General features: G+C 52.5%; 9 protein-coding genes and 1 non-coding gene across 37 annotated transcripts in view; 4 read left to right on the forward strand and 6 right to left on the reverse strand.

Moving 5' to 3' along the window:
- The window catches only part of NCAPH2 (non-SMC condensin II complex subunit H2), a 12,060-nt gene extending 7,549 nt beyond the window's left edge, over nt 1-4,511 (forward strand). For 3 of the 13 annotated variants that reach the window (XM_067010533.1, XM_067010534.1, XM_067010536.1), the window contains 12 exons: nt 93-223; nt 955-1,008; nt 1,206-1,272; nt 1,417-1,524; nt 1,616-1,669; nt 1,822-1,892; nt 1,973-2,066; nt 2,156-2,224; nt 2,306-2,361; nt 2,442-2,543; nt 2,638-2,787; nt 2,855-4,511. In XM_067010533.1, coding sequence (XP_066866634.1) covers nt 93-223; nt 955-1,008; nt 1,206-1,272; nt 1,417-1,524; nt 1,616-1,669; nt 1,822-1,892; nt 1,973-2,066; nt 2,156-2,224; nt 2,306-2,361; nt 2,442-2,543; nt 2,638-2,787; nt 2,855-2,995 — 1,097 coding nt within the window. In that variant the 3' untranslated portion in view covers nt 2,996-4,511. Of the gene's footprint in view, nt 1-92; nt 224-954; nt 1,525-1,615; nt 1,670-1,821; nt 1,893-1,972; nt 2,067-2,152; nt 2,225-2,305; nt 2,362-2,441; nt 2,544-2,637; nt 2,788-2,854 lie in introns of those variants that run through there. The other 10 variants (XM_067010527.1, XM_067010532.1, XM_067010537.1 and 7 more) reach the window with 7 other exon arrangements.
- SCO2 (synthesis of cytochrome C oxidase 2) lies at nt 3,270-8,410 on the reverse strand. Its single transcript, XM_067010539.1, has 3 exons — nt 7,268-8,410; nt 4,901-5,766; nt 3,270-4,109 (listed from the first exon to the last, which is right to left on the reverse strand). The coding sequence occupies exon 3, from the start codon at nt 4,095-4,097 to the stop codon at nt 3,297-3,299; it is 801 nt and encodes a 266-aa protein (XP_066866640.1). The 5' UTR covers nt 4,098-4,109; nt 4,901-5,766; nt 7,268-8,410; the 3' UTR covers nt 3,270-3,296.
- A 236-nt stretch (nt 8,411-8,646) lies between these two features.
- Nucleotides 8,647-10,153, reverse strand: CIMAP1B (ciliary microtubule associated protein 1B). Of its 2 annotated transcripts, none has more exons than XM_059080093.2 (6): nt 10,034-10,153; nt 9,749-9,952; nt 9,380-9,484; nt 9,173-9,294; nt 8,941-9,081; nt 8,647-8,798 (listed from the first exon to the last, which is right to left on the reverse strand). In XM_059080093.2, the coding sequence occupies exons 1-6, from the start codon at nt 10,140-10,142 to the stop codon at nt 8,718-8,720; spliced, it is 762 nt and encodes a 253-aa protein (XP_058936076.1). In that variant the 5' UTR covers nt 10,143-10,153; the 3' UTR covers nt 8,647-8,717. The 2 variants fall into 2 exon arrangements, with proteins under 2 accessions (XP_058936076.1, XP_066866641.1); XM_067010540.1 differs by having other exon boundaries at nt 8,917-9,081.
- Nucleotides 10,154-19,566: 9,413 nt separating this feature from the next.
- Nucleotides 19,567-27,562, forward strand: KLHDC7B (kelch domain containing 7B). The gene has a single exon (XM_067010541.1). It carries the CDS (start codon nt 22,118-22,120, stop codon nt 26,453-26,455), a length of 4,338 nt encoding a protein of 1,445 aa, XP_066866642.1. The 5' UTR covers nt 19,567-22,117; the 3' UTR covers nt 26,456-27,562.
- A 184-nt stretch (nt 27,563-27,746) lies between these two features.
- Nucleotides 27,747-53,708, reverse strand: SYCE3 (synaptonemal complex central element protein 3). 2 transcript variants are annotated; one of them, XM_067008342.1, is made up of 4 exons: nt 53,601-53,707; nt 52,310-52,421; nt 48,085-48,193; nt 27,747-27,995 (listed from the first exon to the last, which is right to left on the reverse strand). In XM_067008342.1, the coding sequence occupies exons 3-4, from the start codon at nt 48,191-48,193 to the stop codon at nt 27,838-27,840; spliced, it is 267 nt and encodes an 88-aa protein (XP_066864443.1). In that variant the 5' UTR covers nt 52,310-52,421; nt 53,601-53,707; the 3' UTR covers nt 27,747-27,837. The 2 variants fall into 2 exon arrangements, with proteins under 2 accessions (XP_066864443.1, XP_058937130.1); XM_059081147.2 differs by lacking the exon at nt 52,310-52,421 and having other exon boundaries at nt 53,601-53,708.
- Nucleotides 43,596-43,702, forward strand: LOC131767573 (U6 spliceosomal RNA). Its single transcript, XR_009338776.1, has one exon. It is a non-coding gene; the product is annotated as a U6 spliceosomal RNA (small nuclear RNA).
- A 4,162-nt stretch (nt 53,709-57,870) lies between the features above and the next one.
- Nucleotides 57,871-66,244, reverse strand: CPT1B (carnitine palmitoyltransferase 1B). 4 transcript variants are annotated; one of them, XM_059080970.2, is made up of 19 exons: nt 65,964-66,244; nt 65,345-65,522; nt 64,851-64,990; nt 64,373-64,550; nt 64,058-64,159; nt 63,729-63,866; nt 63,551-63,628; nt 62,533-62,640; nt 62,373-62,457; nt 61,524-61,719; nt 61,049-61,234; nt 60,851-60,956; nt 60,636-60,752; nt 60,049-60,213; nt 59,833-59,967; nt 59,583-59,735; nt 58,952-59,065; nt 58,347-58,439; nt 57,871-58,209 (listed from the first exon to the last, which is right to left on the reverse strand). In XM_059080970.2, the coding sequence occupies exons 2-19, from the start codon at nt 65,483-65,485 to the stop codon at nt 58,126-58,128; spliced, it is 2,319 nt and encodes a 772-aa protein (XP_058936953.1). In that variant the 5' UTR covers nt 65,486-65,522; nt 65,964-66,244; the 3' UTR covers nt 57,871-58,125. The 4 variants fall into 4 exon arrangements, with proteins under 4 accessions (XP_058936953.1, XP_058936952.1, XP_066866646.1 ...); XM_059080969.2 differs by having other exon boundaries at nt 63,551-63,652; nt 65,964-66,222; XM_067010545.1 differs by lacking the exon at nt 58,952-59,065 and having other exon boundaries at nt 65,964-66,222.
- A 342-nt stretch (nt 66,245-66,586) lies between these two features.
- Nucleotides 66,587-70,486, reverse strand: CHKB (choline kinase beta). Of its 6 annotated transcripts, none has more exons than XM_059080971.2 (11): nt 69,709-70,486; nt 69,399-69,507; nt 69,012-69,125; nt 68,684-68,817; nt 68,316-68,411; nt 68,077-68,135; nt 67,908-67,989; nt 67,670-67,778; nt 67,423-67,526; nt 67,038-67,119; nt 66,587-66,894 (listed from the first exon to the last, which is right to left on the reverse strand). In XM_059080971.2, exons 1-11 carry the CDS (start codon nt 69,930-69,932, stop codon nt 66,820-66,822), a joined length of 1,188 nt encoding a protein of 395 aa, XP_058936954.1. In that variant the 5' UTR covers nt 69,933-70,486; the 3' UTR covers nt 66,587-66,819. The 6 variants fall into 6 exon arrangements, with proteins under 6 accessions (XP_058936954.1, XP_066866650.1, XP_058936956.1 ...); XM_067010549.1 differs by having other exon boundaries at nt 70,048-70,196; XM_059080973.2 differs by having other exon boundaries at nt 69,974-70,196.
- A 1,492-nt stretch (nt 70,487-71,978) lies between these two features.
- On the forward strand, nt 71,979-91,544 carry MAPK8IP2 (mitogen-activated protein kinase 8 interacting protein 2). 2 transcript variants are annotated; one of them, XM_067010543.1, is made up of 13 exons: nt 71,979-71,998; nt 80,669-80,722; nt 82,766-82,871; nt 84,185-84,475; nt 84,584-84,677; nt 84,770-85,969; nt 86,337-86,412; nt 86,541-86,713; nt 86,795-86,904; nt 87,482-87,586; nt 87,728-87,798; nt 90,406-90,504; nt 90,814-91,544. In XM_067010543.1, coding segments are annotated over exons 2-13 (2,400 nt in total). In that variant the 5' UTR covers nt 71,979-71,998; nt 80,669-80,720; the 3' UTR covers nt 90,887-91,544. The 2 variants fall into 2 exon arrangements, with proteins under 2 accessions (XP_066866644.1, XP_058936526.1); XM_059080543.2 differs by lacking the exons at nt 71,979-71,998; nt 80,669-80,722 and adding an exon at nt 81,613-81,769.
- Nucleotides 91,545-99,195: 7,651 nt separating this feature from the next.
- ARSA (arylsulfatase A) lies at nt 99,196-103,837 on the reverse strand. 5 transcript variants are annotated; one of them, XM_067010551.1, is made up of 9 exons: nt 103,721-103,837; nt 103,092-103,329; nt 102,635-102,875; nt 102,336-102,554; nt 102,087-102,256; nt 101,640-101,764; nt 101,420-101,547; nt 101,073-101,175; nt 99,196-100,979 (listed from the first exon to the last, which is right to left on the reverse strand). In XM_067010551.1, exons 2-9 carry the CDS (start codon nt 103,307-103,309, stop codon nt 100,660-100,662), a joined length of 1,524 nt encoding a protein of 507 aa, XP_066866652.1. In that variant the 5' UTR covers nt 103,310-103,329; nt 103,721-103,837; the 3' UTR covers nt 99,196-100,659. The 5 variants fall into 5 exon arrangements, with proteins under 5 accessions (XP_066866652.1, XP_058936540.1, XP_066866654.1 ...); XM_059080557.2 differs by having other exon boundaries at nt 103,092-103,344; nt 103,721-103,834; XM_067010553.1 differs by having other exon boundaries at nt 103,092-103,344; nt 103,658-103,827.
- Between the last annotated feature and the right edge of the window lie 6,810 nt (nt 103,838-110,647).

The raw sequence follows: 110,647 nt of genomic DNA on the forward strand, positions 1-110,647 counted from the left end.
GGTCGGCCCCTCATCCCCGAGGGGCAGCCCCCCTTCTGCTATCTGGTCTTCAGGCTCCTTGAGGCTGACTGGTCTCTTCCTTCCCTGCCCAGGCACCACTCCAGAAGGCCCAGTGCCCGGAGGTGGGGGTGAGGAAGAGGATACAGAGGGGGCAGCAGAGCCCCCCGAGGCCTCAGCCCCTGAGGTCCCGATGGAGCCGCAGGAGCCCAGAAGCCCCGAGCAGGTGGGACCCACAGTCCGGCCTGCAAAGCTCTAGCCCTCAGCCCTGGCGTGGACAGTCTCGCTTACACAGAGAAGGCAGTCCCCTGGTCTTTGCCCCCTCTCTGGTCCTTGCACACCAGGGCGGTGGGTGCGACCTCCGGCCAGCCCTAGACCCGGCCCCGCACTCTGCCCTTTTGGGCAGCAGCTTTCATGTCTCCCCTCTCCGAGCAGAGCGGCTGCTGCTCTCGGGGGGGCGGCTGGCGCCCAAGGGTCCGAGGCGCACGGTGCTCAGGGTTGGCGCCCAGCATGGCAGCTGGTCTCCAGAGCCGACTCTCCCAATGCCAGGCTGGCAGCAGTGGACAGGCCGGCCTCCCTCACCCCCAAGGGTCAGCTCTGCGCTCCAGCCTAGAGCTAAGAAATCTTTTTTTATAAGAAAAAATTTTGACACATATAGGAAAAAATATTAACATTTGTCAGTTTTGGCTGGTAGATACATGGATATCATATCGTTCTATTCTTTTTGCTCTGTTTTTTAAAGAAGAAAAAGTACCCCGTGACCACTAGCTTACTGATTTGTATGTTCTTCTAAAGTTTTTCCTAGAACTTTTGTTTTAATCATTAAACTATTTGACCTTCCTGCCCCCAGTGAAGGTCCCTGCAGGGTTCTTGGTGTCTGGTCCCAGAGCAGGGCTGCTGGGGTGCCTGGAGCCGTGGGTGGAGGAGGAGAGGGGAACCCTCGGCGTTGTTTTGCAGAGTGAGGCCCAGCCCAGGAGGTGTGCACCACGGGAGCCTGCGTCCCGGCTGAAGGTGAGGGGCGGTGGGGCCTGGACCCCGGCAGGGAGTGTGTGCTTGAGGCCCCGCTGTGGGCTGTCTTCCGAGCAGTCTTCTTCCCCAGAACTGGACCTCTCCCCTGCAGCCCCGGGGGCGCCTCCCTCCCTATGCCTCTGGACTGGGGGTGGGGTGCACGTCCCCCACTCTCCTGTCTGCTTGTGCTCTGTGCTCAGGAGACCCCAGACCCCTGGCAGGGCCTGGACCCCTTCGACTCCCTGGACTCTAAGCCCTTCAGGAAAGGTAACTGGGGGAGGGGCACTGCCCCACGGCATCCGGGGCTGGGCTCACCTGGCTTGAGTGGAGGCTGGGGCTCCAGGGCCCGCGGGCACGGTGATCTGCCCTGGGCCATGTGGTTGCGCTCCGAGACCGTCTGTTTGCCCCCAGGTCGGCCCTACTCTGTGCCCCCCTGTGTGGAGGAGGCTGCAGGACAGAAGCGTAAGAGGAAGGCTGCTGTCAAGCTGCAGGACTTCCACCAGTGGTACCTGGCTGCCTGTGCGTGGGCCTGGGGGCTGGGTCAGGGCCAGAGGGCCCAGGTGTGGCTGTAGGACTTGGCTTGGTGCCTGCTGACCCAGTCCTCTTGCAGATGCTGACCACGCTGACAGCAGGAGGCCCCGGCGAAAGGGCCCTTCCTTTGCAGGTGAGGCCGGGGCCTTGTGGGCTCTTCTGAGGGATGATGGCACCAAGCTTCGCCACCTCCCCTCAGCCTGGTGACACCTAAGGCCCTGGGTGGACTCGGGTGGACCTGGGCAGGAGATGAGGGAACCCTTCTCACAAGGCTTTTGTGTGCAGACATGGAGGTCCTGTACTGGAAGCACGTGAGGGAGCAGCTGGAGACCCTCCGGAAGCTGCAGAGGAGGGAGGCAAGTGCCAGCCACCGCCTGCCCCCCGCTTGGCCCCTGGTGGGAGACGGCAGTGCCCCTCAGATGCTCTCTCTGCGCAGGCGGCTGAGCGGTGGCTGCCGAGGGCTCAGGAGGAACCGTGGCCTGCGGAGGAGGACCGGCTGGAGGACTCCCTGGAGGACCTGGGAGCGGCAGGCGGGTGTCTGGGGGGGGGCGGGCTGGCTCGGGGCTCAGCGCCGGCCGTGGGCTAACCTGGCGCTGCTCGGGTCCTCCCCTCCCAGCAGGTGACTTTTTGGAGCCGGAGGAGTACGCAGAGCCTGAGGGGGCCGAGCCTGGGGAAGACGCAGACCTGGGTAGGTCTGGGAGCGGGCTGCTGGCCAGGGGACCCTGAGGGGAGGAAGAAGGTGGTGAGGCTCACGGCCGCCCTCTTCCAGAAGCGGAAGCCGTGCCGGCGTCCCCAAGCTACGAGGAGCTGGTCCGAAGGAACGTGGTAGGCCCAGGTCAGAGTGGGTAGGGGCCGGCCGGGTGGTGGGCCCTGCACAGAGGAGACAGCCCGTGCTCCTCCCCCAGGAGCTCTTCATCGCCACCTCGCAGAAATTCGTCCAGGAGACAGAGCTGAGCCAGCGCATCAGGGACTGGGAGGACGTCATCCAGCCCCTGCTCCGGGAGCAGGTGAGGCGGGCTGGGCCAGGGCCTCTGGTGGAGAGCTCGAGCCTCCTGCTGCCTGCCTTGGGCCAGCCCCAAGACCTGCCCCTCCCCTTTGCAGGAACAGCACGTGCCCTTTGACATCCATGCTTACGGGGACCAGGTAGTCTCAAGGTTCAGCCAGCTCAACCAGTGGTGTCCCTTCGCGGAGTTGGTGGCGGGCCAGCCTGCCTTTGAGGTGTGTCGTTCCATGCTGGCCTCCCTGCAGCTGGTGAGTGTGGCCTGGGAGCCTGGGAGGGAAGCGGCCCCTGCTCTCTGCTGACGACCTGTCTCTACAGGCTAACGACTACACAGTGGAGATCGCCCAGCAGCCCGGGCTAGAGGCGGCAGTGGGTACCGTGTCCCTGAGACTGCTCACGTACCAGCGGGCCCACAAGCGCTTCCAGACCTATGCTGCCCCCTCCATGGCCCAGCCCTGAGCGGGGAGCACTGAGACCGGGGTTGGGCCCTGGAGGCCTGTGTCCCCCGTGGGTGCTGGGCACACACCTGCTCAGTCCACTTTGCTTCCCGGCTCGCCCAGCCCAATAAAGTGTTGCCGGCCCGCCAATGCCTTTATAGAAAACCTTTACAAAACTGTTCCGTGTGGAGGAAAGGGCTGTCCATCCTCTGCGCCCCAGGAAGCAACCATGTCTCCGGCCGCTTTCCTGCCGTGGCCTCCAGGGGCTGCTGGTATAGATCTCAGGCACACACAGCTCCACCACATCCTTTTAATGACCCAGCTCAGTGCAGGACGCTGCGGAAGGCAGCCATGTGGCGCCGCACGCTGTCTGCGACCTGCTCGGCCGACCTGGCCCTGCCGTAGTAGTCTGTGAAGAGGCCATCAGGATTGAGCAGGTAGATGGCGATGGAATGGTCCACGATGTAATCCTGGTCCTCGTCCTTGGGGCCGGCGCTGTAGTACACGCGGTAGCTGCGGCTCACCTGGGCAACCTGCTCAGCAGAGCCGGTCAGGCCCAGCAGCCTAGGGTGGAAGTCCTGCACGTAGTGGGCCATGGCCGCCACGTCATCCCGCTCAGGGTCCACGGTAATGAAGAGGGGCTGCACGGGGGGCAGGCCAGGCTCTGCCTCCAGCTGCCGCACTACCTGCACCAGCTTCTCCAGTTCCTCGGGGCAGATATCAGGGCAGTGAGTGAAGCCGAAGTACATCAGCACCCACTGGCCCCGGAAGTCAGCTTTGCAGCGAGCCTGGCCCCGGTGATCCCGCAGGCTGAAGTCACCCTGGCCCACGGCAGCTTGGCGCAGGGCCTCTGTCCGTCGTCGCTGCTGCCACCGCTCCTTCTCGGCCCTCATGGCCAGCCACAGCCCACCCAGCCCAGCCCCAATCAAGGCTGTGATCAGCAACCTAGTTCGTAGACCAGGGCCCTGGGGCTGGTCCTGCCTTCCTGTCTCTGCAGGGCCCTGCCTTGATAGGAACCGGTACCTCGCATGCTGGGCCTCTCCTCCTGGGGTCCTAGGAAGGGCTGGAGGCTTGAGCTGAAAGAGCCTGTGCCAAGCCTTGGGTGCCTGAGCCAGCAACAGCATGGCCTAACGCTCCTGGAAAAGAGCAAGGGTGTCAGGAGCCAGAAGGTGCCTCGGCCTGCCGGATCACACCCCATCATTCTGGACATGCTTGCTGCCATCTGAAGGACCGGCCCTACACAGGCTCTGCTATCAGCAGCTGCTCACCTGGGGTCAGAACTGCCTCACCTCTGAAACCTCAAACTCCAGCTTAGGTGTCATCGAGCGTCCACCCCTGTCTCCTGTCCTTTAGCCTGAGAGCCTCAGTCTATCGCATCCCACCGGGGCCTTGCCCCCGGTCCTGTGCCTGCAGCTCTAACCAGCCCAGCCCTCGCCTGCACCTGAGCGTCTGAGCTGAATAAGAGCATTCCAAGCGCATGCCTCGCCCGGATTCCGGAGCATATTTATCTGTTTGCAATAAACTCCCATTTCTTGAAAGGAGGTAGGTGAGTCTCTGGCTTCAACCCCGCCCCCCCCACCCCCGACTGACTTCTCTGGCCCTTTTGCAGCCTCTCCCCTCTGAGGCCGCTTCAACCGTGGTACTTTGGCCCCCAGCCCCGCGGAAATCCTGTGCCACCCGCACCGCAGCCTGCAGCGCCTTCCCCCCCACCCCCGAGCCCCTCGCACGTAGAACCTTCCGGCCGGCAGTCGCCCTGGAAGAGAAACAAGGTTTCCACTTGCCTCAAGCCCACTCTCTTCACAGCCGGGTACCCAACAGCAGCTCTGAGCTCGTGGCCCACGCCCTGCTGTTGCTTCGGTTACCTCTGTGCCTTTCTCAGGGCCCTCTGGAGGTTTGCTAGGCGGAGATCCCCCCCACACCTGTTCACCTGCTGCTGGGAGGATCCTCTGGAAGACTCCTAAACGTCCGGCCTCCGCCCCGTCCGACGGTTCCTGGGCTGGACGACCTCGGATACGTCCCTTAGCCTGTTCACATCAGCTTCCTCCTTTACAGAATGTGTTCTAAGCAGTGCACGAGATAGACCTGCAAACGGAGGCAGCCTGCGAACGTTTCCAGGGGCCCTCTCCGGGAGGCCCCTTTCCTCCGGGAGCCCCGTTCAGAGCGCTCTCCCGGAACGCGCTTCGCGGGCCGCTCTTCCAGGCCCCCGGCACGCCGGGGTCGGTGCCAGGACTCAGGGTACACGACCTGGGAAGCTGCGAACGCTATCCGCCTCGCACCACGCCAGCGCGCATGCGTCAACGGCGCTGCGCTCGCGCAGACTGGCGTGGAGCTGGCCGGCGCTGGGGCGTGCGCGTGCGCCGAAGGTGGCGGGTCCGCCAGAGATCACGTGTTGGAGGCGGGGCTGCCCTTCGCTCCCGCCCTTCGTGGCGGCGGATCCTCGTTCGGCACTGTTCCTAGTCGCCGGCCCTACCCGCCTTCTCGCTTACGGCCCCGGCGCACAAGGCACCCGTACGGCTGCGCCGCTCTCGGGCTTCGTTGCTGCGTGTTGGCCTGCGCGCGCGGTGGGGCGGGGGGTGAGGAGCCGGGCTCAGGAGGGGAGGGGGTCTCTGGGCGTAGGGCTGAGCCAGAACGGGTGCCCCTTTCCCTGTCCCCTCACCGAGCCTGGTGATGGGTTACCGGTTCCGCAGGCCCGGTGGCCCCAGGCCGTCCAAGCACAGCAGCACTTCCTCCACTCCAAGGCGTGGCCTACGGCGGGGTTGTCCCTGGCGGCCAGAGCGGCTGCCGCATGCCAACCTAAGGAGACATGGTTCAGCGTGGGCCCACCCCGCGTCTCGCGTGCAGTCAAATTGCAGCCCCTGATGCACCCTTGGTTGCCAGTTCGAACCCCTTTTGTGAGGGGGCGGGGGAGACGTGAAGCGGCAGTGTGCCCGACTTCAGCGGTGGGGGTCAGGAAGGCGGGAGGGCCTTGAGGGTTTCCCCTGACCCGAGGCCAGGTCAGCCTTGCTCGGATAAGGTCACTGGCTGGGAGTTGAAGAAGTCGGGGGGGGGGGGACTGCCAGAGGTGAGGCCGGTCCCGGCAGAGGCAGGGTGAGACAGGTCTGCTGAGGTACTTGAGGACCAAGGCTGCCGGAGTTATGAACGGGAGCTTGGGGCCACATAAGGAGATCCACGCCAACAGATATGCCGCAGCCACATGGGGACCCCTATGGAGAGGCCACACAGGCTCCAGGCGCTCTGGGGCCTGTGCCTGGCTGGGGAGGACTGCGGCCTCTCTGAACTTCCTGCCTACCATCAGAGCAGACAGGCTGTTCGCTGCCTTCTTACTGAGGATGAAGGCTGTGTGGGGGAGGCTAAGGTGATGGAGATCCTGCAGCTTCCTGTGAGATGCGGGGGATGCTGACTCTCGGGTCAGTCATGAGGGGTCAGGGACCCTGAGCAATGGAAGGTCAAGTCCCCTATGTGATAGGATGACAGGTGCATCAGTCAGGTCACCTTCCTGAGTGGGCGGTCAGGCATCCTGTGATGTGGGACACTGACCCTGGGTTTGGGTCAGATCACCTGTGGTTGTGTGTGTTCATAGGTCAGGGGTCTTTAACATGCAGGAGGTTGACCTTGGAGTCTGGGGTCAGGTCACACGTGATGAGTTGGCAGGCTGTCGACAGTGGCTCTGCAGGAACAAGCTTCCTGCTCTGACCCACAGTACAGCGGCCCACTTGCCCTGGCAGCCCTTGCATCTGGCCACCCTCCCCTGCATCAGGCCTCCCAGTGACCCTCAGTGGCCTCTGATCAGTGATTGCATCACTGACCCTTACCAAGGACTCATCAGCAACCTTGACACATGTCCAGAATAATGACCAGTGATGTGAACAATTCTGATAAGTCCTCACTAATGACCCATCAAAGATATGGATCAATGTCCTATGGCCCATTAATGATTGATCAGAGGCCCATCAGTTATTTTGACCAAGTCCCTATTAATGACCCCAATCAAATTTCCATTGATGATCTTGACCAAAGTCCAATGACCCATGAATAACTGATCAGCATCCTCCCTAGTGATCCTTCAGAGATTCTGGCCAATGTTTCTATCAATAACCCAGATCAATGACCAATCAGTGGCCCGCCTATACGTGCTCTGGGTTCTGGGTGATAGTGAATCCATGAATAGACTCCAGTTTACCCAAGGTGCCCCCGCCCGCGTGCCCCAGACCACGTCTGCTGACTATTGGTACATGCTAGGCAAGGATGCCGTTCACCTGCACTGTCACCTCCCCACCCCCACATTTTTCCTCACCTTCCTTGGTTAGGACTCAGCTGGAGTTAAGTATTTACTGAGCAGTGTAGTGGTGTCCAGCTGGAGAGGGAACAGAGAATAAATTGTCCTGGTTTGGGATGGGGGTGTCAGTGGGGGGAGGAGGCTGGTACCTATTGCTGGGGGTACACGTCTGGGGGATGGAGGGAGAGCAGTACACAGCTCTTCCCTTGGGAACCGAAGGGGAAGGGGCAGCTGGATGATTTGGTCCTGTTATTGGGGGCTGACGGGAAGGGAGATCCAAGTTCTGTCTTGGGGCTGAGAAGCCTGGGTCCTGCCTTTGGGGGCTCTGTCTGGGTCAGGTGTGAGGTTAGGAGCTGCCTGTGGCTGCTGGCCTTTTTGAGGTCAGAGGTTCTGGTCTGGAGAGGAGGTGTCTTCTACCCTTGCAGCCACAGGCAGCCAGGGCAGGTGCCAGGACTCTGCCTCAGGGCATGTTTGTCCCCAAGCTATTGGCACCAGGCTTCCGGCCGCTCCAGCTGCTGTCCAGACTTGGCCAGGGCCGCGGTCTCCTCCAGATTCATGCTTCGCCAGATGGCCAAGAGCATGGCCCCTCGGCATGGGTAAGGTGGTATAGACAGCACAAAGGGGGCGTTCCCACAGCAATGGGTTATCCTCAGTGTCAGCGACAGTGGTGGGGCGCTCTGGCGTCCCTGGGGGTAGGCAGTCTCTGGGCCTGACCTCTGGGTCGAGGTCAGGGGCAGCCAGCCGTCCCCACGCACGGATGTGTGCGCCCTGCGCGTCCAGTCCAGCACAGCGCGCATGAAGCATCTGATGTACCCTTGCTTCAGGAGGATCAGTCCCGGCAGCTGCTTGGGCTCCGGCTCCCGCCCCGGGAGAGATCAGCAGGTGCGACAGGGGTAGGTGGGGCCGCCACCACTCCGGGCTGCGACACACATCTGGAACCTGTCGCCGCCCTGTGTCCTTGTCACTGAGGCCAAGTGTCCTTGTCCCGACCCCGTTCTCGTTTCTCTCCCGTGTCCGCCCCTCAGTCCCGTGTCTGTGTCGCCCGTGTGCATGTCTCCGTGTCTGGCTCTCACGTCTCGATTTCACAACTTGATCCGGGGCCGTACCCGTCCTGCACAGCGGCGTTCGCCTGTCCTCTTCGGACCCCAACCGGCTTCCGTCCTGTCTTGCGGGAGGCCACAGGGTGGGAACAGTGGGACTTCGCGCCTGCCCGTTGCCGCGGAGGGGCGGGGCCTCCCGACAGGCGGGGTTTTAGGCCAATCACCGCCTCGGACGGGCAGGACGACCCGGCTCACTTCTGTCCTGACCAATCACGAGGGCCTGCGGGAGATTGAGAAGTCCGGGACTTCGCGGGCCCTCCCACTTGCCCGTTTTGCCCGCCCGCCTCGCCGCAAGCACAGAGAGGTCAACAGGCTGCTGGCTCCAGAGGTTTTAAGAAACATTCGTGGGGCCGCGCCCGCCCGGCTGGTCACTCATCCACGTCGATCACCATCGGGGCCAGGTAGTCCGAGTGCCGCATCCCGAAGCTCCAGCCGCGAGGCTTCCGGTGCTGCGGACCCAGGAGACGTCGCTGGCCTGGCGCTGCCGGCCGGCCCAGGGCTCCCGGGTCCCAACCTCGCACCTCAGACCCTCGATCCCGACCCGGACCCCTTTACCCCGCCTCTGGCCCTTGACCCTGAACTGCAGAGCACCTGGTCCAAGTTGTAGGCTGCAGGCCCGGGATTCAGGCTGTTGCCTTGGGGGAGCGAAGTCCGCGCCAGCATCGAGAACTGGGGGGCCCGGGGCTTGTAGATCCCAGGGCTCACCGCATGGTAGGCGCAGGGCCCGGGGGTCTGCGGGAGGGCGGGAGGGGCGCTGTGTCCGGCTTCCAGGCCCGTCGACCGCTGACCCCTCGCCGCGCGGTGCGGGCAGCCCCTTCCCCACCTTACTGAGGTCCTCGCAGAAGCTGCCCACCGCGCTGCGGCCGTAGATGGAGTAAATCGGGGCCGAGACTTTACCGACGACGCGCGGGCCCAAGAGCGAGGGCACAGTGTAGGTCCCGGGGCCTGGGGGAGCCAGCGAGAGTGGGTCTTTGAGGACCTGCATGTCTCCCCGCCGCAGCCAGTGCAGGGTGGGCCTTCCTGGGTTCACCTGGGGTCTGCGACTCCACGCGGAGGCCCCAGCTTCGGGGAGCGATGGTGTGCCGAGGCGCGCTGGGGTACGCCGCGTTTCCCGCTCGCTCCGGGAAGTACCTGCCTGCGGGGCGGACCTGGGTGTGGGCCGGAACTGCATAGGGGGCCTGGTGGGTGCCCGAGCTGGAGTCCAGGGATTAGGGGGAATTCGAGCCACGATTTGTCAAAGCCCGGTGAGGCTTGGAGCTCTTTTGAGATCCGGAGATGGGGGGACCGAATTTGGAGTGTTAGGGTGCCCGAGGGGGACTCGGGCTCAGTGGGGGGTTCCCGAGTGGGCGTCCCTGGAGGCGGCTTGGCGTTGGGGAGGTTGGGGTCCCAGGGTCCTGACCCGGTCCGGGAGTGAGGAAAGGCGCTGCGTGGCGCGGGCGGCCGAAGATGGAGTAGGCGGGGGCGCCGTCGCGGCCGCGCACGGTCATGCGAGCGGGCACCAGGTGACTTGGCCCGGGGCCGCGCGAAGTCTGCTGCGTGGGGAGGCGTGCGCCGAAGGTGAAGGCGGGGGCGCGGGGCCGCGACGGGTCGTGCAGGATGTAACCTGCGGGGCGCCCCAGCATCACCAGGGTTAGGGTTAGGGTTAGCCCCGGCCTGCCCCGCTCCCCCGGCCCGCCGCTGGTACCGGTGCTGGCTGGCAGCTTGTACTTGGGCCCCGGGCCGCTGTAGATCGCTGCGATGGGGCCGCGGGGCCGGTGCGGCCGCCACGGGCCGACCCAGACTTCCAAGCCCATGGTAACGGTGGGAGCGCTTGCTGCCGGCAACACCTGCGGACACAAGGTGGCGGCCCCGGCCCCTCCACCCTGACTCGCAGGGCCGCACTCCCTATTTCCTCCAGATGGTCCGGACTCCGTGGCGGGGCCCGCGCCTATCCCAAGTACCAGGGAAACAAAGGGTAGTTTTCCCGGTTCCAGAGGGGCGCGGGGCAGGGACAGAGCTTCGAGACCGTCTCTCGCCCCCCACCCCCAAAATGAGTTGAGTGGAGGTGTATGTACGCGCTCCAAGTTTGGACTTAACACTGCGGGAGAGGAATTCCCCGGGATTCTGGAGAACTCTGGGATATTGGGGGAGGATACCGGGGCCAGGGAGCGGCGTGGGGGACCTGGTGCCGGAGGGGGGGGCCCGAAGTTGATGCACTGACCTGCTCCTGTGTCTCCTGGCCGGGAAGGCAGGGTGGGGTGTCTGGATTCCTGCCCCTGCCCGGCCCAGCTCCTAGGCCCCATTGTGTCCAGGTCGCGCCTCCAGGCAACCAGACGGACCGTCCCACCTGGCTCCGCCCCGCCCCTCCCCCCCGCCTCTCCTCCTTGGAGTCCATGGCAATGGCAGGCGTCCTGCAGGCTGTGCCACCGACCAGAACTCCGTCCTCACCCTTCCCCAGGCTTCAATACACCCATTCCAGAAACGGACAGATATGCAGACAAAAAACAAGTGCGAGAATGAAGAAATCAAGCTTAATTTAATTGTTATGTGTAGGGAGAGAACTTTGCATCTATTTAAACCCATGGAATATTTGCAGAAAATAATCATGTACTGGGCCACAAAAAAGCCCATACAATTAGCAGATGTAAACTATTATATATAGGACGGATAAACAACAAGGTCCTACTGTATAGCACAGGGAACTACATTCAATATCCTGTGATAAACCATAATGGAAAAGAATATGAAAAAAAAGTGTCTATGTGTGTATAACTGAGTCACTGCTGCACAGCAGAGATTGACACAACATCGTAACTCAACTCTACTTCAATTTTTTAAAAAAGCCCATACGAGTTGAATAAAGAGATATAATAGGACACATGATTTGATCATAATTCTTAGCAAACAGTAAAATGTGTTTTTTTGAATTTTATTTATTTTTTTATACAGCAGGTTCTTATTAGTCACCCATTTTATACACATCAGTGTATACATGTCAATCCCAATCTCCCGATTAATCCCACCACCACCCCACCCCACCACCGCTTTCCCCGCTTGGTGTCCATACGTTTGTTCTCTACATCTGTGTCTCTGTTTCTGCCCTGCAAACCAGTTCATCTGTACCATTTTTCTAGGTTCCACATATTTGCGTTAATATACGATATTTGATTTTCTCTTTCTGATTTACATCACTCTGTATGACAGTCTCTAGATTCATCCACATCTCTACAAATGACCCAGCTTCGTTTCTTTTTATGGCTGAGTAATATTCCATTGTATGTATGTACCACATCTTTATCCATTCGTCTGTCGTTAGGTTGCTTCCGTGACCTGGCTATTGTAAATAGTGCTGCATTGGACATTGGAGTGCATGTGTCTTTTTGAATTATGGTTTTCTCAGGGTATATGCCCAGTAATGGGATTGCTGGGTCATATGGTAATTCTACTTTTAGTTTTTGAAGGAACCTCCATACTGTTCTCCATAGTGGCTGTACCAATTTACCTTCCCACCAACAGTGCAAGAGGGTTCCCTTTTCTCCACACCCTCTCCAGCATTTGTCATTTGTAGATTTTCTCATGACGCCCATTCTAACTGGTGTGAGGTGATACCTCATTGTAGTTTTGATTTGCATTTCTCTGATAATTAGTGATGTTGAGCAGCTTTTCATGTGCTTCTTGGCCATCTGTATGTCTTCTTTGGAGAAATGTCTATTTAGGTCTTCTGCCCATTTTTAGATTTTTTTTTTTTTTTTAATATTGAGCCGCTTGAGCTGTTTGTATATTTCGCAGATTAATCCTTTGTCCGTTGATTCGTTTGCAAATATTTTCTCCCATTCTGAGGGTTGTCTTTTCGTCTTGTTTATGGTTTCCTTTGCTCTGCAAAAGCTTTCAAGTTTCATTAGGTACCATTTGTTTATTTTTGTTTTTATTTCCATTACTCTAGGAGGTGGGTCAAAAAAGATCTTGCTGTGATTTATGTCAAAGAGTGTTCTTCCTATATTTTCCTCTTAGAGTTTTATAGTGTCCAGTCTTACATTTAGGTCTCTAATCCATTTTGAGTTTATTTTTGTGTATGGTGTTAGGGAGTGTTCCAATTTCATTCTTTTTTTTTTTTTTTTTTTTTTTTTTTTTTTGCGGTATGCGGGCCTCTCACCGAGGCGCAGGCGGCATGTGGGATCTTCCCGGAAGGGGGCACGAACCCGCGTCCGCTGCATCGGCAGACGGACTCTCAACCACTGCGCCACCAGGGAAGCCCTCAATTTCATTCTTTTACATGTAGCTGTCCAGTTTTCCCAGCACCACTTATTGAAGAGACTGTCTTTTCTCCATTATATATCTTTGCCTCCTTTGTCATAGATTAGTTGACCATAAGTGCATGGGTTTATTGCTGGGCTTTCTATCTTGTTTCATTGATCTATATTTCTGTTTTTGTTCCAGTACCATATTGTTTTGATTACTGTAGCTTTGTAGTATCGTCTGAAGTCAGGGAGTCTCATTCTTTCAGCTCCGCTTTTTTTCCCTCAAGACTGCTTTGGCTGTTCGGGGTCTTTTGTGTCTCCATACAAATTTTAAGATTTTTTGTTCTAGTTCTGTAAAAAATGCCATTGGTAATTTGATAGGGATTGCATTGAATCTGTAGATTGCTTTGGGCAGTATAGTCATTTTCACAATATTGATTCTTCCAATCCAAGAACATGATATATCTCTCCATCTGTTGCTATCATCTTTGATTTCTTTCATCAGTGTCTTATAGTTTTCTGCATACACGTCTTTTGTCTCCCTAGGTAGGTTTATTCCTAGGTATTTTATTTTTGTTGCAATGGTAAATGGGAGTGTTTCCTTAATTTCTCTTTCAGATTTTTCATCATTAGTATATAGGAATGCAAGAGATTTCTGTGCATTAATTTTGTATCCTGCAACTTTACCAAATTCATTGATTAGCTCTAGTAGTTTTCTGGCGGCATCTGTAGGATTCTCTATGTATAGTATCATGTCATCTGCAAACAGTGACAGTTTTATTTCTTCTTTTTCAATTTGTATTCCTTTTATTTCTTTTTCTTCTCTGGTTGCCATGGCTAGGACTTCCAAGACTTTGTTGAATAATAGTGGTGAGAGTGGATATCCTTGTCTTGTTCCTGATCTTAGAGGAAATGCTTTCAGTTTTTCACCATTGAGAATGATGTCTGCTGTGGGTTTGTCGTATATGGCCTTTATTATGTTGAGGTACGTCCCCTCTATGCCTACTTTCTGGAGAGTTTTTATCATAAATGGGTGTCGAATTTTGTCAAAAGCTTTTTCTGCATCTATTGAGATGATCATATGGTTTTTATTCTTCAATTTGTTAATATGGTGTATCACATTGATTGATTTGCATATATTGAAGAATCGTTGCATCCCTGGGATAAATCCCACTTGATCATGGTGGATGATCCTTTTAATGTGTTGTTCGATTCTGTTTGCTAGTATTTTGTTGAGGAGTTTTGCATCTATATTCATTAGTGATATTGGTCTGTAATTTTCTTTTTTTGTAGTGTCTTTATCTGGTTTTGGTATCAGGATGATGGTGGCCTCATAGAATGAGTTTTGGAGTGTTCCTTCCTCTGCAGTTTTTCGGAAGAGTTTGAGAAGGATGGGTGTTAGCTCTTCTATAAAAGTTTGATAGAATTTACCTGTGAAGCCATCTGGTCCTGGACTTTTGTTTGTTGGAAGATTTTAAATCACAGTTTCAATTTCATTACTTGTGATTGGTCTGTTCCTATTTTCTATTTCTTCCTGGTTCAGTCTTGGGAGGTTATACCTTTCTAAGAATTTGTCCATTTCTTGCAGGTTGTCCATTTTATTGGCATACAGCTGTTTGTGGTAATCTCTTATGATCCTTTGTATTTCTGCAGTGTCAGTTGTGATTTCTCCTTTTTCATTTCTAATTTTATTGATTGGAGTCCTCTCCCTCTTTTTCTTGATGAGTCTGGCTAATGGTTTATCAATTTTGTTTATCTTCTCAAAGAGCCAGCTTTTAGTTTTATTGATCTTTGCTATTGTTTTCTTTGTTTCTATTTCATTTATTTCTGCTCTGATCTTTATGATATCTTTCCTTCTGCTAACTTTGGGTTTTGTTTGTTCTTCTTTCTCTAGTTCCTTTAGGTGTAACGTTAGATTGTTTATTTGAGATATTTCTTGTTTCTTGAGGTAGGCTTGTATAGCTATAAACTTCCCTCTTAGAATTGCTTTTGCTGCATCCCGTAGGTTTTGGATCGTCGTGTTTTCATTGTCATTTGTCTCTAGGTATTTTTTGATTTCCTCTTTGATTTCCCCAGTGATCTCTTGGTAATTTAGTAACGTATTGTTTAGCCTCAATGCGTTTGTGTTTTTTACGTTTTTTTCCCTGTAATTCATTTCTAATCTCATAGCGTTGTGGTCAGAAAAGATGCTTGATATGATTTCAGTTTTCTTAAATTTACTGAGGCTTGGGGCTTCCCTGGTGGCGCAGTGGTTGAGAATCCGCCTGCCGATGCAGGGGACACGGGTTCGTGCCCCGGTCCGGGAAGATCCCACATGCCGCAGAGCGGCTGGGCCTGTGAGCCATGGCGCTGAGCCTGTGCTTCACAACGGGAGAGGCCACAACAGTGAGGCCCGCGTACCACAAAAAAAAAAAAAAAAAAAAAAAAAAAATTTACTGAGGCTTGATTTGTGACCCAAGATGTGGTCTATCCTGGAGAATATTCCGTGCACACTTGAGAAGAAACTGTAATCTGCTGTTTTTGGATGGAATGTCCTATAAATATCAATTAAATCTATCTGGTCTAGTGTGTCATTTAAAGCTTGTGTTTCCTTATTAATTTTCTCTTTGGATGATCTGTCCATTGGTGTAAGTGAGGTGTTAAAGTCCCCCACTATTATTGTGTTACTGTCAATTTCCTCTTTTATAGCTGTTAGTTGCCTTATGTATTGAGGTGCTTCTATGTTGGGTGCATATATATTTATAATTGTTATATCTTCTTGGTTTGATCCCTTGATCATTATGTAGTGCCTTCCTTGTCTCTTGTAACATTCTTTATTTTAAAGTCTATTTTATCTTATATGAGTATTGCTACTCCCGCTCTTTTGATTTCCATTTGCATGGAATATCTTTTTCCCTCCCCTCACTTTCAGTCTGTGTGTGTCCCTAGGTCTGAAGTGGGTCTCTTGTAGACAGCATATATATGGGTCTTGTTTTTGTATCCATTCACGTTTAAGGTACTTATCGATATGTATGTTCCTAATCCCATTTTCTTAGTTGTTTTGGGTTTGTTTTTGTAGGTCCTTTTATTCTCTTGTGTTTCCCACTTAGAGCAGTTCCTTTAGCATTTGTTGTGGAGCTGGTTTGGTGATGCTGAATTCTCTTAGTTTTTGTTTGTCTGTAAAGCTTTTGATTTCTCCATCGAATTTGAATGAGATCCTTGCCGGGTAGAGTGATCTTGGTTGTAGGTTCTTCCCTTTCATCACTTTAAGTATATCATGCCACTCCCTTCTGGCTTGTAGAGTTTCTGCTGAGAAATCAGCCGTTAACCTTATGAGAGTTCCCTTCTATGTTATTTGTCATTTTTCCCTTGCTGCTTTCAATAATTATTCTTTGTTTTTAATTTTTGCCAATTTGATTACTATGTGTCTTGGCATGTTTCTCCTTGGGTTTATCCTATATGGGACTCTCTGCGCTTCCTGGACTTGGGTAGCTATTTCCTTTCCCATGTTAGGCAAGTTTTCAACTAAAATCTCTTCAAATATTTTCTCCGGTCCTTTCTCTCTCTCTTCTCCTTCTGGGACCCTTATAATGCAAATGTTGTTGCATTTAATGTTGTCCCAGAGGTCTCTTAGGCTCTCTTCATTTCTTTTCATTCTTTTTTCTTTATTCTGTTCCACAGCAGTGAATTCCACCATTCTGTCTTCCATGTCACTTATCCGTTTTTCTGCCTCAGTTATTCTGCTATTAATTCCTTCTAGTGTATTTTTCATTTCAGTTATTGTATTGTTCATCTCTGTTTGTTCTTTAATTCTTCTAAGTCTTTGTTAAACATTTCTTGCATCTTCTTGATTTTGCCTCCATTCTTTTTCCAAGGTCCTGGATCATCTTCACTATCATTATTCTGGATTCTTTTTCTGGAAGGTTGCCTATCTCCACTTCATTTAGTTGTTTTTCTGGGGTTTTATCTTGTTCCTTCATCTGACATAGCCCTCTGCCTTTTCATCGTGTCTATCTTTCTGTGAATGTGGTTTTTGTTCCACAGGCTGCAGGATTGTAGTTCTTCTTGCTTCTGCTGTCTGCCCTCTGGTGGATGAGGCTATCTCTAAAATGTTTTTTTTTAAGGGTTAAATACTTAGAAATTAACAAATTCTCTTTTAAAACCAGCAACCAGTGAGATAGAAGGAAAACAAAGGGTAGGGGCACTGTGAGGGCTGACAGTGCATTTCACGAAGCTATTTGGTCTCTGTTCAATATTCTTGAGAAGCTGAGGAAGGCCAGTTTCTTGAGGCTAATGAAATGGGACTGCTGATGAGGAAAACAGCTAAACTCCCAAATTAAAAATGATGAGAAGACACAAGTGCAGCCTGCACACAGACATGCTAAAGTATACAACTATACTTCAATTTAAATTTTTTAACTAAATAAAATTATTTTGTTTCCCTCTGAAAGATACCCCCAAGTGTAATTCCTGCATCATATGTTCTATTTTTAATTTCTCTAGGAACCTCCATACCGTTTTCCATACTGGCTGTGCCAGTTTACATTTCCACCAACAGTGCACGAGGGTTCCATTTTCTCCACATCCTCACCAACACTTGTTATTTCTTGTCTTTTTTTAAAAACATCTTTATTGGAGTATAATTGCTTTACAATGGTGTGCTAGTTTCTGCTTTATAGCTGTTGTCTTTTCATAGTCATTCTGACAGGTGTGAGGTGATAGTGTGGTTTTGATTTGCATTTCCCTGATGAGTAATCATGTTGAGTGTCTTTTCAGGTGCCTGTTGGCCATCGTATGTCTTTTTTTGGGAAAAATGTTTATTCAGTACTTTTGCACATTTTTTTCTTTTCTTTTTTAATTTATATTTTTTTACTTAAAAAATAGTTATGTATTGGCTGCGTCAGGTATTAGTTGAGGCACGTAGGATCTTTTGTTGCAGTGCATGGGCTCTTCGTTGCTGTCGTGGGCTTCTCTCTAGTTGTGGCACTCAGGCTTAGTTACCCTGTGGCATGTGGGATCTTAGTTCCCCGCTGCATTGCACCTCACTGTGATCTTTTTTTTTAAATTGAGGTACAGTTGATTTACAATGCTGGGTTAGTTTCAGGTGTACAGCAAGATGATTCAGTTATACATATATTTTTCTCAGATTCTTTTCCCTTATAGGTTATTACAAAATATTAAGTACACTTCCCTCTGCTCTACAGTAGGTCCTTGTTGTTTATCTATTTTGTATATAGTAGTGTGTTTATGTTAATCCCAAACTCCTATTACTCCCCCCCCTTTTTGGTAAGGCATAAATTTGTTTTCTATGTCTGTGAATCTATTTCTGTTTTGTATGTAAGTTTATTTGTACCTTTTTTTTTTTAAAGCAATATCATATGCTTATATGCTCCACATATAAGCAATATCATATGATATTTGTCTTTCTCTGTCTGGCTTACTTCACTTAGTATTATAATCTCTAGGTCCATCCATGTTTGTTTTTTTGTTTTTTTGGCCAAGTTGTGCAGCTTGCAGGATCCCAGTTCTCCCACCAGGGATTGATCCTGGGGCCATGCAGTGAAAGCGCTGGGTCCTAATCACTGGACCACCAGGGAATTCCCCAGGTCCATCCATGTTGCTGCAAGTGGCATTATTTCATTCATTTTTATGGCTGGGTAATATTCCATTGTATAAATATACCACATCTTCTTTACCCAATCCTCTGTCGATGGACATTTAGGTTGCTTCCTAATGTCTTGGCTATTGTAAATAGTGCTGCTATGAACACTGGGGTGCATGTGTCTTTTTGAATTAGAGTTTTCTCCAGATATATGCCCAGGAGTGGGATTGCAGGATCATATGGTAGTTCTATTTTTAGTTTTTTAAGGAACTTCCATACTGCTCTCCACAGTGGCTGCACCAATTTACATTCCCACCAACAGTGCAAGATGGTTCCCTTTTCTCCACACCCTCTCCAGCATTTATTACATGTAGACTTTTTGATGATGGCCATCCTGACAGGTGTCTGTTGAACTTCTACACACTAACAACGAACTATCAGAAAGAGAAATTAAGGAAACAGTCCCATTTACCATTGCATCAAAGAGAATAAAATACCTAGGAATAAACCTCCCTAAGGAGGCAAAAGACTGTACTCTGAAAACTATAAGACACTGATGAAAGAAACTGAAGTTGACAGAAACAGACGGAGAGATATACTGTGTTCTTGGATTGGAAGAACTAATATTGTTAAAATGACCACACTACCCAAGGCAATCTACAGATTCAATGCAATCCCTATCAAATTACCAATGGCATTTTTTTTTTTGCAGAACTAGAACAAAAAAATTTTAAATTTGTGTGGAAACACGTTCTCTTCATCATTCCCACATTGTTGAATGCTTATGTGTTTTAACTTTTTCCATTATAAATCACATTGTATTGTGTCTTTTTTTAAAAAAATTATTTATTTATTTTTGGCTGCATTGGGTCTTCGTTGCTAAGCCCGGGCTTTCTCTAGTTGTGGCGATCCGGGGCTACTCTTCGTTGCAGTGCGTGGGCTTCTCATTGCAGTGGCTTCTCGTTGCAGAGCACAGGCTTCTAGGTGCACAGGCTTCAGTAGTTGCAGCATGCAGGCTCAGCAGTTGTGGCTCGCGGGCTCTAGAGCGCAGGCTCAGTAGTTGTGGCACACGGGCTTAGTTGCTCCACGGCATGTGGGATCTTCCCGGACCAGGGATCAAAGACGTGTCCCCTCCATTGGCAGGCGGATTCTCAACCACTGCACCACCAGGGAAGCCCTTGTTTGTCTTTTTTAAATAATTTTTTTTGCATAAACCTTTCCCCACCTCAGATGGATTGCTTAAAAGGTATCCCCTGTTGGGTATAACTATATAACGATTAAATCTGAGATTTATATTTTCTAAGCGTTAAACATTATTCTAGATTTATTTATACATATATAAAAGTACATATATACTTTTAACATAAACATGATTACATAATATTATATTCTTTGTTTTATATCATTTGATTATGCAATCTTTCTTGCCTTTAAAAAATTCCAGTAATAGAAAAACCCTACATTTAGTGCAGTCTGCAGCTCTCTACCATCTTATTTATATTAGCTGTCCATTTGTATTTAGCTCTCCATGTGGAATCATGTCTTCATCACTAGGCTTTTCCTCCACGAAATGTTTCAGAAAGGCACTGTGGGAGCTAGCGTAGTTGGGGCTTGGTGACCAGTTAGTGGGGGTCTTCCTGTGGGTGCTGCAGTGGATCATCTCATGTGGATGGATTTCCCCACCTCCTGGGCCCCCAGCTCCATTGGTCATGGTTGCTGGCAAGCAGGTGACGGCCTCCATTCCTGTTTTGCTTGCGTTGTCTCAGAGGAAACAGGATCTCTGGGTCCATAGGCCCAAATCCCTCTATTCCTTGGAGGGACTGGGACAGGGGTCCTGCCTCAGCAGGCAGCTGGAAATGGGGCTCTGAGGAGGCTGCTACAGGTCAGACTTTCCCGGGACCCATATTTTTGATCTTTATTTTTACCTCAATGGGAATCTGTGATATTTATGCCATCATAGCACGACCAGAACCATTACTCATGTGTCACAATTTCTGTGGGTGATCCTGTGTGCTTCTGAAGTTCTGTCACCTTTGCATCAGTGCCACATTTTTACTCTCTACGGAAAGAGGGCAAAACTCCCACTATTTTAGGCAGCAACATGTCTCCAGTCACCTTCCCAGTAGGGAGCGGCTCCACGAAGGGCAGCGTTTGCCCTTTAAAACCCAAAGTCAAGGGTTTTGACAAAGTCAGGTGTTTCCTTTCCACAGAGGAGGGGACTAGACCCTTCCTTGGTCACCTGTGTGTCTCTAGGACCTGTCACCATCCTCAGCACCTAGTGAAGTTGGTGTCCTAAGGTATCCCTAGTGGACACGTGTCCTCTGGCCGCAGCCTCTGGTGCTCAGACCGACGACAGGGTCCTGCAGGTACTGGGTGGAGATGCGTGGTGGACACGACGTGGCCAATACAGAGGTGCAGACGATGGTGTCATCTCCATCCTCTCAAGGTTGTTGGACCCCAAACTTAACCAAGAGGCAGAGCCTGGGACCAGGACAGAGAATAAGGGCGGCATCCAGAAAGGCCGCCACCAGCTCGAGGTCCACCTTAAGGCAGGGCCCCCTTCCATCCTTCCTCTTACTGTCACTTAATACGCTCGGGGAGGGGAAGGCTGGGAGGGGACAGGGGGTGAGATACCTGAGGCTCAGTAGAACCCAGGCTGGGTGCCAGGGACATGCCTTGGCCACCTCGCTGCCTGAGTCAGGGAGAGTCCTCGGTCCCTGAAGAAGGAACAAGTACATGTCGTGGGGGCCTGCCTTTGTCCCAGGAGCTCCAGGCTCTTTTTCCATGTCTGGGTCCCACATGGCACCTGTCCTGACACCTACTCCTCGGCTTAAGTGAGAGGCAGATGAAGGAGACAAGGCTCGTCCCCTGAGAAGCCAAGTGCTGCAGGGCACCTACACGCCGGCCTCTGAGGGGCCCGAGTCCTGGCGGGGCGGGCTGGGGTGGGGGGACGAGGGAAGGCTGAGGCCTGAGATGAGGCACCGGAAGTCAGACTGATAGAGCCCTGGGGCCAGAGGAGGGTGTGTGAAGCCCCCCAGGGCTGAGTGGTGATGGGACAGGGAGCGGGCAGGGGCCGAGGGTTCTCCACGGCGCGAGAGTGGCGGCTGGCAGTCAAGACGGCCCCGACGGAGGCCCAGGGGCTCTAGAAGGTTGTGATAAACCAGGCCAACAAAGGGGAAGGGGAAAACACAACTTTTGGGTTTTCTTTACTTTGTTCACTCTTCATTAGTGATGGCTTAAAGATTCCTTTTGACAACCATCCCATCTCTGCTGCACTCAGGGTACGGAGCGTCCAGAGGCCGCTGGAGGAGGGGAAGGGAGAGTCTGCCTCGGCCCCCCCAAGCACGTGTGTGTCTGGGAGGGAGAAGCGCCAGCCTCTGCTTCACACCTGTGCACCTTCCCGGCAGGCCATCTGTGTGCTCGGCAGTGCTTAGGGTCAGGACCCCTGCCCCCATGGTCCCCCTCCTCAGGGAGACCCCCCCCCCCACCCTGGCCAAGAGTGGAATCATCTTCTCCGGTTTCTGGTAATTTCATCAGGGCCTCATCGTGTTGCTGCAGCTACAGATAACATCTTCCTGTGGGTAACTCTTCCCCGCCAGAGCCCCCTGAGGCTGGCCCCGAGCTCAGAGGGGGGCCGCGGGGGTGTGGGATGAGTTTGGGGGGCGTGAGGGTCTCTCAGGCAGAAGGGGGTCGGCTGGGATGCCAGAAGAGTGCTGAGGAGCACTGCCATTTGCCATGGGAACCTATGGCAAAGGGAGGAGGCAGAAGCTGGGCAGGGGACTTGGGGAGGCCCCTGAGATCCTGGAGCTGCCGCGGGTTATGCTGTCTGCTGATACCTCCAGCCAGGCCCTCCTAACAACACCCAAGCCCAGGTGCAGACACAGACCCACCCCTCCCCGGCTGGGCGGCGCACTGGCCCCGGCACAGGGCCACCTTAACTGGGCAGCGCTCTGGGCGGGGCACGTCACGGATGCCATCTGCGCGACACCAGGCGGCACCCAGGCCTGAAGCAGGACCGGCGTGCGCAGCACATAGCTCCCAGCCTGCTGCCCGGCTCCTCACGCTCGTCTCCGCCCAGACCATGACCCAGGGCGTCTCGGGGGCTGACGGCCCCGGCTGGGGCTGGGATGGGGAGGGGGACGAAGACTGGGACGGCGCCGTGCTGACCCTGCTGGCGCTGGCTGTGGTGGCCGCCACGGCGCTAGCTTTGCACTGGTTTGGCTCTGGGCAGGACCAGGAGGCGGCAGGTCCAGCATCCACAGCCCCTCGACCTTCGCAGGTGGGAGGACCTGGGCCAGCCCTGCCCCCGAAATCCAAGGTCAGTGGTGGTGTCGAGGGGCACAGCTCAGGGCAGGGGAAGCCATGCCCTCCAGGACGTGGCCAGGGGAGCCCAGCCGCAGCAGGGGCCCAGGATCAGGAGCCCCCGCCAGGTGAAGGTCTGACTGCTACAGCTACACCTCCACTCAAGACACCTGGTGAGGTGGCCGGCGGAGGGACCTTGGGACAGCAGCGTGGTAATGCCACTCCAGAAGCCCCCCGAGGAAAAGGAAGGGAGCCTCGCAAGCCAGGTGCTGCCCTCCTGGGTCAGAGCAAAGCAGAGGGGATGTCTGCGCCCCTCCTGATACAGTTCACCCCCCGGAGTCCTGGCGGAGAAGTGGAGGTGCAGGTAGAAGCAGGAGGCGTCCAAGCCAAGGCACCAGCTCACCAGGCCCTCGTCCACATGGTGGAACGGGACACCAGTCCCTGGCAGCAAGGTGTGGCGTCACCTGGCTCACTGGGGAGGGGCCCAGGCAGCCGCCGGTGGCAGGTGGACCGCAGCTCAGGAGAGAGAACCTGCCGCTCCCCAAGGCTGGACCCCCTGTCCCTGGGCACCGTGGTGAGTGTGTGGGATTCTGTGGGTGCAGCTAGCAGCCTCCCCGCGGGCTCCCAGGGGCTCCCTTTCCCCCAGGAGCTGCCTCCGTCGTATGCCCTGAAGACTAGGCCCCCGGTGGATGTCTCAGAGAGGGGGCGTGGGAAGAGCAGTCCCCAACCAGCCCCAGTCCTAGCTCCGGACTCAGGAGCCAAAGCTACTGAGAGCAGGGAGGCTGGGACCCTGGCCCCCAGGGAGTCTCAGAGGTCCCCAGCCTCCATGGAAGGTTGGCCCTGGGTGAGGAGGGAGGTCCTTGTCACCGGGAGCTTCAGCCAGGCCCCAGGCTCCATGGGCCTATCACAAGAGGGGCCACAGGGGGGACACCCACTCTTGTCCCAAGGGGAGGGGACCACAGAGGCCAGCACTGCGGGTGAGGCTGGGGCTAATGGCTCTGGAGACCACCCTTTCTTCAGTTCAGGGCCTGGAGAGACAAAGGAGCAAGGGGGCCACAGTGTCAGAGAAGAGGGAGGATCCCTGCAAGGCCAGGTGGCTGATGGCTCTGACAGAGGGGAGCGAGCCGCAGAGGTTCGCAGCTACATGCCCTCCCTGAGCCCCTCCCCCACATCCTCTCCACGCACCCCTAAACCCCTCCCACCCACAGCACATCCCCATCCAGGTCTCTTGCCTGTAGCCCCAACTCTTCTGAACTCCTCTCTGTCAGCGTCTTTGCCCCCCAGAGTTGGCCAAGGTCCTGCTGAGGATGAACATCTCAAAGCAGGGCCATCCCCTGCCCCTGTCACAGCTGCAGCCCCTGGGCCTGTCACAGCTGCAGCCCCTGCCCCTGTCACAGCTGCAGCCCCTGGGCCTGTCACAGCTGCAGCCCCTGCCCCTGTCACAGCTGCAGCCCCTGCCCCTGTCACAGCTGCAGCCCCCGGGCCTGTCACAGCTGCAGCCCCCGGGCCTGTCACAGCTGCAGCCCCCGCCCCTGTCACAGCTGCAGCCCCCGGGCCTGTCACAGCTGCAGCCTCCGAGCCTGTCACAGCTGCAGCCCCCGCCCCTGTCACAGCTGCAGCCCCTGCCCCTGTCACAGCTGCAGCCCCCGCCACTGTCAGAGCTGCAGCCCCTGGGCCTGTCAGAGCTGCAGCCCCTGAGCCTGTCACAGCTGCAGCCCCTGCCCCTGTCACAGCTGCAGCCCCTGGGCCTGTCACAGCTGCAGCCCCTGCCCCTGTCACAGCTGCAGCCCCTGCCCCTGTCACAGCTGCAGCCCCTGCCCCTGTCACAGCTGCAGCCCCTGCCCCTGTCACAGCTGCAGCCCCTGCCCCTGTCACAGCTGCAGCCCCTGCCCCTGTCACAGCTGCAGCCCCTGCCCCTGTCACAGCTGCAGCCCCTGCCCCTGTCACAGCTGCAGCCCCTGCCCCTGTCACAGCTGCAGCCCCTGGGCCTGTCACAGCTGCAGCCCCTGCCCCTGTCACAGCTGCAGCCCCTGCCCCTGTCACAGCTGCAGCCCCTGCCCCTGTCACAGCTGCAGCCCCTGGGCCTGCTAGTGGGTCAAGGCCTGCATCTCAGAAGCCCAGTGTGGTTCTCTGCAAGGGCAGTCAGGAGGGGCAGTTCTCAACTAGCTGGGGAAACCTTATTTCGATGGTTCTTAGGAGTCACCCCTTCCCCAGGCCAGAGAGGCCCCAAGGGACAGTCCCAAGGGCAGCTCTGGAGAGCCCCAGAGACCCCAGCACTGCCACACCCTCTGAGAACAGAGAGTCTGGCTCTTCCCCTGAAGAGGCTGTCCCCAGCCGTGAGGACAGGCGCGGCCCGGCTGGACCGGTCGCAGGGGCAGGCACAGGGGGCCTGGCTGAGGCTGGAGCCCCCCCGCAGCAGAGCAGCGCCGAGACCAACGAGGCACCCACCGCAGGCCCTCCCTCAGGCCCAAGAGGGGAGAGGATTGAGGAGAACCATCCAGACTCGCTGCCGCCTGGAGCTGCAGAACCCAGGGCCCCCTCACGGCCACCGGAGCAGACCCAGCCTGGCTCTGCACCCTCCCCAGTTACAAGGCGGGACTCACAGCCTGTCCCCCGGCCACGGAAACGCAGCTTGTGCGAAATATCCCAGAGCTCTGAGGCTGAGGCCAGCCCAGCGGCCCCAGGGCAGCGCCCAGGACAGGAGCCCGGGGAGGGGCCCAGCCCTGCAGGCAGCCAGCAGGTCCTCACCAAGAAGCAGGAGGAGGCCCAAAAACTTGTGGTGTTTCTGCAGAGGCCGGCAGGCTGTGGGAGGGTGGAGGGGCCCCAGCAGCCCAGATCCCCGGCGGCAGCGGCTCTGCAGCCATGGCTGGACCTGGGCAGCTGCCTGGAGGCACTGGCCTTTGCCCAGCAGCACGGGGACCCCCGCCTGGCCCAGGAGACCTATGCCTGGATGAGTGACAATCTGCTACACGTGCTGGGAGACCCGAGCCTCTACCGGCAGCTGAGTGGGGCTGACCGGGAGCGCATCCTGAGCCTTCGGACCAGCCGGGGCCAGGAGGTGCTGGGGGTCCTCGTGCTGCCCAGCCTCTACCGGGTGAGCCGCTCAGGGCTCACAAGGGACTCTCGTGGGGTGGAGGCTCCCGCGGTGCGGCCCGCGCCCCCGCCCCCGCCTTCCCGCACGTACCTGCACGTGTTCCATCCCCGGGAGAACGCGTGGCGGCCCCTGACCCAGGTGCCCCAGGAGGCCCCGCTCCGGGGCTGCGGTCTCTGCACTCTGCACAACTACCTGTTCCTGGCGGGGGGCATCCGTGGATCCGGTGCCGAGGCCGTCTGCTCCAACGAGGTCTTCTGCTACAACCCTCTGACCAACATCTGGAGCCAGGTGCGGCCCATGCAGCAGGCGCGTGCCCAGCTCAAACTGGTGGCGCTGGACGGGCTGCTCTACGCCATCGGGGGCGAGTGTCTGTACAGCATGGAGCGCTACGACCCGCGCACGGACGCCTGGACCTCCCGTGCGCCCCTCCCTGCAGGCACCTTCCCCGTGGCTCACGAAGCTGTGGCCTGCCGGGGGGACATTTATGTTACCGGCGGCCACCTCTTCTACCGCCTGCTCAGGTACAGCCCCGCGAAGGACGCGTGGGACGAGTGCCCCTACAGTGCCAGCCACCGGCGGTCCAGCGACATTGTGGCTCTGGGGGGCTTCCTGTACCGCTTCGACCTGCTGCGGGGCGTGGGCGCCGCGGTGATGCGCTACAACACCGTGACCAGCTCTTGGAGCCGGGCCGCCTCCCTGCCCCTGCCCGACCCCGCCCCGCTCCGCTGCGCCGCGCTGGGCAACACCATTTACTGCCTCAACCACCAGGTCACAGCCACCTTCACGGTCTCCGAGGGGACCGCCCAGTTCCAGGCCAAGGAGCTACAGCCTTTTCCCCCGGGGGCCAAAGGGGTCCTCTGCCCATTCATCCTGACGCTGCCCCCCGCGGACCCGCTGCAGACCGCCCTCTGAGTGGCTGCTGGAACCCCAGGGACTTCAGCGCTGCTCTCCGGGGAGACCCTGGGGCAGAGTCTGAGGGCAGGCGGGCCACAGGGAGGAGGCTGTGATCCAGAACTTTCTGCTGTTGTTCCCGGGACGACTTTCCTTTTCTGTTCCAACAGGCCTCCTGACTCCGCCTTCCACCCGCTCCCCGCCTCCCCTAGGCCTCTGCCCCGACCCCGAGCCCAGGCTCCCTCCCTGCACCTGGGGGCTGGTCGCTGGGTGTGCCTAGCCCGGTGTCGTACCTCCGGCCACACCCAAGCTGCTTCCTTCCTCCAGGACTTGATTCCCTCTTTGGTTACCCAGCGCCTCTGCTGGCTCACCCACCCTCCTCCAGACAGGGATCCTCTCTCACAGCACCACCCCGCTGCCTGGGAATTACCTGCCCGTGGGACTCCCTGGACTCCGAGAGCCTGACGTGCCCCTGGGCACCAGGACTTGGCCCACTGAGGAGACTGGCAACCCCTGAGCTGAAGAAGGAGATGGCTGGGAACACATTCTGCTCCTAGGGTCTGTCCCTGGGGCTCCAGGCCAGGCAAGGAGCCCTCGATGGGGTGGGAAGGGGACCAGGGAGCACACAAGCCCCCAGGAAAACATCCTTGCCTCTGGGACTTTCTACCTGTCCTGAGGCCTCTGGGAGCCTGGCTGTCTCTCCCCTGGAACAGCTCTGAAGCCCTCTTTTGTCTGACTGACCTCAAGGGCCTAGAACCCTTGTCTGCGAAAGCGCCCTGCCCAGACCCTAGCCCAGGCCGTGCAGGACCACTCAGCTCATAGCCCTCTGCAGCCTGGTGGGGTCTCTCCTGCCAGCTCAGCCCCTCCAGAAGCCCGCCCCACTTCCCGCCAGCCCCCTTCCTAGGCGAGGCCTGGGCTTTGCCCTCGTTCTGCCCCTTATTAGCTGTGTGGATTGGAAGAGACATCTAACATTGCTTTCCTTGTCTGAAACGGGGCTGTGAGAACATAAGGACACACCTGAGAGTGCCCAGCCTGGCGCCCCAAATACACAACTGAATAACTAGTGCTCCCCCTTATTCGCTTTGGAACTCACTGTAGGAAGGTAAATAAATCTGACTGAATACTGCTGCCTGTCCCACCCTCTGACCTGGTTTGTCCCCGTCTGGCTCCTTTTTTGTTTTTTATTCTAAGTTCGGCACCACTGGCACTGAGTACGTCTACTTCATGGAGAGCCTCTGCATCTCGCCCTTCTCAGGTGCTGTTCGCAAGGTTTGATATGCAGCTGGGTGGGACAGAAAGGGTCCTTAGGCCGTACTTGGAAAGTAGTTTACTGAGAAACAAGCTCTACGCACAGCCCGTGGCCACGCTGCTCCGCCAAGCCTGCTCGGGCGCGGGGCGGGGGCCTACTGCGCTTGTGCCGTCTCATCGAGCAGCTCCTGCCACTTCTTCCCCACCTCCTCCTTGCAGTTGAGGAAGGCGTCCTCCAGCCGCCGCATGGACTCCGCCAGTGTGGGGTTGGTGCGCATCACCACCATGTCGTAGGCCATCCACGTGGCCTGCACTGCAACAACCAGACAGGCCCTGGTCAGGCCACAGGGGGCGGCTGCAGCGCTGGAGCCCCCCAGCGAGGGCTGCGCACCTCCGCTCACGCCCAGCATCCTGGCGACGGGACGTGCCGAGCCACCCCACCCAATTACTCGAAGGAGAGAAAGCAGGTCGGCCATGTGTTTTATATATATATATGGCTCATAACAACCCTATTAAAACTCCTCTCTACACAGAGCAGTAATGAACCTTCCCTAATCTCACACAAGTCTTAACTTCTGGATACACCAGCGCACAACACTAAAAGGTTGGAGGCCAATCTGACATGAAACGTTAGGAAAAATGAGAATAAACACAGGTCCTCACCTATCAGCGGTTCACAGCTAGAGGTTGCCGGGTGACCCCCAAGAAGTCATAACCCCGCCCAAGCACACATACTCAGGTAGGGCTGACCACTCCCACTCCTCCAAGGCTAGAGCCTCAGGTTATCTCATGCTCATTGGCCTGGGATGCCTGCCCACCACCACCCTGGCACCTCTCTGCTTTCAATAAGGCCAGTCCAGGGGCTCCTCCTTCTGGGAAGGTTTGCCAAGTTCCGTGTTAGTTGTCCTTTGGTGCTCACTGCTGCACTGACCGCCTTTCTTGCTCTTTCCCTTTGAGAGCAACTTGAGGGCCGCATCCCCTGGGCCTATAGGTGAACGTGTGCTTCCTGTACAAATGCAATGGTGTGTGCAGAAGCCCCACCTCCACCCCTTCCCTCTGCAGCCCCGCCCCTGCACTGGCGTGGGTCTCCCCTTTAGGACTACGAAGAAGAGGGCTGTCTCTCTGTGCAGTAAATACATCTCCTTAGAACTTCTCCTGTCTGGGTTAAAAAATGCTGGATACTTTGGGAAACTATGTCCTTCAGCAAATTAACCAAAGAAGAGATAGGCAGGGAATTCCCTGGCAGTCCAGTGGTTAGGACTTTCACTGCTGAGGCCGTGGGTTAAATCCCTGCTCAGGGAACTAAGATCCCGCAAGCAGAATAAATAAAAAAAAAAGAGATAGGCAGAATGATTAACAACAAATGCACATGTATGTCTACACACAACCGAGGTCAGCAATGTGGCAGACTTCAAGTTTTATAGAAAGTGGCAACTGTTTGGTTAGGGAAAAATTGTTAGAAAAGATACGTGCAGAACACCTCAACAGATAGAGGGCATATGATATATAGCTAGCATAGTGATTCTCGATCTTCTGGAAGTATGAGAGTCACTTGGGACACCTGTTAAAATGTAGACCACTGGCCCCTCTCAGAACTCAAAGAAGGTTCTTGTGTAGCAAGCTGGGAATGGTGCCCAGGAACCTTCATCTTGACAAGCACCCTGGGTAATTCTGGTGCAGGAAGCCTGCAGACCACGTGGGAGGCCACCTGGGCAGCAGGTGGGGTGTGGACTTGAAGCCGGGGCAGAGTCTGCTTCCCAGCTCTCCACTCACTGGCTGTGTGACCTGGAGTAAGTGATTTAAACTTACTAACCTCATCTCCTCTTATGTGAAGGACGGAAAACGTCCGGATCTCATGGCTTTGCTGTGAAGATTAAACCGATGGATGTATGTAACCTGTCTCCAACATATTAGGTGCTCAAGAAAGGAGAAACTCTTACTATAAAATAAATAATTCAGATATTCAGGACAAAGAACTAGGGTGGGTAAACAAAACAAAACAAACAGCTCACAGAAATGAATCTCATATAGTCCTACACAGCAGCTGAAATTCTAGTCCTGAGTTTCCTGAGGTCAAAGCAGAGAAGGAAACATACTCGGTTATAAGATTCAGTGACCATAAAATAAAAACAAACCCATTGTTTAAGACACTTTTACCCTAAGAAAGAATCTCCTTATAGGTATATTTCATGAGAGGTGTGTAACATAGCGGAAAATGTCCTTGACAACATCCCTACTTTAAATACAAAGACATTCTTCTGTGTCTACAGTTGTAGGCACTGGTGAAAGACAGCTGGTGGCACAGTACCAAAGCACACTTCAGAAAAGGCAATTCAATGAGACACTAAAACACTGTATCAAGTGCATAGCTCTCTTATGAACTGATCCAACGGAAAAAAAAAAAGAAAATATAGAATAGGAAGGACTCACAGTCATCTGAAAATCCTTCGGAAATACATGTCGCCTGAGTTTTTCATTCATTCAATGTTTATTGTGAACCTGCTCTGTGTCGCGTTTTGCTAAGGCAGCCCTGATGATACAGCTGTCTACTACAGGATAGACACATCCCTGCCCTCGTGAGCTTCTATACTAGTTGCAGTGGGAGAAGACAGATAATAAACATATAAGACAATTACACATTGTGAAAGGAGCTGCGAAGCAACGTGTATTGTAACAGAGAAATGGGATAGGAAGAGTCTTATTTTAGACCAGGTAGTGAGGGCAGGCTTTCTCAGAGGGCTTTTGGTAAGGCCTATGCAGTAGCAAAGCCAAGGTCCTAATCTCTGGAGGGGCCTGAACAGCAGATATTCTGAGAGGCTAGTTAGGACCCCCCCCCAAACTCTGAAAACCTGCTGGGTAGGGCCAGGTCCTCACACAGAAATTTTAAAAATGGTCAAGATGTGCACTAGATGCAGGGTTTAGTAAAGGATGAGGATAAAGTGTTCCAAAAACCTGTGTAGGAGAGGGAGGACTAACGAGGCATGCAGCGAGTAGATTTATTCTGACAGTAGAAGAGGGAGAAGCAGAGAACAGGAATGACAACTAGTTGAGCCAGGCAATAAAGGGATGAAGATAAGCCTGGAGTTTACAGCCACAGGCTAATTCACATCACTGGCAAAATAGAAGAATCAACATTTTAAGATGTAAATGGTGAAGGTCTACCTCCTCAAATCTCAGGTCCCAAATGGTTTTACAGATGAGTTCCACCGAACTTTGGAAGAACAGTTAATTCTTATCTAACGTAAGTGATTCCAGAAATTAGAAAAAGAGGGAAGACTGATAAGCTGACTGTATAGACTGGTGTTAACTTTTTAAAAATTTTATTTTATTATTACATTATTTTTTAAAAAATTTTTGGCTGCACCACGTGGCATGTGGGATCCTAGTTTCCCGACCAGGGGGTTGAACCTGCACCCCCTGCACTGGAAGCTTGGAGTCTTAACCACTGCACTGCTAAGGAAGTCCCCTGGTGTAACTTTTTAAGAAAAGCATTTTATAGAAGTATTCCATTTACACTGTAGAAAATTTGAGAATAGAGATAAGCAAAAATAAAAACATAATTTTCCCTAAGCTCGTTTATTTTAAAACCAGACAAAAATTATAGGTCTGTCTCACATGAAAATAGATGTAAAATCCTAATATAATATGATCTAACCAAACCTAACAATGTGTTAAAATAATGTTATGATCAAGCAGAGTTTGTAAAAGAAATTCAAGGATAGTTGAGTATCAGAAAATCAATCAGCATAATTAACCACATTAATAAAAGGGAGGAAATCGTAGTAATATCTCAGTTAATGCAAAAAAATCAGTTAATAAAGTTTAATACTTATTTGTGATTTCAGAAAATCAAAACTAACAAATTAGGAATAGAAGGAGACATTTTAACCCAGTAAAGGTGATACACCAAAAACTTACAGCAAACATTATACTTAATGGAGAAACTGTGGATAAATTCCTTTGGGAATCAAACAAGGATGCCTCTAATAATGTTATGGGTATTGAAGATGTTGGTAAATGGAATTTAAACATTTAAAAGAAATAGGAGGTATAAGGTAAGAGATAAAACTATCAGTATTTGTAAATTATAAAAGTGTATATGAAAGAATAGAGGTCCAATAGTAAGTCAATCTTAAAAACATAACAGGTAAAAGGGGGGAATATAACCTATTAGATAACACGACATCTTATAAAGCCCTGTTTTATTTACTTATTTATTTAGCCACACTGAGTGGCTTGTGGGATCTTAGTTCCCTGACCAGGGATTGAACCTGTGCTGTGCCCTCAGCAGTGAAAGTGCAGAGTCCTAACCACTAGACCGCCAGGGAATTCCCTAAAGCCCTTTTTAAAAAAAATAGTGTGGTACAGACAAACAGACCAATGAAAGAAAATACTAAGCTCGGAGATAGACCTAAGTGTATATGGAATTTAGTATATGATGAAAGTAACACTAAAAAATCCTTCAGACATATATGTCTCCTGAAAAAAGGAGAAAAAGGACAGTATACTCCAGATGGATTAAAGACATAAATATGAAAGATAAAATAACATTTATAGATCAAAATTTAGCAGAATACCTGTGATCTAGGGACTTCTTAAAAACCACAAACCATAAGGCAAAATATTGGTGAATTTCTTTCTATCAAAAAACTTTTTTAAACTAAGGACAACATGGACAAAATTTTCATACAAATGATAGAAGAAATTTACAATCTTAAAACTGATAATGGGTTAATATCTAGAATATACAAGAAATTCCTTCAAATCAATAAAAGAAATTCAGTAACAACAACAACAAAACCCTGGAAAATAACAAGTGTTGGTAAGGATGTGGAGAAATTGGAATGCTTGTACATTGCTGGTGGGGTTGTAAAATGATGCACCATGTGTAAAACAGTTTGACATTCTTCAGAAAGCTAAATATACCATATGACCTAGCAATTCTACTCCCAGATAGTGTCCCAAACAATAAAGAATGGGCACTCAAACAAATACTTGTATACAAATGTTCATAGTGGCACTATTCACAATAGTTAAATATTGGGACACAACCCAAATATCCATCAGTGGATGGATACACGGAATATTATTTAGCCATGTAAAGGAATAAAGTACTCATAATATGCTACAATATGGGTGAAACTTGAAAATACCATGTTAGGTGAAAGAAGCCAGAAACAAAATGTCACATATTATATGATTCTCTTATATGAAATATCCAGAATAGGTAAATCCATAGAGACTGGAAACGGATTGGTGGTTGCCAGGGGTTGGGAATAGAGGTATGGGAGTGAATGCTTAACGGGTACAAAGTGTCTTTTTTGGGTGATGAAAATGTTGCGGAACTTGACAGAGTTGGTGGCTGCACAAAATTATGAATGTATTAAATGCCACTGAATGTATACTTTAAAATAGTTAATTTTATGTGAATTTCACTTTGATAAAAATTTATTTAAATATAAGATGTAGATATTATAATTATCTTCATTTTTCAAAAGTGGAAACGGACAGAGAGGTTAAGCAGCTTGCCCAAGTCATACAGCTAATAAGTAGCACAGGCAGGATTTTACCCAAGTAATCAATCACCTGTGTCCATGTTTTTAGCTGCTTATGGTACACTGCTTCTTACATTCCCTAAGAAGAAACCCAAAAGACTAACAAGCATTTGAAGAGAATCTGGAATTCATTAGAGAAGTAAAAATTAAAACAATCAGATATCACTTTACACCTATTAGACTGGCAAAATTAGAAAGCTGGATAATATCAAGTGTCTGTGAGCTCGTGGGATCTAAGAACCCTCAGGCACTGCTGGTTGGAACAGAGTCTGACTCAGCTGTTCTGTGAGGTCATCTGGTAACCCCTAAAATGATTACACAGGTCCTTGAGAATAGATGTGTGAAGATGTTCATTGTAGCATTGTTTTTGGTGATGAAGAGTTGTAGGCAATCTAGGTGTCCATCACCAGGAAGAATGGACAAGCAAAAAGTAGTGGCTCACCATGGGATAAATACTATATTGCAGTTAAAAGTAATAGATAACATGTACACATGGCTACTCAAATAGGTCTTCATAACATAGTCTTGAGTTTAAAAAGTAAGATACAAGCTGGAGATATAAAACAAAATGTAAGAATTTTACAGAAACACATAAAAAGGGATATACCAAAAAAGGAATGAAAAAAAAAGAGCATAAATAAACAAATAAGTGAGGATTGTTATATGGGCCAGTGACGCTAACATAACATGCTATGAACTGAGAAGTATGGTGTCAACCTTTGTGCCAGAGAACCATAAAGAGAAACAAACTAACAAATAAATAAGACTCATTAGGAAATAACAAATGGGGTTCCACTATGGCAGACAGGCATGGAAGAGAACAAAGTCAATCACAAATATAGAAAACATACTACATTCTCTTCACTGTGCCAGGCAAGTGGGTACCAAGGGAAACAAGCACATTCCAAATACGATTTCACTGTTAGCACTGAACTAGGCAAGTGAGATGCCAGGAGTCTTAAGACAAAAACTTTCGCAAAATGCATAAAAAGTCAGGGAGTTAAGACACATCATTCAATTGAAAAAATATCTATCAAGCACCTAGTATGGGTCAGCACCTGTTTAAGTTCTGGGGACAGAGCAGTGAGAAAAAATGTCAAAAAGTCTTGCTCTCATGACCATTATATACTAAATAACAAGAAACTTACATAGTGCCTATAGTAAACTTATACAGTGTGTTAGAAGGTAACAGGTGCTAAGGAGAAAGATAAAGCAGTGAAGGAGGGTTGAGGATGCTAGGAAAAAAGGATCTGCAATTTCAAGAAGGGTGCTCGGGAAAGACTTCACTGAGGAAGTGACCTTTAAATTAACTTTTGATGAATAGAAGTTCTTAACATTAGTGTAGTTCCATTTCTCATTCTTTTATTCTGTATTTAGCACTTTTTGCCTTTTGTTTAGAAAATTCTACCCAACCTTCAAAGTGGCAAAGATATTCTCCCTTATTTTCTTCCCAAACTTAAAAATTTATTTTTGATACTTAAGTTCTCATCACTCTGAAGCTACTGTGTGTTTGTGTGTGTGCAGGGATCTGTTTCAAATTTTTATTCTTATTCATAACCAATTTTTCCAGCTTACTTGTTAAATAGTCCCTTCTTTCCTCCACTGATCTTCCATGTCACCTGTGTTACGTATAAAACTTTGTGTGTGTGTGTGTGTATCTGTTTCTGGGCTCTCTCCGTTGCTCAACTTGTCTATTCCTAAGCCAATATGACACGGTCAATTATATAGTTTTATAATAAACTTTGCCAATTGTAGGGTGAATCCCCTGTCCTTGTCTTCCTCAGCAGTATCTTAGCTACTTTTGGCTCTTAAGTCTCCAATAAATGTTTTATTTATTTTTTAAAAATTAATTAATTAATTATTTTTTGGCTGCGTTGTGTCTTCGTTGCTGTGCGCGGGCTCTCTCCAGCTGCCGCAACCGGGGGCTACTCTTCATTGCGGTGCGCAGGCTTCTCGTTGCGGTGGCTTCTCTTGTCGTGGGGCACCGGCTCCAGGTGTGCGGGCCTCAGCAGTTGTGGCACGTGGGCTCCAGAGCACAGGCTCAGTAGTTGTGGCACACGGGCTTAGTTGCTCCATCGCACGTGGGATCCCCCTGGACCGGGCCTCTAACCATGTCCCCTACGTTGGCAGGCAGACTCCCAACCACTGCAATACCAGGGAAGCCCAAGTCTCCAATAAATGTTTTAGAATCAACCTGTCAAGTTCCATGAAAAACCCTATTAGGATTTTTATTAGAACTACTTTGACGCCTTGGATGGAATTTGGGGAGAATGAACACATTTATTATGTTTTCTTTCTACTCATGAAGGTAGCTATAGCTCCATTTATTTTGGTCTTTAATATCTGTTAGTCAAGTTTTGTAACTTTCTGCATATAGGCCTTGCATATTTCTTGTTAAACTTCTTCCAAGGTAATTCATAGATGTATGTGTTTGTGTTACTGTTATTATTATAAATGGTGCCTTAAAAATATGTTCTAATTCTTTGCTGCAGATATATAAAAATGCAATTAACTTTTGTACATTTATCTTATATTCAGCCACCTTGCTAAGCTTTATTATTTCCAATAATATGTGTTTTATGTTCTACATAATAAATTTGGTAATTAGCTCCACGTTGGCCCCAGTAGTCCCTACCTTCCGGCAGTCACACCCTTCTGTAGTTCTCTCACATTGTACCAGAGTTGATCCATGTGACCAACAGATTATGGCAGAAGTGATGGTATGTCATTTCCAAGATTAGATGATAAAAGACTGTATCTTCTGTCTTGTGTTCTCTCTCTATTATATGTATAAATATTTCTTGGATCACTTGCTCTGAGGGAAGTTATTACATGACCAGCCCTGTGGAGAGGCTACATAGAAAGCCTCCTGCCAACAGCTACGTGAGCTTGGAAGGAGACTCTCCAGCATCCAGTCAAGTATCCAGAGATTGAAGCCATGACCTAGAACTTGACTGCAAACTCATGAAAACCAAGTCCAGAACCACGCAGCTAAGCCATTCTCAGATTCCTGAACCTCAGAAACTGTGATAATAAACGTTTCTTGTTTTAAGCTGCTAAGTTTGGGTTAATTTGTAATGCAGCAAATAGATAACTAATACAGATTTTGGTACTGAGAGTATGGTGCTGCTGTAACAAAAACCTAAAATGTAAGAAGAGTAGCTTTGGAATGGGACAGTTGTTGGCAGCTAGAAAACCTGTAAAGATTTTGAGGAGAGCATTAATGAAAGTTTGAAGTGCCTCAAACTCACTGTTCATAGGATTTTGGATTTTGAAGAGGCTGCATCCGACATCATCTATAGTCCTTGGAGATGTAACTATGTTGACTCTTGTTTTTGTGGACTTTCACTAACAGTGGCTTATCATCTCATGTATTTATTGGTTAGGTCATTGCTGAGCTAGCTCCCAATGTCCTCTGCACTGCTACAGAATCTTTCTAAACACTTATCTTTTCATGTCGTTCCACTGCCTAACTTTCTTCAGTTATTCCCGTTGCCTGTAGGATGATTTCTTGGAGTGGCACACAAAATCTTTCATGATCTGACCCCAGATGATTCATTTAGATTTACTCTCTATCACTTCCACTTGTAGTGTATTCAACAGTAATTGAACTCTAAGTCCAACCAGCTTTCTTATACTTTTGTTCCTTGGCACAAACAGTTTTCCTTGTCTGAAAGCCTTCCCTACCACCTGTCTATCTGGGGAACTCCTCAATACTTCAGAGAAATGCTCCATACCTCCTCTTAAAAAATTCCACAATTTACTACACAGATTTCAGCCACTCATCCAAAATCTCATTGAAATTTTAATATCCTTTTATTATAGCAATTAACATAGTATATTGCATTTATGTGTGTGTACATTTATTTCTCCATTAGATTATAAGCAACTTGAGCTCAGGGCCTGGCATAGGTGGTTATTTAGAAAGTGTTTGGGGCTTCCCTGGTGGCGCAGTGGTTGAGAGTCCACCTGCCAATGGAGGGGACACGGGTTCGTGCCCCGGTCTGGGGGGAATCCCACATGCCGCGGAGTGGCTGGGCCCATGACCCATGACTGCTGAGCCTGCGCATCCTGCTCCGCAACGGGAGAGGCCACAACAGTGAGAGGCCCGTGTACCGCAAAAAAAAAAAAGAAAAAGAAAGTGTTTGTTGGGACTCCCCTGGTGGCCCAGTGGGTAAGACTCCGTGCTCCCAGTGCAGGCGGCCCAGGTTTGATCCCTGGTCGGGAAACTAGATCCCACATGCATGCTGCAACTAAGAGTCTGCATGCTGCAACTAAGACCCGGCGCAGCCTAAATAAATTAATTAATAAATATTTTTTAAAAATAGTGTTTGTTGAACGAATGAATGAATGAATGAACGGTGCTTTAACCCCTCGGTCTTTGAGCTCTGGGATTATATTTTTCCAGCTTTATTTAAGTATAATTGACAAATAAAAATTGTATATATTTAAGGTGTACGATGCGATGTTCTGATATTGTATGCATTGTGAAATGATTACCATCATCAAGCTAATTAACATTTCCATCACCTCACAGTTATGTGGGGGGTTTTTTGGTATGGAGAGAACACTTAAGATCTACATTTGTAGTAAATTTCAAGTATACAATATCATATTAGCTGTAGTCATGATGCTGTACAGTACATCTCCAGAATGCATTCTTCTTGTATAATTTCCTGGATATATACCCAGAAGGGGAATTGTTGATCACGTGGTAGCTCTATTTTTAATGTTTTGAGAAACCTCCATACTCATTTCCATAATGGCTACACCAGTTTACATTGGTACATTATACCGTTTGCATTGGCTCTGTGATTATATTTTTGACAGTGTGTAGAATATCTCCACCTCTATATAAAACTGGCCCTTCCAACTCAGCATATCCGTAACTGAACTCACTCTTCCCCACATCCTCTAAACCTGCTATTCTTTCTGTATTCAGAAATTCTCATCTCTTCACTTTTCTCCTTTCCTCTTTTATTCAACTAACTCATGTTCATATTTTAGTCTTAGCTGAGAAGTAATTTACTCGAGGAGGTCTTCCTTGGCTCCTTATATCAAATTAGGTTCCACTTTGGGCTACCCATAGCACCCTGTAGATTATTCAGTCTTAACACTCAGAGAAATCCGTTGTAACTACTCGTTTAGTTATTTTTCCTCTTTACATGATCATCAGCTTCAGGAACAGGCACCCTACAATAGTACAGCTGGAGGACTGTACATTGTGGGAAGGGAAATAATCAGACCTTTTGGGGACTACTACACACTGGCTCTGAACTGACATTGATTCCTGGTGACCCGAAACATCGCTACCAGTGTAGTGATCTACCAGTCAGAAGAGGGGCTTATGGAGGTCAGGTTATCAATGGAGTTCTAGCTGAGGTCTGTCTCACAGTGGGCTTAGTGGGCTTCTGAACCCACTCTATGGTAATTTTCTCAGTTCCAGGATGCATAATTGAAATATATATACTCAGAAACTGGGAGAATCCCCACATCTGTTCCCTAATCGACAGAGTGAGGGCTATTTGGTAGGAAAGACCAAGTGGAAACCACTAGAACTGCCTCTACCTATGAAAGTAGTAAACTAAAAGCAACACTGTATTCCTGGAGGGATTGCCGAGACTATTACCACCATTAAGGACTTGAGAGATGCAGGGGGTAACTCCCGCTCCAGTCCCATCCAGCTCGCCTGTCTGGGCTGCACAGAAGACAACCTTTAGAGAGCGACAGGGGGTCACTGTAAACCCAGTCAGGTGGCGACTGCAGGTGCAGCTGCTGCTCCAGATGTGGTTGAACAAATTAACACATCCCCTGGTACCTAGTGTGCAGCTAGGGATCTGAAAAATGCTATTTTCTCTATACCTCTTAGTAAACACCACCTAAAGCAGTTTGGTTTCCACTGACAAGGCTAACAATACATTTTCATTATCCTAATTCAGGTATATCGACTCTCCAGCTCCTTAGTTGCCTTTCCCTTCCATAGGACATCAAGCTGTTCCATTATATTGATATTATGCTGATTGGACCTGGTGAGCAAAGGAAGCCAGACACAAGTGTATACACTGTGATTCCATTTATATGAAACTCTAGGCAAGTATATCAGTTGCTGCCTGGTGCTGGGGAAGGAAGAGTGGGAACTGACTGGGGGTGGGCAAAAGGACATGCTTTGGAGTGATAGAAATAATTTGTACTTTGACAATAGTGTTAGTTATACTAGTGTATACATTTTGCAAAACTCAGTGAACATTACACTTTAAATGTTTATTTTATTATTTATTTATACCTAAATAAAGGTGACTTAAAAACAATAAAAACCAAGAACACTATTTATCAGTACTTATGGGTTGCAATGACATATCTAGAGATAAATGCATAGCTCCAAATGTTTTCATAACTTAAAAAGGAATAAAAATAAATGAATAAAGCATTCAACTCAAAGGTTTTTTTGTTTGTTTTTGCGGTACGCGGGCCTCTCACTGCTGTGGCCTCTCCTGTTGCGGAGCACAGGCTCCTGACGCACAGGCTCAGAGGCCATGGCTCACGGGCCCAGCCCCCCCGCAGCATGTGGGATCCTCCCGGACCGGGGCACGAACCCACGTCCCCCTGCATCGGCAGGTGGACTCGCAATCACTGTGCCACCAGGGAAGCCCCAACTTAAAGTTTTAATAAAACAATAATAAAATTTTAGGGAAGGCAGGATGGAAAAAGCCCAGAAATCCAATTAATTTAGAATGTAGAAAAACAAATGCCATATGGGGAGGGAGAAGGGTAAGCTGTGACTAAGTGAGAGAGTGGCATGGACATATATACGCTACCAAACGTAAAACAGATAGCTAGTGGGAAGCAGCCACATAGCACAGGGAGTTCAGCTCGGTGCTCTGTGACCACCTAGAGGGGTGGGATAGGGAGGGTGGCAGGGAGATGCAAGAGGGAAGAGATATGGGAACATATGTATGTATATGTATAACTGATTCACTTTGTTGTAAAGCAGAAACTAACACACCATTGTAAAGCAATTATACTTCAATAAAGATGTTAAAAAAAAACAGTAGTTAAAAGAACTATGCAAAAAAGAAAAAAAAAAAAAAGAAAAACAAATGCCTATTAGGATGCTTTCCCTGCCCATATGCCCTTCTCTGAGACTTTGTCTTCATCCACAGGTCCTACAGATGGGTTGAGCTTAAACTTCCATATTATCACCCATGTGGCCTAGCCTAGCCACTCATGAATGATGTACAGTATTGCATACTTTGCAACATTTAAAAGCAATAGATTGGATGTATACATAGCATCTTGGAAAGAGCTGACACACATAATTCTGAATGAAAAAAAAAAAAAGCAATAGTATGAAAAATATATAATCATTTATAGAAATTTAACATAAATTTACCATTTATAGAAATTTCAAATAAATGTATAAAATAGCAATATACATTTCACAAGAACATACACACACACAAAATACACATTAGAATTGTTGCCTACGGGTGGAGAAAGGAACGGGAATGGAGCATGGGGACCGAAGGGGATAAATAAAAAAATTAAACTAGTAGTGCCCTGCATGGACCAATGATCATAATGTATCATAAACTGAGTATGATAAAATCAATTCTCTACATCTGAGGTTGAAAAAGAGACAAGAAAAATGTTATACAACAGCATAATCAGGGAATAGGGGGGACAGTCTTGAGGCACTGGCACAAAGTAAAATGGAAAACAACAAAGAAATAAAATGGATTACAGAGATGATGATGAAGATAAGACAAAAAGAGACAGACAATATGGATAACTGGAATTTCTGAAGAAATAAACCAAATAAATAGAATTAAAAGTATCCAAAGATACGATAAATGAAAAAGATCTTATAAAAATACTCAAATCGGGCTTCCCTGGTGGCTCAGTGGTTAAGAATCTGCCTGCCAATGCAGGGGACACTGGTTCGAGCCCTGGTCCGGGAAGATCCCACATGCAGCGGAGCAACTAAGTCCGTGTGCCACAACTACTGAGCCTGCAAGTCACTACTACTGAATCCCGCGAGCCTAGAGCCCGTGCTCCACAACAAGAGAAGCCACCGCAATATGAAACGTGCGCACCACAACGAAGAGTAGCCCCCGCTCACCGCGACTAGAGAAAGCCCGCGCGCAGCAACGAAGACCCAATGCAGCCGAAAATAAATAAATAAAATTTTAAAATAAATAAATAAATAATACTCAAATCTACAGCTCTAGAGATCTACCATGTCCTAGGAAATATGTTAGAGGGTATTAACACCAATCTTATGCTGGTGAAGTACAGAACTTCAAGAATAAAAAATCTTACAGGCAGAAAAGTCACTTTTAAGAGGCAGAGTGTTCCACACATCTTCACAGTGCCACTAAATGCTGAAAACATATTTTAAGTTATAAAGAAAATAATTATATACCTAACCAAGTTACCATCCAGTTATAAACATAGATATATTCTTAAGCATTTATGAATTCAAGGAATACAATGTCCAAAGCTATAGTTACTAGGTTTAACTCTTTGAATTATTTGAATACAGAATGTGTGAGTCTCAACAACCTTAGGAATTATGATTACAGAATAGAGTGAAAATGTTGTAAATGTTATTGTTAATGTAAACATTATTTGTACTTGATAATATACAAATACAGGTAATAGTATAACGAAGGACAGTTGTGCCTCAGTTTCTTTATTTGTAAATAGAGATAATAACAATCCCTATATCTCAGAAATTGTTGTGAGGATTAAATGAACAAATTCATATAGTGCTTAGTATAGGATCTAGCAATTAATAAGTAAGGTATAAATATTACTGATTAGTGTTATTAGATCCCGAATAAAGACAAAAGATACAATTGAAGAAATAACACTAATTTCCTTAATGTTTCCCCACAAACTTTCTTAATTTTAGTATAGTTTTTATGGTGAAGAAATATTTATTTCAAGTAAAGAATTTCTTCAGTTTCACTTCAATTTAAATTCTTAAGTAAAATTAAAGGTAGCACTCTTTATTATTATTATTTTTTTTTTTGTGGTACGTGGGCCTCTCACTGTTATGGCCTCTCCCGTTGTGAAGCACAGGCTCCGGACACGCAGGCTCAGTGGCCATGGCTCACGGGCCCAGCAGCTCCACGGCATGTGGGATCTTCCCGGACCGGGGCACGAACCCGTGTCCCCTGCATTGGCAGGCGTATTCTCAACCACTGCGCCACCAGGGAAGCCCAAAGGTAATACTCTTTATTTTAAAAGTAGCTTGTACAGTATAATTCCACTTTCATTAAAGTGTATATGTCAGAAAAAGATGTCTCTATGCATCCCGTATCGGTCCATTCTTCTGTTTTTGCAGAGAGAGACTTGGAATCGTGTTTGCCAGTGTTAACAGTAGTTAATTCTGAGTGGCTGGATTTTGCTGATTTCAAAATTTCTTGTAATTTTTTATTTTAATTGAATTTACTTTGGATTTTAAAAACAATGTACATGCAACATTTCTTTTTAAATTCATTGTTTATTTAATAATTATCAACTTATGAATTATTAATATTTATTAAATAAACATGATTATTCATTATAATCATCTAACAATAGTAATTTATTTTAAAATGCTAATAATGCTGTATATAGCAGTAATCTAATAAGTTAGAAAATACTGATGAAATGGATGAAGTGGGAGGATAAATGAAATATACAAACTGACACAATCTTAAAGCATTAACCAAAGAAGAAATTGAAAAAGTTATCAGAAGTTATCTCTAGTAGTTTCACCATTAACTGTTCAATAAAGAGTTGTTTCCAAATACTATACGTATAATTTCAGAAGACAGAAAAAGATAGAAGACTCTAGAGACTGAGTAGGACTGATATTACTACAGTTTGGCCAAATGCCTTTGAGCAAGTTATTTATTTATTTATTTTAGCCGTGTTGCATGGCCTGCGGGATCTTAGTTCCTTGACCAGGGATTGAACCCGGGCCCTGGCAGTGAAAGCGCTGAATCCTAACCACTGGATTGCCAGGGAATTCCCTGAACAAGTTATTTAAACTCTGTAAGCTCTAATTTCCTCCTCATATGTAAAGTGGAAATAATAATAGTGTCTCTCCCCCATAAACTTGTTAGGAAGAATAAATGAGATAATGTGTGTAAAGCGTATGGTAAAGAGACCAATACATGGCAAACAATAAACATAAGCTATGAATAATAAAATTACTACTATTATTATTATTAGAATAATACAAAATATCCAAGAATCTACAGTCTTCCTGTACACTAGTATTAATTATTTAGTAAATAAAATAGAAAAGCACCCCATTTATAATAGGAACAGAAACACAGAAGTAAATGTACTGAAAAATCTGAAGAGTGCCCCCTTTGACGGCATATATACTAAAATTGGAATGATACGGAAAAGATTAGCACAGCCCCTGTGCAAGGATGACATGCGAATTTGTGAAGTATTTCACATTTTTATGTAATGAACAGCATGATGACTATAGTTAACCAGACTGCATTGTATATTTGAAAGTTATTAAGGAAATAGTATCTTTAAAGTTTTCATTGTAAGGGAAAAAATAACTTGTAACCATGTGAGGTGGTGGATATTAACTAAATGTATTATGGTAATCATTTTGCAATATATACATATATCAAGTCATTATGTTATACAATCTAAACTTATACAATATTATATATCAATTATATATCAATAAAACTGGAAAAAATAAAATAAAATTGAAGTCAAAAAAAATCTGGAGAAAAATATTGCAAAATCCTTTGAGACATGTTAAAGAACACTGGAATAATTGGAGAGAAATATCACATTCCTACCTGAGAATGCTTAATGTTAAAAATATATCATTCTTTCTATATTAACGTATAGGTTTAACACAATTCCAAATAAAATATTAAATGAATCTATTATTCATCTGGAGAATAAATGTGAGAAAAGGTAAAAAAAGAAAAAAGGAAAGAAAAAAGAATAATGAAGGGTAACTCACTGATTAATAATGAAACCAGTGTGATAAGCCATAAAACCTAACATATTATATAACAGGTTAGATATCTCTGCTCTACTATATATAAAAACTTCATGAGTAATAAAGAAATAACTTCTAAACTAATAGGATAGGATGGGATGGATTTGGGGATGGGGGAAAACAAGTTAGAATCTCTCCTTCTACCTGAGAAATTTTACATTCTCAAGGCTCACCCCCATAAGGCATTCTACAGCTAAACTTGTACTGTATCATTGGTCATGAGTTGACTTAAGTTCAAGAGAACAGAAAGAGAAACTGTAAGCCTTGGAGTCAAGATGATTTGGCTTTTTAACATTGCTTAAATTATTCATATATACTTAATAGTTTTAAATAAGCATATATATTTATATAAATATATATAAATATGCACACTTACATTTATTTGCTGGTTGGTGCTTTTGATAGTTGATGACTGCTTGTTTGGTGATTTTCCTTGCCCTGTGTGGTCACTGGAAAAATTGGGCAAGAGCCTTCCCAGGGGCAACAAAGGCCAAGAACTTACATGTTAGGCTTCACTTTAAATTTAACCTAAAGGGTAAGGGTGTGAGATTCATCATGGTCCCAAATCATGCTACTTCTGTCAACAATATTTGTCCTAACTTGACCTAGGGACACTATGACAAAATAGTTCTGCTGCTTACACTTCAGGTAGAAAAATATTTTATTGTTCTCAACCGTTAGATTTGAGTCCGTGGGCCCAAGAACGTATTGTTTATTTAAGAAATTACAAAAGGTAAATTTTACAAAACATTTTAATACTATTTAACCTGTGGTTGCTTATATGTTGATAAAAACATATCTTTACTAGCTGATACATTGCTACAGAAAAATTTTGAAACATTTATATTGCCCCCCAAATTAGACAACTGTGCAGAACACTTATATAAAAATAGAATAACAAAAAGAGGAAAATATGTGCAACTAAAACAAAGGAAAGAATAAGCTAAAGGGGAAATAATGGACCTTCCATCAATTCAAGGAATGTGATATGGAAAAGCACCAAGGGGAGGGGATGTGGAATCATGCACAACAGAAGCCTCATTCATGCCAAGTAGACGCAGGCTACATTTGTTTTATTTCTGTGAGAAAGGAAGTACACAAGCCTTCCAGGATGTGCAGATGCTTAAATACAATAGATGAATCTATCAAAAAATTTCAGGTTTACTTAGAAAACTTAAAAAACAAATTTTTAAAATTGTCAAAGCTAAGTCTTTTATGTGACTTGTTTCCATATAAACACCTGTCAACCTTGTCTCTAAGGTGAGAGAGCATTTTTTTACAACACTATTACCTTAGTAATATCATCTTAGCAATATTAACTCTTATTATTACTTAATAACTTACTTAACTATTACCTTAATTACTGTTGGAATTATTTGCCAAAAAGAGAGACTCTAGTGAATCTAAATAAAAATGCAATACACAGCCTGGTTCCTTTGGCACACCAGATAGTTTAGAATTAAATGTTTAAAAAAACAAACAGGGCTTCCCTGGTGGCGCAGTGGTTAAGAATCCGCCTGTCAATGCAGGGGACACGGGTTTGAGCCCTGGTCCGGGAAGGTCCCACATACCGCGGAGCAACGAAGCATGTGCGCCACAACTACTGAGTCTGTGTGCCACAACTACTGAAGCCCACGCGCCTAGAGCCTGTGCTCCGCAACAAGAGAAGCCACCACAATGAGAAGCCTGCGCACTGCAACAAAGAGTAGCCCCCGCTCGCCGCAACTAGAGAAAGCCTGCATGCAGCAAAGAAGACCCAACGCAGCCAAAAATAAATAAATAAACTTATAAAAGAAAAAACACACAAAGTAGAAGAAAATATAAATGACTGTTTCACTGATCTTGGATTAGGGAAAGATTTTCTAGGCATCACAGCAATGGGAATAAATCAGAAAGAAAAATATTGATACATTTTTAGTACATATGACTTCTGTTTACCAAAGCTTCATATACAAAATTAAAGGAAAATAACTGGGAAAAATATTTACTACAATTTTGAACAACTCTTAATACATAAAGAGCTCTTACAAATCAGTAAGAGATGCTATCACAGAAATCTCTTATTCTTCTCAGTGCCAAGCCTGAGGTAAGGCTAGCTCCTTTTTAGCCTTTAGTTCTGCAAAACATTCCAAATTGGCCTTCCTGCCTCTAGTCTTCCCTCTCCGAACCATCTCTCACACTGCTACCAGAGGTATCTTTTCAAAAGGCAAGTGTCTTCCTTGAAATCCCAAATGGCTCCCTATCACCTAAACAAGAAAGGTAAACCTCTTTAGCTTGGCACTGAAGACCCTTCTTCTCACCTTTTCAGCCTCCTCTCTTTGGCCTGCCTCCTTGTGAATCTCATGCACTAAGATGACTTCTTGACTATGCCAGTCTTTCCCTCACAGGCACACAGCCTTGCCTATCTTCTCCTACCCACGGGCCCTACCCCCTCTGTCCAATCCCTGCTGCTTCCCTGGTGCTGTGCTCTGTTCAAAGCCTCACTTGCTTCCCCAGGCAGTCAGCCTCTCCTTCTTCTCTGCTCCCTCCCTGGTACTTGGTATACACCATTATTAGCATTTCCCAGGTTATAATTTTAACATAAAGTTAAAATGTGCTTTAATTTTAATTTATATATTTAAATTATAATTAGTCATCTTGATGTCTGTTTCTGGCCCCTGCCCACTTCTTCTAATGAAGGAGCATCTCTATTCAACTTTGTATTCTTAGAAAAGCATATAGTAGGTGATTAGTAAATGCTGTTAAATAAGAGACTATTTAATTAGATTGAAGGAATTAAATAACTTATAGTGGAAAATGAATTATAGAACCTTTTAGCAAGGTATATATAAGACCTTCAAGTACATGGGCACAAAATTGCAAACATTTCTAAGCAGAAATTTTCTGAAGACTGTTGGAATAAATGGAGATTATTTATAAACTAATAATGTCCTTAAAAATAATTTGTTTTCATTTGAGTAGAGTATGCAGGCTTTCTAAAATTTGTTTTACATTATGATTTTCTCTAGCAAAACTTAGGCTCACACAATTATAAGAATTACACATATTCTGAACTAGTAAAGAACAAATTAAAGAACTAATAATGGTATCACTACCACTGCTAATTACCGCTTAGTGGAAACATGTTGAATAAAATAACAAACAAACATTTTTTTCCAAAAATGGAGAAATCTGTTGAACTCTACTGCTGCTTCACTACACTGGCTGTACCTCCCATTTCAGCACCGCACCAGTCTTAGCACTATTACTCTGAACTCTTCTTTATTTTATTTTATTTTATTATTTATTTTTTTAACATCTTTATTTGAGTACAACTGTTTTACAATAGTGTGTTAGTTTCTCCTTTACAACAAAGTGAATCAGTTATACATATACATATGTTCCCATATCTCTTCCCTCTTGCGTCACCCTCCCTCCCACCCTCCCTATCCCACCCCATGAACTCTTCTTATTTAAATGATTCACAGAAAGTATGTTCCAACTTTGTTCACAGGTGTCATATTAACATCATTTGTCATTTGCTGAGTACCTGAGCTTGAGTATGGTACTGTGTCACTATTTCTGCCCTCAAAAAGATAACAGCCCACTTGCAGAAATAAGATGCAAACGCACATAAAATAATCAGAAAATGAGTCAAGGCAATATTCAGCGGTTAGTGTAAAATCTTGTGGTACAGCAGTTATATGGTGTAGAAGTTGAAAAGTAGTCAGGGAAGACCTGGCTGAGAAGGCACTTGATTTGAGCTTAGAAGTGTAGGGAGGATTTGAGCTCTTGGAAAGAAGGGTGAAGGCACCCTGCCTGGGAAAACATCCTACCTGAGATTTTTTCCATCTCTTCCAATAGCTTTTCCAAGTCTTTATTCAGGTCTGACAGCATTTTCAGCATGTTGTCATAGTTTCTTTCACCAGGGTCAGAATCAGCCATCTAGGCAGTGCACAGAACGAAGATGCAGTGAGACACACCAGTGTTTCAATTCTAGCTCCACTACTCACAGCTGGGTAGCCCAAGCCAGAAAACTTAGGTCATCTTTAACTCCTTCTCTTATCTTCCTGACCTAAGGGGCCACTGAAACTCACCAATTTTATTTGTTTATGGAATAAACATTAAATCATCTATGGGTCAGGAAGGGTCAGTGCTTGAGAGCCACCAGCGAACTGAATCCTGCCCTGTGGAGACCATAGCTTGGCCTAGCTCTATAAAATCTCTCCTATCAGTGCCTTCCTCCCTCTCTCCAAGGTTGCTGCTTTAATTGAGGTCCATTCCATTATCCACCATTAATTACAGATTTACTGGGCATCTACTATGTGCCAGACATCTACTATGGCTCTGGGGACACTGCAGTGTATCTGAGGATCCAAATAGACTGGATGCTGTCATGGAGCTTCCGTTCCAGGGAGAGAGACTGATAATAGCCAAGTTAAGTTTCATAAAGATACCTTCAGTTTGCGGTCACTGCTACAAAGAAAATAAAAAGGATGGTGTAATAAAGAGTTTTCATGGGGAGAAATGCTTTGGCTTGTAAAGTCCAAGAAGTCCTTTCTAATGAAGTGACATTTGAACTTCCATTTGAATGACAAAAAGGAGTTGTCATGTGAAGATCTAGGGGAAGAGTTCTAGACAGAGGGAATGGCTCAAGAAAAGATGGGAGTGTCCCTTGTGTGTTTTAAGGAATAGAGAATGGGGTTGAGGAGAAGAGTGGTAGGACATGAGATCAACTAAGTAGGCAAGAACTTTGGTTTTATTTTGAGAGTGCGGAAAAGCCACTGGAGGTTGAGAGAGCAGGGGATTATGTGATTATATTTTAAGGTAACAGCAGACTTCAGCTGCTGTTTGGAAACTGGACTGCTGCAGAAGGTTGAGAGGAGGAAAGCGTGGGAAGACCAGTTAGGCAGGAGAGCACTGAAGTGGTCTAGAGATGACAGCGGCTTGGACTTCGGTGATAATATGGAGAGGGAGAAGTGAAGTGTTCTGGTGATATTTTGGAAGATAAGCCAACAGAATTGGGTAGAGGACTTGTGTCAAGGTTTGCAGGGGCAAGTGATGGGAAGAGAGAAAGTAAAATGACTTCTAATTTTGGTGAGAACAACTTAATGGATGGTGGTCTTATTAACTAAAATGGGGAAGAGTAGGAGAGGAGCAGATTAGAAGGTAAACCAGGTGCTTTTCTTTTCTTTTTTTTTTTTTTTTTTTTTGAGGTGGGTCTTAGAGACCACTGAATAGACTTTGGCTTTTTGAGTGAGATGGGAGCCTGGAGGGTGATAATCTGATTTACATGTTAATAAATCACTAGATTGAAAATAGCTGTATATGGACATGGGTGGAGGCAGGGAGACTAGTTAGGAGGAGGTCACTGGAATAATGCAGCTGAGAGATAATAACAGCTCAGATCAGCATAGGACTGATGCAAGCAGTGTGAAGGAGGACCGTTCAGGGTATATTTTGAGGGCAGGGCTGACAAGATTTGCTGATGAGTCAATGTGAAGTCAGGGACAATGCTAGGGTATTTGACTGGGCAACCAGAAATGGTGGTACAATTAACTGAGACGGAGGAAGACTGGAAGAAGATAGTTTGCATGGGAAAGAAATAACTCAGTTTTGAACATATTAAGATGCTTATGAAGCATCCAAGTGGGAATGTTGAGTAGGCAGCTGAATAAATGAATTCAGGGGAGAAGGTAGGCTAGAGATAGAAATTTGGGAGTCATCAGCATATAGGCGATATTTAAAGACATGAGAATGGGAGAGATCCAGGGAGAAAACACAGATGGAGAAGGGGCCCAACATCAAGACTGGGGAGATGCAAAGGAACCAGCCAAAGAGACTGAAGAAGAGGGGCCAGAGAGGTAGAAGGAGAACCAGGAGGGTCATGTTTTGGAAGTCAAGTGCAGACTTTTACAGAGTCGTTGAACCCCAGCCAATGTCCTCTGATCATTATGAAATCTCAGCAAGCTGAGAAGACAACTCTGAAAAGCACAAAACACTGGGAACTATACTCAATATTTTGTAATAACCGATAAGGAAAAGAATCTGAAAAAGAATGTAAATATACGTACATAAAACTGAATCACTGTGCTGTACACCTGAAACTAACACGACATTGTAAATCAACTATACCTCAATTTAAAAATAAATAAATAAAATAAAAATTAAAAGTACAAGAGAAGGAAACTCAAAATCATATGGGTGAATAACATATAATTCTGGGAAGGTAGGGAATTAAGATAGGAAATATTAAGAGCATAAAAACTAGAATTACAGGTTTCCCCACTATCCAAAAGTGGAGTGTTTGTATAAAACCTTTCATAAGCTAAAACGGCATAAGGCAAAGAAGCAATTACCTTAGGACACATCTTGCTAATGAATGCACAAAATAAACCAAGATAAAGCACAGATGCTCACAGACAAAGTTCAAAGCTGTGGCAGCCTGATGCTGAGATGCAGTGTGTAGTTCCCCGGGAATGAGCTTGGCGGTGCTATTCTCAGTGCTGGGGTGCACACTGCCTCTATACGGCTCACTGCAAAACAAATGCTGCATGCTATTTTCATTTTTTACCTTATTTGTTTATAAAAGCAAAAATCCGCTTCATATTTCTTTTGGTTAGTGAAACAAGTACTAATGTAGGTTTTTCATAAAAGTGGAGTGGTGTAAAGTGAACTTTCACAAACCAGGGGATACCAGTACTATGACTATCTGGTATAGAGAATTTTTTTTTTTTAACAAATTTATTTATTTATTTGGCTGCGTTGGGTCTTCGTTGCTGCACCCTGGCTTTCTCTAGTTGCAGCGAGCAGGGGCTACTCTTCATTATGATGCGCGGGCTTCTCATTGTGGTGGCTTCTCTTTTTGCAGAGCATGGGCTCTAGAGCACAGGCTCAGTAGTTGTGGTGCACTGGCTTAGTTGCTCTGCGGCATGTGGGATCTTCCCGGACCAGGGCTCAAACCCGTGTCCCCTGCATTGGCAGGTGGATTCTTAACCACCGCGCTACCAGGGAAGTCCTGACTATCTGGTATTATATGCATTTGAATGTTTAAGAGAATTTGGCCTACCAGAGTAGCAGCTCAGCTTTGTCATTGGAGTTTAAAATGTGAAATTGATTATGGGTTGTAATTTTAAGTCACAGTCTTAGTAAGTTTATAGGAGTTCTAGGACATTTAAGAGAACTTGAGGTTTACAATATTTATAAGTTTTACTTACGATTTTTACAAAAATTATATGGGGACTTCCCTGGTGGCGCAGTGGTTAAGAATTTGCCTGCCAACGCAGGGGACACGGGTTCGATCGCTGGTCCGGGAAGATCCCACATGCTGTGAAGCAACTAAGCCCATGCGCCAGAACTACTGAGCCTGCGCTCTAGAGCCGGGAAGCCCCAACTACTGAAGGCCACGTGCTGCAACTACTGAAGCCCGCGCGCCTAGAGCCCGTGTTCTGCAAGAGAAGCCCCCAGTTGCCACAACTAGAGAAAGTCCACGAGCAGCAATGAAGACCCAACGCAGCCAAAAAAACTTTTTTAATTAAAAAAAAAAAAGAATTATATAAGAAGGTAGGAAGGTTTGTTATTAAGAAAACCGAGGTACTTAAAGAAGTAGAATACATTAAGTTTATAATTAAAAGTTTAAGTTTGTAAATGGAACAAAAACATTGTTACTATTAAAAACATGCTAGACCTAGAATAAGATTAAAAGTTTAGAATAAGATAATCCTATTTAGGGACTTCCCTGGTGGCACAGTGGTTAAGACTCCACACTCCCAGTATAGGGGGCCTGGGTTCCATCCCTGGTCAGGGAACTAGATCCCACATGCATGCCGCAACTAAGCAGCCAGCGAGCTGCAACTAAGAAGCCCACCTGCCACGGCTAAGACCTGCCACAACCAAATAAATAAAAGAAATAAACATTTTTTTAAAAAAGAACTAATGGATTACTAGACAAAACAGAGCACGCAGACTTAGACAAGGAGGGAAGAAAAAAACAGGAATAGTGAGAAGGTGGTACAGAGTAAAAGTTTTTTGTTTTTTAAATTAACAAAGGCAGAGACTTGCCTGTCTTTGGTCTGTGTGGAAAGGATTAGTTGTACAGAAAAGGCTGAAGAATCAGGAGAAAGGGTTGCTGATGGTGCAGGGACTGGTCAGCCAGGAGGATGGTCACCTTACCCTATGAGGGGAAGGGAAGGTAAAGAGGTAGGTAAAGGTCCAGGGAAGCCCCCGTTCAAGTTTGAGGTCTCCAGCTTGCCTACGGACGGCACTGAAAAGGTTTTTTCCTAAGAACAGACGTTCGGCAGAGGTGCAGCCGAGAAGCAGGGGTAGTTTGGCTGGGGCCACATGGCTGCACGGTATTCTCGGGACCCTGGGGTGGCACAGAGAACGCGGACGGAGTGTAACTGGCCTGGGAACTGAAACGTGTGCGCGGTGGAGGCACAACGAAGGCGTGTGTAAGGTGGACACAAAGCGGAGGCCTAGAGGGGCTCAGAGCTGAGGGGCGGGCGGGCTGAGGACAGAGGCCGCGGCAAGGTACCCTTGGATCCCAGAGGAGGGCTGGGCCTGGAAAGCAGATCCAGGGAAGGGGAGTGAGCTGCAGTGAAGGAGGAAGACCATGGCCTTCAGGTCCACGGCATTCCCTCCCGGCGAGGCTGCCGAGGCTGACCGCGGCGCTAGGACGGAGAGGAGGCCTGCACCAGCGCCAGAGCCAAGGGAATGAGGGTGGTGGCTGACTGGGCGGTGAGGTGGGCAAGGGGAACGGGGGCGAGAGGGGCACCTTCGGGTGTGAAGGCTTGAGGTGCTGGCGACGGAGGAATTCAGAGGCATGAGAAGTGCAAGGGCCTGGGGCCCTCTCTGCGGCCTGAGGGTCTCGCTCGCCCAGGACCAAGAGCTGTCACGGAGGCCGGGGTCCTTCCTGGCGTGAGAAATGAGAGGGGCACCTGGACCGGCGAGTCCGCGAGGCGTGCGCGGCTGCGTGGTGTGAACCGCGAACGGGGACAGAATGTGTGTGTGATGCTGGGGCGGTGGTGCTGCAGCGGAGCGGCGCGAGAGTCTGGGACCACGCCTGGTGTGCAGAAGTGAGGGAATTCGACGTGTGGGGCGTGAGGCTGAGAGGTTCAGGTGTATAGAGTTCAGGATGTGCGGTGGGAAGGGTCTGGAGTGGGTGAGGGGCCGGGGGTGCGGCGTTGAGGAGAACGGCGTGACGAGACCGGGCTGAGGGCCGGGTGGGTGAGGAAGCGGTAGGTGCCCCACCGGGCTGGCGTGAGGCGGTGGGTACCGCCTGGGGACGCCGTGACTCGGGGGTCGGGGCGCCAAGGGAGGGTCCGCGACCCCCAGGCGGGCTGGCCTCACTCACCTCCAGCTCGCCGGCGCTTGGGTTCCGGCTCGGCTGCCCTCCTCCTTAGCCTGAGGCTTGAGGCGGCTCCTCAGAATGACGCCCCTCCCCTTTCCGTTACCAGACCCGCTCCCGGAGCGGGCCTCTGGCCCTCATTGGCTGATCTCCTGGAGCGGAAGGGGCGGTGCTGCGCGCATCTGACTACGCCCGCCTCAGGCTGGTCCCAAGTCCCGGCCTTGAGGTCTCATTGGCTGGTCGCCTGGAGCGGAAAGGGCGGGGTCGCCCCGGCTGGTCTCACGTGGTCCCGCGCTTGGGTCTTTCCGTCTCAGGTGGGCCGAGTGCCTGGATGGAAGAGTGGGTGAGGTTGAGGGATGGTAGAGCTGAGATGAGGGGGGACACCTCCGTCCTTATGGGAGTGTTCTCCCCCTTGCACCTGGATCGTAAATCCGTGCAGGGCGGGGGTGGGGGGGGCGGGCGTCTGCTTGACCACCGTGTCACCAGTATACTGGGCAGCAAGTGCTAGTAACCATTGTTGAGTGGTAGCTGAATGCCCAAGTATTTTGTCTCGCAGCTACCGTGGGTGGCCGACATTGTTGCAGCTGCCTCACAGAAGAGGACACTGAGGCCCAAGGAGATGAGGCAGGGGCCCAGGTCCATGCACCTGGGAGGTGCGGTCCTTGGTTACAGCTGAGGTCTGCCAGGCGCTCTGGCCTCCAGGCAGTAAAGCACAGATCACCAAGCAAGGCCAGGTGACCGTGCTGCTCAACCCTTAGAGAGGCTGCACATAAAACTCTGGTCAAGAGGAGGCTAACAATCTGGCCTCTAGGTCAGTCCAGGGAGCTCGGTCTTTATTTGGAGGGCGATGGGCACCTTAGAAGGTTGGTAAGCAGAGGAGGGGCATGGCGAAGCAGTCTCTCTTGCCGGAGGGAGAGTAGAAATGGGGCTGCTGCTGGGTTTGGGGTGAATGATGGGGGAGGTGGGGACAGGGAGGCAGTGGTCGTGGCGGAGGGAAGTACACGGAGTCAGAAGCCATTTAGAAGGGCTCTTTGACAAAGCTTCGTAATGTGGGAAGGGAGGGAGAAAGAAGGAATGGCTGAGTCGCTGGAGGGTGACACCACCGGCTGAGATGGGGAAGAGTGGCAGAGAAGCCAGTTTGGGAGGTTGTTAACTTCGGTTTTGAATACCTTGAACTCTTTGAGATTCCTGACAAACCTGGGACCCACTGCATTTTCTCTCAGGGATTCCGATCCTTAGCAAACTGATCCGCAGAGTAGGAAACACAGCTGGAGCTGAGCCAGACAGTTCTGGGCATAGAGTGCGGACTCGTCTCTCTCTTGAGGAGTCCGCCGTCTGGGCCCCGTCCCCTCTTCCAGCTGCCAGGCTCCTTCCCCTTCTGAATCGGGTTCTCCAGCTGTTGCTTCCTACCTGTGAGCCACCTGCACACTTCCAATCATTCCACCATTTGCTTAGACTTTCTAGAGCTGATTTCTGTTATAGCACCCCAGAAAAACATGAATCAGGAAGAGAGGTAATGAAGGCAGCTTCAGGGAAGAGTAGGAGTTTACCAGGCTGAGAAACAACGGCACAGGATTCCAGGCAGGAGGTTCGGCAAAGGCAAGGGTGTGGATATGCCTGCCTCCTTTAGGAATGGAGAGTGAAGCTGGGGCTCAGGGTTCTTGTGGAGGAGCGAAAGAGACTCAGAGAAGATCAGTTGGTCTGGAATGTGAGGGCCCAGCAGGTGGAGGTGGGCGTCTGAAACACCCTGCAGAGCCCAGGCCAAGAAGGATGGGCCCTCAGGGAGTCCAGAGACATCTGTCTGGTCTGCCCATACCCTGTGCATCCGAAACTGGCTAACTGTTCATCAAATGTTTCCTTTATGTCCTGGGCACACAGCTAGACTACATTTCCCAGCCTCCCTTGTAGTATGAGTCCTGGCTGGTGGGATGTGGGTAGAAATGCTCTGTATCACTACCAGGCTGAGTCCATAAAAGCCTCCCACGAGTGAGCCCTCTCTCTCCTCCGTGTACTTGCAGGACGTTGATGTCCAAGGCAAATTGGGAGCTACCTGAGGAAGGTAGGACCTCTAACAGCCAAGTCTTTGAATAATGGTATGGAGCAGAGTCTTCCTCTCAGCCAAGTGAACATGGATTAAACTTCTCTGGGGTTAAGCCATTGAGATTTCAAGCTTTATCTGTTATGGCTACTAGCCTTAACTAATGCAGATCTGCACACCTCTGGGGTACTAATGCAGATTTGCATTTGGTGGGTGGTCATCGGAAGTTTATACCCTGGTTTAGCACTGTTTTCTTCTCTTATTTCAACCAAGAACAAATCAGATAAACGAATTTTGACTGAATTTTAACATTCATTAGAAGCCAGCTTGTTGGAATCTCTGCTCACTGTCCTCCCAGGCCTGGGCGAGCTGATGTCTCCCAGAAGTCTACCAGATCCCAGACAGTTTCCCAGGGTAGGTCACGCAGGCACCGGAGAGGCAAAGGTCTGTGAAGATACTTTTGGAAGCCCAGGAAAGCTCTGATACGGAATGTACTATTTTGTGAGCATAGATTTATTTTTATTTATAAGCTTCTCACAGAGACTCAAAAAAAGAGGTTAGAAGCCTCTGTCCTGGGAATCTTCTCATGTTCTCAGTGTTCTAACAACCTTCAAAGCTATTATCAGGAACCTAAATCTCCTTTTTTTCAGTTTATATTTTCAAGAGTCTATGAGACATTTTCACAAATATTTCTTACAGGTATGTTAACTCAACATTTAAAAATCTTACTTAATCACCCAGTCACCCAAATAGAAAACGTGAATTATCTTCGACGGCTCCCTAGCATCCTGAATCTCCATCACTTAGTTTAAGTCCTTTCATTTCTCCCAACTCTGCCATCACCATGAGCAGTACCCTCTGCTGGGCCTTCTTGCTTCTATCCTTACTGCACCCTACTTTGTTCTAATATCATTCTGGTTAGCCAGTGATCCCATTAAAAATTTACAGCAGGTTATGTCACCCTCTGCTCCAGCCCCGGCGGCTTCCCCCATCGTTTGGAGGACCCAGAGCCTGGCCTACGAGGCCCTTGCTGCGCCACTCCAACTGTCCCCTCCCGCTGCTTCCCTGACTCCACGCCAGCCACAGGCCCTCGGGTACTGTCCCTCCACCACAGCAGGCTCCTCCTGCCCCCCGAAGCATTGGCTGTTGCTGCCCCCTTGGCCAGGAACACCCTGCCCTCAGGTACATACATGGATTGCACCCTCATCTCCTGCTGCTCTGAGTCAGATGGCCCCACTCAGGAAGGCCTGCCTCTGCCACCCTGTCTGAAATTGCCATCCACCCGTCCATTGCTCCCTCCCCTGACTTTTCTCCTTAGCGCTTACTGCCCTCTGACTTACTATGTCATTTGCTCATTCTTCTTGGTTATTGCCTGTCTCCCTCACTAGACTCTAAGCCATACAGGGAGGGATTGCTTTTGCCAGTTTTGTTCACTGCACTGCTGTATCCCAGGGCTTAGCACACTGTAGCACTTAGTATTTGCTAAATGGATTATTTAAGAGCCTGGATTCCCTGCCACCGGCTTCATCCCCTGATCCATGCTTGCCTCACTGAGTAGTGAATTCCCCGTGTGCAGGGGGGTGCCTTGTTCACCACTGAATCCCCAGCACAGAGCCAAGTAGACAGTGGTTGCTCAATAAACACTGGTTAATAAGAGAAGGCCTGGGAGTGTATCTAATTCATGTCCAGTTCTCACCGCCTATCAGAGTAATGAGATGTAGATTCGTTTAGGCAAGCAGCAACAGGAATTGAGTACCTGCTTAGACTTTCCATAATAAGTTTTTGTTTACTCGTAATATTATTTTAATAAAAAGCCGACCCAAGGGAAGGAGCATCTGTTGCCCCAGACTATCCTGCACGCCCTCTCACAGACGTGACCACCTGGCACCCAGACCTCAGGCCTGGCACTGTCGCTCCTCCCTATGCCAAGGGCCTCTACAGAGCTGTGCTCCAGCCCAAGGGGGTGCAGAGGACATGTCTGTGCACAGAGGGCCCCACTCTCCAGAAGACAAACAGAAATGGCCCCAGGGAACAGGTGGAGGTTCTGAAGCAAGAATTTATTCCAAGTACGTATGTGGGTGTGGACAGCAGAGACCCACTCTTCAAAGCAGGTCAGAACCTCTCACAAATAGTCTCCAGCCCTAGACCTTCCCTTGCCACATCCCTAGCCTGAGGCTGGAGCAGGGGAAGGGCCTCCTAGTTCCCCCACCAAAAAACACAGGTACTTAAGGGCTAAAATAGAATTATACAGCCTTATTTTTATTAACATCTAGCAAGAAAAAAAAAAAGAAGATCCCCTTCCTGCTCCAGCCCTACCTCCACCACTTGAGCCCCGCTGGATGCTGGAGCAGCATCTGCCCAGGGAGACCTGCTTCCAGAGGTGTCCTTGGAGCCTGGGCACCTGTGCACGGCCACCACTGTGCCTGCAAGGGGACCACAGGCCTCTTCCTCCACAGTGTGGGAACAGAAGGGCAGCTGGCATTTCTCCAGCCCTCAGCTCTCAGCCTTGGGAACTTGGAAAAGATCAGCGATGTCCAGCAGAGCTTGGCGGATGTGGTTCCCAAAGCGCTGGGCATTCTGTGGGAGTCAAGAGCTCAGACCAACTTCCAGGTGAGCCCCCGCCCCTCTGTCCCCACAGGAAGGATTCTTCCCCAGCCAGACATGCCCTGGGGGGCGACCCCTCCTCAGGCTGAGTGGGAGCAGGAGACACTCACTGTCTCTGAGCTTGAGAACTTGCTGGAGACGTGGAAGAAGATGGTGTTCTCACCCGCGATCATGTAGGAAACCCCGTAGCCGTCATTAGCTACCTGAGGCAGCACAAGGGGTAAAGAAGAAAAGGTGAACTGAACCTTGAGAATCTGGAAGCCAAGCTGATGTTATCCTTCCTTGCTCTGCCCCCAAGATTCACAGGAAGGACCCATCCCCAGGAAACAGTACGAAAACAGAAGAGAAGACCCCACCAGGGGTTCCAGGGCCTCAGGTTCCCTCGGGATGCCCCCCTCACGTTTGCAGGGGGTCTCTAGCTCCCCGACAAACTAGCCCGCGTGAGTGTCTCGGCGGGAGATTCGGACTCTCTCCGTAAGCCCGCTTCAGAGGGTACAGAAGCCCTGGGCAGGGTCACTCCAGCAGTGGGTGTCAACATGGGTGGGGTCCCAGCCACCTTTCTTGCTGGGCTCGACAGGTACCTATCCTGTTTCCAGGCAGGGCAGGTCCAGGGCTGTGCTTCCTGCCTCTGGTCTGACCTCCTCGAGGCCCTGCACTCTCCCCTGACACCCCGGCCCCTGGTCCTTCCCACCTGTCCACCTTCAAGGGCACTTACAGGGCCAAAGCCACCGCCAGCACCCAGGTGATTGGGGTACTTGTTTGGGTCAAACATGCGGATCTGGAATTGAGCAGTTTGGCTGGTGGAGAGGCGCCAGGGTTCTGAGAGCACCTGCAACAGGGAGGCCCGGCAGTCAGGTGCCACGCACACCTGCGGACAGGTGCGTGAGCCTGGCACTGTCCTGGCTAAGGGTGCAGAAGGGACAGGACGCAGGACCTTCCTGATTGCTGTCCACGGTCCCCTAGTCTGTTCTCACCATCACAGCCTCTGCACAAAAGCCTTCATCAGGTGACCTGCCTGTCCGTCCCCTGGCTCCGCCCCCACCCCTCCTTCTGTCCCTCCCACATCCCACACCCCTGCCTCAGTGTCAGTGTCCGGGCGCTGGAGGGTCCCTCCACCTGGACGACCCGATTCCTGAGCCTCTGCCCTTCTCTCACGAGCGCCGCCACCACCTGACACCATGTTTGTCTGTCCATCCCCCTCGTGCCGACAGCAGCTCCGCGAGGGGGAGGCTCCTGCTTGGCGCCAGTCCACAGGCCTGGGCGGGGTGTGGAGTGGGCACGCCGGCCCCAGCGGCCCGGACAGAAGACAGGCCGAGGCCCACCGGGACATGCCCGTCAACACTGACCTCAGCCAGGAAAGGGGAGCTGACCCCCAGGTACTTGGAGACCACATAAAGGCAGAAGAGGTGCCTGTCAATCCCAGACCCCGTCATGGCCAGGCGGTACATGTTCTGGTGCTTCGCAGCAGCCTTCCGGAACAGATCTTGGAGGTCTGCTTTCTGGGGGCAGAAATGGAGCAGTAAAGAATAGTACCCTGACCCTTGAGCGGGCAGGAGGCTGAGCGGTCACGTCAGCACGAGGCCATGGGGGGCTCACCAGGTGGCGCCCCTGCACCATGGCCTGAACAAAGGCTGTGGACTCGCAAGTGCAGGACCGTACGGTCTCTGTCCGTCCCTCCCGGAACATCCTAGTCATCGACGCTTCATAGGTCAGGCAGAACTTGCCTCTGTCCTAGGGAACACAGAGGGGTGAATCTTGCAGGTGTGCCCTGGTGCCACCCCCGCCTGCTCAGTGGTGGCCTGGGGCTCCTACCCGGAAGTGTGCCAGCTGCAGGGCGATCTGCACGAAGGCGTCAGGGCTGGTCCGGCACTTCTTGATGAGGCCTTTGCCAAAGGGCAAGAACTGGAAGCAGTACAATTCCACGTCATCAGCCAGCGCCTTGGCCACCTGGTAGGAGCTCTCGATGACTGCCTGGCACTGCCAAGACACGGAGGGGTGAGCTGGGGGCAGAGCTCCCCAGGAGGACTCCAGGGTCACGTCCAGGAGGCCTGAGGGTTAGCAGCGGGCGAGGGCAGGCTGGGCAGGCCCCAGGGTGCTTGTCATCCTCAGAAGAAGAGACGCAAAGGACAAGCCCGGGGCATCAGCACAGACGCCTGGCTGGGCTTTGTCGGGGAGGAAGGCACTGACAGGTGCTCCCTGGACACGAGCTCACACCTCATGTCTTTCTCCAGCCCTGAAATGGTCCTGGGATCTCTATTCTCCCTGTAGCCAGTCCGGACCATGAGACACTCTGGACCCTTCCCCTGAGGGTGGGGCTAGGACAGAGCGGAGGGCCACGGGGCATCTCAGGCACTTGTCACTCTCGCACACCCACCCCTGCCCCTTCTCGTCCCGCACACCTGCTCAGGAATGTCCCACTGCAGCCGCTGAGGGGGGGCCAGCACAGGGTTGGGTTTGCCCAGACAGTGCCCAGTCTCTGTGTAGCCCAGGTCGAAGCTGTCGGTGCCCAGGACAAACTGCAGGGGCAAGGTCAGGCTGAGAGGCCGTCCTTGCCCGGCTGCCCCCCGTCCCCGCCCCGCCCCTGCCCTGCGGGACCTCTCCCAGGGCCTGCTACCTCCCAGAGGTGCCCTATGATAGGGGCGTCTGCCCACGCGTGTTCTGTGTTGAGGCCCAGCTGGCCGTTCTTGAAAGCGATGAGAGTGAAGGACTTGTCGAACCACCTGCAGCGGGAGGAGATGGGGCAGTGGTGCGGGGGGGTGGGGGGGTGGGCGGGGAGGAGCCCGCCCATGCGGTGGAGCTGGGTGTGCGATACCTGTTGTAGCAGCTGCCATGCAGCAGGGCCTTGCCGTAGAGGCTGAGGCTGGCCTCGTCTTCGGGGTCATAGCGGTGAGACTCCTCATCCAGAGCCACAAAGAAAGCAGCGCGCTCGATGGCATCCAGGGCAGCCTTGTTCTTGCCAGAGCCGAAGAAGGCCTGGCGTACCTGGGCCCACTCCATTCTGAGGGCGCGAGGGCAGAGTGAGTGGGGGGGGCCCTGTGAGCGTGAGGGCACCTCCCAGGGTCTGTGTCCCCCCCTCCACACACCCCCATCTAGCCACCAGCAGTTAGAGGTCACAGCAGCTACCCTCCTGCCAGCGCCCCTCACGACCGCAGGTCCTGGTTTACGCAGAGGATGCAGAGGACGCTGGGGCCCACGCGCCTCCCTTGGTGAGGGCTCTGGCCGAGTTCCAGGGTGGCACACAGGACCCAACTCCTCTCCTCACAGCGCCCGAACCTGGGCCCCAATACCTTCCCCCTGCGGTGAGGGCCGCCAGTCTCTCCTCCCCAGGCTGGGGCGGGGAGGGGTCATCCAGGATCCTCTGGAACTGCATCTCCAGGTCCCGAGGCTTGAGCAGACGGGAGCCCTCATAGAGCCACAACTTGAAGAAGCGGCCCTTGTGGTAGACGGCTACGTGCCTGCTGTCTCTGAGGTGCTGCAGCACGTCTGTGGCAAAGGCCGTGGGTGGGCTCAGGCGGGAGGTAGGGAGCTCCTCCCTCCCCCATGCCACTCAGGATGGCCCCCAGCCTCACACGAGGTGACCGCGTGGACCCTCCGCCTGGCCTCCCTTCCCCTTCTCTGGGCGGAATCTGCTGGCACCACGCCAGGCCCCATGCCCTGAGCTTCCCTGTCTGTCATTTAATGCCAACCACAGTCCCATGAGGCATTTCACAGAAGAGGAAACCAAAGCTCTAGGGAATCCACAGACTGTCCTGGCATCAGAAATGCGGGTGCTGCTTGGCGGCCCTGGGGGCCCTGGGCGAGCCCGCCCCTCCTCCTCTACAGGCTCCTCGAGCAGGGAGCTCCACTAGGCCTCCTGTTGGTCTTTGCACGGGAGACTCCCTAACTGTGAGCCCCTGCAGGGTAGGGGCTCTGACCTGGGTCTCCCAGGGTCCCAGTACTAGCACCGTGCCTGTAAACAGCAGGTGTCTAGTATCAGCCACAAACTGACTATGTTTCCCAGTTACATGACCCTGAGACACTGAGGACACTTGGTGACCAGCAGGCAGTAGGGCATCTGGCCATGGTGGGCCCACAGCTGGGAGGGAGTGGCCTCCATCCTGTGGCCCCAGCGCGGGCGCCCGGCCGCAGCCTAGTACCTGTGTCCTTCCCCGGGATCCGAGTGGTGTTGAACATCCTCTCCATTTGGTAGGAGCACATGGGCACGATGCCCAGCACCATCACCTAGGAGGAAGGCCCAGCACGGCTCAGACGCAGGCCTCCTCGCCCGGTCACGCCCTCACCCCCAACACAACGCACAGGCTTGATCTCTTCACGGTCAAGTTTGCGGCGATACGTGATCATGGCGTGGACAACGTTTCCCAGGCGGGCTGCCTGCACGTCTGTGTTCTTGACGAGCACCAAGTCCTACGGGGAGAGAGCAGAGCCTGCAAGGGAGCTGCGACAGGTGTGCACAGTGGCATCTCTCTGTCTGGGGTGTCTTGCCCCCTTTCCCCAGTCCGTCCTGCACACCCTCTGAGAACCAAGGACAAGAGGTGAAATGCATAACTGATCAGATAACCCCCTGCCCTGGCTCCGACCTGAGCTGCTTTTCCAAACCCATTGTATTTGCTGATGTTTTGTTTATTTTTCTTTGAGGAAGGGGTTCTGCCACTACAAAACAGCTCAAAACCTCTAGTCTAGACAAGTTGCATATAGGTTTCTGGAAAGACAGCTTTGTGGAGGAGGGGAATGCCGCCATGCTACGTGAAACGTGCTTTAGAAGTGGGAGAGCAAAGAGGTGCACAGAGCAGTGGCTGGGCAGCCTCTCCCAGCTGGCTGTGCACAGTCTTGTACTAGGAGCAGGAAAAGGGCCAGTCACGTGCGATAGGGACTGACAGTGACCCCCTGAGCTCTACGAGAAGTAGCTCTGGATCTGCTTAAGACACGCTTAAAGAAGTTCCCTGGTAATGGCGTCAGGACGGCTGGGAAGTTGTGGCTGGAAAGCCAGCGAGGGAACAAGGAAGGAAGTGAGAGCCTGGGCTGGGCAGGACAGTGAGCCTGAGGAACTCTGGGAGTGACAGTATCAGGCTACAGGGTCTACTGGGCTCTCCAGATCCTCAGTATCCCCACCGCCTGTGAGCTGCTTCCTGACTGTTCTTCCAGGATATGACCCGCCCCCCCCATCTTCCCTCTCCTTCAGACCTCACTTCAGAACCCCCACGTGCCTACAGAAACCACCACTGGGGCTCTGAACTGTCCTCCAGGTTCCTTGCCCTGAGACCAGAGCTGGGGACAGAGTTGAGCGCACAGGAGCCCGTGTGGCTCTAGCCCTTACCATGACATAATAGTTGCTGTTCACCATGAGGGGAGTCCTGCCTTGAAGGTAGACGTACTCTTCCCACCAGTCGCTCACCTGTGGGTGGGTGGGAGGTTGGAGCTAGGGCGATGGAGGGTGGGGTGTGAGTAGCCAGGACACAGGGCGGGTGAGGGTAAGCCCAGGAGGTAGAACTCACATAATTGGTTGCCCACCATGACTTGAGTACCAGGTACTTCTGCAGCCTGGGGGCAGTCTTCTCCTGGAATTCCTTGGCCAGCGTCTCCATTCGGTAATACTCCTCATCATTCAGTAAGTGTTGCACGGATTCTAGGTACTGTCCAGCCAAGTTATTGCCCATGTGAGGGCCAGTCAGCAAGAGCTGCCTCTGTCCTGACCTTCTTCCAAGCCCAGCCCCAATGCTCCCCTCTCAAGCCGACTCTTTGTAGGGGACAGTCCCTTATGTTTGGATAAGTCCTCTGAGTCCAGCCTGCCCTGCCCACTGGGATGTCTGACCCAGGCCCTCACCCGATGGATTGTGGCTGACACGCTGGGCACAGGCAACTTGGGCAGAGATGTCTGGAAGCTGTAGAGCATGGGCTGCTGGCTGGACAGAAGGCGGACACACGTCTGGGGGTACAGAATGGTGAATGTTGAGGGGGAAGCCGGGGGAAAGAATGGAAACTAGCAAACACTGGAGGGGCTGCCCCAGACCCTCAGAACCGGGACAAACCCCGCCAGGCACCAGTGCCCCCCCTGGCTGTCTCCTCCAGCTCAGAACCCAAAGTGAGGCCCTGGGATATCAAACCCGATGCCTGGACCCCTCCACCAGCTTATGCTCACAGCCCAGACTTTGGTGAAGTGGCTGGTCTGGCCGTGCATCTCAAACATCCAACCGTGGTAGGAAAGCAGCAGTTTCAGGGTTTGGCGGAAGAAGAGGATGCCCATCATCCAGACCCCCGTGGAGAAGATGGCCACGCTGAGAAGTGTCCGGGTCTGTGGGATCCGGTAGGGGCCACACCTATCAGAGAAGGGGAGAGGACTGCAGGGGGTCCACTCGAGACCCACCTCAGGGTGATTCTGACTCTGCAGTCCTGATGTATGTGAGCCATCTTGGGGGAGCAAAAACTCCCTGGACACACTCACATCTGAGCCTCTGAGTGCATCACACATGGAGTTACAGAAGTAGGGACTGAGATGGTGGTTGCCCCCGGGGAGGGCTGCCCCTATTACCTCCAATGGCTGTTGTCCTATAACTGCCCAGCTCAGGAACCTTGGCCTTGGAGCCCACCCAGCCCTTTCTCATGGCCCCACTTCTTACCTCTCAGGAAGCCATCTCTGGATAAAACAGACCAGTCCCATAGAGATGTCCACGTTGCAGTAGGAGGAACCCAGTGTTGTCATGACGACGACCAGCCAGCTGGTGGGGCTGCCAGGGTACACACCCCTGAGGATGCCATTCTGTGGGCGGAAACAGGCATGCTCACAGAGCAAGGACTGGGATAAGCAGGCGCCTATGAAGTCTTTGCCTCTTTTCACTTCTCCTTCACGTCTGGTGGTCCCCCCCCCCACACTCCCACAGCTGCAGCACCTGATTACTGTGTCCCACTGACACTTCCTGCACACCCATCTCCTCTGCACGCCTTGAGCACCCCTCTGGTTTCTGCACCGCTGGAGCCTATCACTCCATAGAGCTGCCAGCCGAGGTGGGGGTGGAGGCCCTTGACAATGGGCAGCAGCTGACACCTAGCCTCTGCTTCCCTGGAAGGCTCGATTCTGCACCTGCTGGAAGAGACCAGAACCACCTGCGCCCACCTTGATGCGAATCAGGCGTTTCTTCCAGGAGTTGATGCCGGACAGGTAGATGTGTTTCAGGGCCTCCCGACTGAGCCGGAAGTCGACCCCCTCTGGCGTCACCGTGAACTGGAAGGCCACAGCCTGGTGCGCTTCTGCCATCCTGTGGGTTGCTGGGAACCTGGGAGTTTCTGGGCACCTGGGAGGTGACAGGAGGGTGTGCGGGGGCAGCTCGGCCGCCGGCGCCGAGGCCCCGCCCCAGCCACTGGCCGCGCCCCCAGCCCGCACCCCTCCCCATCAGCCCTGGGTCGGCCACCAGCAGCGCCGAGGCCCCACCCCTGGCCCCCCAGTCTCGCCAACCGGCTTAGAACCTTCGCGCAATGGGGCGGGGGACGGAAGGGGATCAGGGCCTTGAAAACGTCAGGAATCCCGAGGACAGTGAAGGGCGGCCTCGGGGTGGGGGCTAGAGGGGCCCCGGAAGCGTAGTCGGTCTGGTCTGGAGTGAGGCGGGGCCTGCGTACCCCCAGCACTGCCACGTGGGACCCTGGCACCAGCCTCTACCCCCCTCGCCCGCCCCCCTTGCCGGCTCAGAGCCGTGGGCCAGGCCGGCAGTCCAGAGCCACCCCCCAACTCCACTCACGGCTTGGGTGTGCTCCTGTCCGCTTGTGGGGACAGTCACTCTGGCCGGTGACCCCACGTCCTTCAGGCCTGGCCACCTAAGTCCCGCCCTCACCGGGAACCTGACACCCACTCCCAAATTTGGGTTGAGAGAACAGTTGGGGGGCGGCAACCAGAACCTCCCCGGCTCCGTGGCGGGAATCAGGAGTGGGGGGAGCCGGGCTTCTGCAAACTGAAGATGGCTCAAAGGTCTGAGAGCCTGGGGTGCCCAACGGGTCTCACGTGAGGATGGTGGCATTAGAGCTAAAAATAGCCGAATGTAGGGAAAAGGTCACCAGTGTGTCAGCTGTGCCTCCTGTTCCCTGATCTCCAGGGCTCAGGTTGGGCAGCCCCAGCCCGGGGCCCTCCTTGTACCCCGTAACTCCCCACTGCCCGACCCAAGTCCTCTGAGTATTTGTCACTTCTAAGCTGGAGCCAGGGTGGGGGAGAGCAGAATGGACCCCTAACCACTTTCAAGCCCAGATCACCCAACAGCCACGCTTTTCAGGAGAGGAAACTGAGGCTCCTAGCAGTGGTCCCTTTGTCGATCTGTGTGCAACCCTTGGTCGGTACTTTCCGCCACACCCAAGCAGGGCTAGGACGGTGTGAAGGAAGAAGCTAGTTTATTGTCTTAAGGTACACATCCCAGGGCTTCTGCCCACTTGCCTGCGGTGGGGACCTGCTCAAACTTGTGGGTGGAGGGGTGGGGGGAGGTCAGCCTCCTCAATCCCAGTCTCACTCGGGCTCAGCCCAGTCCCCAGGGCCTCCCCTTTGTCCCTCCCTCCAAGGTCCTGCCCTGGAGGCTCCAGGAGAAATCCAAGGAGTCGGGAGGTGGAGAGTCAGGATGAGGGGTGGAAGCTGGTCAGCTGACCCTTCTGCTGGAAGTAGAACTGGAACCGAGACTGGGCGTACTCCTAAAGAAGGAACCCCGCACACGGGTGAGAAGGGTTGGGTCTGGCACCCCACGCCCCCCCAGTCTGCCCACAGACGGCCTAGAGGGTCCGAGGCCTCTGCCGTTCCCTGTTCCCACACCTAACTCACCCACCTGGTTACTTACCGAGTAACCAAATTCTATAGTAGACATGGATGCCTGGAGGATGGACCAGAGACCCCAAAAGAAATGAGATGCCAGGGCATACCTGAGTGGAGGCAGGTAAAGGGGGGTTCGGAGCACATTTGGCACTGCCGGAACCCCCTCCCCCAGGCTGGTCAAGCCCCAAAGCTCTAACTTCTCCCCTACACTCCTAACCCCTACCCTGTCCCTACTCTTCTTTTCGTCAGCCTCAGATCTCCTCCTCACTTCTGCCCCCACCTTGCGCTGACACCTACCTCTGCGCGCGGCCTCACCCCTTCCCCGCCCCCTGCCTCCGCGCGAGGCCCCACCCCTGCCCCGCCCCCCGACACTGTGCGCGGCCCCACCCCTGCCCTGCGGCCGTCCTCACCGATTAGCCTCCGCCAGCAAATCGGCTTCTAGCTCCCTCTGATCCTCTAGGGAGATGGCCTCGCCTTTCTTTACCTCCGCCAGGTAGTGGCGAATAAAGTGGAGCTGAGATCAAAAGACAAGAGTCAGGAAATGGGGAGGCTGGGGGGCATTTCCCAGTTAACACCCTTGCTCGCCATTCCTTCCAGACTTCAACCTCCTCCCCCCTCCTAAGCCACGTCCTGCTCCCCAGCTTCTGGCCCACGTACCTGCTGTCCCCGGGTGGGGTAGTTTGCAGGCTGCGCTTTGTAGAAAGGCCACTCTTCATGAGTGTAATCGTAAACCCACTCACAAAAATGGTTCCCAATGTCAAAGCCCCTGAGGGAATAAGGTGGACACTCAGCCCCCAGATACGCTGGGCAGCTGGGATGCAGAGATGAAGGCCTGGTCTGCTTTTCCAGGGCACTGTGGGAACAAACCCATGGGCGGCCATCCCCTTACCCTCACCTGTAGTTATAACTGCTGTACTCGAAATCGACCAGCATGAGGCCGTCAGCGTTTTCTGGCTCGGAGAGCAGTAGGATGTTCCCTGGAGGAATGTGGTGAGGTTCTGGTCACTCCAGGGTCCTCTGGCCCCCCTCACCTGAGGTTGGGAGACTCAGATGCCTTCTCCTACCTTCCTGGATGTCATTGTGGCAAAAGACCACTGGTGATGGGGTAGAGTCTAGCAACTTCCTGCAGAGGAACAGGGGCATGGGTCCTGAGCAGGAGTGACGAAAGGAGGGTCAGAGGCAGCCGCATGGGCTAGGCCTTGACCCCAGCCCTCAGCAAATCCTGGGTAGGACCCCACTAGATGCCTGGCACATCTCTTGTGCTCTTCTGTCCCCACCCCCGCCCCATGCTGCCTGTCCTCACCTAAGGCTGCCCATCTCGTCCTGCAAGCTGTACATCTCCAGCAGGTTCATCTGGGGGAGGCCAGTGGGGGGTAGGTCCTGGATCTGCTTTAAATACCTGGAGCCCAAAGAATAGGATATACTCACTCTGCTATCCCTCCCCTCTACCCCAGGCCAGGCTGTCCTACCCGTTCGGTCACCGAATGACTTGTCTGGCAACCATTTGGAAGCCTGTTGCGTGAGAAATCATGCTAGACAGTAGGACACTTGATCCTCTCAACTGGAGAGTTGGACAGAGCACTAGATGCATTCAGTCACAGCCCAGCGTAGTAACTGCCAACATGAGGGTTCAGCCTATGTGCAGGAGCCCTGAGGAGGCCCCCGACTCACCGCTCCATGGTCCCAAATAGCCAGTGGGGCTCCTTAGTGAAAGGCATTTCCATGCCATGGAACTGGGCCATCTTCGTGGCGATGGCTGCGGACAACACGGGCTCTCGAAGCTCATGCGTCTTCAGTGGCCGGCTCTGCACCCAGGAACCTATCAGGGTGGTGAAGGGGCTGGGGCAGGAGGGGGCAAGGGTGGGGCAATGGAGGTGGGGGAAGTCAGGGCTTGGGGAAAATTCCCTACCTGGGGTGAGGGATGTGAAGGCAGACATTGGGAAGGGGAATAGGGGCTGGGGAAGGAGATGCTTCGGGGAGGTCGGGGCCGGGCTCGTACCGGGATGTACTGTTCCAGCCGGCCCTCTGGAAAGACTCCATAGAGCTGGGGCCCCAGTGACCGCTCTGCAAGGATGGCGAACATCACACTTTCAAGGACCAAGGAGTCCACTCCCTGAAGGAAAACAGACAGCGGAGGGACCACGGTCACAAGGGGCCAGAGGCAAAGTGGAGCTGACACACACGAGGGTCTTCTGGCTCCTCCCACCACGTCTGGAACTTCTGGTTCTATTGCCCCGGGGCTCCAGAGCGCAGGCATTAGTATCATAATGGACAAAATACTTAGCCCCTAAGGCTCACTGTCCTCAACTGCTTAGTGGGGACCATACCACCTGCCACACTTGGGTGAGAAGTCCTAAAGCCACTGCGGCCTTCACTCCCTCCTCACCTGCAGGATGGCCCCGTACAGCCGCAGCAGCACCTCCCGGGGCTCCTCGCCAACGCTGGGCAGGTGGTCAGGCAGCGAGCAGCGGAAGAGCAGGTTACTGAGGCCTCCGCTGCAGACCCACAGCAGGGCGCGCTCAGCCCGCCATCCATTCTACCGGCCCGGCGTCCAGCCCCCGCGCCCCGCGCTCCCGGCCCTGCCTCGCTCCAGGCCCTGCCCCGCCCCCGGCTCAGGAACGCTGAGTGTCCCGAGGGCCCGAGCCTGAGCCTGACCCCGGCCCGCGCACAGGACGGGCTGACCCCTGACCTCCCACCTCACGGGGTCAACCCTCAGCTCCTCCGGCCGTACTCGGCGCCAGGCCCCGCCCAAGTACTCCCGGCACCACTGGTAGGCTCGGCGCTCGGCGTCTCGCGACCGCGCCGAGCCGCGCCTCCGGTTCGGGGCCGCGTCGGGGCACATAGCCTGCCGCAAGCTGTCCTTGGCCAGGCGGCCTCCAACAGCCCCGCCTCCGGCCACATCTGTCCCCTCAGCCGCCATGGCTCGGGCTTGGCCCAGCCAACGCCCCGCCGCGCACAGACCCTTCGGGCGCGCTCGGCTCCTTCCGGCTGCGCTCGGCTCCGCTTCCGGCCAGCCGGCGCTGCTCGGGTCTTACTCGGGTCTCCTTGGCTCTACTCGGCTCTTTGCGGCGCCGCTCGGCTGTCTCGGAGACCCTGGTCCGTGTGCTAGTTCCGAAGGCTGTGCCCCGCCCCTGCTCAGAGCGAAGACCAATGGCCTCTCTCTCTTGGCGGGGCCGCTTGAAAGACCGTGCTGTTTGGACCGTAACCCGGAATCAGGAAATGGCGCGGGCCAATCAGAAGCGTCCTGAGCGGTCGGGCCCACGACGCATGGCGTGTCACGTGGGCGAGCCACGTGGGCGGGTGGCGCGTACCAGGCTGAGAAGCGGGTCCGGCGCATAAGGGTGGTGTCACCGGGAAAGTGCTCGTGAGGCGAGGTGGGCCTTCGTCAGGGTGTGGGAGCGGACAGGGCAGCGCGGGCAGCGGCGGCGGCAGCCCCTCACTGGACAGATTTGACCCCCGGGGCAGTTGGGCAAGGAAGAGGGCCGTTGAATGAGTGTGGCGAGTCCTGAGTGTGGGGGAAAGGGAGAGAGTGTCTGTGTGACTCACCTAGGGGTGGGGAGTGTGGGGCACCTGGTAGGTGCCAAATAAACATTTGGTGATGCGTAACCTTAAATCCCTCCTCACCGCTGAGACTCCCTTGTCAGTTGAACCCCACCGCTGAGAGGAGGCTATTGTTACCCTGCTTGAAACCACTGTCTTCGTGTCCTGCTCCACTACTACCCCTCTTGCCCCCAGACCTAAAATCAAGCCCCGGAGGAGAGGCTCACACCTTAGAGCAGGCACCTGGGGCTGCATCACGTCTCCTTGTCCCACCGCAGCAGTTTGAAATGCCTGCTTGCATTTCTTCTGCCCCATGCTGGAGTGGCGACCAGGAAGACTTGATCCACGGGCATCTGTGGCACTGTTGGACCACGGTGTTCTTTGGGGCGAAGCAGATGGACAGTTGACCTGAGTGGTGTTTGATTTGAATAACGAGAAAGAAATCAAGAACTGGTGACCAGAAAGCGAATGTCAGTTACTGCCATGGGAAATGATGATGCCTCACTCTGTATTGAAATCTGAGCCAGTTCTGAGACCTGGAGTCCACTCGTTGAAAGGGAGGCTTGGTCTCATAGAAAGGATCCCGCAGTGCCACCATAAGTACATGAAAACATACTCCTCTAATCCTTCCCCAAAGGGACCCAGCGCCTCTTAACAAAGTAACACATTTACTTTGGAAAAGGGGCTATCCAGACCTTTCAGGGGCTGTTAGATACAAGATCTGAGGTGACACGTGTGCCAGGGTACATGAAGCATCATGAGTCACTGGTTTGAGTAGAGGCTGTGGAAGTCAGATGAGAAACAGAGTCCTGACCCAAGTCTTGAGGTCACTTCTCTGGTCCCAGTACATACTTGGGGTAATTATACCTAGCAGTGGGGAGAGCCTGTACATTGATCCCTGACCTGTGGAATAAGAGTCATGGTAGGAAGAGCGAAGTGGAAGCCTCTGAAACTCCCCACCCTGTCCGATGCTGCGTTCCACCTGGGACTGCAGAGATTGCTTCCTCTCAAAGACATAAATCCCTACTACATCCCCTTCAGTTCACCTGAATGGCCCCTGCAAACTCCAGATGGATTCAAGTAAATGACTAAGTTTGTGGACTACCACAAACTTAGCCAATTAGTATCCCTAATCACAGCAGCTGTGTCGGGTGAGGTATCTGTACCGGAACTGATTAATGCACCTCTGGCACCTGATAATGCAATGGATGTGGTGAACATTCCTTTCAATTTCCAGTAGTAAAGAGTAAGTTTCCAAAAGCAGTTCACTTTTATATGGAAAGGACAGCCAAACATATACATTGTCTTACTTCAAGTGTTTTAAGTCATGCTTTCTGTCACAGTGTAATCGTTGAGACCTTGATCATCTGGACATTCTCCATAAAACTGATGAAATTACGCTAACTGGACACCGTGAGGAAGGAAGTGACAAGTGCTCTGTCCCTGGTAAGACAATGCATGTCAGAGGATGAGAGATAAACCCTCAAAAGTTCTGGAGCCTGTCATCAGTGAAGTTTCCAAGGGTACAGTGTTGTAGGGCAAACCAGGCCATCACCTCTGAGATAAGGGCAAGTTACTGCATCTTGCATCCCAAACATGAAAAGTGAGGGCTACCAATCCATGCACCTCTGGATTTGGGAGTCAGCATGTACCACACTTGGGAATACTGTTCTGACCCATTTATCGGGTGGCTTGGAAGACTGCTGGTTTTGAATGGGGCCCAGAGCAAAGGAGGGCTCTGGCGAAGATCCACACTGGAGGATGGGTTCCCCTGTGTCTTTTTTTTTTTTTTTTTTTTTTGGTACGCAGGCCTCTCACCGTTGTGGCCTCTCCCGTTGTGGAGCACAGGCTCCGGATGCGCAGGCTCAGCGGCCACGGCTCACGGGCCCAGCTGCTCCGCGGCATGTGGGATCTTCCCGGACCGGGGCACGAACCCGTGTGCCCTGCATCGGCAGGCGGATTCTCAACCACTGTGCCACCAGGGAAGCCCTCCCCTGTGTCTTAACAGAACCAATGGGTTATGGCTTATCTGTGGCAGATAGGGACCCTGTGCAGCACCTCTGGTAGGCGCCAACAGGAGATTTGGAGTGCTCACCCCTAGGGTTCTGAAGCAAGACCATGCCAACTACAGTGAAGAACTACTCACCAATTGAAAGCAGCTTCTGCCACACTATGGGGCCCAGTTAGAGACAGGGTGCCTGATTATAGGGCATCAAATGATCATGTGACCAAATCTGCCTGTCCTAAACTAGATACTGGTAAATCCACCAGGTTCAGTAGCAATTCACTGCCCAATGAAAAAGGTTTGGACCCCAGTCTGTCCAGAGAGTACTGGTCATTTATAGGAAGAGGTGACTGTGGCCCGCACATCTCCCACCTTGTTGTACCAGTGCTTCTTAGCAGACAGGACGAAAAATTTAGGTCTGGTTCACAGATGGGTCAGCTTGATGTGTTGATATGAGCTGAAAATGAAGTACTGCTGCACTACCATCCCATTTCCGGTGGCTCTGAAGGACAGTAATGAAGAGAATTCTTCCAGAGACCAGAGCTTAGAGCAGTACATTTGGATATTCACTTTGTAGGGAGGGAAGGGAGTGGACAGAATAGTGGCCTAAGGAAGGTGTGCAGATATATGCGTTAATATATGATATTTGCTTTTCTCTTTCTGACTTACTTCACTCTATATGACAGAATCTAGGTCCATCCACATCTCTACAAATGACCCAATTTCATTCCTTTTTATGGCTGAGTAATATTCCATTGTATATAGGTACCACATCTTCTTTATACATTCATCTGTCATTGGACATTTAGGTTGTTTCCATGTCCTGGCTACTGTAAATAGTGCTGCAATGAACACTGAGGTACATGTGTCATGTCGAATTATGGTTTTCTCAGAGTATATGCCCAGTAGTGGGATTGCTGGGTCATATAGTAGTTCTATTTTCAGTATTTTAAGGAACCTCCATACTATTCTCCACAGTGGTTGTATCAATTTACATTCCCACCAACAGTGCAAGAGGGTTCCCTTTTCTCCACACCCTCTCCAGCATTTGTTGTTTGTAGATTTTTTTGATGATGCCCATTCTAACCAGTGTGAGGTGATACCTCATTGTAGTTTTGATTTGCATTTCTCTAATAATTAGTGATGTTGAGCATCTTTTCATGTGCCTGTTGGCCATCTGTATGTCTTCTTTGGAGAAATGTCTATTTAGGTCTTCTGCCCATTTTTTGATTGGGTTACTTTTTTTTTGTTGTTATTGAGCTGCATGAGCTGTTTGTATATTTTGGAGATTGCCTGTTGCTTCGTTTGTACATATTTTCTCCCATTCTGAGGGTTGTCTTTTTGTCTTGTTTATGGTTTCCTTTGCTGTGCAAAAGTTTTTAAGTTTAACTAGGTCCCATTTGTTTATCTTTATTTTTATTTTCATTACTCTAGGAGCTGGGTCAAAAAAGATCTTGTTGTGGTTTATGTCAAAGAATGTTTTTCCTAGGTTTTCCTCTAAGAGTTTTACAGTGTCTGGTCTTACATTTAGGTCTTTAATCCATTTGGGGTTTATTTTTGTGTATGGTGTTAAGGAGTGTTCTAATTTCATTCCTTTACATGTAGCTGTCCACTTTTCCCAGCACCACTTATTGAAGAGGCTGTCTTTTCTCCATTGTATATCCTTTCCTCCTTTGTCATAGATTAGGTGACCATAGGTGCGTGGGTTTATCTCTGGGCTTTCTAGCCTGTACCATTGATCTATATTTCTGTTTTTGTGCCAGTACCACACTGTCTTGATTACTGTAGCTTTGTAGTATAGTCTGAAGTTGGGGAACCTGATTCCTCCAGCTCTGTTTTTCTTTCTCAAGATTGCTTTGGCTATTCAGGGTCTTTGAGATATACACACTACTAAAATAGATAGCTAGAGGGAACCTGCTGTATAGCACAGGGAGCTCAGCTCAGTGCTCTGTGATGACCTAGATGGGTGGGATGCGGGGTGGGAGGGAGGTCCAAGAGAGAGGGGATATATGTGTATATATATATAGCTGATTCACTTCATTGTACGGAAGAAACTAACACACTGCAAAGCAATTATACTCCAATAAAAAAAAATTTTTTTTAATCTATGGGGTGGGACTTCCCTTGTGGTCCAGTGGTAAAGAATCTGTCTTCCAATGCAAGGGACACGTGTTGATCCCTGGTCGGGGAACTAAGATCCCATGTGCAGCAGGTCAACTAAGTCCATGTGCTGCAACTACTGAGCCCAGGCTCCTCAACTAGAAAGCCCATGTGCTGCAAACTACATAGCCCACATGCTCTGGAGCCTGTGTGCCACAACTAGAGAGAAGAAACCTGCATACCACAACTAGAGAGAAGCCTGAGTGCTGCAACGAAGATCCCACGCACTGCAATGAAAATCCCACGTGTTGCATCTAAAACCTGCCACAGCCATAAATAAATAAATAAAATAAAGGAATTCTAAAAAATATCTATGGGTTGCAGCAAAAACATAGTTTATAGCAGTATAGGTCTACCTCAAGACACAGAAAAATCTCAAATAAACAATCTAACTTTGCACTTAAAGGAACTAGAAAAAGAAGAACAAACAAAACCCAGTCAGTAGAAGGAAGGAAATAATTAAGAGCAGAGCAGAAATAAATGAAGTAGAGACAAAAAGATAATAGAAAAACCAGTGAAACTAAGAAGTGGCTCTTTGGAAAGATAAACAAAGTTGACAAAGATCTATCTAGGCTCACTAAGAAAAAAAGAGAGAAGACTCTGATAAATAAAATCAGAAACGAGAGAGGAGAACTAATGGATACCTCAGAAATACAAAGGATTATGAGAGAATATTATGAATAGCTATATGCCAACAAAGTAGACATCCTAGAAGAAATGGACAAATCCTTGGAATCATACATGCTTCCAAGACTGAATCGTGAAGAAATAGAAAATCTGAATAGACTGATCACTACTGCAGAGACTTAAACAGTAATCAAAAAGCTCCCCCCAAACAAAAGTCCAGGACCAGATGACTTCAAAGGTAAATGCTACCAAACATTCAAAGAGTATTTAATACCTATTCATCTTAAACTACTCCAAAAACTGAAGAGGTGGGAATGCTTCCTAACTCATTTTATAAGGCCAACATCACCCTGATTCCAAAACCAGACAAAGACAACACAAAAAAAGAAAATTACAGGCCAATATTTCTGATGAACACAGATTGAAAAATCCTCAACAAAACACTAGAAAACCAACACAATAATACATTAAAAGGATCATACACCACGATCGAGTGGGACTTATCCCAGGGAGGGAAGTATGGTTCAATGTCCACAAATCAATCAATATGATACACCACATTAACAAAATGAAGGATAAAGACCATATGATTATCTCAATAGATGCCAAAAAAGCATTTGACAAGATTTAACAACCTATTTATGATACAGAAAAAAAACCTCTCAATAAAGTGAGCATAGAATGAATGTACCTCAACATAATAAAGGCATATATGATGAGCCCACAGCTAACATCATACTCAATGGTGAAAAACTGAAAGCATTACCTCTAAAATCAGCAACAAGACAAGAATGCTCACTCTCGCCACTCTTATTCAGCACAGTATTGGAAAACCTAGCCAGAGCAGTTAGGCAAGAAAAAGAAATTAAAGGCATCCAAATTGGAAAGGAAGAAGTAAAACTGCCACTATTTGCAGATGACATGATTTTATATAGAGAAAACCCTAAAGACCCCACCAAAAAATATTAGAAATAATAAACAAATAGGGAGGAACAAGATAAGCGTAGGGGATTAAGAGGTACAAACTACTATCTATAAAGTAAATAATCTACAAGGATTTATTGTACAGAGACTATAGCCAATATTTTATAATAACTATAAATAGAGTATAACCTTTAAAATCATGAATCACTAAGTTGTACACCTAAAACTTATATAATATGTAAATCAATATGCCTCAATAAAAAAGAAATCAAATAAAATGAGGAAAATATATATTTCAGTGAAAACATTTCTGGGAAGGTGCAAGGAGTTTTAACTTTAGCTTCCTGATAATAAAGTGGGATATTTTTTAAATTTTCTAGAAAAAAAGAAACAATAAATACAGTAATCTTGTGGGGTACAAAAATCAACATACAAAAATCTGTTGCATTTAGGAGAGTCCCTGGAGGTCCAGTGGTTGGGACTCCTGCCTCATAGGGATCAAGTCATTAGCCACTACAATCCCTGACTTTACAATACACCCTGAAAGGAATTCAGGACAAAGAACAGAATGAGACATTCTGCTTTGGCAAAACAGGCAAAACACGCCCTTAGTTAGATATATTTTGGAAAAAAATTTTTATGAACCTGGATTCTTGCATCTTCCCATACTCAGAAGAGCACTAAAATCATTAACTGAGATGTCTCTTCCTCATGACTAGCAATAACCTTCTACCGAGATGTATGCTTGATTGCACGTATTCCTTAGCTATATATATACTATATATATATACTAGCCTCTTCCCCTACCTCTTCAGAGCAGTTCTTCAGATCTATCTGGGAGGTTGTCTCCTGGACTATAGTCCTCGATGAGACACTGGATACTCAACCAAGAGCTCTTGTATTGTGCGTTTTTCTTTCAGTCAACACTGCCAACAGTTTTTTGTTCCCCAGGTTCCAAATACTTGCCAATACTTGCTACTATACGTTGGGTGAGTGTGTTATGAATTGTTACCTAATTATGTGGTGAATTTGAATTTTTCGTGATGATGAAACTGAGTCCCCCTAAAAGTTCCTGTATTGAGTTTGATTAATCTCTCTATCCAGAACTCTATTCCCTTTCTTGTCCTATCTGACCTCAATCTTGAGCTAACTGAACACTAATCAACCAGAGTCAGATGACTAAAAAATTGCTGTTGTTAGTAGCATTATTAATGTACTAAAATTGCTATTATAGATATCATCATTAATGTAGAAACTCAGGTTGTTTCTCTAGGGCAAGACTAGCTCACAGACCCCTGAGCCATGGACTGCCTGGGCAGAGAATCATAAACCAAAGACATCCTGACTCTCAAAACTGTGATTAAGATGATTAATTCCATCTACTTTTGTAATATAAGCTTGTAATGTGATGAATTTCCTTTTAAGCATGGCCATGGCTATGTCATGAACGTTTTAATATGTAATATATTCATAATCAATCAAATTAAATTTGTTTTTATTTTAAAAAAATCTGTTGCATTTAGGGGATTCCCTGGAGGTCCAGTGGTTAGGACTCTGTGCTTTTACTGCCAAGGCCCAGGTTTGATCCCTGGTTGGGGAAGTAAGATCCCACAAGTCGCACGGCACTACCAAAAATCCAAAAACAAAACCTATTGCATTTCTATATGCTAACAATAAGCTAACAGAAAGAGAAATTAAGAAAACAATTCCATTTCACTTATTTCTGTTTTTTCCTTCTAATTCATTGGTTCTTCTCCTCCCTTTCAGGCTTTTACATTTAGTTTATTTTTTAAATATTTATTTATTTGGCTGTGTCAGGTCTTAGTTGCGGCATGCTGTTCTCCACTGAGGCATGTGGGATCTTTCGTTGCAACATGCGGGCTTCTCTCTAGTGGTGGCATGTGAGTTTTTCTCTCTCTAGTTGTGGTGCATGGGCTTCAGGGCACATGGGCTTTGTAGTTTGTGGCACGTGGGCTCTCTCACTGAGGCACACAAGCTCAGTAGTTGCGGCGTGCACGCTTAGTTGCCCCACAGCATGTGGGATCTTAGTTCCCTGACCAGGGATTGAACCTGTGTCCCCTGCATCGGCAGGCGGACTCTCAACCACTGCGCCACCAGGGAAGCCCAAGAAGGACATTTTAACTGTCCTTTCCTTTAAGGCATAACAGTACTGAAAACCCCATGGCTTTGGATCACTTATATGAACAGAGATGAGAATATACCATTTATTTTTAACACTAGATTATGCTTGTTTGCTGTTGGAAATGATCCAGAAGAGAAGAACCTGATGATTACAGAAAGGAGTTTAATTTAAAGCAAGGAACTTGGGCTTCCCTGGTGGCGCAGTGGTTGAGAATCTGCCTGCCGATGCAGGGGACACGGGTTCGTGCCCCGGTCCGGGAAAATCCCACATGCCACGGAGCGGCTGGGCCCGTGAGCCATGGCCGCTGAGCCTGTGCGTCCGGAGCCTGTGCTCCGCAACGGGAGAGGCCACAGCAGTGAGAGGCCCGCGTACCACACACACACAAAATAATAATAATTTTAAAATAAATAAATAAATAAATAAAGCAAGGAACTTGAGTTGGCAATGAGAAAAGTGGGAGGATGGGGCTTCCCTGGTGGCACAGTGGTTAAGAATCCGCCTGCCAACGCAGGGGACACGGGTTCGAGCCCTGGTCCGGGAATATTCCACGAGCCGCGGAGCCACAACTACTGAGTCCACGCTCCTATAGCCCGTGCTCTGCAACAAGAGAAGCCACCGCAATGAGAAGGCTGTGCACCGCAACTGAAGAGTAGCCTTCACTCACCACAACTAGAGAAAAGCCCGCGCGCAGCAACGAAGACCAAATGCAGCCAAAAATAAATAAATAAAATAAACAAATTTATTTTTTTTAAAGTGAATGCTAAAAAAAGTGGGAGAAATAAAGATGTTTAAAAAAAGAAAAATAATAAAGGTTACTTATTATTTTATTTATTTATTTATTTATATTTTTTTGCGGTACGCAGGCCTCTCACTGCTGTGGCCTCTCCCGTTGCGGAGCACAGGCTCCGGACGCGCAGGCTCAGCAGCCACGGCTCACGGGCCCAACCGCTCCGCGGCATGTGGGATCTTCCCGGACCGGGGCACAAACCCGCATCCCCTGCATCGGCAGGCGGACTCTCAACCACTGCGCCACCAGGGAAGCCCTATTTTATTCTTTAAAAAAAAAAAAAGTGGGAGGATCAATGGATTGGAGATCTGTGTTGGGTTTATAACATGGTTCCCCAGTTCTTTGACACTCGTCCCATTAAGAGGTGGATCTACGACTGCTCTCTTGATTCTGGATGGGATCGCTGACTGCTTTGACCAATAGGAAGCCATATGACTTCCAAGGCTAAATCAGAAAAGGCCATGCAGCTGACCCCTGGCCCTCCTAGTACAGTCACTCTGGGAGAAGCTAGCCATTATGTAAGAAGTCCAACTACCCTGAGACTTCCATGCTGGAGAGGTCAGGTGTAGGTGCTGGTTGACAGCCCCAGCTGAGCTCCCAGTCATCAGTCAGTACCAACTGCCAACTTTGCAAGTGAGCCATCTTAGACATCTAGCCCAACTTACCTCCAGCTGTAACCAAACTGCATGAGAAACCCCAGACAAGAGCTTCCCATTGGAGTCCTTCCCAAATTTATGACCCCCAAACTGTAAGCAGAGTAAAGTGGTTGTCTTAATTCTCTAAATTTGGTGGTAATTTGCTACACAGCAATAGTACCTGGAAAAAGTTTCTTTTTTTCCCCTCCCCTGGCCGTGCTGTGTAGCTGGCGGGATCTTAGTTCCCTGATCAGGGATCGAACCTGGGCCCTTGGCAGTGAGAGCACGGAGCCCTAACCACCGGACCGCCAGGGAATTCCCTGGAATAAGTTTCTTATGGAGTCAAAAAATTGTGAGTGTCACAGTAATACCATAAGAAAGTGAGAAAAATAGGAGGCAATCATCAGAGAATTGGAGGCTTAAAATCAAGATTCAAGAGGTGGTGAAGTTACTGGTTATGACAGTATTCCCAGCAAGGTATGGCTCTTAAGCTTTTCTTTCTTTTAAAAAATATTTATTTATTTTGGCTGCGCCTGGCCTTAGTTGCAGCACGCAGGATCTTCATTGCGGCGTGTGAACTCTTTAGTTATGGCATGCAGGATCTAGTTCCCTGACCAGGGATCGAACCCCAGCCCCCTGCACTGGGTGCACAGGGTCTTACCCACTGGACCACCAGGGAAGTCCCTCTTAAGCTTTTCCTTTTCCAGTTTTACCTATTGGCATTTTTATTTTGTTTGTGATTTTGGTGCTATGTGAGGTGAGTAAAAGAAGGTTTGCATGTATTTATTTTCTAATCTATGAGAAAATTGTCAGAAAGTATCGTCTGACGTTTTAAGATTCATCTGTCACGAAGATTGCTGAGAGTGCGTTGATATTTCAGTTTTCTCATGTAAGTCCAGTCGATTTTGTGGTTTGTACTAGGTGTACCATTAGTGGATCATAGATCATCAGACTTGATCAGAAGTCAAGGGTGTTGGATGGGTCGCTCATGTGGATGTCCAAGTTAATCGGTCTGATGACAAGACTCGGGAGAGAAAGGAAATCTGGGAAGTCTGGGTCACAACTCTTTGTGAGTCCAGCCCGGATCAGCACTCCTTGCGCAGATGCCTCTGCCCAGCACTGATCAGCACCCGTCGGGGAAACAGCTCCTCCCGTCCCAGTCAGCACGTTTTAGGGAGAAATCTCCGTGGGCCCAATCAGCACCCTTTGTGGGACAGCTCCGACCAGCCCTGATCAGCACCCAGACGTGGACAGCTCCTCCCGCCCCAGTCCACGCGCTGCCCGGTCTCAGTGTGAATCACTCAGAGCCAGGCTTGGGACCCCAGCTCTTCTGCTCTGATTCCTTGGGACGTCAGCGCAGCTCCTGGGGCTGCACCCACCACCCCACCAGGCCCCGTCCCACCCCACAGCCCAAAGTCAGTTAACCAGAGGTCTGCGGACCGACTTCCCCGTAGCAAGTTCCTCATGTAAGCTCTCACCGTACGAACCGATGCCCCGTCCCCACCTGTCCCCACCCCGAAAAAACCAAACCGCAACCCGATTCTCCCCCAACCCGAGCCTCTTAGTCAAACCATCTGGTCTCCTCCAACCAGCTTCCCCGCCGTCCCCTTCGCCCTCCTCCCGGGTCCGCCCTCCTCCCCTCCCCCCGTCTCCTCCCTCCTCCCGGGTCCTCCCTCCTCCCCTCCCCCCCGGCTCGCGCTGCCGCGGTGTCCTGGCGTCGAGGTGTGCTGGCGGCGGGGTGTCGCAGGGCGTGTCACGAGGTGACTTGGGGCGGGCTGAGGGCGGGCGGGAGGGAGCGACGAAGGGCGTGCGGGGCTGTCGCTCCGGGCACCCCTCCCCCGCCGCAGTCGGCGGACCTCTCCCCGGAGAAGATGGCGGATCGGGCGGAGATGTTTTCTCTTTCCACCTTTCACTCGCTGTCGCCGCCAGGCTGCAGGTACGCACGCACCCGGGCGCCCCGGGCCTCGGCAGGCCCTCGCCTTCTTACGGCACCCCTCTGATCCGGTCCCCAGACTTCTCCGACCCGACCCTGCCACGCCACCCCCGTCGCTGGGGGGCCCAGCCGCAGAGCCCTTCTGGTCCTGAGGCCCGTGCCTCCAGCGCCTCATCCCCCAGCCCTCGGTGCCGCGTCTCTCCACTTTGTCCTCCCCTTATGCCCGTCCTCCAGCCCCAGTGGCCGCCCCCAAGCCCAGATTCCTGCTGGGAGCCAGTGCTGCACCCCGCCTGAGCAGCCGACCCCGCAGAGCTGGAGGCCCTCAGAGGGCGTGGGCGGAGCCTCTGGGGGTCGGCTGCCTGCGCAGGATGCTGAGCGCACACCCTGTGCTGGGCGGTGTCCTTTTGGCCTCGTTGGGCCTCTGGTGGAAGCCCGGCCTGGTCTGCAGGGCTCGGAGGGAGAGAGCGGAAATCAAGCCTGGGGCCTGGGGGAAGGGACTAGGGTGGGGACAGGGCTGGACCTCTGGGTGTAGGCCTGCCCTCCGCAGGAGTGGGGGACAAACTGGCCAGATTCTGCTCCCAGAACAGGCTTGACCCCTCCCCCTCCTCCTGCCGCTGCAGCTTCAGCTCCCCCTCCCCCTTCTCTGTTCAGCCTGACTCCCTGAGGCTGAGCCTGTGACCCAGAGGGGCCTGGAGCGGAGGGGAGGGGGAGGAGAGGCTGCTGGCTCTTTGCGGAACGAGGACTGGGAGGAGGGTTTGGGGGACACGTGCCTCTTCTGGGCTGCTCATGGCTCAGATTGAGGGCGAAATCCGTTGGAGAGCAGAGTTTGAGGTCCCAGATAATGGCAGGATGCAGGTCTGGGAGTTGAGGGCTCTGGAGATCACGGGGCCCAGGAGCTGGGGGGCGGTCTTCCTCGGCTCCTCCTTAGGACCAGTTCCCAGCCAGGGAGTCCAGGGTTGGTGGCTCTCTCAGGAGCCCTGTCCTTGCCCTCCTCTCCAGGCCTCCACAGGACATAAGCCTGGAAGAATTTGACGATGAAGATCTGTCTGAGATCACTGATGACTGCGGTCTGGGCCTCAGCTACGACTCGGACCACTGCGAGAAGGTGGGGAAGGGGCTGGGGGCAGAGAACTCTCTCAAGGGAGCGTCTCGCCTAGGTTATGCTTGGCAGTCTCGTGGGGTTTGAGGGTGGGTCTAAGCTCAGCCTTGAAACAGGACATCCTCTGACTGCCCCCTCTCCCTTGGCCTCTCGACCTGGGGTCTTCCTTGATATCAGACCTCTCTTTTTCTAACAGAGGTCCACTGAGGACCTTCCCCGTCAGTCCTCGCTTGACCCCCACCAGCGGGCTCGCTTGGGGGAGGGGAGGTGTGTCTATGCTCTGGTGCCTCTGTGCTCAGCTCACTTCCCAGAAAGATCTAACCCTTCAGCTGCCATCTCACCTCATCTCCTCCTTTGCCCTTTCCCCACCTCTCAGGCCTCCATCTGGCTCCCTCAGGTCTCCACCCCGTGCCCATCTCCTCCTCCCCATCTCTTTACGTTTTTGTTTTCATTCAAGAACATTTCTGAGCAACTCCCATGTGGCAAGTGCTGGGGGCTTCCAGGTGCCTGGGAAGAGAGCAGGACAGGTGTGGCTCTTGCCCTCAGGACCTTATAACCCAGTAGGGGAGAAAGACATGTGAGAGGCAGTGGCTGCCTGAGTGTCAACGGCCGGATTCCAGTGAGGGGACAGAAGGTGCAATGATGGGAACCTACCCAAGACCGATTTTCCCGTGGAAACGGCGCACACCCGTGCCCTTAGGGAGGGTTAGAGGGAACTGGCGGATGAGGGGGGTAGGAGGGAATGGACGAGAGGAATTGCTGGCAAGGGATGAGTGGGTCAAAGGCCCTGAGGTTGGTGAAGCCTGGTGCTGGCTGTCTTTGCTTCAGGCATTCGTTTGATACTTACTGAGCTTTTACTGTGGACCCGGTCCTGTTCTGGGTTGGGGGTGGGCTGTACCCGTGTCCAGTATGGACGCGGCCCTGTCCTGGTGGGGCTAGCGGCTTGGTGGGGGAGACAGACCCAAAACTCTACAGTAACTATGAGTTGTGTTAAAATGCTACGAAGGAAAAGTGCTGGTGTCAAATGTGACGGGGTTTGAAGGTGAGATGAGGCTGGCAGGTGGGTTGGGGCCACTTTGAGTATCTCTGTCACCCAGACTTAGGAGTTTGGGCTCTTCCTTACCAAGAACTGTAGTGATGCTTATGTATCTTAAGCAGATTTTTTAAAAAGCTTGCTCTGTTGGTGGAGAGCAGGGTGAACTGGAGGGAGGCTTCTGTCCCTTGACTTGTAGCTTCCTCCTTTCCCCTTTCCTGGCACCTGGGACCCCCAGTCACTGTCCCACACCGGCCCAGCTCTGCCCTGCCCTTCTTCCCTGCAGGACAGCCTTTCCCTCGGGCGTTCGGAGCAGCCGCACCCCATCTGCTCCTTCCAGGATGACTTCCAGGAGTTTGAGATGATCGATGACAATGAAGAAGAAGAGGAGGAGGAGGAGGAGGAGGAGGAGGAGGAAGAGGAGGAGGAGGAGGAGGAGGCAGAGGGGGAGGGCCGGGAGGGAGGAGGCCCCGGCTCAGAGGCCCGGGCTCGCGAGCCCCTGGTCCCCTCCCCCGCCCTGGAGGAGCCACACCGGCGCCGGCCCACCACGCTACACCTGGCAACGCTGGGCGCCCAGGTGAGCGCCCAGACCCGCGGCCTCTGGTCCCCGCGGCAGCCTGTCCTCCCACCCGCCCCGGAGAGCCGGGGCCCCTCCTCAGCGCCGCGCTCCTCCCCGCCCCCCCAGGACTCCCTGAACAACAACGGAGGGTTTGCTCCAGGGCCTCCAGCCTCCAGGCAGGAAACAGTGCTGTGCCCACCCGCCCAGGAGCCCCTCAGAGGTGAGCTGGGCGGTGGGGGGGGGGGGTACACTGGAGGCGAGGGAGGGAGGAGTGGGGGAGGCGGGCGGCTGACCCAACCCCCTGCTCCGCAGGGCCGCCCGCGCCCCTCCCGCCCGCGGACAGAAGCCCCTGCGGCGCGCAGTCACCTGTGCCCGCCGGTTGCGACTCCGAAGGAAACCAGCCCGCAGGGCCGCTGGCGCCAGGCGCGGCCTCGCCTTCCTCGGACCCGGGCATCGAGGCCGACCTGGGCAGCGGCTCGAGCGGAGGCCGCGGCGGTCGGCGCAGCAGCCAGGAGCTGTCGTCGCCGGGCTCCGACTCCGAGGACGCGGGCGGCGCGCGCCTGGGGCGCATGATTTCGTCCATCTCGGAGACGGAGCTGGAGCGGGGCAGCGACGACGGCGGCAGCAGCAGCGGCCGCTCCTCGCACCTCACCAACTCCATCGAGGAGGCCTCGTCGCCGGCCTCGGAGCCCGAGCCCGAGCCGCCGAGCGAGCCCCCGCGCCGCCCCGCCTTCCTGCCCGTGGGCCCCGACGACACCAACAGCGAGTACGAGTCGGGCTCCGAGTCTGAGGCGGACGTCAGCGAGGACGCCGACTCGCCCTGGCTGCTCAGCAACCTCGTGAGCCGCATGATCTCCGAGGGCTCCTCGCCCATCCGCTGCCCGGGCCAGTGCCTGTCTCCCGCGCCGCGTCCCGCCGGGGGCTGCGTGTCGCCCGCCGGCGCGGCCCCCGAGGCGGCGGCGGGGCCGGACGTGGAGCTGGTGGACATGGAGACGCTGTGCGGGCCGCCGCCCCCCGAGCCCTCAGCCCCTCGGCCCGGCCCCGCGCAGCCCGGGCCCTGCCTCTTCCTCAGCAACCCCACGCGCGACACCATCACGCCCCTGTGGGCCGCTCCGGGCCGCCCTGCCCGCCCGGGCCGCGCCTGCTCTGCCGCCTGCTCGGAGGAGGACGACGAGGAGGAAGAGGAGGAGGAAGAAGCTGAGCCCAAGGCGGGGCCCCCCGGGGGCCGGGGCGCGGGCCCCGCGGCGCTGGACGCCTCGCTGGTGTACGACGCCGTCAAGTACACGCTGGTGGTGGACGAGCACACGCGGCTGGAGCTGGTGAGCCTGCAGCGCTGCGTGGGCCTGGGCGACGACAGCGAGGACAGTGGCGGCGAGGCCAGCGAGGAAGAGGCGGGAGCCGCGCTGCTGGGCCGCGACCAGGGCCCCGGGGACGCCTCCCCGGACAGCCCTGACCTCACCTTCTCCAAGAAGTTCCTCAACGTCTTCGTCAACAGCACCTCTCGATCTTCCAGTGAGTGGGAGGTGGGGAGAGGGGGTGGTCCCGGGGGGAGCAGCCTGGCTCCTTGGCCCCAGGGCCCACGCAGAGCCCCGGAGCGCCCGGCACAGCCGGAGGGTCTGCATGCAGGTGGTCAGCACTGGGCATGGCCCTCTTACCCAGCACCTGGGCCTGGGGCTTCCGCCAGGCCCCCATAGGCTGGGGAGTTGCGTGGGGAGGGCCACTGTGTCTCCAGCCCCCGGTGAGCTTCCCCTCCCTCCCTCCGTGACTGAGGACAACCCACAGCAGAGCCGTTGAGGGGAGGGGAGCTTGGCCGGCCCACCGGGGACTTCTCTTCCCGCCCCTCCCCTGAGCCTTTGTCTCTCTCGTTCGTGTCCCTCAGGCACCGAGTCTTTCGGCCTCTTTTCCTGCCTGGTCAACGGGGAGGAGAGGGAGCAAACCCATCGGGCTGTCTTCAGGTACAGCCCCTCCCCTCGCTGTTACTGACGCTCCGGCTGAGTCTGCAGACACTGCGGGACGCTGGTGGACACAACCCAGCCGTTCCCGCCCCTGCCCCGGTGACCTCCTACCTCTGACCTGACCTCAGGTTCATTCCCCGCCACCCCGACGAGCTTGAGCTGGATGTGGACGACCCGGTCCTGGTGGAGGCCGAGGAGGACGACTTCTGGTTCCGTGGCTTCAACATGCGCACGGGGGAGCGTGGCGTCTTCCCTGCCTTCTATGCCCACGCGGTGCCCGGCCCCGCCAAGGACCTGCTGGGTGAGGCCCCTCCCCAAGGGGCGTCTTGTCACCCCAGACCCGCTCTTGCCCACCTGACCCAGGCCCCTTGTGATCTCCCAGGGAGCAAGCGGGGTCCCTGCTGGGTGGAGCGCTTTGACGTGCAGTTCCTGGGCTCCGTGGAGGTGCCCTGTCACCAGGGCAATGGTATCCTGTGTGCAGCCATGCAGAAGGTCAGTCTGGAGGTGGGGGCCCCTGAGCCCCGCAGGCTGGCACAGGCCTTGGAGGCCCCGGGCCTCCGCCCTCTTCCACAGGGGGTTCCAGGAGGCTTGGGGGCCTCAGGGCCTGGCAGACAGGCCTCGGGCAGCGCGCGGCAGCTGTTCCCCGGCACCTTCCCGCTGGCCCCCCGCCCCCTCCAGCCCATCCTATTCGTGTCTGAAAGTCAAGACCAGCTCTCACAGACCCTTCCCTGGAAGTCACTTGCTCACTCGTTATTCACTCAGTGGATGCTCGGTGAGGGCCGGCCCGTCTGCTGGGCCTGCGGGCGAGCGGGCGAGCAGCTGGGGGGGCAGCGCGTCCGGCTCCCAGCACAGGCAGTGGGCAGGCCGGGGCCGGTGGGGCCGGAGCCCTGGGCAGGGGCGGCGGCAGACGAGGCGGGCCGTCCTGAGACAGAGGGGCGGCCAAGGCCACGCTCACATCTTCCCTCGTCACTGCCGGCAGTCTTCAGACCCGATCGGCGGCGCCCCACCAGGAGGGAGAGATACCCTCGTAGGCCCTTGAGACCCTTTTCTCCCCTAACTCCTTCTGCAGATCGCCACTGCCCGGAAACTGACCGTCCACCTGCGTCCTCCCGCCTCCTGTGACCTTGAGATTTCTCTTCGGGGGGTCAAGCTGAGTCTAAGTGGAGGACCCGAGGTGGGGTGCGGGGGCCTGAGGCACAGGGGACGGTGGGAGGCGTGAGGCAAGGGGGTCAGGTTGAGGCGCGTCCAGCAGGGGTGGCAGGAGTGGCCCTGGGCTACTGTCTAACTTGGCCCTCTCCTGCCACCTCTGCTCTAGTTCCAGCACTGCAGCCACTTCTTCCAGATGAAGAACATCTCGTTCTGCGGCTGCCACCCCCGCAACAGCTGGTACGAGACTCACCCATCCCCTGGTCCCCTCAAACCCTGAGGGCTGCCCCTTCACCCTCCCGCCCTCTCACCCACACCCACTTGGCTCCAGGACTTGAGTCCCCACGTGGCTCCCACTCTGTTCTGGGCCCAGGACAGCTGGATCAGACAGGCTCCCATCCGGTCTGGGTGGGGAAGACAGACACACAGACAAGCGAGCGCTCGAAGCACTCGTGGGGCTCTGGTGAGCGTCTGCAAGGGGCCCCAGTGAGCAGACCTGCAGGGAGGCGGGTGAATTCTCCTGGGACTCAGAGAGGTGACTGAAGCCCACTCTACCTTGAAAGGCAAGTGGGTGACAGGGTGGATCTTCTTGGCAGAGAGCCAGCTCAGCCAGGGCTGTGGGCCAGGGGCACCAGGGGCTCTTTGGGGGCAGCTGGGTTAGGCTGGAGGGACACTAAGGGCACCTGTGTCCTTCTGACTGTGCCAAGGACCTTACACTTAATCCTGTTGGCGATGGGGTCATGGGGTGACACGGTCAGGTTGGCAGGCTGCCTCTGGCTGCCGTGCGGCGTGGAAGGACCCAAGTGCTGCTGGCAGGAGACCAGGTGGCTGCTGAGGTTATCCAGGTGCTGTGACCTGGTGGCATTTAGGAGGTGGGCAGGCAGGACCTGAGTTGACTGGACGCAGAGGCTGACCTGGAGAGAGAATCAAGGGTGGCCTGGGCGTTGAGCAGGTAGTAACCCACGCACACCAAGAGAAGAGGCATGGAGTGAATGCGCCTGACAGGCTGGCGATGCAGTATTCAGGCCAGAGGCGGTGAGGGTGAAGTGGCCACCGCTATGTGGTCTGGAATGTGGAAGGGAGACCTGGGGGGAGGTGCGTTCAGAGCAGGTAGACAACTTCGGCCACGGGGCAGACGAGATAGCCAGGCAGAGAGAAGAGACGGGAGTGAGAGAGAAGTGTAACCAGCCATGGAGGGCTGCAGCCCTCCTGCCCAGCCGGGCTCCCGCGCACGGGATGCCGGTGCTGCGGACAGAGCCAAGCGGAGGCTCAGAGGGCCCAGTGGTATTTGAGGCAGCAGGTCCTCAGCGGAGGCAGGAGGCGGCAAGGACACGCTGCCGCCGGGGCTGGGGCTCGTGACGGATACCGAGGCCGGCGTGGGTGTCCCCTGGACACTCGTGGTAAGAGTGAGGGGCGCTCTGCTGGCTAGGCGACGGTGTCCACCCTCGGCCGGTTCAGAGCCCAGTGTGGCTGCTTCTCCCTTGAGAGGGAGACGGTTGGATGGGGTCACAGTTTAGCTGCTGCTGTGAGGGGTGGAGGGCCGGGGCTCGGGACAGGCGGCGGGGCAGATCTGGCACCACCGCAAGGACCGGTGGCCCACGTGGACAGTGGGATGAGGGTGGCACAGCCGAGAGAGGAAGGACAGCGGAGGGAAACCGGGTGCCACAGGCTCAGGCGTCCGGGCCAGACGCTGACCCCGATGCAGTTCCGTGGCCGGGAGGGGACCGAGGAGGGGCTGTCCTGGCCCGGACTTGCCTGGTACGTGTTACTGCAGAACCCAGCCCGGTGCCCACGGTGAGGGGGCACAGGGAGACAGTGTCGGGCGTCTCACTGTGAAGCGGGCTGGATTGGGCATGTGCCGGGCGCACTGTGTCCGGATGAGGCGGGAGCACGTGGCGTGTGAGAGCACAGGCGGCTGAGAGCGCTCCCAGGGCGCCGCGGACGGGCTGGGCTTCCGACCCGCTCTGTGCCTTAGCGCCCGCACCTAGAGACCTGCCGCCCAGGCTGGTTGTGAGGCTTATGGGGGTTAATACCATAAAGAGCTCGCTGAGCATGGCGCCTGGCACTCCCTGGGAACGCGCTCACCTGACCGTGCCATTTGAGAGCGGCTGTGACGTGCCCGTGGTCGACACGAGCACGTTATCCCAGCGATGATGCTGTCGTGTGGATTCCCGTCCGGTGGAGGCACAAAACCCTGATCCTACCTGACGTGGACTGGCTTGGCCACAGTTGGCAGGAGGGTCTCAAACCCTCCTGCTGCGGGATTCCGACAGTTCCTCCCTCTGGACAACAATTTTTATTAATGTCTTGATTAGAAGAAGGGCAGGTTCAGGAAAGGCATACACGGCACAGAGCTGGGGCGACAGAGCCAGGGTACAAGCTTCTTCAGGAAGACGGGTTTACACATCAGGGCCCATGTCAAGCCCCGCATCGGAGCCGGGAAACCGCTGTGGGTTTGCAGGACCAGAGGTGGGGCTGGGCAGGCTCTGGGTGTCAGGTGACATGCCAGGGAAGAGTCAGCTGAGATGCGGTGCCCAGAAGACGGGGAGGCCTTGCTCCGTGGTCCAGGGGCAGGCTTTGGGTGGGGGGCCACAGAGGCAGGAGCGGGACACCCTTGTTGCGGACAGATGAGCACAGGTCGCTGACTCCTCACAGATGCCCAGCGCCGTGCTCGGACGGGGACCCGGAGAGGGGCCTCGAGTCCCGAAATCGTATGACCCGCCGTCTGCAGCCCCACGCGCCCTCCCTGAGCCCCTCTGTCTCTGCCTCTTCTCCCCGATCCCTGGGCGCTGAGGGGTGGACCCGTGCCCGGACGTCCCCGTGCGCTCACCGCGGCTCTCCCCGCAGCTATTTTGGCTTCATCACCAAACACCCGCTGCTGAGCCGTTTTGCCTGCCACGTTTTCGTCTCCCAGGAGTCGATGAGGCCCGTGGCCCAGAGCGTGGGGTGAGTGGGGCCAGAGGGTGGGTTGCAGGATTAGGGCTGGGCCGGTGTGGGGTGACGGCTGGGGCTGGGGTGGGCGTGCAGGACCGGTGCAGCGGCGCCCGGGGGGCGAGCAGGCTGGGCGGGTGGATGGAGAAGAGGTTTGGGGAGAACGGGGAGGGGACGGGAGGGACGGCCAGGCGGCGGCGGTGGCGGTGCTGGAGGGTTGGGAAGGGTCTGCGCTAGGAGGGCTGAGGGTGGAGTTGGGGGTGATGTGGGCGGCCCGGGTGGGCGGGCCTGCGGAGCCTGGGGCTGAGGACGGCCTCCCCGCAGCCGCGCCTTCCTGGAGTTCTATCAGCAGCACCTGGAGTACACTTGCCCCCCAGAGGACATCTACCTGGAGTAGCCGTGGCCGCTCCCCCGCTCCCTGCGGAGCGGCTGGGGCCGGGGGCGTCCCGTGCGGCCGCCTCGCTCCGGCAAGGACTGCACCGGGGGCGCGCGGCACCCGCCGTCTGGCGAGTCTCCGGGCTGCGCTGGGGGCGCTCCTCCTCGCCGCCCAGGGGCTGCTGGAGCGTGGAGCCCGCACCGTCGCTGCCCCTGCGCTGTTGTCCGCGTCGCCCTGCTCTGCCCTCGGCCCCTCCTCCTTCCTCCGGTCTGGCTCCGCCCCTCTGTGCCCGCAGTCTCCTGCCCCCCGCTCTTTACTTTGCCGTCAGACTGGGAGGGGCGTGTGGAGGAAGCTCCCAGGTGAGCCCCTCTTGCTCTTCCCATGTGATTTATAAAGGAATTTTAATTTTTATAGTGAATATCAAGGGATCATCCCATCCTCACCATAGGGACAAAGCGAGGGACCCCCCCCCCCAGTGCCCCACGAGGAGCTCAGGGGTAAGCCGGGAGGGGCCCCCCAGTAGGGCCCTGGGGGAGACTAGGAGTCGTGGTCACCCCAAGCCCCAGACGCTGCTAGGAGGAGGGTGCCCGGCCCAGGCCCCGGCCACACCAGCATCTGCTCTGCCGCTGCAAACACTCCCCGCAGTCCAGCACCTCAATAAACTCTCTGCTTGGTGTGACCTCGGCTATTTCTGGGGGGGGGGAGCAGATATGGGGCCAGGGGCCCAGGCACTGTCCATGGCGGTGGGGACCAAGACCCCGGGGTGATGGAATCAGAAGTCTCACCCCTTCAGTGCTCTCTGAAATCACGCTGGCGTCCCCGGGCGGCGCGCGGGGGGCGCTCTCCAAATACACTTGCTTGGTCAGCAAGGAAGCTGAGGCCGGAGAGAAAGGTCACGCAACGTGTGGCCTTCCCACCTGCGCTGGAGCGCCGGGCTGGGAAGTGTGTGCGTGCTTGTGTGTCCGCACGCGTGTGAGTGTGTATGTGAGACACAGAGCAGGCGTCAGTCTGCTTAGATCTTAAGATTAGTGTTTTAAAAATTCTCTACAGGAAGCCGGGAGAAAAGAGGTGACTGTCACATGCCCTAGGTGATTACAGATGGTACCTCCTGGAGAAAGGGCTTCCCGGGCCCCCTGGCCCCGGTGAGCCCCAGCTCTCAGGTGCTGAGGTCAGCATGGTGGCCAGTGCCTTTCTGCGGGTGGGCCTGCCTACCCCGCCCTAGCCCCCCGAGCCCAGGATGAGAGCAGCACCAGGAAGACAACAGGTGAAGGTTAAGAAATGAGAGTGGGGGCTTCCCTGGTGGCCCAGCGGTTGGGAGTCCGCCTGCCGATGCGGGGGACGCGGGTTCGTGCCCCGGTCCGGGAGGATCCCACGTGCCGCGGAGCGGCTGGGCCCGTGAGCCGTGGCCGCTGAGCCTGCGCGTCCGGAGCCTGCGCGTCCGGAGCCTGTGCTCCGCAACGGGAGAGGCCACAACGGTGAGAGGCCTGCGTACCGCAAAAAAAAAAAAAGAGAGAGAGTGGGAAAGGCCAATATAGACAAATTCACTACATGAAGGTTGGAAACTACTGTCTATAGAAATCACCCACCTCTACTCAAATTAAGGGCAACCGGCAAACAGAGAACATAGTCACGGGTTAGGAATCAGTAAATGACCACCCTGCAGCATTTGGGGAGCCCCTGCGCAGGCCAGGGCCCCCCACCCTGCAAGAAGACAGACCCAGCAGAACATCTACGAGAAAACTTTCCTACTAATTACAGTTGACTGAGGCAGAGAAGCCCTGGACGCGTGCCTCTGCCCTGGAGCCTGGGGGTGTGACTCCCAGGTCCCCGTGGCTGCGCCCCGCCTCTCTGCCAGGTGGCTGCGCCCCGCCTCTCTGTCAGGTGGAAATTCGACCCCCCATCTCAGGGAAGGCTCCATGTGCCAGGCCCCCACTCCGCCCCTGTGGGGCTCCGTCCCTCCCTCCAACTCAGCTCCTCACCTGCTGTATCCATACCTTTCCCTTCCTGCGGTGGCCCTTTGGGACAGCAGCTGGACACGCTTGGGTATCCTTCAGCTGGAACAGCTTCCTGTCTGTAGGGCCCTTCCCACACCTGTCCACCTTCCTTCCACCTCTGGTCTCCTTTCCTGCGCCTGCCCGGGCACCTTCCTTCACCTCCCCAACTGTTCCTTCTGAGGGCTGGCTCACGGTCAGCTGCGGCTCAGCTGCGCTCCAGACCCCGCCCTGGCTCCGTCCTGGGTCCCCTCCCCGTGCTGAGGGCCCCCGGAGTCCTGCCCCCCGGCAGACCACGTGGTTCAGCTCTGTGCTGCGCCCGACGACCCCAGCGCCCTCCGGGAGCACTGCCTCTAGCCACTCACCGGCCAGGTGCCTAGTGGAGTTCGGCCCGCGCGGGGCCTTAACCGGGGCCCCGAGGTGCGGGCACAGAACGCCTGGTGGGAGCCACGGACACGTCGAGCTGACGTGAGCCTCTTCCCCACGGGCCCCATTCTGTATTCTGTGCTTTGAGTCTCTTCCAGTTGCCTGAGCAGGAGGCCTGGAGGCACCCTAGACGGCCCCTGCTGGCAGCGTCTCCCCCGCCCCCCTCCACACCCCAAGCCTGCCCCTTCGCCTCCCCACCTCCGCCTGGATCAGCGAGCGTCAGGCAGCCTCCTCCAGGCGCCCACCTCCACCTGTGTCTGCAATCCACCAGCTCCTGCAACCCGGTTGTTTATAAACAGAAACCTGAGCAGGCCACTGCCCTCTAAACGCTGCTGTGGCTCCCTGTGCGACCTCAGCCTTCCCTGTCGCTGCCCCTCTCCAGCCCCGCTTCCCTCCATCCCATTATTTCCACCCTTGACCCTGAGCTTCCTGTGGGCCGGCACTGCCTTTCTCTGCTTGCGGCTGGGTGACCTCCTATCCTCCTGGATGCAGGGGCGCCCTGGCCAGAGGCTGCCAACTGTGAGTCTGCTAATGCCCCCGTCCTCCTGGAGCCTGGCACACGTGCCGCGGGCCCTCAGAGCCCTGAGCGGTGAGTAAGCCTCCAGTGCCAGGACTGCCTTCTGGAAATCCAGCCAAGGAGAGCAGCCTAAATGAAGAGCTTCGTATTGTACATGTTCTTGTTTAAAATGTTGAAAACATAAGAAACAATCTAAATATTGACCAGTAAGGTTAACTGAATTAAGGTGTATATACCTAATTGGAATAGTGGGCTGGTACGAAAAAAGTGTGCTGACAAACATTTAGTAATAATACGGAAATATTTGTTATGCTATTAAGGGAAAATAAATATACAGAATCTACACTAGAAACTACACTGAGAAAGACTGAAAGAAAACACAAAGACTGCAGTCATTGTCGTCGGAGGTGGGGCTGACAGTTTCTCTTCCTTTTTTTCTCCGCAATGAACATGTCTTAATTGTTTCAAGCATTATTTGTTGCTATTAGGGACCCCCGAATGCAAATAGAAACACCCACAGAAAACTAAAAATAAAAAAGTACAGATATATTCATTAAATCCAAACATAGGGACTTCCCTGGTGGTCCAGTGGTAAAGAATCCGCCTTACAATGCAGGGGACACGGGTTTGATCCCTGGTCGGGGAACTAAGACCCCACATACCGCGGGGCAACTAAACCTGGGAGCCACAACTACTGAGCTCGCGCGCCTCAACTAGGGAGCCTGCATGCCTCAAACCACAGAACCCACATGCCCTGGAGCCTGCACGCCACAACTAGAGAGAGAAAAACCCACACGCCACAACTAGAGAGAAGCCTGCACACGACAACAAAAGAGCCCACGTGCCTCAGCGAAGATCCCGTGTGCCGCAACTAAGACCTGATGCAGCCAAAACTACATAAAAATAAATAAATAATAAATACATCTAAAAAAAGAACAAAAAAAACCCAAACATGAAAAGTTATTTTGGCCACAATGGGAATACCCATCTCATAGGATTCGGTGAGTTCAGCTGTCAGGCCAAGAGCAGGGCTCCCGTGAGTGTATCTTTTCAACTTGAAGACTATTTTGCTAATATTTTGGTGTATTTTTTTTTCCTGTTTCCTCCTTATATATGAGTTTTGTTTTATTTTGTTTGAGGCCAGAAAGAGATTGGGAGAATCAAGGAATAATTTAGGGCAAAAAGATTAAGGCAAAGTAGCTAAGATCATTATAAACTAAAGAATGGTGGTGTCAGCTCAGATTCTAATTATGAAACTGCTGACCAAGACATTCATGATTTAAAATGTTGGAGTGGCAAGAAGAGGAGAAAAACATAATCATAGATTCAAAAATATAATCAGTAAGGTAAAAAAAATACACGTACAGCCTGGAGTTTATATTCTGCACGCCAAGAGCACCCTTCTTTTTGGATGTCACTGGGAAGGTTTCAACAGTGGTTCGCGTGACAGGATACAGAGCATTCAGCTCTAAGAGAAATGCCCAGGGAGACAGTCTAATACGTCAGGGCGTTTCTTGTGCCGCAGGAGGCCTGGAGGCTGGTGCGGCTTCTAGAAGGCGGCATCGACAACAGCAGGCTCCTTCCCTTTGTGCGCATGACTGCCTGAGGGCTGCTGTATCTCTGGGCATCGCGCTCGGTTCCATGCAAGAGGACGTACAAGGGCAGAGGGGCAGGCAGCTGGTTTTGTAAACACCCCACTGTGTGCTGTAGTGAGGAGAGGGCACTAGGGAGGGAGCGAAAGCCAGTGTAAGGCCCATCCTTAAGGCTGGGCTCCCTTCTGAGAAGCATTAAGAGTTCTTCCCTGAACCATATACCCGAAGAATGGGAAGCAGGAATGCTTACCTGCGGGCTCCGGGCCCCCACTGGCTGAGGGCCCCCCAGGAGTGTTCACCCCTTGCCCTTTAGAGCAGCTCGTTGGCGGGCTGAGAACAGAGAGGAGGAGCCCTCCCAGGACCACCCGGCCAGGACTGCCCTTTGCAGCAAAGGTCAGAAGACCCGCCCAGGCTGCTGACCCTTTGAAGCTGAGCAGCCATCCTGACATTCCCCAAAGAAGCACAGAGAGTAAAGCCCAGCCAGGGGGCTCCAGGTGTCCCCCACCAACCCAGGGTGAGGGTGATGGGGAAGGAAATGGCGCCCCCAAAGAGGGGCTTTTAAGGACCATTGCCTTGGTGTTGAGCAGAGCAACGGTACCAGGACCCCATGCCTGAGACAGCCGCCCTGAGATGGCCTCGCCCGGTCTGCAGGTGTGGCGGGGTGTGTGGAGGTGCGAGGTACGTGTGGGACGGGAGTTGATGCACAGCATAGGGTCTCTCCTCAAATGTGCCCCCCACGCCTGGCGCACGTTTTATGGAATTAGCATAAACCCAGCATGCAGGCCCTGTCTCACGTCCTGGTTCCTGTGCTGTGGCAGCACCCACATAATCCAAAGTCAGCTGCACCGAGTACCACGCCCTCTCCCCTGTGAGCGAAGTACAGCTTTGCTGGGAGGAGGATAAAACAATGCAGCCCCAAGAGCCGCCTCAGCCATCATCTGGGTTGATGACAAAAGGACAACTTTATTTTTGTTTCTTATTTCCTTTGTACAGATTTGGAGCAGACAGGAGCGGCCGGCCCCTGGCGTCTACCTGACGGGGAGGGCCCTGGCCCCCCACCTCTGAAGAAGTCGCTGGCCACCCTCACAGTCGGCAGCCCGCAGACACACCGGGGCGCTGCAGAGCGGGGGCCCCTGCGTTCCTCTGGGGCGTCCTGCAGGAGATCACCCGGCAAGGGGCCTGGCCACCCCGTGAGGTGTCTGCAGCCTTGCTCTCCCCGCGGGGAGGTGGCTGGAGTCGGCAGCCTCGGCGCCACCAGCCACCAGGACCTCGCCCCATCCTCCGCAGGGACTCCCCCCGCCCCCGTGACGGACTGGACTGTCCTCACAGGAGGAAGCGTCTCAGGGCGGGCGACTTGTCACGTCGCGGGTGGCGAAGCAGAGGGAGAGGGTCGCGCTGTTTAGTAGGGCACATGTCTCTGTGGCCACGTGGCAGGGTAGAGTCTCCGGGAGGCAGTGGGCCATCCTCCACCGCAGACACTCGGCACCTTACACCGAACCTGTCTGTGGCGGCGCCGTCACCCTGGGTGTCAGGGACCACGGCCCACGCCGCTCGCCACTGGCCCACATCTGCTGGGATGAGGAGGGTGGGGTTAGTAACTGATTTTCTCCTGTGCTTGCAACCAACCTATAGACACTGACTCTAGGTAACTTAGCCAAAAGGGAATTTATTGGGAGGGTGCTGGGGTCTCCCGGGTGGAAAAGAAGGCACAAGAAGGGGCCCTGGGCTTCCCTGGTGGCGCAGTGGTTGAGAGTCCGCCTGCCGATGCAGGGGATACGGGTTCGTGCCCCGGTCCGGGAAGATCCCACGTGCCGCGGAGCGGCTGGGCCCGTGAGCCATGGCCGCTGCGCCTGCGCGTCCGGAGCCTGCGCTCCGCAACGGGAGAGGCCGCAGCTGTGAGAGGCCCGCGTACCACCAAAGAAAAAAAAAGAAGGGGCCCTGCAGAGGGCCCGTGGGCGGCTCGGGCCCAGGGTGCGGGGAGCTACCCTGGAGGGTGCGGCTCGTGCAGGAGGCCCGCACGCCTCTGCCCCCAGGGCTGCGACCGCCTGCGGGGAGGTTCACACGGGAGCCGAGGAGCTGCGGCCACAAATAACTGCCCTCCTCCCTCTGTCACTGCCCTGCCTACACCAGGCTTGGGGGTCGGGAGCTGGCAGGACTCTCCAGACATCCCACAGGCCGTGATGAGGGTCAGGGTCGAGTTCAACACCCACAGGTGAGATGTGGGGTTCACAGTCACGGTCACGGGGGGCGGGGAGGGGCGTGTCCCCTCCTGAGGGAAACCACAGCGCCCACAGCACAACGTTCCGTCCCCTCCGAACACACGTAGTTCCCTCCAGAGGACGCTGGGCTCCCTGAGGAAGCCACTCGGTGGGAGTGGATGGTCTCAGGCTCACAGGAAAAGGGCTGCTTTTCAAATCAACAGCAGCAGAGAAGGGACATCGCAGACAGCATTTGGGGCTGTGAGTGTGTGTACGAATATGCGTGAGCGCGTGCACGTCTGTGTCAAGTACGCAGGCCCGTTTGCGGGCGCGCGTGCACGAACGTGGGAGAGCACGTGCACATACCGGTGCCTCTACAAAGAGGGTGCATCGCACTGAAGCAGCTGAAATGATGAGAAACAAGCTCTTCTGCTCTCAGAGCATCACAGCGAGACCACAGGTGGAGGGGCGCGGGGAGAGCCTTGCGTTCAGAGGGTGGCGTGAACGCCCGGTCGGGTCTCAGCCGCCGGGGAGGCAGCCCTAACCGGTTCAATCATTTCCCGCACCCCTGCCCCGCGCCGCAGTTGTGCTTTTGTAGCACCAGGCACTCTTCCTTTGTGGTATTTACTACGGTTAAATTTTTTTCTTCCCGTTTCCTCGAGACACAGTTGACACAATCACGATTAATATTTTATTTCTACTGAAGTGTAAAATATAGATGGCGTCATAAAGGGCACGCAAGCTACACACTCAAATGCGTAGCTCGAGCGCATTATACATACGTGTGCACCACGTTTCCACGCCCCCAGTCAAGACAGAGAACTTCTGTAGCGCCTGGCGGTTCCCGACGGTTGTTCCCAGGCAATACGCACACACCGAAAGCCGGGAAGCTGAGTTTCCAGCACACGGAACCCCATTTGGTCTGAGGGCGCAGGGTTGCCGTTCATCTCCTCTGCTAGACATGAAGCGCCACAGGGGCAGGGCTGAGTGCCCTCTGTGGATTCGTGCGCTAGCCCTAAGCACAGCCCTGGGTGGTAAGTAAAGGTCTGTGGAACTCATAACGTGACACTCAGCACCCAGCTGGGCAACAGACCCGCACGAGGCGCCGGCAGGTCACGCCTGGGTGTTGGCACTCATTTATTCTTGCCGGAGTGTTCGAGCTCCGGATGTGATACAGAGATCTCGCGCACCTGCTTCCATTCCTCTCTGTCCTCATCCTGAAACCAAGGCACCTCGAGGTGACTGCAGGCCCCCTGAAGAGAAGCTGCAGGCTGCAGGGGGTGGGCATGCCCAGACCACACGTGCACGTGGGCCCTCCTTACGTCAGCGGCAGTGGCTTCCCCCCAGGAAGCCACCGCCCTATGGGGGCAGCGCCAAGATACAGCAGGATTTGGGGCACGGTTAGTGCAGCCCCCAGAGCAGACTAGAAGCGATGGGAGAGTCACATGGAGAACACAGACGGGGCCTCAGCACACGGTATCCGACACCACAGGTCACTCAGGAGGACCCCTGGACACACACACACACATGCCCTCTACACGTCCCGTTCACAAGTCATTCCAGCAAGACTGCTTTCAGCTGCAAGCAATAGACAAGCCAGCAGCACTTGGCTTAAATAGGCTGGTTTATTTCTAACACGGTGAGCTCTGGAGGTACATGGCTGGAGACACTCGTTCAGCGGATGCACGGTGCCCGGTCAGGGCCAGTGATGCTGCAGCGCCATCCTCACCTGCCCTGGAGGATGAGTGGTGCAGAAGACCCTGGGGTTCCAGCAGGCTGCCGCTGACCTTTCACTGACCAGGACCCTTGGTCACATGCCTCTCTTGGACCAATCACTGGACTGTGATTGGCTCAGACTGGCCACTACCCTCCTGGAGCTAGGAGAGCCTGTACCTCCGAGGTCATGGGGCCTCTGGCCACCAATGAACAAGTGAGGACTGTTACTAGGAGGCGAAGGCTGTTTGGTCTCCCATGAGGACAGGACACCCGCGTGGGGCCCTGAGCACCCAAACAGCACTCTTCTCCCTCAGCCAAGGCTGAGGGAGCATGTGGGGTGTGACAGCCGCTCTAGGAGCATGTGGCCCCGGATCGGTACACACACAAGGGGCCCCCGGGAGGGCTGCGTGCCACCACGCAGATGCCCCTCCGCGGAGGAGGTGCCAGAGTCAAAGATGAGCATCTTGCCCTGATGACGGGCACCCCGGCCAGCTGCCGGGGCTGACGCACGAGGGCTGTGGGGTGGGGCGGGTGGGCCACCCTGAGGAGTCTGGGTTCTATTCTGAGCACGATCGGAAGCCTGCGGTTTTGAGCACAAATGGAGCCAAACCTGCTTGTTTTTAAGAGATCACTTTGCCGGGTCGGGAATGGCTCCCTTGGGGGCAGCGGCGAAGCCAGGAGACTGGAAATGTGTGTGCAGGTAGGAAACGCAGAGTTTTGGAAGGGGCACGGGGGGCCGAGGGGAAGTCTCTGGAGCTGCTGACGTGCCTTCCTCAGAGCTGGCAGGGCCCCCCAGCCCACATCACCGCGTAGACCGTGTAACCCCTCACCTTCCTTGAGACAGGTTTCTAACAGCCAGGGCGGACCAGCTCCTGTGCTTCTTCCCCGGGGAAAACCTGGCTCTCTGGGCACTCTGCGTCTTCGGGGCCTGCTGTCGGCCATGCCCTCGGCCCCTCCTCACCCCGCCGTGGCGCGACGTAAGAGCACCTAGCATTGCCCTGCGAACGGGTGAGCTCACACTCGCCGCCTGTCTGCGCTGACACAAGCAATCACCGGGGGGAGGGGGGCAGCTCCGGAGCCAACCTCTCAGTGGCTGGGTGACCTCAGACGACCTGCTGGACCTCTGCACGCCTCAGGTTCCTCATTTGTAACAGGCAGAACAACACCTATCTCAGGGCTATCGCGAGGACCATGTGAATGACCACACCTACAAGTGTCAGCTGGTGTTATTCGCATCCTCGGGTACAGACCGCCTCTACACACCCACGGCACAGCAGTGAACCATCCCATGCCTGGGTGGGGCGAGGGCGCGGGGCTGGCCTCCGCCCGCCCGCCCGCCCGCCCGCCCGGGCTCTCAGGGCTGGCGCTCAGGGCAGCTGCAGCAGGATGGCCTGGGGGCGCAGCTGGGCTGACAGCAGACCTGCAGGGCAGGGTCCTCGCCCCGGGCTATCTGGCTGGGGCTGAAGGTCATGGCAGCATCAAACTGGGCCTTGAGCAGCTGAAGTTGCTTCAGAGCCTGCAGGGCCTCCGGGGCGACCTCAGCCACACCGCCCAGGAGGTTGTAGCTCTCACCAGGGTCCTCAGACAGGTCAAAGAGCAGCGGGGGCTCGTGGGCGGTCAGAGGGCTAGAGGCATGGCAGGCAGGGTCCGCGGTGGTGTCGCTGTGGACAGAGCCTGGGGAGGGGGGCGCATCTGTGCACAGGGCAAGGGGAGGGGGTGGGCTCTGGGGCTACGGGTGGGGGGCAGGGCTGCGGGAAAGGAAGTTACCCTGGGTGAAGAAGTGCGCCTTGTACTTCCCGCTCCGCACAGCGAAGACCCCTCGGACCTCGTCTGGGTAGGCCGAGTAGAAGAAGAGGGTCTGCCGGGGGCTCTGGGGGCAAAGGCGGGGGTCTGCACGTACCCAGAGCCTCAGCTCTGCATCGGGCCCGGATGGACAGGGGCTCCCTGCCCGCCTGAGAGCCCCGGGGCGGCGCCACGCGGATGCCGCTCAGCAGAGGGTCTGCCTGGCCCCAGGGACTTCAGTTGCTGCCAGACCCACTCTCGGGGAGGCTAAGTTGGGGGTGGGCCCAGCGGGCGGCTGGGGGCGGCTGGGGTCGTGAGGTCATGGTCCCTACCTTGCCTGTGCCCAGCAGCAGGGGGCTGAGGTCAACGCCATCCAAGGTGACATTGGGCAGTGGGGCCCCTGCCAGGGCTGCCAGGGTGGGCAGTAGGTCCAGGGAGCTGGCTAGCTCGTGGGTCACACCTGCGGGTAGAGGGCTGTACAGTCCCTCCATTCGTGGTCAGGGTTGGGGAGGTGGGGCCAAGAGTCCAGGAGGAGAAGGCCTGGAGGCTGACCGGGAGCGACGTGGCCTGGCCAGAAGGCCAAGGCAGGCTCTCGGACGCCCCCCTCGAAGGTGGTTCCCTTTCCGCACCGCAGGAGGCCAGAGCAGCCGCCGTGGGACATCCGCATCGTCTCGGGTCTGGAACACACGAGAGATTATCTGCGATGAGGGGCCCAGGGTCTCTGGCCTGCCCCGGTGAGCCCAGCCCCAGACTTGTAAGTTACACATTTTGCCCAGAAACGGCCGGATGTGCCCGTCTGCTCCCTGTCCTACAAGACAAGCACCTCCACGTACTCGCGGCCCCCAGCCTCCCACACACATGCACCTGCTGTCATCACCACACACGGCCAGCGCCTCCCGAGACCCCCTTATCCCACTACGTCCTCGGCCAGCAGTCCAGATGGGAAGACCCCGGGCCCTGTGAGGGATGGACCAGCATCCTCTGCCCCCGCCAGAGTACCCGTTGTCTGCAGTGAAGAAGATGAGTGTCTCTCCGAGCAGCCCCAAGGCCCCCACAGCCGCCACCAGGGCCCCCACAGCCGCATCCAGCTCCATCAGGGAGTCCCCGAACGGCCCTCGGCCCGAGCGCCCCGAAAAGCTCTGCCCGCTGAACTGGGGATAGTGGGTGTGCTGGGGACGGAGACTGGAGTTAGCAGCAGGTGGGGATCACGGGCAGCCCCGGCCTGGGGGGGAGGCCACGATCACTCACGTGGGAGGCGTAGTACAGGAAGAATGGGCGGCCCTGGCGCTGGGCGTCAGCCATGAGGTCACGGGCGAAGGCCACGTAGCGGGCCTCAAGTCCAGGAAGCCAAGGGGGCTGTGCCTCCACCGACAGGTTGGCCAACAGGGGGACAGGGACCAGGCCCTGGTCGCAGCCGCCATCGCAGGGGGTGGCCGGCGGGAAGCAGGTCAGGTTCTGGCAAGGGCCCTGGGGGAGCAGCTCCTTCAGGGGTCTGGGCTGTAGGCTGGGGCTGCAGGGCCAAGGGGAAGGACCCCTGTGGTTCCTACCTGGTCATGGGAGTATGGGATGCCCAGGAATCGATGGAAGCCGTGGTGGGGGGGCAGAAAGGCCCCCTCAGGCCCCACCCCAAGGTGCCATTTGCCAGCTATCCCTGTGAGGTAGCCTCGGGCAGCCAGGACCTCAGCCAGGGTCACCTCCTCCAGGGGCAGGCCCCCCCGGGAGCTGGGCTCCAGAACGCCAGGGTACAGGCCCATCCGAACTGGGAGTCGGCCGGTCAGGAGGGCAGCCCTACAGGACAAGTCACAGAGTCCGTGAGACAGAGCAAAAGTGATGGAGATGAACACAAGGAGAAGGGGAGAGAGAGGACAGAAACAAAGAGACGTGAACGTCTCCATAGAGAGATGGAGACCCTCTTCCTCCCTCTGCAAGTCAGAGTGAATCTGGGAGGAACTGGACGGGCAGGGGTGGGCGTTCGGGGTGAGGGCCCCCGGTCTCCTTGCTCACCGGGAGGGCGTGCACAGAGACACAGGCACGTAGAAGTCTGTGAACCGCAGACCCCCTGCGGCCAGCCGGTCCAGATTGGGGGTGGTGGAACTGGGGTGTCCGTAGGAGCCCAGGTCCCCATAGCCCAGGTCATCAGCAAAGATCAGCACAATGTTAGGTGGGCTGGTAGCAGCCAGGCCAGCGGCCAAGGCCAGAGTGAGGGTCCACAGAGCCGCCATGGCACATGGCACAGACAGGCCTGTAACAAGAGACCCTTGGGAGAGAAGGCAAACTGGTTCCAGAAAGCTCTATCTCCAAACCCCAGATGCAAGGCACTACCCTCCCCTGATACCCCAGACCCTGGCACTAACCTCTCCTGAGACCTCAGACCCAGGCACTACCCTCCCCTGAGACCCCAGACCCAAATACTCCCCCGACTGAGACAACTCCTTTCCTAAAGTCCCAGCGAACTCGGCACCCTGAGACCCTTGACCTCAACACAATACAGAAGCCTGGAGCCGGGGATCTAACTCCCTGGAGATCCTCAAGGGCCAGGACACCTTTAGATTCTTAGGCGGAGATCTGACCCTCTTCACGTAAAGGTCCCGGCCCAGGCTCGTGATCAGGGGCAGAAGTCCCAGGACACTGACCCGCGGGCGTCCGCGAAGCGGGACGATGGCAGCTCACGGCCGAGCAGGGGCGAACGCAGAAAAGTGGGCAGCCGTGCACTGTGCAGGAGCTTCCGCCTGGCCCGGCCCCGCCCCCGGCCCGCCCTGCGGTCCGCCCCCTGACCCCGTGACTTCCGCGCGGCCCGCCCAGGGGCGGGGCGCCGGGCCAGGCAGTGGGTGCCAGGCCCGGAGGGTGTGGCGAGGGCTTCTCTGACCGGGGTTGGGGCGGGGTCGCGATCCGGCGGCGGGGGGCGGCCTGGGCTGGGGGCGGCGCGGTCGTGCGCGCTCTCTGACCCGGTTTGCGCCCCGAGGCAGTTGGCGCCAGGTGCGGGGCGGCGGTGCTGGCAAGCGGGCTGCCGGCGTTCGCGCTCGGCGCGCGGTGTGTTCCTTAAGGGGGCTGAACCCGGAGAGTGTGGACCGAGCGAATCGAAACAAAAACCGTGGAGCCCGCGGGGTGCTGGCTTTTCCTTCAACACTACTTTTGGTGTTTTTCTTGAAACAGGAGATCAAAATTTCTTCCCAACCCTTTCCCCTCCGTTCATGTGTGTGTCTGTTGTGTGTCAGAGTGTGTGTGTGTGTGTGTGTGTGTGTGATGTCTCTGTGTGTGTGTGATGTGCGTGGTGGGGCGTGTGTGTGCTGTGTAGAGGGGCATCTGGGGTTTGCTCTGCGTCCGGGTTACACCAATGGGAAGGGCCCATCGAAAGCGGAGATGACGGTCCTGGCTCCATCACTGCACAGCTTTGGACGAATGACTTCACCTTTTTGGTCCGCAGTTTGTTCAGCTGTTTCAAAGTAAGAGAACGCCCCAGGGGGTGCTTAGGTGGGTCTCTTAGTGCAGCTGAGCACCCCACGTAACTCCCCCAGAGCGCCTCCCCACAGCAGCTCCCGTAGGACATTCGTCGCCCCCCCCAGCCCCCCCCAGGGCAGTTCTCAGGCTTCAGGGTCCCCCACAGGGTCGGACCTCAGGAAGAGTAGGATGCGGGCTGCTGGTTGGGGAGGGCTTCCCGGGGTTACTGACCCTGGAGCCAGTGGGAGAGTGGACAGGGCCCCTGAAAGGCCTCTGGTCACTGGGGTGGGGGCCAAGACACAGTTTCCACTGCAGCCCTGGCTGGGGAGCTGGTATTTTGCTGGTGAAAGATGAAAGCTCAAGATGAGAGGCAACGTGGGGGAGAAAATTGGAAGGGTAGCGACTCCCAGAGACACGGCTGGGCTTGCAGCTGCTGCTGGCCACGCGGGGAACGGAAGGGGCTCCAGTGAGCCACCCCCTTGGTGTCACATTCCAGTGTGGTTTCTGGGCCGGTGCGTGGGCGCAGTATGGGGTGGGTGGCCAGGACAGAAAGTTTTTCCGTGGCCCAGAAATCTTTGAACTTGTAATTGGAACTATCACAGCTGGTTGGCGCTGTGAATCGGAGTTTAAAAGGAAACAACCAAAAGCACTTTCTTCCCTCTCTGCTGCAAGCTGGGAACTACCCCAGGCAGCGGAGGACCTGCCCTTGTTCTCTGGAAGAGCCGGCCTGTGGTTGTAATGTTATGCAAATGGCTGGCACTTTCCCCTGCAGTCTCTGGAGGCCGTTCTGGTGTGTGCACGTGGGACGGCCGAGCCAGCCCAGCCCTGACCTCTGGGTGGGGGGAGGACGCATGTGCCGCCAGCTGTGTTGGTTCAAAGCCGAGCTCTGCGGGCGCCAGAGGCTTTTGGAGATGTGAGCCTTTCTTGGCTTTGCTGCGGGAGCAGGCAGGAGGGTCAGCTTGGGACAGAGCCCCGGGGCGAGGCATCCTGCCAGGCTGCGGAAGTGGCTCTGGGCATTGCTAATTTGGAACTAACACCCACAGTTAGGAGAGGGGCCCTGGGAGCGGTGCGTGCCTGCTCTTTCGGCGCCTAGGGCAAGGGAGGGCCTCCCATTTCCTGGGCCTGCCTGGGGTGAGCGGGGTGGGCCAGCCGCTTCATGGAGAACACTTGGCCCACCTGAAGGGCTTCTGCAGGGGTCCTTGGGACTGGCGGATGTGGGGGACCCAGGACACCGAAGACCATCTGTGCGGGCCTCCACCTCCTCCTTTGGGTCTGCTCCATCCACTTTGCCCTCAGCAACCATCATTCCTGTCCCCTGGATATCGGAGGAAAATGATCCTAGGTCAGGCAGGACTGACGGTGAGCACAGGTTCTGGATGTGAGGGGCTAGGACGGTGTTGACTGTTTGTGCTGTGGTTAAAACCAGTGCTCATGGCAGCCCATGTGAATGAAGCCAAGATGCTGGAAACTCTTTGGTTTAATACAGAAAAAGGCATCCAAAGACAGAGAGGGCTAGGAGTGTATTGTGCTTGACCTGCTCTGTTGTCCCCGAACTGTCCTCTGTGAAGGCCTGGAGGATGCTCTCATTGAGACATTGAGGTGGACTTTGGAGTAAGGAAGGGAAGCAGCAACACCCTTGCAAGGCTCCGGGAAGCGGGCCACTGTGGGACAGAAATGAAATGGGGTGAAAAGATGCTAGGGAGGCAGAGGCCACATGGCCAGGCAGGTATTGTCCCCATCATGGTGAGGCAGAATGGCGTGGCCTCAGATTTTTGGCTCACTGGCCAGTGGCGTTACCGTCCAGGACAAAAACAGGGCAGCGCTAGTGGAGGCGGGGCTGGTGGTGGAAAGACCCTGGGTCTTGGGAACATGGCCAGACTTGACTCCCAGTGCAGCTCCTCTTCCAATTCCTGGACATGAGTCACTCACAGAGCTGGAGCCCTCTGCCAGAGGGAAAGACCTGGTAGAAACACCCAAGGCTGTGCTAAGTCTTTTCCCTGGCCTCCGCAGCAGGGAGGTACGGCCTTTGGCCAGGATGGCCGTGCACTAGGGGAAGGGACACCTCAGGCTCTGAGGAGTTGTTGGGCACTGGCTCTGAGCGAATGCCACTTCTTGGACGTTCTACCGGCAAAAAAGAACAAATCCCCGTGGGACTAGTTCTGTGGTATTGTTGGGGGAGAGTATATTTCTAGCAGCTCAGGGTAAGTGCTACTTTCAGTACTTCCAATGACTTTGTAGACACTCATTCCATGTATTAAATACTTTTCTGCTCAAACTAGCCATACGTGGGTCTATAATCTACACCTAAACCCTAGCTTTTACGGTCAGTGAGATGAGAGGTGGGGAACTGGGAGGCCATGGGGTGAGGGATCACTTGGAGAGACATGGAGGATGTCAGAACTTGGAGTGAGCAGACAACCTGTCATCAGGGTGCTGAAGTTCTCAGTGAATGAGAGGATGTGGTTTACCAGGAGGGACCCATTTGATCACTGCTGTATTCCTAGTGCCTTACCCTCATGCTTTGTTGTGTGTGGGTGTGTGTGTAATAAACATTTTAAAACGCAGGATGTTGGACTTCCCTGGTGGTGCAGTGGTTAAGAATCCGCCTGCCAGTGCAGGGGACACGGGTTCGAGCCCTGGTCCAGGAAGATCCCACATGCCGCAGAGCAACTAAGCCCGTGCGCCACAACTACTGAGCCTGAGCTATACAGCCCGCGAGCCACAACTACTGAGCCCACGTGCCACAGCTACTGAAGCCTGTGCGCCTAGAGCCTGTGCTCCACAACAAGAGAAGCCACTGCAATGAGAAGCTCGCACACCACAACGAATAGTAGCCCCCCTCCCCTTAACTAGAGAAGGCCTGCGTGCAGCAACGAAGACCCAATGCAGCCAAAAATAAATAAATAAATTTATTTTTAAAAAGTAAAATAAAATGCAGGATGTCTTTCTGTTCATTTATTGATTCATTTAATATCTGACCAGCAAACAATCGTTAAACACTTCTATGTGCTGACTGCTGTGGCTGAATAAGAAAAACAGATTTCCAACAATATAACCTAAAACCCCTTTATTGTAAAACACTTGAAAATGCTGAGTAAAATATAGTAAGTAGAAACTAAAAGCAACAGGGTAAGCAAGTGTGATATCAGGGACATTCTCAATACCAGGAACTTAAAGCTCTGGGTTTTAATGGCTACATAGAAGGCAAGACAAAGGGATGTGGGCCCATGCAATATAAGGAGTTGGTATTTTGATACCCACATAAAGTCAGGATTATTAAAGACCTGTAATTTCAGTAAAAGGTTACAAAGGCTAGGAAAAAATAATCTGCTTTGCAGGAAAGAGAAATGAGAAATTTTGTGACAAACTCACCACAAGACAGAAATCAAATCTCCCTTCAGAATTCATAAGTACAGACTTTTACCTTCAAGTGGGTGTGGGTTTTAAATATATACTGGATGGGGTTTTTTTTGGTCACACTGCACAGCTTGCAGGATCTTAGTTCCCTGACCAGGGATTGAACCTGCGCCCCCAGCAGTGGAAGTGTGGAGTCCTAACCACTGGACCACAAGGGAATTCCCTACCTGGGTGGTTCAGAATTGAGTTGAAGTGGTTATATGTTGGCAGCATTGAGGCACCTAGCAGGAGCAAATGCAAATCACCTCTGGAGGCGTTCAATCCCTCCAGCTTACCACAGTTTGGATTAACCAAACATGAGATCACAATCTAAAAATCACAAAACATGTAAGGATGCTAAAAATGGCCTCAGAGATAAAAGATGCAATTGAAAACCTGAACAAGGAATGAGAAACTGTTAGAAAGCATCAGAACAAAAGGATAAAGGAAAAGAAAGAATCTGATAGATTTTAAAACAAACGAAATATAACTTTAGAAATGAAAAATATAATAATTGAAATTTCAATGGGCAGGTTAATAGCAGACTAGACACAGTTGAGAATTATTGAACTAGAAGATGGCAGACTGAATACAAAATACTTAGACTGGGAGATGAGACCATTTTATAGAAGTTACAGTGAGAAGGTCTAATATATATTAAAAATTTCAATCTTTAAAATTTTTCCACAATTCATAATTTAACAAAATATACTCACAATGTTGTAGAACCATCACCACTATTCATTTCCAGAACTTGTTCATTATCTCAAAGAGAAACTCTGTCCCCATTAACAATACTATCTATTCTCTCCTTTCCCCAGCCCCTCGTAACCTCTACTCTGCTTTCTGTCTCTGAATTTGCCTATTCTACGAACCTCGTATCAATACAGTCATATAATGTTTGCCCTTTGTGAATGGCTTATTTCCCTTCACATAATGTTTTCAATGTTCATAGATGAGGTTTAACATATTTTTAAAAGAAGATACTGAGGAGATACAATATTAAAAAAGATAATAGCAGAGAATTTTCAGATTTGATGAAAGGCATAACTCCTCAGATTCAGGAATCACAACAAATTGCAAATTGGATAAATAAAACTAAAAGAACACTTAGGCATATCATATTGAAATTGAACAATATTAAAGACAACAGGGTCTGAAAAGTAGCCAGAGAGAACAAATTACCTAAGGAAAGAATAACAATTCAAAAGAGTATTTTATTTTTATTTTTTTGTGGTACACGGGCCTCTCACTGTTGTGGCCTCTCCCGTTGCGGAGCACAGGCTCCGGACGCACAGGCTCAGCGGCCATGGCTCACGGGCCCAGCCGCTCCACAGCATGTGGGATCTTCCCGGACCAGGGCATGAACCCATGACCCCTGCATCAGCAGGCGGATTCTCAACCACTGCGCCACCAGGGAAGCCCAAAACAGTATTTATTTTAATGGCAACAAGATGACAATAGAATAGTAAGTTTAAAATGTGGCATGTCAATAACTGTTAATCTAGAATTGTATACCCACAGTGGCATCTTGCTAGTTGCCTATTCTGATATCTATCATGCCTTCTTCCTTATTAACAGAGCCCTGGTTTTCTAGGAGGCAGTAATGTGCTCACCTAAGAGAGAACATTTTCTAGGCTCACTTGCAGCCAGACCCAGTTCTGGGGCTAATAGGCTGTAAGCAGTTATTGGGTAAGGTATCAAAATGTTCCTTAAGTGGGTCAGCTATCTGTTCATAATGAAAAACTCTCTACAGACAAGGACTAGAAAGTAATTTTCTAAATCTGATAAAGGGTATCTATAAAAAAAACCTTCAGATAACATACTTCATGGTGAAATAGCAAACAGTTTCTACTGATGATTGAGAGCAAAGCAAGAATGCCTGCTCTTATCACTTCTGTATGACACTGTACTGGTGGTCATTGCAACAAGGCAAGAAAAATAAATGCAAGGAATAAACATTCAAAATAAGGAAGTATTTTGCTATTTGCTGACTATGTAGAAAATCCTAAGGAATCTACAAAAATACTGTAAAATGAAATGAATTTAACAAGGTTATAAGCTAAAAATTTACCTACAAAAATCAGTTGTATTTTTATATACTAGCAACAAACAATTATAGCATGAAATTAAAAAATTTCATTTGTAATAATGTGAAATAACGAAATTCTTAGGAGCAAATTTAACAAAATGTTTAAGAATGCAACCCTGAAAACTACTAAGCCTTGCTGAGATACCTGAGGAAAACAAAATAAATGGGGGACATACCATGTTCAAACATTAGAAGATTCAATATTGCTAAGATGTCCATTTTCTCTAAATATATTTATAGACTCAATGCAATACCCAAATTAAATTCCCAGGTGGTTTTTAATTTTTGTAGAAATTGACAAGCTGATTCTAACACTTCTAAAACATAGAAATGAAAATGACCTAGAATAGCCAACAAAATTAAAAAAGAATGAAGTTGTAGGACTTACACTATCTAATTTCAAGACTTAGTACAGAGTTATAGAAATTAAGATAGTGTGGTATTGGAAGAAGTATATAAATATAGATTAGGGCTTCCCTGGTGGCACAGTGGTTAAGAATCCGCCTGCCGATGCAGGGCATATGGGTTCGAGCCCTGGTCCACGAAGATCCTACATGCTGCAGAGCAACAAAGTCCGTGCGCCACAACTACTGAGCCTGCCCTCTAGAGCCTGTGAGCCACAAATACTGAGCCC

This window comes from Kogia breviceps, chromosome 12 (genome assembly GCF_026419965.1).
Source record: "Kogia breviceps isolate mKogBre1 chromosome 12, mKogBre1 haplotype 1, whole genome shotgun sequence".
NCBI classification, from domain to species: domain Eukaryota; kingdom Metazoa; phylum Chordata; class Mammalia; order Artiodactyla; family Physeteridae; genus Kogia; species Kogia breviceps.

Coding starts and splice junctions, on each gene's coding strand:
- KLHDC7B (XM_067010541.1), top strand. CDS start 22,118: ATGCCATCTGCGCGACACCAGGCGGCACCCAGGCCTGAAGCAGGACCG.
- CHKB (XM_059080971.2), bottom strand. CDS start 69,932: ATGGCGGCTGAGGGGACAGATGTGGCCGGAGGCGGGGCTGTTGGAGGC. Junction 69,508..69,708: donor CTGAGGGTTGACCCCGTGAG/GTGGGAGGTCAG, acceptor GTGGGTCTGCAG/CGGAGGCCTCAGTAACCTGC. Junction 67,120..67,422: donor TTGCTGGCGGAGGCTAATCG/GTGAGGACGGCC, acceptor GCCTCCACTCAG/GTATGCCCTGGCATCTCATT.
- CPT1B (XM_059080969.2), bottom strand. CDS start 65,485: ATGGCAGAAGCGCACCAGGCTGTGGCCTTCCAGTTCACGGTGACGCCA. Junction 64,991..65,344: donor AACGCCTGATTCGCATCAAG/GTGGGCGCAGGT, acceptor TTCCGCCCACAG/AATGGCATCCTCAGGGGTGT. Junction 64,160..64,372: donor ACTTCACCAAAGTCTGGGCT/GTGAGCATAAGC, acceptor CTGTACCCCCAG/ACGTGTGTCCGCCTTCTGTC.
- SYCE3 (XM_059081147.2), bottom strand. CDS start 48,193: ATGGCTGATTCTGACCCTGGTGAAAGAAACTATGACAACATGCTGAAA. Junction 27,996..48,084: donor AGAGATGGAAAAAATCTCAG/GTAGGATGTTTT, acceptor TGGTTGTTGCAG/TGCAGGCCACGTGGATGGCC.
- CIMAP1B (XM_067010540.1), bottom strand. CDS start 10,142: ATGGGCTTGGAAGTCTGGGTCGGCCCGTGGCGGCCGCACCGGCCCCGC. Junction 9,953..10,033: donor CAAGCTGCCAGCCAGCACCG/GTACCAGCGGCG, acceptor GGCGCCCCGCAG/GTTACATCCTGCACGACCCG. Junction 8,799..8,916: donor TCTGCAGTTCAGGGTCAAGG/GCCAGAGGCGGG, acceptor CTGGGTCCGCAG/CACCGGAAGCCTCGCGGCTG.
- SCO2 (XM_067010539.1), bottom strand. CDS start 4,097: ATGCTGTTGCTGGCTCAGGCACCCAAGGCTTGGCACAGGCTCTTTCAG.
- ARSA (XM_067010551.1), bottom strand. CDS start 103,309: ATGGCGGCTCTGTGGACCCTCACTCTGGCCTTGGCCGCTGGCCTGGCT. Junction 102,555..102,634: donor TCCCATACTCCCATGACCAG/GTAGGAACCACA, acceptor CTGCTCCCCCAG/GGCCCTTGCCAGAACCTGAC. Junction 100,980..101,072: donor GGCGCACTTCTTCACCCAGG/GTAACTTCCTTT, acceptor CCCCCTCCCCAG/GCTCTGTCCACAGCGACACC.
- MAPK8IP2 (XM_059080543.2), top strand. CDS start 81,705: ATGGCGGATCGGGCGGAGATGTTTTCTCTTTCCACCTTTCACTCGCTG. Junction 84,476..84,583: donor TGGCAACGCTGGGCGCCCAG/GTGAGCGCCCAG, acceptor CCGCCCCCCCAG/GACTCCCTGAACAACAACGG. Junction 84,678..84,769: donor CGCCCAGGAGCCCCTCAGAG/GTGAGCTGGGCG, acceptor CCTGCTCCGCAG/GGCCGCCCGCGCCCCTCCCG.